Here is a 143,395-nt window from a genome sequence, read left to right as displayed (position 1 = left end):
GAGCTCCGTGGAGGGCGGGCGCTCAAATTTTTCTGGAGAGGGGGATCTCTGGCTCACGGATTGCTCCTGCCCGCTGCTAAAGTTCTTTAAGGGTCCGGGCAGAGCTGAAGGACTGCTACACAGCTCGGTTTCACTGTTTTTAGGCTGGCACTGTTTCAGTGCCTTAAAAATCACTCCCCAAGTTGCTGCTAAGCTGCACGCACTGGTATCTCCCGCAGCTAGCTTAGTCCACAGGTGGTCTCCCACTGACCACCAAATCTCAAGGTTAAACACATCATTCACAGTCATAGCAAACTCCTGCGCTTTCACCCAGTGGAACAAAGCGCGTATATCTTCTTCAGGAATACAGAGTCCCATGCTCAGCAAGGCGTCTTGCCATGCAAGGCTGACAAGTTGCTCGTCAGCTAAATCACAGTTCTCCATTATGAAAAAATTTTTTATCTTGGCGGCTCCGCGAATGCAATTATGCAAACGCTATCGGCTTGGACCCGGGATTTCAAGCTCTGCTTCACCAAGATAGGCCGTTCCAAGCCCGCTCTCCGGCAGGCTCCACTATCCCGTTGGTTAAAAACCAGCTTCCTCTTGGAAAGCCCGGGAGAATTCCACTTTCCCCTCTAGGGGGAAGGGCCGGTGTTTTTCCCGCTCGCTGCTTACCCTCAGGGGATTAGCAGATGTCTTCACATCGGTTGCTTTCTGACCTCGGGGGTCGGCTGCACATCACGTCGGGTTACCAGACCTCAGAGGGTCGGTTCATCATCATGCGGGGTCACCAGATGTCATTCTAATTGGGAACGGCGGGAAGAACGACACGGACTCTCAAGGGAGTCAGAACAGAAGAGAATCTCTAGTTTATTGTTTCAGTCATGTTATATAGACTAGTTCGTGAAGAGTACAGAAAGGAAACTCTTATTGGTTAGTAAAATACTACATTACCATCATTGGTCAGTGGGGTTTACCACCCCCTGACCTTCTCCTGTAAGGAAAACACAGGAATCAGAAAAACAGCACCTGCAGGCTGTTTTCTGTCTTTGAGGATTGTTTTGAATCCTCCCATGAATTTCTCAGGCTAGCTTCTCAGGCAGGCCTGTCAGGCCATGGGCCTACAGCCTGCTCCAAAGCTAGCATCCACACAGATCCATCAAGGAAGCCTTCGTAGTCCAAGAAAAGTAAGAATGAAGTTACAGAGAATTCTCAAAATCTTACAGAGAGATCATGGGCTCTTGTGCAGTTGTCTGCTTATCCCAAGGTTGTGTATGCAAATGTAGACATGGATAAAGGCATTTACTCTAGGCCTTGGAACAGACAAGACTTAACATATCAAGAAATAGCACTTACTACGGGATTTGACTTACGTCCTTGGAATTGACCAGATCTTTTGCAGCATTAAAACTGCCATCATTTAAAGTAAAATCGTTTAAAACAAGCAAAAAAAGTGCCTTAAATAAGCAAAAAAAATATATTAAGCGTATTTGTCTTGGTTTAGGGCAAATTTGGGAGAGAACTTCCAAATGAGATTCCCCCAGGAAAGCAAAATTCAAACAGCCCCTCCCCCCAACTGTTTCAGGAAAAAGAGATTTCCTTGGAGAGAAGTGGAAAAAACCTGTTTATTTAACAGAAGTTGAATAATATTAAACAATACAACCTCTCACTGTTCGATGAGATGGCAAATCCGGGGGAAAAAAAGTCCTTTTCATGTGCTGTAGCTCAGCACACTCAGGTTCTTATCAGTCCCTCTGGTGCTGGAAGGTGCAGAGGCCAAGGCCCTGGTGGGGTGCGTGAGGTGTCGCAGTTTGGCTGGGGTTTTTTTCAGTCCAGAGCACGTTTGAACAGATCAAAAAAAAAAGGAATAAAAAGTCCAGGGAACTGCTCTGCCTCAGCTAGCTAAAACTAACTAACCATAAAAGAGAAGCTCTATGTGTGCTGCAGACACCACAGTCCAGGAGCAGGATGCCAGGGAGTGATGTTTTCCTCAACACAAATTGTGGCTTCTTCTTCTCTCCCTTTTGCTCTCAGAGCCAGTCTTAAAGGTGCAGAACTTAACATGTAACATAAACCAGGCAATTGGGGGTACAAACATCATAAAGTCACCCCAGGACATGAAAAGTTTTAACGTTTGTTGATCTAACCTTGTGTAGAAAACTTGTAATGCTGTTTTGCTAGATGAGGAAAAATGCACTGTATAATGCAAGGTAATTAATAATTGACAAAGCTATTGAGAAGATTTCTTTGTGGTAAATAGGAAAGGTAGAAAACTCAGAAACTGTGTGAAAGCTGATCTCAGAATAGAAGAATGCAAGAATGCAGATATGCAATGACAGGAAACAATAAGGCTGTAATTTTGAGCTGTGTAGAGATAGGCCTTAGAAAATATGATAAGCAAGGTAAAAGAAAATTGTACATTTAATAATGAAGTTTTAGCCGTTGTTTTTAAGCTATGACAACCCGGCATTGTTAGAGGCAAAGTGTATGTGTAATTTTAATGATTGGCTTAAGCAAAGACTTGTAAGCTTTTATCACTATGCTATTTACTAGGAAGTTTTTAAAACGGCATTGTAACCAAGAAAGTTTGGCTGTTGCAGTTATGGCATGAGCTTTCAACATCTTTTGTGCTTCACCTTGTATTGATGAGGCTGATGCTGAATAAAAAAGCTCAAGTAGTGCCTATCTGTAGCCCCATCCCGTTATTGATAAAACAAAGATCCAAAAAGACCCCTTTAGAGCAGAGACCCTGCACCAAAAGTCTTGCAGTAAGAGGCAGATGCATGGAAATGACTTCTAGGAAAGTGATGTTTATGTGCAACCTGGAATGAAAATGTATGAACATAATGGAATAAATACCTTGTTGGAAAGTTTCCGGAGACACCTGATTAGAGGAGATGTCCTTTGTGTGTCCAGCACTGCCATAAACAATGCCTGCTTTCTAATTCTTCCAGTGGTGTCAGAAAATTTGTTTTCATATCGATTTCAGTATCAAGAGACAGGCCAGTCAAAAGCCAAGGGATTTTGCTCACCTCCCTCTTTGCCTGGCCTGCTCCTGTGCTCCCAGCACCATGCTCTGTCTCCTGCAGAGCCTGCACTCTCCCCACAAGCTGCCAACAGGGAAACACCACAAAGAGGCAGCAGTTTGTTCAGCTTCCCTTTCCCAAAACAGAACCATCTCCTGCCTTTCCCATCCCAGGGCAATTCCACCTTTACCTGTTCCAGAGCTCATTCTCTGCACATTGCTGATCAGAAATGTTCCTCCACCAGAAACATCCCCAGAGCGCCAGAGGAGATACTAGGGCCATCATTAAACCTACAAACACTCCTCATGTACCCAGGATCACCAGCCTTCTATCTCTGGCATTCAGGCTTCCTGCACTGCTCCTTCCTGCATCCTCTCCTCCTCTCTCCAAGCCCCTGGGAAGCACAGAGCTCTCAGGCTTTAGCAATTCCCAAGGCCAGTGCCTCCCCTGGGTTCTTGGGCAGCCCCGTCCCTGGTGTCCTCTGTTGTTCCCAGGGAGCTGGTGAGTGCTGCTGGGTGTTCCCAGGGGATGTCCCTGGCCATGTGCTGGGGACAGCAGGGAGGTGCTCCCTGGTGCTCAGCAGGGTCTGGGGTGGACTTCCTGGGGGAGGGTGGTGAGAGGGAGATCACTGAGGTGGGGCAAGGGTAGAGTGACCTCATACAGCCCCCCTGTGACCTCACACCACCTCCATGTGATGTCCCAGCCTGCTGTGTGCTGACACAGAGGTGCTCTTGTGATGTCACAGACCACTCTCTTATTTCACAAGCTCCCCCTCTGTCATGTCAGAGTGTGCTTTGTGACCTCACAGTCCTCTCTGCGATGGAACAGCCACTCTATGATGTCACACAGTAGCTCCCTGATGTCACAGCCTGCTCTGTGATGTCACGCCCATCCACTCTATCATGACAGATTCTGCTCTGTGATCTCATAACCCCCCGTGATGTCACAGCCTTCTCTGTGATGTTGCGGCTCACTCTATGTGGTCACAAACCATTCTGTGATGTCATACACCTGACCTGTGACCTCACAGTTCACTCTGGAATGTCATTCACTTTGTGATGTCACAGCAGGCTCTGTGATGTCTTAGGGCACTCAATGATGTCCTACCTCAACCTGTGATGTCATACACAGCCTTCTTTGTGATGTCATACAGCCACCCTGTGATGTCATGCAGGTGCATGTAGGTCACAACACACTCTATGACATCACACCAAAAACCTGAGATGTCACAGCCCGCTCTGTGATCTCACACATCCACTCTGTGATGTCACACAAAACCATTTGTGATGTCAGAGTCTTGCTTGTTATGTCACAGCCCACTCTGTGATTTCACACATTCCCCCTCTGTGATGTCACAACCCACTTTGTGATGTCATACAGATGCCTGTGATGCTATAGGTTGCACTCTGATGTCAGACCACGGGCCTGTGATGTCACCCAACCACCCTGTGAGGTTACAGCTCGCTCTGTGATGTCACCATCTGCTCTATGATGACAGACCTCTGCTCTGTGATGTCATTGAGCTGTCATGTGATGTCATATCCAGCTTTATGGTCTCATAGATCAATGTGTGATGTCACAGCCCAATCTGTGATGTCATTCTGCTCTCATGTGACATCATAGTCCACTCTAGGATGTCAGTCCTTGACCCTGTGAGGTCACACAGCCACTCTGTGATGTCACAGTTCACTCGGGGATGTCACACAGTCACCCTGTGATGTCACTGATCTGACATCTTACATCCCTCAGTGATGTCATAGTTTGATCAACACAAATCAGAGTGTCACACAGCCACTCTGAGGTCACAGCCCACTCTGGGATTTCATATATACTCCCTGTGATGTCAGAGTCTGCTCTGTGATGCCTCACCTGGACGCAGACACCGAGCAGGGAACTGTCCATTTCCTGGTGGCTGTGGCTCAGCAGGGACAGCCCTGGGGCACCCCTGGGCCACCTCCACCTTAGTCACAGCAAACTCTGTGCTGCCAAGGGCAGGAATGGTCATGGTCCCCCTGGGGACCCCCCGTGCACACCCCCTTTGCACACCCCTCACCACTGTGTCCCTAAGCCCCGCAGGTCCTGGGGTGCCCAGGGCCGAGATGGGGACCCACCCCTCCCAAGCTGATTCTCTCACCTCCCTTCCCCCATCAACACCAGCTCGAGGCTGCTCAAGGGGTCCATGGGGCCTGTGCCACTGCTCCCTGATGGGCCCGTGGCACTGCTTGGCCACATCCTCTAGGGGCCAGGGAGGGGCCACCTCCTCAACAAGACATCCGCACCAGCTACGATGCCAAAAGGCGAGATCCTGTGGCACCATTGCACATGACTTGGCAAAAGTCAGGAGCCTGTGCAAGGAGCCGCTGTCTTTACTGACAGTTCAGGGTTCCATTGCTACCTGGAAGGATGGATCTGAATGGCAGGTTTTGGAAGGTCATGAGGATGGGTCAGCCCAGTTGGTGGAATTGCAGGCTGCTGTCATGGCATTTCAGAAATTTTCCCAGGAACCTTTCAATCTGGTCACGGATTCCGCCTATGTGGCCAACATAGCCCAGCGGTTGGGTCATTCAGTTTTGAAGGAAGTCAGCAATCCTGCCTTGTTTCATTTACTGAAGACCCTGCTGTGTGCCATTCAGGCCCGGGGGCATCCATACTACGTTCTGCATGTGAGGAGTCACACCAGTTTACCAGGGTTCATTGCAGAAGGTAACTCGAGGGCTCACAAGTTGGCTAACCCGGCGTGGGTTGCACCTCAGCCTGATACGCTCGCTCAGGCCAAGGCATCACATGGGTTTTTCCACCAGAACACACATACTTTGCAGAAGCAGTTCCAGTTGACGTCTGCTGAGGCCCATGCCATTGTTGAGTCTTGTGATGACTGTCATGCACTTGCTGTGCCTTTGCTGGCAGGGGTAAACCCCAGAGGCCTTAGGGCCATGGAGCTTTGGCAGACGGATGTCACACAAATTGCCGAGTCCGGTTGGCTCCGGTATGTGCATGTCAGTGTGGACACTTTCTCCTCTGCCAGGTGGGCTTTGGCTCACACAGGAGAAAAGACCTGTGATGTCATTGCCCACTGGAGGCAGGCTTTTGTTGTTTTTGGCATACCTTCTGCTTTGAAGACAGATAATGGTCCTGCTTACACCTCTCAGAAGGTGCAGCAGTTCCTGCAGTTGTGGGGCGTGTCATACAAGTTTGGTATCACTCATTCTCTGAGAGGTCAAGCTATTGTAGAACACGCTCATGGTACACTAGAGCAAGTTCTACAGAAGCAAAAACGGGGAATGCAGGGTGAAATCCTGCACAGTTGGTTGGGAAAAGCTTTATATACCCTCAATCACCTCACAGTTCCACAGAACTCCAATAACCCAGTCATGCTGATCCATCACCTTTCATTGTGGGCTTCGGATGAGCCACATCAGCCTCGAGCAAAGGTTCGAGTGAGGAATTTAGTCACCAAACAGTGGGAAAGTCCCTATGACCTCATCGCTTCACAGCTGTGTCTGTGTGAATCGTTTTGTGTCCAAGAGTGACAGTATTGGAACCTTTATACAACTGTGTTCTATAGGATGAAGAATATATTTATAGACAAATTAAGAGTTTATTATGATCACAATTAAACTTACTACCCAGTACACAGAACTGGAACTTCCAGTATAGTGCATTATATTTGAAGCAATTCTATTCAAGCCAGCAAAACCGATTCTTAATTAGAGATTGATCACCCAAACCAATGATCATGGGCAAAGATTTCTCTCAGCCTCAAGGAGTGACACTGAGGGACATTGTCACTCCAGGGAGGAATCTGCAGAAGGGAGACATGTGACATAATCCACTTTGGTGAGGGCAGGAGAATCCTGCCATGTGTGGAGCTTTTTCATTTGTCCTTAGGAAACTGCAACCTGTTTTATTCTGAGAGTCACAGAATCTCAGGCTGGGTGAGCTTGGAGGCACTTCTGGAGGTCACCTTGCACAGCCCCTGCCCCATCAGGACCACCCAGAGCCAGCTGCCCAGGATGTGTCCAGGTGGCTTTTGAGTCTCTCCCAGGGTGGAGGCTGCACCACCTCCCTGGGCACCTGCACCAGTGCTCGGCCACCCTCCCAGTGCAGAAGTGTCTCCTGAGCTCACAGGGCCCCTCCTGTGTGTCACTTTGTGCCCGTGGCCCCTGGGGCTGTCCCTGGCCCCATCCCCTCTGCAGCCCCACCCTGGGTATTTATCCCCAGGGATGAGATGCCCTGAGCGTGCTGTGCTCCAGGCTGGGCAGTCCCAGCTCTCTCAGCCTCTCCTCATGGCAGAGATGCTCCAGCCCCTCCATCATGGCCCATCACAGCAAGAGAAAACTCCTCTCCCTACAAGAACTCATGGAAGACTATTGTAGAGTTAGTAACTGATTTAAAATCCCAGGTGTTGTCTCTACATTGTCTTTTGTAAAAGAAGTCAGGCAGGGGGAGGAAAAGTGTTCTGAAGGTTTTATTCTGATTCTTTTTATAATTTTAGTTTTGTTAAAGTTTTCTTCTGTCTTGGTTTGGAAGACAGGTGTCTGCTAGGGAGGGCAGGAACCTCTCTTGGAATAAAAATGTAAACCCCCTCCCTCCAAATTACTATAATTTTGAAATCAAGGGTCTCTCGGGCAGAGATCTGGGGATAGGAATAACAGTTCTTTACTAGTATGTGCAACAAGGCAAACAACAATAACTACAGCATTAACAAGAAAACAGAACCAGGGATCCTGTGACAACCTTCTCAGCCAAGGCAGGAAGGGATGGAGGAGAGGCTTTGCTTCACAAACCCCTCGGGCAGGCAGTCCCGGTGCTCCTGCAGGGCTCTGAGGAACACTCAGCTGGAACAGCAGGGATGAGCTGAGATTCTGGGCTGGTGGATGAGGTGGATCAGCAGCTCCACAGCAGTGGCTGGCACTGCCACATCTCAGCAGGACAGGGGGTGCGAGACTCACTAATGAAGAAGGAAGAAGCAGCAGCAGCTCCATCTGGGTGATAGCAAATTCCCTTCTCCAAAACCTCAACAGCCGGGCGGCACCTCAGGGGGCAGAAGCGAGAGCTCCAGAGCATCTGCCAGGGTGAGTGAGGGCAGCGGGCTGCCAGCCCCGGCTGCCAAGGGGAGCTGCAATCCCTGCCCCGGCTGCCGAGGGCTCTGCTCCCTGTGGGGACCAGGCCTGGTGTGGCCAGGGCACACACAGAGATTTCAGGGGCACGAGTGCCAATAGTGTCCAGTGGCTTTGGGCTGATCCCTTTGGTCCCTGCTCCCTCCTGGCCATGGCCAGAGGCACCTGGGTTGGCCCTGGCATGGGGCTCTCCTCGGGTCCCCGCAGATCCAGATCTGACCGTGGCTCTGTTCCTCTCTCTTGCAGCCCTTGATGACAAGGCACAGGACATCAGCCCTGCCATCGGAAGGCTGGCTCTGGAAACAGCCTTTGTCCTGCGGGCAGTAGAGACAGCTCCAGGCTCCATCTTGCAGAAGTGGCAAGATGGATTCCGCAGGGCACGCAAGAATCGGCCTTGTCTGTGGGCCCGTGGCTGGCTGTGCTGCTGGAGCTCTGAGGAGAGCTGATTTGAGAGGCTTTCTATCTCCCAGAGCCACCTGAGCTGGGGGTGGGGGGGTGGGGGGGTGGAGGGTGTCTTTCCTTTAAGATTGTTTTTTCCTTCTTTTTATTTTTTCCTTTCTTCTTTAGGATGTAAATATAGAATGTGCTATTATACCCAGACTCCCAGGAGCTTTCTTTGATGACAGGAACCAAGTTAAACTCACACCCCTAATGAAAGAAAGTTTAACCAGACCTCTGTAGTTCTATCATTTTGAAAACAAAGATCAGTTCATCCTAGTAGGGCATTGGGGTCACAGTAAGGATTCTGGGAAGGATCTGATAGCTCCTTGTCAGCTGGCATAGACTGTGCTGTTGAGAGCATGGGGATGTCTCTGGAGAGAAATGCACTGAAGTTTATAGAGCAGAACTGCAGGAGCTCAATGAGAGTGGGAGGAAGCTGGTCTCTCTGCCCAAAGTACTGGCAGGGGCTGGTGGTCAGAGGGGACAGAGGAACAGAGCGCTGCTTGCCTCCATCCTCACAGCCCCTCTTGTTAGACAGTGTGCCTCAAATGGAGCACGGGTTTGTCATTCCCATCCAGGACTGGGAATGAAGAAAAGAAGAAAACTCAGAACAGAACCCAGAGTGATCTTGAAGGGCTGAAGTAGCAGAGGGATGATCTTCTGGCTGCTGGTACTTTCCAAGTGTTTACCTGGCTGCGAAGAGGCTCCAAGGTGCCAAGCTGCTCAGGGGCAGAACTGGCTGCCTGCAGCAAGCAATCCCCTCGCAAGGAGACCGAATTGCCGGGGAACGGGAGGGAGCTATGATTTGGCCTGGCAGGAGGTACGGGCTCCTGTAGCCCGTGAGAGACAGGGCTGGCTGTGCAGGTATCGGGGTGAGTCCTGCTGATCCTGATGTGCTGGGAGTGTCCTGGGAAATAGGACACAATTGGAAGGAGAGAGACTGATGAAGTTCGTGGCTGAGCTTGATCTGCCGCCCGCTTCCTCTGGTACATAGGAGTTCATCTGGAAAGGCCTTCCACAAGCTAGAGCTACTAAATATGCACGACATAGCCCTCATTCCCTGAGGAATGTCCCTGCTGACTGCCCCTCCAGCTGTCCTGCTGTGGGCTACCCGCAGCTGGCATCACATTCTCTCCGGAGATGGTCACACCGAAGAACTGCCTTTCTAAAAAATACATTGCATATTCCACGCTTTGCAATGCCGGCCGGTCACGGCGACCCGCGGCCGCAGACGCCGCGGGGGAGCGCCGGGCCGTCCCGCAGAGGAAGCGGCGGATTCCGCTGCCCGCCTTCCCCTTCCCCTTCCTCTTTCCCCGTCCCCCTTCCCCCTTCCCCTTCCGGGCAGCCGCGCAGCCGCAGCCGCGGCGCCGGGGCCGGACCGCTCCGAGCCCCGCCGGTGCCGACCCGGGCCCGGGCCCCGCCGGGGCCATGGCGCGCTGCCCGCGCCGGGCGCTGGGCGCGGCGGGGCCGCTGCTGCCGCTGCTCTGCGCGCTGCTCCGCGCCGCCGCCGACACCAGCACCGGCCGGGTAGGTCCGTGAGCGGGGCCGGGCGGGGCCGCTGTATGCGCTGGGTGTCTCGGGGTGGGCCGGAAAGCCGGACGGGCAGCGGCTCCTCCGCCTCCGCCGCTACAAGCCTTCCATCATCTCCCGCAGGGCCGGGCTGAGCTCGGGTGTGCGGGCGCAGCTCCTCTGCCGCGCCTCAGCAAGTTGGGACCGGCCGGAGAAGCAGCTGTGCCCTTCTGTGTGATCATAAGCATCAGTCTCCGGGAGCAGCTTCTCGGAGTGTCGGGGTGGCCATCGTGTCCCCTGTTCCTGCTGCTGTCTCCGAGTGCGGCCGGGAGGAAAGGGGGATACGCGAGGGCAGCCCCACTCCGAGCTGGTTTGGTTATTGTGCTCTGCCCTCGCTGCTCGAAGGCAGCTAATGTTGGTTATAATGGAGTGTCCCATCATTGTTGTGCGTGTCAGAGGCCAAGGCAGGGGTAGCAAATGCTCTTGGAGCAGTTTTGCAGCTTGGCTTTGTCTGCAGCCATTGGTTATGTCCGTGTTTAGCAGCGTTGTATGTGCCCTTGCTGAACTTTGGCATGCCCAGTCCATGCTCTCGTGGGGCTTCCCTACCCCACCGGGAGCACTGGCTCCAGCTCTGGGGCTCCCAACACGAGATCAACAAGGAGCTGCTCCAGACGAGGCCGTGGAGATGCTCTGAGGGCTGGAGCTCCACTGCTCTGAGCCAGGCTGAGAGAGCTGGGGGTGTTCACCTGGAGAAGGCTCTGAGGTCTCCTTCTTTAGGCCTTCCAGGGCCTAAAGGGGCTCCAAGAGAGCTGGAGAAGGACTTTGAACAAGGGTCTGGAGGGACAGGACACAGGGAATGGCTTCCCACTGCCAGCAGGCAGGGATAGATAGGATATTGGGAAGGAATGTGAGGGTGGGGAGGCCTTGGCACAGGATGCCCAGAGCAGCTGTGGCTGCCCTTATCCCTGGAAGCATCCAAGACCAGGTTGGACAGGGTTTGGAGCAACCAACTAGACCATAGTGGAAGGGTAGTGGAATGAGATGGGCTTTCCAACCCTTCTATGATTCTTTCTCCTGCTTTGGAAGCAAGGCTCTTCTCTCTCCCTAGTGGCTTCTGGCATCTTGTTGCCACAAAGAAACAGGGATTGTTCTCCCACTTGTGCCTCTCCCGACTTGAGTCCCTTTCCTGCTGCTGTGTTAAGAGAGAACAAACATCTTCTCTCCCCCTTCCCTGAGTAATCATACTGTCAGTGAGAGAACAGGTCCTGCAGATGATGTATCAATGTTCATGTGGTGAGGGTTGTCTTGTGGGTGAGATGGACTGGGAAAAAGCTTATGGGATGTATGTTGGTCTCATAATAATCCTAGTCTAAGAATTTAATCAGTCAGAGGAATTAAGTACTAGGGGGTGTGCATGGAAAGTTATGGGGAAAAGTTTATGAAAACAAGTTTTTATTATTATTTTTATTACTATTATTATTATTACTTAATAGTCTTGTTTCTCCTCGTATCAAAGTGAGGGAGGGAAAGAGAGGAGAGGAAAAAATCCTGAATAATTTTATGTTTTTGGAAGTGCTCTCCTTAGCATTTTGACAAGTTTGATATGGAGTTTTATCTAAGGCTGCATTTTAGAGTGGAGGCAGGGAAAAGGACAGAGCTCCTTGAGGAGAGTTGGCTATTTTCCTGTTCTGACAGCTTGCTTGTATTAGCTATTGATTCAGGAAGCATCCACCTAATCAGGGTCTTCAAACTTTCTGAGTGTGGTTTTTTTGGTTGTTCGATTTTCTTTTTGTGTTTTGGGTTTTTGGGAGGTTTTTTTTTGTTGTTGTTTGTTTTGGTTCATTTGGGTTTTTTTTAGAATTACTCCTGTGCTCACTGCCAGTGCAGAGCTGAACTTGTCTTTTCAGGGATTTCTCAGGGCTGTTAAGCTGTTTTTTTGGAATGATGGTCCAGGGACAGCAGTGGGTAATGGGCACTGGGCTCTTGGGAGCTTGCTGCTGTGGGGACTGAGGAGTCTTATGATGGCAAGGGGACAGGGTGCCCAGGAAGTCCCTGGAGCAAGAACAAAGTTTCTTGGGCATTTCTGGTGCTCCAAATACCTAAGTCTGCCCCAGTTGCACAGTAGGGATGATGCTTATTTTTAAGTGGCAGGTCTGTCTTGTCCTGTCAGGACAGGTGATACTAAGCTGGGTCTTCAGCACTTCCTAGGAATTAGCTGATATTACAAAACCTAACCAAAAAAAGCAAGATGGCTGAATTTTCTGGGCTAGTTTGTCACTTTTTCTTTTGAGGAAATGTTCTGAACTGTTATATTGATAACTTACTGTGGCATCTTACCATCTGTTTCTTTCTTTTTCAGGGTTGGTTAAAAACTTATGGCTACTTACTTCCATCTGACAGCCAAATGTCTCCTTTGCAGTCAGGAAAAGCTGTGCAGTCTGCAGTTGCCACTATGCAACAGTTTTATGGAATCCCAGTAACAGGAGTTTTGGACCAGACAACTATTGAGTAAGATTAATATAGGCTACTTTTGTCTTTCTCTTTCTTAATGCATTGTCATTTCCTGGGTAATTATTCCAGGTGCAAGTCCTCAAAAGAGATAGAGTTGCCTGACTGACTGTACCAGAGACGTCTTGATTATGAAAAGTTGTCTCTAACAAAAACCTCTGGACAATTCCAATTTTCTTTTTGCCAACAGTATTTTTTGTGAGTATGAGGAGAAGCTCTTGTTACTGTTGTTCTTTGAACACAGATCCCCATTGCTGGTGCACAGCCAAAGTGTGAATCCTGTGAGCTTCTGAAAGTGGAGAACATCAAGGGTTTATTTTTTTTCCATCTGTCTGAATTTAGGTTAAAATTCTGGCTCTAGAAATGGCTTCTAATCTATTTCCTAATTAATTTATTAATTAATTGGATTTGTGTATCTCTTTAGATGCTATTTGTGGAGATCCATAGTTTGAACTGAAGTGAATTATTGTAGTCTGATGACAAGTAGTCAAGGCTACTTAGCTGCCCATGGTTGCCATTTGTTGGAGATTTGCTGTTCTCTACTGTATGTTGACCATGTGTTGTTGTTTGTGATCAGAGTTTTTATAGCTCAGAAGCATTGATATAAATCACCAGGGCTGGAGGGACTTTGCTTTTTTGTCTTGTCTTCAATGTGGGTTGCAAAGGGTGGTGTGAAAGTGGCTTCTTGTCTGGTTGCCAGGGTGTCGTGTAGTGGCTGGATCCATCTGCTGTTGCTCTGGGGAGCATCTAAAGCACAATGCAGGGAAGGTCTTCCTAAGGCTTTCTGGGGAAAAAAGCATCTCATGGTGAGCAAGAAGAGGAAGCCCAGTGGAACTTGCTTAGACCCTGTTTAGTTGTCCCTTGCATTGCTACATTAGCAGACCCTTTCAGAGCATGCTCTGCCTGGTCCTTCATCTCTTCTGGTAAGGCACACTGCTGGCAAAAGGGACATGGTAGCACAAAAGATAGGGCCACAAAGTAACCAAATAATGGAAAGAACAAAGGGGTTTGGTTTTATGCCTTCCAGACTGCAAGAAGAGGGAAAACCAGAAGAAATTAGTGAATTGGACAGGAGTGGATCATCCTGGGCTGGGACTACCTCTCCAGTGAACATAACATTCCCTCCTTTAGCTCACAGGAAGAGCCCCTTGCTTTCCATTGAGGGACTGAGAAAATTCTGTTTAGTTTTCAAATGAGTTGAAAACAAAATGCTTTTTAAAGGGGATTTTCCATCTGAGATCTCTTAATAACACAGTTTGTATGTTAATGCTAAAGCAGAGCCATCGAGCAAGACTCTGTGTGTGCAGTTAGTGTGTAGAGGCTTGGATTTGGGATGCTGATGATTTGGAAGGAGATGAAGAAAGAAGGGGCTGTGATATTGGGGTGCTAGGTTGGTGTAGTGGTTTAGATTTGCTAATTTTGTTTTCCCGGCCAATGCACCAAATAAATGTCGTGGTTTTAAAGCAGTAATTAAAAAAATTACTTGAAAACTTACTTATTTCTTGCTGTGAGATATGGATTAGAACAAGAGCAAAACAGGCTTAAAACTTAAAAAGGAATAAAGAAAGTTTATTAACTACAAGAATAAGAACACCAGAATAAACTTCCAGAAAACCCTTTTTATCCCCTACTACCTACCATTCTCTTGTTTACATGACAACATAGAGACAAAAAAACTTTGGAACTTTGGTGTTTAAAAACAGTCCCAATTCCTGCTAGAGTCTTTTCATCAGCCTTTGTAGAGAAACAGAAGTCTTCTTCTGCTAATCTATGGAGTTTCTCACAAGAAAACTATTTCTGTTATAGCTTTCTATTTCTCTGATGCCAGCTGCCCAGAAATCTGTCATCAGTTCACTCCTCCCATTTCACATCACTCTGAGGTGTGTTATGGGTCAATGAGTCTAGGGATGTCATTTTTAAGGATGAGTTATTCAACGGCAAAAGTTCTCTTCATGTGTCTCTGTGAGCTTCCCTGGAAACAGTTTTCTCATTGCCTCTCAAGGCCTCAAATCTTCAACTATTACTTTATCTCACTCTGTTCCAGCACCTCACTGTATCACAATTACTCCACCTTTTGCTCAAAATCCACACTTTGAACACTCCATTCCTCCCAATATACTCTGTCATGAATTAAAGGAGTTTTTTCAGAACATTATTGTCCATCTCCATAGCTTTAACAGAAAAGTATTTCAGCTTAATTAAAGCATCTCCTTATTCTCTGCCTTTTCTGAAGCTTCTTTTCTTTACTGTCTCTGATAGTTTATAAAGTCTCTTTACATGTTGATTACTCTCTTTTTCTTTCTCTGGAAAAAAGGATTAATCTGCAAGTCTCATCTGGGTAATGAAAGGTTTCAAATCTTGCCCAGGCTTTGTAGATGGTTCTGTGATCTCTGCTGGAGCAGCAGCTGGAGTTGTCTGCGATGGAAGATTCTTCATGGCTGCTCTGGAGAGTAAAGCGGGCTGTCTCAGCCTGCTGCAGGTCAAGAGCTTTTTCCTTTCTTTACTTGGCAGTCTCTGGTGAATTCAGTCACAGCAAAAACTGCAGCTGAGCCAGGGACTGGCCTGGCCCGGCCAGAGCCCAGGGCAAGCCCCGCAGGCCCCAAATCCCAGCCGGGAGCCGAGGCAGACCCGGCCCAGCCCGGGCAGGGGAACAGGAGACCAGCTGGAGCTCAGTTACCTTTCACAGCCAGGAAACAAAGAGACAAAAAAATTCCCAGGCTTAGGCCTTAAGGTGGTGTTCACAGGTTGATCTCACTTTTCAATGGTTAAAACTGCTGTCAGTTCTTAGAAATGGCCAGTTGTTGGCCAGGAGAAAAACTCCCATCAGCCTCCAGCGGTTTTAACTTCTTTAGGTGTTTCTCTTTGATTTCTTAAATGCCAATCTATCACAGTTGGGAAGTTAGTGAGCTGCTTCTTCTGCCTTGTGGATGACAGGGGAAGGGAACAAACTGTGTGTGGGAGTCCTTGCTTTAGTAAGTAAAAGTTTTTCAGAAGGAAAGGAAGGTGATGCCTGCATTTTAGTGAGTTTGTATTTATGGGCAGGCCTTGATCAGTGCATAAACACCCAAAGGCTGACGAGTGAAAAACCTGGATGGTTCCCTCTTCTGAAACTCAAGTCTTCAAAAGCTTGAGACCTCAGCTGCAACCAAACACTGGTGTGCTTTGGAGGCATGTTGGGTTGCTCTGTCTCCATCTGTCCTGAGTCAGTGGGTCCATATATTGTATGGACAGGTGGAATTTGCCTAGAATTTGCATGAATGGAAAAAGAGGTCTAGATTGCGGTTAGCAGTGAGTCTGTTGTTTAGGCTGCAGGGGCATCTGCCTGGGCTGTGTTGGGCTGTCACTTCCTCAGACCTGGTTGTGGAAGCTGAGCAGAAGGAAGAGAGCTGGCAAGGCAGGCTGCCTCCAAGGGCTCTGAATTACTCCAGCATTGATTAAGCCATTGTTTCAGTTTGTGTTAAGAGTTTTGAGATTGAAACTAGGAATTTTTCTGTCACTTCCATCCATGTCATAAGTTCTGTCTCTTTAAAGTGACTTTACGAATCAGAGTTATTTACACTTATTATGGAAGCCTAAAGTTTCTCATCTCCTTTCCCACATGCCCTCAAATCCAGGACTTGTTCTTTCCTCCAAGATTGGTACCCAAGCATGTGGAAGCCACCATGCAGGTTCTGCTAGTGGGAGATGGAAGAAACACCACCACTGGTGATGCTTTTTGGTACCCAGAAGGAAGGTTGGGTGGGGGATCCATTCAGCAGAGGATATGTAGTTTCCTGTAAAGAGAGCAGGGAGAATAGATTAAATAGCCTCCTCAGACCCTGCAGCTGATGATGCCTCAACAGATTTGGTGTCTTCCTGCAGCTGGTGGGCTGAACTGTGGTTTTGGTGAGCAGCTGGGCAAGGATATAGTCCTGGAGCATGCTGTAGAGAAGGCATGCTAGTGCTGAACAAAAGTGCTGATTTGTCTTTGTCATGGTCAGTCACATGGCCTTGGAAGGAACCAGGAAATTATCTTGCTTGTGTTGGAAGTGTCTTGTGCTTTGTCTTGAGCCTATTGTGTGGCTCTCACCTTGGGATGCATCACAGCTCTTTAAAGATACCACTCCCACCAGCTCAAGAGTAGGGGATTGAAAGTGACACCTCCCTCTCTTTAGGAGAGTTTTGTGAAGGGCTTGGAACCTGAGCTGGGGAAAGTAGCTGTATCTGGACAAGAACTGGATGTCACTGCTTTTGGAAATTGCTTATTTTCTGATGCCAAGCAGCTGGAGGAATGCAATAGTCTGTGCCTCAAGAGTGCCAAGTATAAATTTTGATGATCCAGTGTTACTAGTGTCCCCATTTAAAAAAATAAGGAGGGGGGAATCAACCATAAGTATCTGAATCATGCTTCAAGTAATTGTCTTTTGTTGTTTCTGATGTGACTATTTCCCCTGGAACAGAGAGGGGGTTATCCAAACTGCTCAGTAGAGAATGACTGTCATAAAGCTCAGCTACAGATGATTAACAGCAGCAGGGTACAGCTTTGTAGATATTTTGCCAAAGACCTGCCCTGCTGAGAGGAGAGATGGCTGGATTTGTACCCTGGTCCATGTGATTAGACCAGGGCCCATATGTCTGGGAAGTAAGTTGAATCAGGGAACTGATCCAGATAAACATTCTCAACTTGACATGAGCTCAGGCTGTCGTCAGGGTACTGCTGAGCTCCAACCAGGTAGCTGGGCTCTGTTGCTTGGCTTCAGACAGGCAGTAGCTGAGCTCTGGAACAAACTCTGGCAGAATATGGGGGTACAGACAGGCCTAAGTGAAATGGGGTTTTTATATAGTTTAAAAACTATTTAAAGAGGAGCTAAGGGCCATGGGCAGTATGAGTCTCAGTGGCTCTACCTTGGAAGCTTTGTCTCAGGAAGGCCTTAAAGCCCCAGGTGTCGGTATTGCAGCTTCCTCTGGAACACCCTGATGCCCTATGCCTGTACCTGGAGCTGGCAGAGGGGTAGGGAATTCGACTGTTGGAAGGAATTCACTTTCTGTGGGGTCTCTGTGCAGTTCTGGCTTTGATAACAGTGGGCTGAGCTGTGTGGGGGTGAATTCCTGTGGCCAGCTGGGCATAGGGCAAGTGTTGGGAGCTTGGAAAGGTGTTCTTACAGGAAACAGATGCTGAGGTGTCAGCACTGTCCTGCTGGTGTGTCAGCACTGCCCTGGACAGCCCCAGTGACTTCTCTACACATGCAAGCTGGTTTGGTAGTACTGCTCTGTTAATTTTTTGTCTTCTAGATGATACTAATGAGGATAAAACAGAAGGTCATTTTCTGACTATAGTCAGGTCCTGATGATGGTGATGTTCAGACTGCTGGAGTACCCATGAAGCTCAAGAGGTGAAAACCTGACTCACACTATGGGTTGTGTAAGGTTATGATAAAAACATTGTATCATAACATATGAGTGGAACTAAAAAAAGCTCTGAAAACTCAGGAAATGTCTGGGAGAATACAGGTGACAGTAAGCTGGAGGTCTCTCTAGGAAAGTGCTAGAAGCAATGCAAAAGAGCACAAATAAAGAACACTTGGAAAAACACTGTGTGTTCAGGTTGAATTGATATTTCTAAAAACAAATCTTAGATGTACTGCTTTCCTTTGAAGGTGGCAGCAGTTGTGTGGGCAAGACAGATCCAATTTCCACAGGTTGCCTGGATTTCTGAAGGATGTACAGTGCTGATAAATGTGAGGTGATGTAAGTGGGGAAGATCTGTGCTGGCTTTATATACACAGCTAAGGTTCTTGTCAGGTACAGTGCAATGTGTATAACAGCTCTCATTTGCTCTGTTCTTCGTGGAGAAATGATGACAGATGACTGCACTTAAATTTATAAGCAACCAGAATTACATATAGGAAGTGGAATCAGGAAAGGGCTACATGGCTGCCTGAATTGGGAGCAGGTGTGTGTGTTCTGAAAGAATTTTCTGGTGAGGCATAGTGTCTGTCTGGTTGGTTTTAATTTGAAAGGTGTCCTGGCAAAAAGTCTTGTAAACCATCTAGTGGTGATGGGACACCCTCCCTCCCTAAAGCTCTGGGGCTAATATTTTTTGGTGAATAAGATGTACATTGTTTAGGCACAAGTGTTTACTACTTGCCATTGGCTGGCTGCAGTTGATGGGGGAATGTCTGCATTTGGAGGCCAGAAATTGTCCCTTGGATGGCCAAGGATGTGGGAAAAACCTTATTGAGGAGGGGGGAGAGAATTTGGTGTCCTGTGAGAAATGGCAGGACTGGCTAGAATGCTTTTCTTGTGTGTAACAAGGCAGTGGCATGTCCTACAAAGTGTTTTTAAGGGCTTTGTGTCATTTGCCTTTGCCATCAGAGTAAGTGGATCAAATGCATGAAATGCCTGAAGAATTCCAGTGGATGAGGGAGCCTGTGGCCAGAGACTGCTTGCATTATTCCTGGGCTCTGCTCTCCTCTCCTGGATGCACTGCAAAATCTTAAAGGATATGACTGGGGACAGGTGGACACCAGTACCTGTAGTTCCTCAGACTCTGTCTCCTTCTTCCCCAGCTGCCACATACAATGATGGGCAGATTTGTTTCTCTGTACGCCACTTCTGGGTTCTCTGGAGTGCGCCCACATGAGCAAGTGTATTTTGAGGAACAGTCCTCCTTCTCCTTGATTCTCTGTCAGAGAATCATTGAGGTTGGAAGGAACATCTTGTAGTCATCTTCTCCAACCCTCTGCTAGAACAGGGACATCTCGAGCAGGCTGCCCAGGACCATTTCCATTTTGGTTTTGAATGTCTCTGAGGATGGAGATTCTGCCTCTTCTCTGGGCAGCCTCTGTCAGTGTTTGACCACACCCAAGCTGCTGTAAGAAAGAAGCAGATCTGTCAAGGCTGGAGGTAAAGGAGGTAAGGAAGGAGTGGATGCCTCTGGTAATACTGACTGGATCCCAGTGCAAGGGACAGCCTTTGCTCCTTTGTTCTTCCAGTTCACTTGGCAATAGAGACTAGAGTTTCCTCTATAATGAGTGACATCAAGAGTCAGGGGTTATGGGGAGAACCTAATGGAATTTGGTGTGTGTGACCCAGAGACTGGAGGGATATGTTCTGGTCATTGCAGGTGAAAGCCTTAGTTATTATCTGGAAAGGTTATGTTTGCACTTGTTCAGTTTTACCTAGTGAGGTATGAACTGGATGTTTTTTTCATTGGCACAGGACCACTTTACCAAATAGAGAGTGGATCCAGTAGGTAATAGGTGAGTTTGATCCTAGGGCACATCCACCTGTGATTTTGATTTGGGTCTCTTGTGGCATTATCATTATTAAACTCTTGTCAGGCATAGGGACTATGTGATCTGGAATCTGTTTCCACAAGAAAAAATGAAGTGGTTTTGGTATGCTGAGGTGTGTGGATTGCTAGCAGAGGTGGGTAGCACAGCCCTATGCAGAGGATAAACCTGATAGAGGGAGGACTGAACCCTTCTTGGGGTCAGCACTGGCCATCTCTCAGAGGTCTTCCAGTCACCTCCTGAGTTCTCTAGAATCTCTTTTCCAAACTCCTTGTGTGTAGCTTGTTTGTTTTTTTCCCTTTACTTGCAGATGGATGAAGAAGCCTCGATGTGGAGTTCCAGATCATCCTCACCTACGTCGCACCCGGAGGAAAAAGCGGTATGCACTCACTGGCCAGAAGTGGAGACAGAAGCACATAACCTACAGGTACAGCCCCTCCCTCCCCCTTTTTGGTGTGGAAAAAATGGTCTTGTACTTGTTTGGCATTCAGAATTTGTAAGTACTTCTAAATTGAAACTAGATCCTCCCTAAAATGTCTAGTCCAGGCTTTCATTCTCAGAATGTTGTGGAGAATACTGTCAGAGCACTGGAGTAACTGAAGAGTCTGTTATCAATTAGAAAATAAAACTGATGAGTAAGGGCAGCTAAATCACAGCCATAAGTTGTGCAATTTCGGCAGAAAAATCTTAGTAAAAGGCTCTTTTTCTTCTGTTAGAAATCTAAGGCTCTACCCTTTAGATCATGTGTCACCTTTAACAAACCATTAAAGCAGAAGGAATATCACTGTTTGGGGATGAGATGCTTTCTCCTTCTACTGATTTGCAACATTTATTTTTGCAGAGGTTTTACTTTTGCTCCTGTAGTAGAGCTCTTGCTTTTATCCAGACTTAGGCCAGCTGGGGTGAGCTACAGGTGTCAAGGGAGTGTTACAGAGGGGCACTTGTTTCCCAGAGGCATGTCCCAAGTCAGTCAGACTGTGAGCTTTTGAAAGGCAATTGCTGAAAGATGGCCAGTGGAGGTTTCTGGCAATAGGAATGTCACTTCAAATTAAAATTAACCCACCCTCTTGTTGAAATGACAGCCTTTTAAATTTTTTGTTGGGGAAAAGGAGATTACAAAGGAATGAAAATTAGAGATGTAGTCATTAAGGAGAAGATCTGGCTAAGACAGAAAGAAAGTCTGTGGTGAAGAGGTAGAAATGTGAGTGACCAGCATGGGGGAAGTGACAGAATGTTTAGGAAGGGACGTGTGAAAAGAAAGGTCAGGGACTGGGATCAGGGACTCTGTTACTTCTGCCAAGAATTCTGAGAAAGAAGGAGGATGTTTCATGTGACAATGAGGGACTACAGAGGCTGGGAGGAGAGACTTGTTCTGGGGAGTAGTTCAAAGCTTCCAAGAGTAATCATTATTTTAACTCAAATTGTAGGGGGACACCTTCTGTGTGCAAAGATCTGAGAATCAGATCCTTCTTCTAACCTTTTCTGGACCCTAGGGGAAAGTGGTATGGAATCATATAAATAAAATATGTCTTAAGCATATGCATAAGCAAGAGAAGCAGATTGGCAGAAGGCTGCACTGCTGCCCTTGTCAAACCAGTAGTTGTTTCGCTTTCCAATTTCAGTATTTGTAGTGCACATTCAAGTGATGGGTGTCTTGATTCACCGCTGAATGTGTGTGTTTATATTAAATTGAGCCAGCTTCATTAAAGACTGAAAATTGTTCCCATGACATAGATGCTTCATATTTCCCAAGTCAAGTTTAATAGATCATGAGGCTATTATATGCACACACACAAAACACCTCATGAACAGCATTTTTAACATAAGGTTTAGAATTATGGGACATTTATGTGCAGTTAAATGCCCGTTACTCTCGCCAAACTCTGTATGTTTAGCTGTCATGGACTGGGCTGCATAAAACTGGCAGATCCATCACTCTTATGGGCTCTAAAATATTTTAAGTAGTTTGGAGAGTGAAGCAGGTCATATAAGTAAGGTCATGTAGTTTACTGGAAGTTTGTTTCTCAAAACGAATTTTAGTGATCAGTTTTTTTTTCATGTAGTAGATTCCATCTTAGCATAACTTCAGACAAAATTGGAAGTAGTTTACATTTAAAAAAAAAAAAGTTACTCAGCTGTCTACACCCAGATTTGAAAGGTTTTTAGGAAGTAATCCAAAATCAACCAAAGTATTATGAAGACTCTTGTTAATAAATGTAGACTTCAGATCAGGTAGTAGTTCTGTTGGTAACTTTCTTTGTAACAGCAAAACTTTGCATGCACAAAGTAATGTCTGTAAAAAACTTCCCTTTGGAAGTTGAAACTGTGTGGCTATATCAATATATCTTGATATGTCTCAAATGTATTCTGCAATTGAAACATCCCTTCCTTCTCTTCCCCACAGTGTACACAACTACACCCCCAAGGTTGGTGAGATTGATACAAGGAGAGCCATTCGTCAGGCCTTTGATGTTTGGCAGAGAGTGACACCACTTACCTTTGAAGAGGTCCCTTACCATGAAATTAAAAATGACAGAAAGGAGGCAGATATTATGATATTTTTTGCTTCTGGTTTCCATGGAGACAGTTCTCCCTTTGATGGAGAAGGTGGATTCCTGGCTCACGCTTACTTTCCTGGACCTGGAATTGGAGGAGACACTCACTTTGACTCAGATGAGCCATGGACCCTGGGAAATTCCAATCATGATGGTAAGAGTGCAGGTCATCTTTCCCAGCAAGGATAAGTTGGATGCAAACACTGATAAGTTTTCAACTAGAAACTATTTGCTTGGTGGAGCTTTCACCTCCTATACAGTGGTTCAGATGCTTTCTAAATACGTATTCTATCTTAAATGGGAAAAGAATATTGTTAGTTTGTTTGTGGCTGTGCATGGTGCAAATTTTAGGAGAGAACAAAAGAGTGTGTCTGCTGGATTCTTACATCTCTCAAGATTTGGGCCTTAATTGCTACTAAAACCACAACTCTGGGAGGGAGAAGATGAACAAAAGAGTGTTGAAATTGTATCAAACAGAATACTTTGCAAGGGTCAATTAAACTTAAATTGTAAATTGTAAAGTTGAGAGTGAAGACATTTAAATGTCAATTTGTTTCGATCCATATTTGGTTTCTCACACTATGGAATTCCTTATCCTGTCAAGAGTTTGGGGCTGGCTGATTAGTTAAGGGAGACTGATGATTGGGACAGTTGTTTTTATCTTATTAAGCAGTAAGAGTTTCTGCATCTTTCTAGCTTTATTTTACTCTCTAAAGGCAATGAGCCCTTTCTGTTCTGTTTTCAAACCTTTGATTGATGATAGTGATGCCTTGTAAAAAGTTTAGGCTGATAATCAGAATTTCACAATGGCCTCACAAAATATATCTCGAATTTCTGCAGTCCTAATGGTTTGGGAAAAATGTCTTTAAGCCTTTAGGGATTCAAAATCATGTGTTGATATTTTGATAAGGATTAAAAGTTTACTTGGACTGTAAAGATGTCTTGATTTTTTAACCATATGAAAGCAGCCCATGACGCCTAAGGACATATGCAGAGATGATGTCTTTCACTAGACCGAGCAGTGTCGTTTGAAAAGAAGAAAAGCTTTCAGGCACACAAGCCACCTTCAGGCCTGGCCTAAAGGTGACAGCTTGCTTTCAGACTGGATTGCAAATGGGGAAAATCCCTCAGAGTTGTGAGTCGGTATCAGATCATCTTTGACAGGAAATGGAGCTGTCAGGTTCATAGAGGGAGTGCTAATTTGTAGGAAAGCAGAAAGTGTACGACAATTTTCATTGTAGGAAAAGAGAAGTAACGTTTCCTGGCATGTGTAAATGACTAGAGGAGGTGTAGGCTGAGAAAGAGAGAGGTGGGGTGTGGAAGGGGGAGTGGGGAGACTGTGGGAAGTTGTAGTGTGACCAAGAAGCAGTGTTTTGATGTCTTGAAATGTTAGGAATTTTTATTGCTAGGTTTGTGGCTGGAGGGCTCCCTCCAGGATGGGGAGTGACAGACTGTCAGAGACTGAGTGGTTACCTTGTGAGAGCTGCAGTAGCAAGGTGTGTTTGTGTGTGTCAGTGCCCTGTGCCACTTCAGTCTGGTCTCAGTAGTTGCTTGAGCTCAGCTATGGGAGTGTGGGAGGCCCAGCTATTGGATATGACTTCCCAGGAAAGCCCATGTGTGAGACCTGGGAGTGCTGGTATCTGGGGTAGAAGGTCCTTATGGGAAGTTGGAAGGGAAGGTTTTGATAAGTTATACTTGTTTTTTTCTATTCTCATTTTTTGCACAAAATGCTTCCTTCTGAGATGAGCTTAGCAGAGTTGGGAGCCAGCTTAAAGACTGGCAGGGATGGCTCTGCAGATTTTCCATCCTTTGATAGGATGTTCTACCATAGGTGATCACTTCTTTGAGCATTTTTTTTTTAATGCAGTTTTTAGGATGGTGATTGAGAGCAATATATACAATAAGTAGAGGGTCTCTCTTTTTATAAAAGCTATTTTTGTGCTGTTCTTATCCATGTGGCTCTTTCAAAAAACATGATGTATTTTTCTTCTGTGCTGAGTGACTGTCATGGGTGGTGTCCTCAAAGTTCATGAATTGGTATTTGAAGGGCTGGTGTGAAGTTTGTGTAAGAATTGATGGAAGAATTGAGATTTCCTTTTCAGAGGATGTCAGCTGTGTTTTTGCTTTCAGATTACTGTGCTGCATAGACTGGGCTGCACAGGCTCTCTTAAAAATCACCAGTGAGGATGTTGAGAATGGTGGGGTTGTAGTTGACCCTTCCATCTGGGGGAAATGTTGACGGTAGAAAGAGAAATTGATGTTTTGAGAGTGACAGGGTAATGCTGTAGTCAGAGCATTATAGACCTGTTGTGTGAAGAGTTTAGTTTTGCCTGCATCCTTATCTTTGGTGTGCAATTGTGAAGGTGTCCTGCTTCCTCACTGGATGATCCAAGTCTCTCTAGGGAGGGGTTTCCTTCTGTTTCACTATTCCTTGTCACTGGAACACTCACTAGCTTCAGGTTCTCAGCTCTGATGTGTTCTATTTGAAATGCTTTTAGCAGGGCTTGAACAGTTTCTTGGTCAGAGGTTTCCTGCTCAGTTCACTGCCAATTTTCATTGAAAGTAAGGTATTAGTGGGGACAATATAATCTGTTTAACAGGAAGTATTTCTTCAAAGATGGTGTTGCTTGTCCTTAAGATATGTATTTTGTGGCAACAGGGTTGATCAGTCTGGGATTGAAGAAGTCTCAGTGAAATAATAAAAAAGCCTTACCAGTAAATCATTAGCAAAGGTCTCATTCACGTGCAAAAGAGAAATTGGTTTGGCCATTCAGTATCTGTTCAATGATTATAGGAGTCTTGAAATAAGATTGAAGTAACAATGGTGTCTTTACATCAACCCACAAAATATCACAGTGTAAAATGTTCCTCTCCTGATAAGAATGTATATTAGTAAAAGGAAAATTTTGAGCAATCTGTCTTGGAGTTCTTTTAGCCTTGCAGTTGTGAAGGTAAATCTCCTGTCAGCAGAGCAGAATGCTGAAACTGGTGCCATAGATCCTTAGAATATTTTGCTGATGTCTCACCCGAATAATTTTATTACAGTTTTTCCAGTCAGATCTGAAGCTTTGCTTTTGTGAGTCTGCATTTGTTATGCTGTATTGTGGCACCAGCAGAGGTCCAGTCCATCTGTGTTTGGAAGCAGCTGTCACCCCACAGAAGAGCTGTATTGCAGCCTTCACTAGCAGTATAAATTATATGGATAAAAGTGAAACATTTCACATGAAATTTCATCCACTCAGGAAAAATAAGAAGTATTTGAGCAGATCTTTCTGTGCAAACAGCTGTCTCAAATTTGTACATGGAGAATGTGGTGTATCCCCTTGATGAAAGCTTCTGTCTTGTAAAGATGCCTTGTGGCAATCCACTGTGGTTATTGACAACTTCATCATCCCAGCTAGGGTATAGTTAGTTGGGATTTATATACTCATTATCATTTTGCATTGTCATCATTATACTGATTTTGCCCTTGTGGACAGCATGGCTGCTACCATTTCCCTTAAAATTATTGGTGTAATCGTAACAGCTGTGATGCTGTTGCTTGTCCTCTTGAGCCCTTGGTAATAGGGGCACATGCACCAACCCTTCTATTTTCTTTTACTGTGAAGAATGACCCTTGCATAGGCTTTCAAAGTGAATGGAAAGTTTTCTTCCCCCTGGATATCAGTTAAAGTTCCACTCAGGCATTCAGTGTCTTTAGCTGAATAAGACTGTACTTTCAATTTATGGTTGCTGATGAATCTTCATAATTGTACTGCCTTCTCTGGCATTCTCATAAGCAAGCTATGAAAGATTAATTTAGATAATCTTATGATAAGGATGGGCAAAGCCAGGTAGGAAGTTGAAATCCTGAAGCAGCTCTTAGTAACTGGGATCATGGGATACAGAATTCATTTGTTTCCCAGTGATAATGATGAGAACAGCTGGAAGCATGAAGCAGAATGTTGGAGGAGCCAAGGCAGATCAGAGAAGTGATGGGATGAACAAGATGCAACTGAAAAAGAGAGGGAGTATTTAGAAATAAGTCATCTACACAACCACACAGGAGCTGGCATGGTCACAGTGCTGGGGACTGACCTGGTGTTTTTCCTGGAAGGTGCTCTTCAATAGGAATGAAAGCAGCTGTTGGCCTTTAGCTGGTCCCAGACTTGTTAGGCTTTGGTGCCTGGCACATGGATGCAGGTGAAGCTGTGTTTGGAGTCCCTGTCTTTCAGCAGGACCTGGAGTGTAGCTGCTCCCTGGCCACGGGGCCCCTCTTGGCTGCTCAAATGCAGCGTTTGGTCACTGGCCCGTGTCAGCGCAGGCTCCGTGTCCCAGCCGCTGGTTTTATCAGAAGGAACACCAGACTCTCCTCTCCTTTCTTGAAGTTTTGGGTGTTTTGTACTTGAAATGTGCTCTAGAAACAGCCGAGCAGGCTTTGAACTGCCCACCTCAAGACTCACAGCACTGACACTTTGCTCAGGCAGCAAAAGCCTGAAAGGGAATGAACAGACTTGGCAGTACTGGGCACCTGACTTGGCTCAAGCATAGGGGCAATGCATGAAATACATTATTAAGTAGCCAAATCAAATATTTACTAGCTTTTATATGGAAATAATAATTATATATGTATATAACTCTAAAAACAAGTTGAAAAGGAATCCTGAGTGACTGAAAGTCAGTTCTGTCAGTTTAAATATCCACATGATATACAGCTCTTACATGCCCCTGACAACTCAAACATTTGTTTAATCCAGATTAATTACAGAAAGTAAATTTTTATCTCCAGTTTAACATTACAAATAGTATTAATAATAATCCCAGACAAATCTCCCTCCTGGTGTTTTAAAAGCAAAAATTCATTGCTGTTATGTGTGTTACTAACACCATACCACTGAATCTGTGGTGTCTGTCAACCCCCTGCAGGTAGATCAGAGAATCTTTTTAATATTAAAAAGAGGTAAGACCTGGGGTATTCATACTCTGCCAGGGATCACAAGATTTTATTTCTTTCACCATGCCCAGAGTTGTCCTCTATGACCCTCGCTATCATCTGTTGTCATATAGCATTTTAGGGGGGAGCTTGCCCAGGGCAGCCACTCCAGCTCCTTCAGGAAACATCCACAGCTGATGAGTTCCTTCTGTACCAGCTCCAGTGTGGCTCAGCTTCACATTGTGTGGTCATTGTACAGATCACAGGGCTCATCTCTCAGTGCCTCTCTTCCATACCTGTACCAAGTTTTCTCTGTAAATGTAGGATGACCATTGTGGCAGCTTTTTAGATGTTGGTAAGAAATGCAGAGCTTTGCTAACAGCAAGTAAACAGATTTTATAATTGTCCTGACTAAGTGTGTCCCCCACAGCTTCCAGTGGGTTCCTGCAGAGGCTTCTTTGGAAAGCTTCCTTTCAGGGCTTCTGAGAGAAAGCCAACCAAATAGTGCCAGAGTTTGCAAGATGCTGGCAGAAGCAGTATGGGAGATGAGATTTCACAGGTCACCTTCAGTTAATTCAGTGCTAATTCAGTGCAGGAGCTTCTGTAGAAGCTCTGGAGGAAAAGGGTCTGAACCACCTTTGGGAAGGTACTGTCAGCCACAGAGGAGAGGAACTGGATGGCTTTTTCCCTGTGATTCTGCCACAAGGAATAGCATTATTTCAGTGGAAGAACAGAGCAAGCACTCCTGGAGTCACCATCTGGACATGGCATATGCTCGGGAACTCGACCAGCTTTTTCAGGGCAGCCAAATGTTGTCTAGGCTGATGAATGTGAATATTCAGCAAGGATCTCAAGGAGAAAATTTTGATTGGGGTAGCTAATTTTGGAGCTTACTGACAGCCAGTGATCATGACAAGCCTGTTTGGGGGAATGCAGAGCTTTAAGCCCATGTTTTATCTGCTGATCAGTGTGTTCAAAGTACTTCAGTGTCTTCACTGGAAGTTTACTGTTTTCTGTCTTGGCAATATTAACATCACAAACCTTCTTGATTCTTTGGACATTTGTATCCCTGTAAGCAAGATGAAACCAGGGAAACTGGACTAGGTCAGCCCGGTGAGGAGAAGGAGGATGGGGAGGAAGCATCTAATAGTCTCCCACCTGAGGAGATTACTAGAGAGGAGAGAGGCACACTCTTTTTGGAGGTGGAAGAGCAGAAAAAGGAACAAAAGGCAAGGGGCACAAGCTGCAACAAGAAAAAATCCACCTGGGGTTTAAGGTAAAAACTTCTTCACCTACAGAGTGGTAGACCTCAGAGGCTGCACCTGGAGAGTTTGTGGGGACTCCAGCCTTTGAGACTTTAGGAATGTGGCTGGATGATGTCCTGAGCAACCTGATGTAATTCTGAGATTAGCTCTGCTTGAAGCCGAAAGTTAAACTTGGTGGCTTCCAGCCATGCCTTTCAATCTTTTTTTTTTTCAATATTTTTCCAGAATTCTTTAGCACTGCTGTAGACAGAATGGGAGTTCCTAGAACTTAAAAGCAAATTGCAATTACATCTCATGGCAACTCTGAGCCATAGCAAGGTATCCAGCTCATAAAATTCTCTCTTTCTATCAGCTAGTTTCCTTCTAAAAACAGAACTGTTTAATATTGAAATCTTCAATGAGCGAGTACTGGTGATGTTCACAGATGCATGAAAAGGTAGCTGGCAATATTTTTTGCTGTTTGATCCTTTTGAAGATGTTCCTTCTTTTTTTTTAATGCCTGAATGTACAAGGTTTATGGAGCATTGACTAGACTAATCCTATATAGAATGTATGTTACAATATCCAAGGGGTTCTCTGGTATTAAGGGGGATGTATCAGTAGGTTTGGCTTTTTCTAGGCAAAATCTAGTCATACAATTCTTCATTATCCAAGACTTCCAGATGTTTCCAGTCACTTTGGAAACACTGCTGGCTAAACATTATTTATCCTATTTGTTTTGTTTGATTACAGTTGTGATATTTGATGTGGAGGGAGGGAACTAAGAGGAATGCAGAGTATCCAGCTGTTGCTTGCTTTTTGTCTTTGAGGTTTGTAGGGACATTCATTTTCCTAGGTTGGCTCTACTCTCTGCTTGCTCCTCAATTATCTGACTTGTGCAAGTGCAGTGCCTGCTTGGAAAAGCACCTTAACCTCTGTACCCTCACCCAGCAAACTTCCAGAACTTGGTAGTCTTTTCTCCTCAATTAATTCCTGTTTCCTCTGCATCTTACCTCGCTTTGTCTCATTCTTTTTTATTTTTCCACTTTTTCTCATGTTCATTTTCTGTGGAAGTATTCAGGCCAGCAATCTACAGAGTATGAATACAATGAGTAACTCACAACAGAGAACATGTGTAATTTTTGTGCTGTTTGGCTGCTAAGTAGATTTTTAATTTTCTTTTTTATTTCTCAGATACAGAACATCTCAACATCTAAAGAGTTTTGTTCTAACAAATGGCATTTTGAATCCATCATTATTTTTCAGGCTTTTGACACTGTTGTTGAAAATGAGCATCAGCGTTTTCCAGAGTGAAAACCAGAGCTGCTTTGAAGTTACTCACATGTCCCTTTAACACAGAAGACCTGGAAGACTTTCATATGCACGTTTGAAGTCAAGTGGGGCATAAATTGTATTAATATTTCAATTTATTCTCTTAGGCCTTTTGATGATGCATCACCAGGTCATGCTGTTGCTTGGTACTTTGTTCATTGAAGACCAGTTCAGTGTTTAATCTCCAGGACATACCTACTTAACACTGGTTTCATACTGTAGCTGCTTGGAGAGAGACTCATTCCCATAAGCCAGAGCTCTCTCACATCCTATGCTAATCTGAGCAAGGATACAGACACGTGATTTCAAGGCAGCCAGCCACACTAAAATGAAATCAAATCAGGCAGCTTAAATCAGCAACAGTTTGAGATTACACCCGTCCTGTCAACCAGAAGGAGAAAAGAGGAAGCCCATCAGCACATGGGGAAGATTTCCATCTTCAGATTCCCCTCTCCACCTCTGGACACCCTCTCTGTAAGTAGTGCTTTCTTTTGGTGTGTTTTCTGTCATTCTACAAACAGCAGTGGCTTCACAATGCAGGCTGGATTTTAAAGCTTGGCAGTGCTAGTTATTGATTACAGCTGGAATTCATTAATAAGAGTCATCTCCAAATTCTAAATTTTCAAAACACTGTACTTGTAAATACACCTGATGGTACTTGTCAATACACCTGCTGTTCACAGTGTTCTTCAAAGAAAAATGTTATCCCATTGCATTAGTAGTCGTTCAATACACAAAGTATGAATATCGTTCTGTAGGTATTTGGAATCCTATTGATTTATGTATAATCAAAGTAAAGTATTTTACTTCTTTTCACAGAGGATGAAATACTCTGGGATTCACAGGAAAGAGCCAGTAAGGATCAAAATGATGTGTCATTCCCTTAAAAAGGAAGGAAAAAAAAAAACTGTGAAAAAAAACAGGTTGCAAGAATCAAGGTGAGCCAAAAAGTCTCTTTTTATCACTTTCCTGTTGTAAAGCAGAAACTAATGATGTGAAATGAGCCAAAATGGAGCAGTATCTTTATTAAACTTGCTGCATTCCACTTGCTGAAGGTGGGGGGAGAAAAAACAACAGGCCATCAGTCATCAGTAGGGAAATGACACCCAATATTCTGGATTTTGTCATCACACACGAGCAGCAAACTTGGGACTTGCTTAAATTACCTTTTTGTTTTCTCTCCTGTTTCTGAAGAAGAGTTCACAGTTTGAAAACAGTTTGACTAGCATTGCCTTCTCTACCCAAATCCACCAAGAACATGACTCTTCCATCCCAGCTCTCATATGTCTCAGTCCTACTCAGGCTTTACAGCCCTATCAGGAACTTTATGTGTCAGGGGAGGACGAAGACACAAAGTCCCCTGTTCTAGAGAGCACCTTTGTTGTGGCACAGAACTACTTTCATAGCTTCCAGAACAACACTTGCTCTGTTGCCAGCATCAGGAATTAAATATCATTTCAACCTGATGGGCAGAAAAGGATTTCAGATATCACAGACTGGATTGTCCACACTGCCTGTGCCAGGACCTGAGGTTTTTTAGTTACCTTCCAGTGTTTCCACAGCTGGGTCAGGACTGAATTCTGTCAGGTGACCCTGCTGTATTTAAATACTTTTCAAATACAAACAACAGCTCCTTTTCAAGACTGATGGAATGAAAGTAATATCTACTTTTTTTGTGTTTCTGTGATAATTTTTTTTCTTTACTGCTTTACCATCTGTTCTACCAAATTCTCTGCTGGTAGAGGCAAATACGTATTTTCATTTTGGGATTAGTAATTCTTTGCTATTGATTTGTTTATGGAATTACAACCTACATTTGTGAAAGATGGGGTTAATTTTTCAGCAGAACACTCCACTGACTGTCAAGCTGCTGAGCCAGCTGAAGTGGTACGACTGCCCCTCTCTCTGCCTGCACACTCTCAGTTTTGGTCTCCATTCCAGACCATTAGTTTGTATTTCTCCTCTGAGTTTCTACAGGAGGTTGTCCTCATAATGCCCTCTGTCCATCTCAGATAAAGCACAGCTTTTTACATTAGTAAGGTGTGCAGCACAGCTACCAGCCCTGATTTGCACGCTGCCTTTTGTGCAGTAAAGGGAAGTTACCTTACACATTGGTAACATAATGTGGTTCTTTGTCCTTCTGCAGTACCTTGGTCTCGTGGGGATCAGTTTTACATGGCTGTGGTACAGTTGCTGTTAAAACTGCAGCTCAGTCCTTCTTTCTCCAGGGAAGCTGTTTAGACACTTTTCAGAGTTTTCATTAATTCCATAAGAAGCAACATACACGTTCCTTGCTACACGTACCAGTAATTGCTTATGAACAAGGTAACACTTGGATTTCTTTTTAACATGCATTTTCTTCCTTTCTAGATAGAACAGCTGTTTACCACAGAATTCCACAGAGCAGTATCACCCCTTCTTCAGGGTCTTCAGAAGACTGAAAAGCTTTCCTTGAGCAGAGCGTCTTGTGGAGGTGAATGGAGGAGCACAGACAAATCAATGTTCTTCTGTTGAGCAGGTCAGACCTACCAGGTCTGAAGATGAAAGAACCAAGGCATAGCTTAGAGTAGCCCTAAAGCTTCTTTAAGTTGTGCTTGGGAAATAGTTGTCTCTACATGACTGTTGGGGTGGAAGGGATCATTTTAGTGTATTTAAAGCACGTTTAGTTCACACCATCTCTTCTGTAATTACCTGAGGCATGCTATTGTCACACACAATCAATCATCTGATTTCCTTAGTATCATGCTTACTTTAATAAAATTTCAAAATATAACTTTCATATGTCTTTTTAATTGTGTTTGGGTACACTGCAATATGTACATGTGTTGGCAGAGTGATACAGTTCATAAAGTATAAAACTAACACGACAAAGAGCAGAGATTTAGTCTCTTCTGCTGATATGCAATATTATTTGTACTTCTGTTGTCTTAGAAGCTGTATCCTGAATTTACAGTCCCCAGTGCTGTGTGCTCTCCAGAGCTTATCCACACACTCAAGGATAAACACTGATGGCAATAACTGATAGCACTGCCCTAATGGAGTCCCTGCTGCTGTGAATGTCAGGCATTTCAGCAAGTGGCTTCGCTGACCTACAGGAGTTATTCACTGAGTTACTTGGCCAGATAAAGTGTTTTGGTGTGGATTTTCATAGTTAAAAGGAATGACACGGTACCAGAAGGCATGTGCTGGCAATTTCAGAAAGAAAAGCTTTCTCAGGGTGTCTATTAACTATTGAAAGTTTTTTCCAGAGGAAGATTAAAATCAAAGTATCAGGAGGAATGGAGTTTGAGCGTTGAAGGAAGTTCATACATAAATAGTTTATCTACGACTCGGTGTTCTCTGTGCTGTTGCAATAAAACCACGTGTTTCTTTACTCTGCAGGGAAAAGTAGAATGTTACAAACAATTTGAAAGTCCTTTCACCAAAGATGTGGGTTTGATGTGGGATTATATTGCAATTTATCTAAAGTTAGCTCATCTGGGAGCACACCAGCTAATGAGGTTTATCCTGAACACAGATTGTTTTTAATTAAGAAAATTCAACTTAAACCTATGTTTCAAGTTGTATTGAGCCATTGAGCTGGATGTAAGGTAAGCAGTGTATTCACCTGGTGTGGCATCATGATAATGGAGGATGCTCTTATAGGTATGTCCTCAGTTGTCATTTTCTGTGGTGATAACATTGTGCTGGGGAGGAAAATACATCAGCAAAAGCTAAACTAACTGTGTTTCTTTGTGTTTAGCATAGCAGGTGGAACTATTTCACTCAGTGAGCCGACTTACTCCCTCCCACCAGTTTTACCAGGGTCATCTTCTTTCTAGTGCTCATTGGTGGACTTTTGGCTGCCTCCTGGGAACTGGGAAGGAGGAAACTCAGGCAGGTCTCTGACCAGACCTGTTTGTTTTGTATAGATGGTGCAAATGAGCAAAAATTGTTGTATTTCTCTTGGGACTGTTTCCTCCAAGTACAGATCCATCTTAACCCTACTGTCTTATCCAGGTGCCTGGGGCACTCTGAGTGCAAGGTTTTGTTGTTACTTGGTCTTGGGGGAGTGGGTTGAACAGGAAATTAAGGAGCTATATCCCATTGCCTGACCTTGTTTCCGTAGCCAACCATCAAGCTAGGCTGTTAGTTCTCCATCTGAATCTTGCTTCAAGAAGATGGACACTATGGGACAGAATGGACACTATTTTGGACAAGAAATACGATGAACTGGGAGGTCAGAGACCTTTCTGTATGTTCAAGAACCAGAAGAAACAATGTAGGAGGTACAAGCTCCTATCCAGACTCCCCCAGCTCAGCAGTGGGTGAGAACACAGAGAGCCTTCACAGCTCCAGGCTGAGTGCTGTGGGAGGAAAGAATGATATCGGTGGGTTTATACCTCAATATTTTCTTTTCAGAGCAAATCCTAGCCCACCCTTTCAAAAGGAAATTAACAACGTGTTCTCTTCCATGCTATGGAATTCCTTACTGTTAGCAAATTAAAAGGAACTTGTTCCTCAACAGTATTATTAATATCAAGTGACCTTTCAAGAGAAAATAGGATAATGAATCCAGAGCTGGATTTTGGAGAACTCTGGGCTTTTGAAATGGTCTTAAGGCTTCTTTCTCCCATCTCCTCCTCCCTTGAAATGCTGTCTCACTTGTTTTCTGAGAATGATGTAGTTGTTTCAGAACTGGGACCCCCCAGAATTTACAGCAGGATGGAGAAAGTAAGATGACACAGGCATGCTGGAAGGAAAAGGTCAACAGATGTGTCTGAGAGGAGGCTGGAATAGAAGGATGAGGGGATTGAACTGTGGTGAGCAATTTTTGGCCGGGGCAGAGAGCAGAAGGAGAGGGAGCTGTGTGTACTTCTGCCATGACTGCTTTCCAGCAAAAGCAGATGAGAAGCAACCACAGCACTGAGAATCAAGGTACTTGGAGAGAATTAAGAGGAGCTTCTTGTCCTGCTCTCTGTGGAGGTCAGTTCACTTTCTAGGAATTCTCTTGAGCTCTACTTCATCTGCTCCAGCCCCCACCCAGGGTTTATCACTGCTCTGGTTTGGGTAGCCTCCTGTCCATGGAGGAGGAGAGCTTTTCTGCTCCGCTGTTGACCTGCCTGCTGTGGGTGTGTTGGAACTGGGACAGTTCATTTCATTGAGAGTTTCTTACCTCTAGTTGCAACAAAGCTTCCCAGCCAGCATTTTCTGTGCTTTGTGGCATTCTCACACACAACTGCCAGTCAGAATGGTGATTTAAAACTGGACAGCAGCAGCTGTTTTCCACAGCTGTGTTTCCTAAGCTAGCTGGGAAAGGGTGTGTTTCTGTTCCATAGTGGAAGAGCTGGTTGGCCTGACACCCGTCATGGCTGAGGTACTTCTTCAGGAATGAGCCTTCATCTTGCTGATCATCACAGAACTCTTACTGGTTGTCTCACTGGTGATCGAGGAACAAAAAATTATGATCTTCTGGACCTGATAGCTGAAGGAATGTGGGTAGTGTGAAGATCAGTTGCATCCTTGGCTGTGGAAACCACAAGATGGAGAAGTTCAGGATGTGTGTCAGAAGAGTTGAATGAGATCAGTACTAACACCGTGATGAAATGACATCAGTGACACAGCAGAGTGCACATTCAGCAAGTCAAGATCACAGGAAATCTGAAGTGGTTGGTAGCAGTGTCCAGTGAGGCTGTTGTTCAGAGACCTTGAGAGGCTAGAGGAGTAGGCTGACAGGAACCTAAGGAAGGTGAGCAAGGGGAAATGCACAGGCCTGCCCTGGACTGTTGGTGGCTCAGAGACTGGGAAGCAGCTTTGCAGAGAAGGACCTGAGGCTCCTGGTTGACAACAAGCTGAACATGAGTCAGCAGCACAGAGGGCAAACAGCATCCAGGGCTGCCTCTGGAAGAGTATTGGCAGCAAGTCAGTGCCAGCAAGGGGATGAACCTTCCTTTCTGCTTGGCACATCTGGAGTGCCCTGTGCAGGACTTCCCAGTATGAGAAACCTGGCACTCAAAATCTGACAAGACAGCCTGCTTTACTTGACCTTGCTTGAGCTGCACTTTGGACCAGACAATCTCCAGAGGTGCCTTCCAGCCTCAACCATCCTATGAGTCTGTGGGATTCATTTTCCACCTGTAAAGTGGACTGGCATTTATTTTGGGCAGAAACAAGTGATTGAAAGCTATTTAAAACTAATTTAATAAGATAGTGCCTGATCTTGTGCTCCTGGTAAAGTTTTAGCACATAGAGGCAAGTCACTTCCATAGATTATATGTAGAGTTACACAGAGACAAGTTCTAGACCTACTGGCAGCACAAATACTGCAGATACTTTAGAAAGGAGGAAAATGCCAACAAGGGAAGGTGAGGGAAGATGTCCCTGAGCACTGGCACAGACTGTGAGCCTGTGGTGAGTGATGAGCAGGGTTTCATGAGGTCAGTTCTGTACTAAGTGAGCTTTACTGTGGACTTCCACATGTGAGTAGTTGTGGTAGCAGTGAAAATGATGCTTTCATGATCATTTTGGTGATACAGGAGGCTTAAGTTAATTCAATTTTGCCAAAGGATATTGAATCTCTGAATCTCATTTGGAACCTGGGTGCATCTTCTAAGCTTGAGTGGTTTTGAAAACCCGTGAAGAGTGATCAGTTCTCCAAACTTTACCATAAATTCATGGATTTTATACTTGCTGTTGGACATTGTGTTGACTTGTTCTACACACACCAGATTTTCAACCATGGATGAGAAAAAATTACTAAGTAGGTCTCCATTTAGACTTCCCAAATACAGAAATTCTAAAATTTTACATAAATATGTGGCTAAAGTTTAGGCTGTATATGTTTTTGGACAATTGCCTTTGAAAAGTTATTTGAAATGCATGTGTATATTTTAACATGTCTTGCATATTCAGATGCTTTCACCCTCCAACTCAAATGTTTAGAGCATTTAACCATTTTGGGGTGATATGTATGGCTGGGGGAGCACTGTTTGGTACTGACCTCAGGTATCTTCAGAGGCTCCAAAGCTCCCTGCTGTGGAGGCTCACAGACCCCAGGAACTGCTTTGTCATGTTTTTATGGGTAACAGTGAAGCAGTAACTATTTAAATTAAAAAGTGGAGATGGTTCTGTGTGAGTCACTGTTGCAACTCCTGTCTCAAGGAGAGCTCAACACAGAACTGAGCTTTGGTGCCTCCAAGGTAGGTGCAGTTGGAGGTGTGAGGAGGCTCTTTGGAGAGGCAGAGCAGCTACTGAACTGCCACTGACAACTGATTGCAAGTGTCTGATTGCAAATGCTCTTGCTTTTTGCTTTGCCAAAAAAAAAAACCCAAAACCAGAGGGGCCCAAATTCAGGCAGAATTGAGAGCTCAGACATTTTACTGCCGTGAGGAAACCCTTACATCAGTCTTTGTTGGCTGTATCTTCATCCCTACACAGCATTGCCTGGGTCACTTTCCAGTGCCCTTATGGAGTAAGGCATCCAGGGACCACACTAGCTTAAAGAGATGAGGGTCCCAGGCCCATGGGACTGAAGAGGAATGCGTGCCTGTAGATTTGAAGGTACCCCTACTTCGCACTGCTCCCAGCTTCTGCACCTGACAGCGCTCCTCATCCTTTCTTCTTCCTGTCAGGAAGCATCCTAACCCTTCTTTACTCTTTCTTCCTTCTGTCTTCCACCACTGAGATCCAACCCAACCTTTTCCCTGTGTGGGAGTGGGGCAGGATGGAGCTACCTGTGCTCATCTCCTGCACACACGGCAGTGCCAGGAGTCTGGCAGAGTAAAAGCACATTGAGGAGCCCATGCTGGAGGAGATGGGGCTGCCCACACGGCACAGTGTGTGTTATCCTGGTCTTCTCTGTCCTTCCTCATGCCTTGCCAGGTGCCTGCAGACATCCTCTGCAATTTGTTGGTCCAGGGCAGATCAGAGCATGGCACCAGAGGACACAGAAGGGGCACAAAGCACTCACTCCACCACTGATTAGCAGACTGTCTGCTCTCTCACCTCTCCTGGCAGCACTCAGATAAGGAGCCAGTGGTAATAGAGTGATCATTTTGTTGGCCATTTTCTGTAAATTCTCTGCAAAAGACTCTACAGTCAGTATCCTTTTATTCCAGATACTGCCTGTTTTACCTGCTCTGGGACTGGCAGCCTCTTCCATGACAATGGCTAAAAGCTGTGCAGACTTTTGGGACTAAAACCATCTCCAGGAGCTGCCCCTGGCACTGTGACCTGCTGTGTAGTAGGAGAGCAAAGCATTTGCTTCTGGCTTTGTGGGCAAGAGGGGTTTGGGATGGGCTCAGGCTGTGTCTGTGTGCTAACCTGGCTGTGCCTTCCTCCCACAGGGAACGATCTCTTCCTGGTCGCAGTCCACGAGCTGGGGCATGCCCTGGGTCTGGAACACTCCAATGATCCCAGTGCTATCATGGCTCCTTTCTACCAGTACATGGAAACACACAACTTCAAACTGCCCCAGGATGACCTCCAAGGAATTCAGAAAATCTATGGTGAGCATCCCTACCTACTTCTTTACTTACACCAAGTTTGAGCCTAGGGAGTATTTTACAATTAGCCCCCGCATGCCTGCAGATGGTGGCCTGCATTTCCTGCCAGAGCTGAGTGGAGAACTGTTTAAGCCCTTGATCCAGGACTGAGTACCAGATGACTGCACAAGTCAGCATAACCAAACCTCTGTGATCCCACTGCTGCTCCATCCCTCACTGTGTCCCCAAATCAAGGAGTACTACAAAGGGAAAAACAGGCTTTGCTGTGCCCAAGGTTTATCCATTAGGAACAACCAGTGCAATAAAGGAAAAGAATACAAAGAGCCTGGAACATTAAGGAAAGGTAAAAAGTATTTATGCACTCCTTGTTTTTTTTTCCTCATTATATATAAGGTAAGGGAACGAAAGTTTGGATCTGCTTAGGGAATACTTTGCTTCTTTTAATCTCCAGCTGAACATGTTGTACAGCGTGTACCACAAAGATATTTGGCTCAAGGAGAATAGGGAAAAGGGCAGAGAGATAATGGGAGAAAACCAAGGGGGTGCAGATGTTGTAGTGCCCTGTGATGGGATCATGGATACCAATATGTGAGGACAGGAACTTGCACAAGTATTGGCTGCAGGACACTCTGAAAGCAAAGAGAAATTCAGGTTTTAGGAGCTCAAGGAGAGACTGAGACTAATGGCCACAGTCTGTGGCAACCTGTGATAAATCAGTTTCATCAAACATCCCTGATTTATTCTTTGTGGAAGGTACAAGTTTGATGGAGAGGTTACTTGATACATGCAGCACAGAGCAGTCGTGCTATGTAACTGCAGCTGGAGTCAAATATTAACTCCCAGAAGCAGTAGAGCAGATGTGGTATGAATTAAAGGTGAAAAAAGTACTTGTAAGGTGGTTGTCAGTGGGAAAACTGGTGTTTCTCAGGGCTTGCTGCAGGAATTGGTGGCAGGCCTACAGTATTCAATGTTTGCATCAGTGATCTGCCAGTGAATGTGAAATTGATGTTAATAAAATGTGTTCCAAGACCTGTAAGATTCTAAAGCAACACTTTAGAGGTATAAATTGCATCTTATCTGAGTAATTTGGTGTTTGCTTTTTGTGACTGGATTGAGATTCATTTGTTTAAGTGCAGATGCCTGGAAAAGTCCCTTTCTGGGCTAATTTCTCTGACTTGTGGGAAAAAGTGGGAAAAAGCCAAGCATTTGTAGATGGCAGTCCAGCCTCAGTGTGAGAGATATCCAAGTAAGGTCCAACATGTAAAATACGATGGCTTAAAATACACCCAGGGGAATTATCTCATCTCATTTGTGCATCTCCTTATTGATCATTACTGGGGTGAAGTTGCATGTTAATTATTGTATGGTATTGTTTAATTATGAAAACTTTAACATAGTACATAGTTCTGGTGCTCAGGATAGCAGAGGCTCTGGAGGGTTTTGAAATGAAGTGCTGGGGTAGTCAGTGTTAAACTTTCATTAAGTAATAGATCTAAGTGTTAATTTTTGAAAGCTGCCAAAATGCCATTAGGCTGTTTCTATTTTGAAATTTATTTAGTTCCTGTGAACTTTGATTAATCAGATAGAAAAACCCCTCAATTTATTGCAGACAGTGGAAGTACAATCAAGGAAAAATGACTGGTTTCTCTGTTTTCAGACATGTTTTTGGAAAGGGAGCAGATAAGGAACTGACAGCCTTCCTGCTTCACTTTTGGGATTCAAGCCAGGATCAGCAGGATCAGCACTCCTCAGAATGGGGCTGAGGTCTTTGAGCTGGAATGGGCTGGGGATGGTGTTAGGGGTTGTAGAGATCACTCATCCTGTGGGGAGAAGAAGGAGCAGCTTCTGCAGCAGGAGCTTTTCTTCTCCAGGTAGAGATTTCAGCCCTTGGTACAGAGTTACAGTCCAAAAAACTAAATTGAATTTAAAATTACGTTTTATGCTTATGGTTCACAAAGAAATTATGGAAAATGCAGATGATGTTTCTCCCTAGAACTAATGGTGAAAGAACAGAACCCTTCATCTGATCTTAAAACTGAGAAGGGCCTGCTGAAATATCCTTCTTGTAGGTTTAGCAGGAACATTCAACTAATGTATTTTATTTCCACAGTGCCACTCTGCTTCGTTGTGCCTTGGGAATGCCAAAAGCCCATCTACCATTGAACCTCTCCAAAACCCAAAATCTCATGCTTTCTTGCTGCTTTGGCATTCTCTACAGTGCAGCAGCATGTGCTCAATATGTATTATTTAGTATCCTACTCTGCAAAGTCACACATGAAGCTACTGTCTTGCCTGTAGTGTCCTTTTTAAGAGATTTTTATAATCAAAACTTCCAATATTTCATTGCACTGAAGTTGCTAGAACAAAGAATGGAGGCTCTATTAAAGCTGAAGTTCATTTTGCCTCCTTTTGAGAATGATGCATTTCAAATGTGGTTTATATTGTATCTGTGTTTATCCATTAGAAAATAAACACATCCAGATCTGTCATATAATGATCTGTTGAATTTTTAATTTATTGTTTGCTGAATTTATTTCAGAACTCACCCAAAGAGACAGTAGGTGATGTGAACTCTTGTTTGTGCTTCATGCTGATTAGTGTAAGGTCAATGTTTAAAATGTTACTTCCATTTTGAGCTACTGAGGGCAAGGCCACCGGCTCCCTGTGTGACAGAGCTGTAACACAAGTCAGCAATATTCCCATCTACTGAGAGCTGCTTCCTGTAGCATATTCCTTGACAAAACAAGGAAAGAGCAGGGCTCTATTTTATGTGTGTTTTTCAGAAGGATATCTCTCTGTGTACTTACGTGCCCATGTCACAAGTGACATGCCCAGGAAGGAAGTGAACTGGAAGTGATACCAATTTGCAGGTCCCCTTGATATCCTGCTGAGTTGCCTCTTAACTTTGCTAGTGTTGAAGCCAGGGCTGCAGGGAGCTGTACTGGAGGTGGAGAGAGGAGAGATGCTCAGCTGTGGCTGTCACAGGGCCTAAACTGGTCACTCTGCAGCATTGGTCACCCTGTCCTGACAGGAGGGTGCAGACAGGTGGGGCTTAGGGTTCCCCCAGGTAACAAGTGACAGGAAAGAAGGAAAAAGCCTCAAATTGTGTCAGGGGTGTTTTAGGCTGGGTATTAGGGAAAGTTTCTTCACTAATAGGGTGGTCAGGCATTGGAACAGCTGCCTGGGGCAGTGGTGGAGCCACCATCCCTGGTGGTATTCAAAAAATGTGTGGATGTGGCACTTGGTGACATGGCTTAGTGGTGGCCGTGGTAGTGCTGGGTTAAGGGTTGGACTTCATCATCTCAGAGGGCTTTTCCAACCTGAATGATTCTGTGATTCTATGATTCTTCACATCCTGCTCTCCATGCTGGTTTGCAGTGGGTGATGAAGCAGCCTCTCATGGGGAGTGACTCTTGTGACACTGGGCTTGACATGATGTGCAGGGAAAACTCATGTCCAGGGCTGGTTAACCAGGCCATTGCTTCAAGGGCCTTTCAAAGCCTGAGGTCACAAAGGGGAGGTCTCCTAAGCACTCAAAGGCAGACCAGGTCATTAACCCTAGAGACAACCTCAAAGATCTGGGTCATCCCAAATCTCACTGAGGAAATCTCAGCCTCACACATCTTCTGTGCAGTTCAAGAAAAGAGATCCCAGTCAGTGCACATGCTGCACCCCTGAGGGCTGAGGTCCAGAGTGGCCATGAAACCTCTCCAGCCCCTGGCTGAGGAACTGGACAACGCCAGCTCTGACATCCAGGAACAGGGGATCAGCAGGGCACAGTGTCCATGAGCAACCAGGACCTTCTGCCAGCCTCACCCCTTCAGAGAGCATGCACGAGTTCCATAACCTCCCTCCCCTTTTCCCAGTGGCAGCCATAGGGATTCTTGTAACCTACAAACCCTTGTGACCGTCCCATATCCTTGTAAACTACACCTCGGTGTGAGATGGCTTGTGAGGGAAATTCTCTTCTGGTGGAGAATTTCCATGTGGTGACACTTCACTGCGAGTGAGACCATCAGAGCAAGCTTTGCTGTCATGTGGGACCTGGAAATGTCCTCTAAAAATGTCCTCTTGGACATGGGGAGGAAATAGAGTAACATCCAAGACCTCATCTGTAGAAGCTGCAAGATCTGGGCCTTGTGGATCCATGCCCCATGGTACTGTGCTCACAGAAGGAGAGGGGAAGGAAAATGCTTGGCAATCAGGAATCTGGAGGAATGTGCCCTGGTGCCACATCTCTGGCTTGTTGCAGAGATATCAGACACCCTCTCTATGTTGCATTGCTTCATTTGCACCTTTCCTCCTGTCCACAGACTGTGTTGGACCCAGCAGGGAGCACCAGACTCCACCTCTACTGCATCCACAGAGCTGTACCTGCTGCATGCCAGGTCTTCATTCCCACTCCTCTGAAACACAGGGAGTAACTGCCTGGTTCCCAGTGCTGTCCTTGGGCTGCACCTGACACCTGGAGGACTCTGCCAAAGGGGAGGCTGAGAGGGAGCCCATCTCTCTTGGGAGGTTTCTCAGCTGATGGAAAAACACTGGTGTGTGTTATGGCTGAGTGAGAAATACTTTTCTCATCCTACAGATTCTTCTGAGTGTAGAAAAATGTTCTGTTTTGCTGTGGAGCAGGTGTCAGGCTTCTGAAAGTTTTTCTAGAAGAAAACTGGAGCATCTTGCAGAGCCCCAACCTCTCATTTTTCTGCCTAAGCCTGGGAATTTTTGACCTAGTTTTCTGGCACCCAAAGCAGAGAATCCAAGTGCAAAGTGAATCACCTCGTTCCAGAGCCCAGGAGAGCATCCCTTTGGCTCAGAGCAAGCATGTCTGCTGTGTACACTCATCTCCCAGGTGACTGCTCTATCACCTGGGGGGAAGTTGTCATTCAGAGGACAAAGTCTGTGTGAGAAGGGCTCAAGAAACCCTTCCTGCCACCCAGTGATGATCACAGGGGCCTTGACTGTCTACCCATTGTTCTGTGGGTGCTGGGGCTTGTTCTGCACTGTGGCAAGGACCCAGGCTAACTGGGACATCTTAACTCACTTCAGCCCTGAAGGCTGAGCCCAGAAGTTCCAAGTGCTTTGTGGGTGAGTTTGTCAAGTGAGAGAGGAAAAGGAATCCTTCCTGCCCTTGGAGTTTTGTGGGCAATCTCTGGCCCCTGAGCTGTTGGCAGCTACATCATGTAGTGTGAACTTGGGCTGCTTTGCACTGCCCTGGAGCCTGAAGAGGAGCCAGGTGGGTTCCTCTTACTCTCCCTGTCTCCCTTGGATCACAGGCTTTGATTGGAAGCTGAGGAGCCTTGCCTGTGTACAGCTGGTTCAGTGCTGCAGAAACATGCTGGCAGCTCAGCTTTTTCAAAGCAAAACCCTCCTGTGAGTTATTCAAACCATAACTGTAGTCTGGAGGATAGTTTTCTTGTCTGAGTGAACATTAAGAAGATGGGGACAGGCCTTTGTTTGCAGGTGGATGGTTCTCTCCCCTGAGCTGATCCAAAGCCTCCTCTGTGCTGGCAGGCTCAGGGAGCCGCTGGCTCGGACAGGCTGAGCCAGGAAGCTGCTGAGCCTCCAAGCAGGTGCTGTGCAGTTGAGGGAACACTCTGTCAATAGCCAGGAGGACAGTACAATTATATTTTGTCCTCAACTATCGACACAGTGGCTCCTAAATGCCTCCTCTCTCTGTGTTATCTTCACAGGTCACCTTGGTATTCAGATGGTCTGCGACAGAGGAAGCATGAAGGGAGGAGGCTAAGTGCCAGTGGTGGAAGTCACACTCTAAAGGTGATCTGCTGTGACCCAAAATCTTTCTCACATTCTTTGCCTTGCTTCTGATAGAGAGGAAGAAACTCTTCTTCTCCACACAGTGTCTGTAAAGTCCCAGCAAGTTATTTCCCTCCAGAATGTAGTTTTCAGCTCCAGGAAACTTCTTACCTGCTTCCCATGTGGAAGTGGCTGAAGGATCAGTCCCATGGGTGTGCTTGGCTCTGCTGCTGGGATCATGATAATTAGGTTACTGGGTTTGGGCCCATTGCAGACCCATGCAATAACCTCTCTCACTTAGATTTTTCTAATTAGATATTTTTCCTCTGTCTGATTCTCTGAAGTTACTCAGAAGTGTAGAGGCAGAGCATGTGGTTTGTGTGTGCTGCTGGATGTGATCAGTCTCTGTGTTAAATACCACAGTGCCAGCATGTCTTAAGTGGCTCTTTTTTCACACACTCATCTCTGCTGCTGGTAAACCTGTTCCATCCTGCCTTGAGCTGTTTTGGAGGAAGGTTACTGTGATGGGAGTCTAGAAATAGGAATGACTGGTGAGTTTTCCTAATGGATGGGGTCTGCTCTTTCTGCTTTTGTGCCAGGTTGGGCTCTGCAGTGCCTTAGGTCTTATGAGGGAGCGTCTTTCTCCACCAGTGGACAGGCTGTGCTTCTCATCCCCATAACTGCACAACAAATTCTTCCTGAGTGGCATTTAGACCTGAGGATTTCCATGTTTTCAGTGTGCTCCTCTGCTCTTCACATGCACACAGAGCTGTAGGATCACCTCCCACCTTAAGCCACACTCAGGGACTAAGTGGAGGCAGCAGCTAAAAATGAAAAGGCAATCTGTGTAAGTATGGGAGGAGACAGACCTTCAATCAGAATAAATTAGAAGATCTGGGTTATAAAAACAAAAAAATGAGTGAAAAGTAGCAAGAAAACATGCATGGCTAGCAGGGAAGGGCAGTAAGAGGAATATTTGAAGTGAAATGACAAAGTCTGCATCCAAGCAGGTTGCAGACCACCCGCAGCATGTGTGGGAAGCCTTGCCAGGGCTGATTTGGCAAGGACCAGCTCTGGTTTGACCATGGCCAGCAGTGAATATGTACAGGTCCAGCTTCCCTTATTGGGCCTGACTTGAGATTTCCCTCCTCTGATCTAGCAAATGTTTTCCCTAAAGCAAATCCGTGGTTCATCTGAATCCTTGCTGCTTGGCACCATCTTGACCATGGTGTGCACAACTGCTTCTGTCGTGCCAGTTCTATGTGGGCTGCTTCAGTGGCATTTTAGGGCTAATTAATACCTTTTCATTGGTGCCCTGGGTTGCAGGTGCTGTTTGAACTTTCCTCTTCTCCACAAATGACTGTGACAGGCCATGGGCACTGAAGGTGAGCAGGGGAGCTGTACAGGACTGCCTGTACAGGGCAGGGCAGGCTGTGACTGGGGAAAGAAACAGAAATAGAAATTAGAAATAGAAATAGAAATAGAAATAGAAATAGAAATAGAAATAGAAATAGAAATAGAAATAGAAATAGAAACTACAGTCTCTATTTTGCACCTTATGGTCAGATTCTGGGTGTCAGATGGGTCTTTGTCAGATACATTCATCTTTTTTTTATTTAGGTGCAACTCCTGTCACACCCTTTTTTTTTTTTGTGTTAAAAGAGAGGGAGAAGGAATTAATGTCATGTCCTCATCTTACTGCTCATGGTCATCTCTGGTTTGGTTAGTGCATGGCAGCATTTGCCCCTTGCAAAGTGTGGGGAACAGCAAACTACACCTCCCTTGTGTTTCTGCAGCAATGGGCTGTAGCTGACCCTTGTGCCAGGCTGTTGGTAGGGGAATCCTATCAGGTAGGACAGGCATTAGAGGTTTTCCAGTGTTATTTACCAGGAACATCCACTCAGAACCATGGGGAAGGCAGCACAGGAGGGAAGGGGTCATGCTGCTGTTTAATGAGTGTCTGCGGTGCTCAGTAAGTCACTGATTATTGCCCCTTGCTTAGGTCCCAGTCAAGACTTCTCTTTCCCATTGCAAGAATTTCCATCTTCACTGAGCATGTGAATTGTTGGTTTTCAGACTTCATTTACTTGGGTTCTGCCACTGGCACCAAATGCCATTTTTGACATCCAAAACTGGCTGTGAACTCCCTGCTCCTGTAGCTGTCCCAGGCAGGAGCTGAGCACTGCTGCCCCCTCCCATGTGAACAAACCAGAGCCGTGTCCTTGTGCAGCTCTGTCTTTCCCCACTCCCAGCCCTTCCTGTGCATGTCCCACTGTACCAAGTCCTGCCTCCAGAAACTTTCCAGCCTGTGCCAGACATCCAGCTGACCTGCTGCCCTTGGGGAGGTGCCTTTTGTCCACACCACAGAAGGTCCTGTGTGTGTGAGCAGTGTCAGTGGCTGCCAGCAGGAACAGCAGCAGCACATGTGGAGATCCAGCCACACGTAAGGATGGTGTGAAATAAACAAGATCCTGAGGACTGAGGCACCCATGCTGTATATATTCTGAGGAAGGAATTTTTTGCGGTGGTTTTGTGGGTCAGCTCTTGCCGTGCCCTGCAGTGCTTGTTTGCAGCTGCAGCATCCTGGATGCACTCCAGAAGTGCATCTTCAAGTTTATCTTGTTCCAAAAAGAATGTATTTAATGAACTTCAGTGTGACTAAAAGCACAGCAACTGCAGAGGACCAGGCATGTCTCCAAAAGCAGCTCCTGAGCTGCCCTGCAGCACTGATGGGGATGTGCCCTCCTTGCCTGGCCCAGCCCTGCTGCTCCTGTCACAGACACTGTCTGGAGACCTCAGCTTCACCCCCTTTGGGGAAAATCCACAGGTCTCTAGCAGCAGCAGTATCAGTTTAGAAATTTTATGATCAGCTAAAATACTGGGCACTTCCCCTATAATATTGGAGGGGATGAGAAATACACAGTATCAGTATAGTATTTATATACATTTCATGTAGACAGCTTTCCAAGGGTAATCATCATCACAGAATCCTTGTAAGTATTCTGTATCTCATAAAGTATTTCTGTATTTCTATTTGATGTCTTTCACTAAAGCTCTGGAATAAAGTAAATAAAAATAGTTGCTAATAATTGCACATGGCACAAATTATCACATTGTGAGGACAGGTTGCCCTGAAGAAATACATTTGAAAAGCTTTAAGAAAGAGGTGTAAGTCTCAAGATCTGAAAACCAAAAGCCTTTGCAACAACAGACAAAGGAACTGCTCTATTTAGTTCATGAAGGTTAATTTTAAAAGCATTCCCATCCCAAGATCTATAAATGATTAAATGTTGAGACACTAGACATGAGACAGAAAACACTGAACTTAAAGCTGCACAAACTCAGGCAATGGGTAAGGCAGACTTCAGCTGTGACAGGACTTAATCATTAGAGCAGTTTACTGTGCATTATAGAGGATTTTATATGCATGAAATCTGTATCTTCCCTGGAACCACTGTGCTCATTACAGGACTTGCTGGTGGAGGTTTCTGGCCTGGTACTGAAGGAAGTTGGACTTTACCATCCAAGCAATACTTTCTGAACATCATATCCATGAATCTTTGCACATGAGATTCTTACTGTTACATCCTTATTAGCAGTTATTGAGGTGGCTTTTTCTGATGGCTTCCTTGTCATTAGCTGTGAGGCTATTCCTAATCTGGTCACCCTTCCAGGACATGCTAAGCACTCAGCCATTTTAGGAACCCTTTGAAAATGGAACATTTAAGAGTTAGGCTGTCATGGGGACTCAGGCACCAAACCATTATTTCAGATTACACAGTTCAAAATGTTTATCTGCAAAAGTCCTCTGCTAACAGCACAGAAGTGTGGCCTCCATAGGTACCTCAGTCCTCCCTCATAAATCCCTTCCCTGCCTATGGGCAGTTGCCCAGCTCAGGGTGATTCTTCCAGGATGTGAGGATGAGCCTTGTCCAGGGCCAGTGTTCACCTCCAGCTGGGGTGCAGCACCTTGGCCCCAAACTGTGACACTGAAACATCACCCATGAGCAGCCACCATGCTGCCCACAGGTAGGGGTTTATCCTACATGCTCAGAATGAAATTGAAACCATGATCCCTGAAAGTAAACCATCTTCACATCTCAAGCCCAGCAAAATCCCTTGCTCTAGTGGCCTTCTGTTAATTGCCATATTAGCTTGTGGCCTTCTCTGAGAAGCAACAAGAAATGTGACTCTCTGAGTGAGATTTTGTCCAGTTTTACCACTAACAATGAAAACATTCTGTGGCAAGAGGCAGTTTAAGACCTCTGCTCCAGTCTAACTCACTTGTATTTTTATTTCTGTACATTGCCATGGCCTTGTCAGATCCCAGAGCTGAGCTGGGGAAGGATGGAAAGGGAGAGCTGTGCTGGGATGGCATCACTTGAGTGGGATAAGGTCCCTTGTCACAGCTGTTCACCAGGGAAAGCGCAGATTGGTCACTGATGTATAATAAAGTACTCCCTGCACTTCTCCTTACAATGCAGCATTGGTTTTCACACCCTAACCTTTTTTCTTTTTTTTTTTTTTTCTGGCTTTGCTTTGGTTTCCAGGGGGTTTTGTTGCCTTTTTTTTATGGTCTACTAAACATTTCTATTCAAGGGTTACCACCTTTCATTTCAGTTGGGAATATGACTGGCATGGCTCCTCCTTCCTTTTAGCTCCAGCCTCCTTGGGAAGACCTACTAAAACATTTTGGCTCTTCTTCAGTTCTTATCACTTGTCTGTTTTGGGATAGTTTCTACGTGTGGATGCATCTTGTTCTGTTCCCCATTTCTAGGGAATGAGCTCTGTCTGCATCAGGAGTGTGTAAATCCCTGGCAGTGCTGTTCATCCAGCCTGGGGCCTTTTAAAGCTTACAGAAAAATCAAACATGTCCACTTAGCTAAATGTATTCTTTTTCACTTCTAGGTCCTCCTATAGAGCCCCTGGAGCCAACCAGGCCTTTACCAACTCTTCCTGTTCGCAGAATTCACTCCACTTCGGAAAGAAAACACGAGAGACAGCCACGACCTCCCAGTCCTCCTCTGGGTGATAGGCCAGCTCTCCCTGGCTCCAAACCAAACATCTGTGATGGCAACTTTAACACTGTGGCTCTCTTTAGAGGAGAAATGTTTGTTTTCAAGGTACTAAGAATTCCCACTTACCCATGAGTCTTCCCTTCATTTTATTGCTGAAAAAGATTAATAGAAGTATTTGGTAGTGAGATCTGAAATGTCTGTAAAAAAAGGCTCCCTTCCTCTAAGGGTGATGACTGAGCAATATTGGAAGGAAGTGTGAGCAGACTGGCTCTGTAATATTTGGAAACAGTGCCTGATGGGATTTACAAAATGCCCAGGCATCCTGTGCTCCAAAATGTGAACTGGGTGCATTGGCAGAGAATTCAGATGCCACCAAGACTGAGAGGAGCCACCTGTAAAGCCAGGAAGCAATACCAGGACCATGGGTAACCACAGAATCCTAGAGTGGGTTGGGTTGGGTTGGGAGGGACATTATAGACCACCTTGTTCCACCCCTTGGCATGGACATTCCACTAGACCAAGCCCCATCCAAGCTGGCCTGAAACACTTCCAGGGATGGGGCAGCCAGAGCTTCTCTGGGAACAAGCCTTATTGTCTCAGAGGTGACATGCATGGAACTCATGGGGCTTTGGGATCACTCAGCCTACCTGGGGAGTTTGAGTCAACCTTTCCTGTAAACTGCAGCCCTTTGCTCAATAACCCATTAGAGTACCTTCAATAGGGACAGCCATCATCCCATTCCCAAAATACCAGTAGCTTTCACTCTGCCCAATGGATGTGAAGTGTGGAAAGGGACATACTGAAGGTTATTAAATGGACCACATCAGTTGCAGAAGATTCCTGAAATGAAACTAGTTGAAGGTTGGGATGGTGTCTGGGAGAAGTCTCAGCTCCTGTCCTGCTCATGCTCATCCCTGAGCATCCACTGCAGCTTTAGCTAATGATCGAATATCTAAAGGGATATTTCATAACTCCTTTGTACCTTTGAACCCTGTGTGTTTCACACAGTCACCAGGTGATGTTCACGCTGTCTCACTCTCCTGGGCTTCAGGAGCTGAGCTTCAGCTTAACCAGGACAAGCGTGACACCTCAGACAAGACATGGAGAAGGCACAATGCTTACAGCTGTGGACTCACTTCCCCCCTGGCCCTTTTTCCTCTCCTTCTTTACACCCTTTTTCACAGCACCATCAATCAGCATCTCCCCCTTTGTGCTGCCATCTTCCCCCCACAGCGCTTCCCACACTGGAGACAGTGTTGGGCTGGGTTGGAGCTGTCACCTGAAGCAGGACTTTTGTCTGTAATGGTTGTGGGGCCTAGGCAAGGATTGGCAGTGCTGGATGCTGGACCCAGCCAGCTCTGACTACAGGACAAAAATACTCAGTCTCAAGAGGCTTCTGGTTTCCTCAGGATCGCTGGTTCTGGCGTCTGCGCAACAACCGGGTGCAGGAGGGTTATCCCATGCAGATTGAGCAGTTCTGGAAGGGCCTCCCTGCAAAGATCGACGCAGCCTATGAGCGCTCTGATGGCAAATTCGTTTTCTTCAAAGGTACAGTACAGTTCAGTACAAGCCAACCACTCCTGCCTCACCTCAGGCTGCTTTTATGGCATGAAAATGCTGGAAACAGGTACGCTGCACCCTTGTCCTTTTCCAAGGGAGCACTTCAAGCAGACACTGATCCTTAAAATACAGTTCAGTGTGGGCTGGCCTTGCCAGGACAATCTCTGCATAGAGTTAATGTCAATTAGGGGAAGTTGGCTTTCATGTGATAACAAGAAACAGCTCCTATTGCCCAGGGAGTGTCAGTCCCCTGCTTATCTCCTTGAACAACTTTTGCCAGGGCATTGAGGCCTCTCTGGGTGCAGGGCACTCCCAAATGTCATTTCTAGACAATTGTCCCCTAAAGAGACAAAATTATCAACCTTGTGCTGGGCCCACTTCAGCTCCTTGTATGGTGACAGTGCCTGAACAGGATCCTCTAACTTGAGAGCAAGTTGTGAGCAGGAAGAGTGGCTGGAAAGCATGGCAGGTATAAACCACAGGACCTGGGCTTCTGGATTTGTGTCTGCAGCTTCAGTACCTCAGTTTTCTAAACTGTTCTAAAACTTGAGAGGCTCAGGGAAAGGCAACAGGAATGTCTGAAAAGCTTGGGCTGATCAACACCTCAGCCTGAGCAAAGGATGGCAGACAGGGGATGAGACAAGTCTTTGAAATCATGAGAAGGTGAATGGGAAAGAGCTGTCCAACAGCTCTCCCAAAATAAGAGCTGAGGAGCAGCAGATGAAATAAGGTTTCAGATTCAAAATGAAGTGGAGGAGCAGCTTTTTCACAGATTACAGTTAAGCCTGGAAACCCTCAACATGCTGCGGTTCACTGCTGTTGGTTTAAGTTCATATTGATCCAACTCCTAACAGACCAATCTATTTGTTGTTTGTGTCCCCACTCACCTCTAGGAGATAAGTACTGGGTTTTTAAGGAAGTGACAGCAGAGCCAGGCTACCCTCACAGCCTGGTGGAGCTGGGGAGCTGCCTGCCCCGGGAGGGCATCGACACCGCGCTGCGCTGGGAGCCCGTGGGCAAAACCTACTTCTTCAAAGGGGACAGGTACTGGAGGTACAACGAGGACAAGAGAGCAACGGACCCAGGATACCCAAAGCCCATCACCGTGTGGAGAGGAATCCCTCAGGCTCCTCAGGGGGCTTTCATCAGCAAGGAAGGCTGTATGTGTCTGCAGTCATTACACCTGTTAGATTGGGAAGAGCTGGTCTGTGCTGGGAGCTGGGTGGTTGGATGTGGAGTGCTTTCGGTATTTTCTGATCCAAGAATCAAGTCTCAGAAGCCCTGGGATCACCTGGGCTTTTTGAGCAGCAGCAGTCTTAGATCCTTCCTGACCCTCATCCCAACCCACACACCTCCTCAGCTGCTAAACCACATTGTGACAATCCAGCTCTGTGGGAATGGGACATTTTCTGCTGCAAGAGACCCTACCCAGTTTTTTCTGGGCCCAGGTTCTGAGGATGCTGTAACTGGATGCTGGAATTTACATTTCCTCCTAATTTACCTGTAGTGAGCTCTGGCTCTCTGCTAAAGGCTCCAACCTGTCTGATGTCAGCAGTTAGCCTCGAAGTTGTGCTCTGAGTAGGGGCTTGGGGCTCCAGAGGCTCCTTCTGACATGTTTCTTCCTCTGAATTGGAGATTTCTTCCTCCAGTTAGGGAAAGAGCCAGCAGAAGGGGCTTGTGCCATTGAGGCTGTGTTCAAATCTGGAGCTGTGGTGTGAGAGGAGGGCTGTAGGGCTGGGCCAGGCTGGAGGATGGCAGTGAGAGCCAGCCAAGCTCAGGAACAGTGCAGACCAACACTTTCACCACAGATCTCTTCTGTTCTCTTTTTTTCTAATAACTTGAGAGTCATTAGAAAATGGGTCATCTGGGGAGAGGGAGGTGCTTCAAACAACACGTAGCATAAAGCATCACCCTTTTATTAGCAGCAGGACAATGCTGCTCCTTAACACAGGCCAAATCTTTGGGAGTCTGGCAAAAGGACTCATCTTGCTCAGCATTTGCTCCCTCAGGCTGAATGAACAGAAACCTGGTGTTCTTCCAAACACTGTCACACCCAGGCACAAGCTGGCACCCTGCAGATGATGTTAATCACTTGGTAATGATGAGCACATATTTACAGATGCTTTCCTTTAAAGTCAGTAGGGTTTTCTTTTTTAATTCCCAGCTTGTCTTGGCCAAGGAGAATGGCGTTCCATGGGTAATGTTGAACACTCTAGCCAGAGTTACAGCTTCTCCTTTAAATTCCAGCTCCAAAACCACTTTCACTTTCCAATGGCTTGGGAATGCTCTGGATAAATTTGTTTTATTGACTTAGTTAGTGGCCATCTTCAAGTTGTCCAGGTTCCCTTAATGTCCCCCCACAAGCACAGCTCATTAACCAGAAATACTCTTTGTTTTGTCTCCTAGTTTACACCTACTTTTACAAAGGGAAGGAGTACTGGAAGTTTGATAACCAGAGACTGAGTGTGGAGCCAGGCTATCCCAGGTCGATCCTCAAGGACTGGATGGGCTGTAACCAGAAGGATGTTGAGCGGAGCAAGGACCGGCGCCTCCCACATGATGACGTGGATATCATGGTGACAATAAATGACATGCCCAGCACTGTCAATGCCATCGCAGTGGTGATCCCCTGCATCCTGTCTCTGTGTATCCTTGTCCTGGTATACACAATCTTCCAGTTTAAAAACAAAGAGGTGCAGCAAAATGTTGTGTACTACAAAAGACCTGTCCAGGAATGGGTATGACACAGCCTGCTGCACATTTCAACTCATTGAGCTGATGAGGACTATGGACACACACAATAAAGAGGAAAAAATGCATTGAAAAGCCTACCAAACAAAACTACTTCAGTGACCTACAAGTTTTGGACACCCTGGGATGGAAATAAGCAGGAAAACTGGAAAAAATACAGGCAGGCAGCCTTGCAGTGTGGAGCCTCTTTCTTTTGTACTGCTTTGGTCACCTGCCGGTCGCGGTGCCATCCACCGGCTCGCTCTGCCAGCACCAGAGTCTTCAAGACAGGTTTCAACTGATCTGGGAAACTTCCTTCAGTTCCCTGCACCAGTGCTCCCTGTTAAACCCAGCATTCTCCAGTGTAGCTAAACCACCTCTGAACAGAACCATTTTTTTAATAGCTATCTCATGAATGAATTAAGATCATGAAATCTATGAACAAGAACAATTTCAGTGTCATAAGCAGAAGACATTCTGATGCTGAATCATTCTATAAAATCTTCTTAGTTTATTAAAAAATCCAGGGATCTACCTGGATATGATTTTCCAATACCTGCTGGTCAGATGTTTTGTACATTCATAACTAATCAATGTTGCCACTCAGCACAGTGCACAAGGAACCACCGAGCACTCAAAGAGGTACTGGAGTGCGGAGCAGAAGCTCAAGAAGCACCAAACCAGACACCTGGCAACATCAAGCCCTAGGCTGGGACAATCTGAAGATAAAGTAATCGGGTCTTAAAAAAAAAAAAAAAAAAAAAAAATCATGGTTTTTGTTTTAGGAGCCACTCATGAAAGAAATATTTAAATGTCATGTAAGTTGGTTTAAGCTCCTGCCAGCAAGAACCCAGGAACCAATGGTTACCAAAATACCAGGAATGTGTATAGACAGACTACACTCTGCCCGTTAAGACACTGGGAAAAGATGAGTTGTTGTTCTGTGGCATGTGTAACTAGATTGTGGAATTTGTATGTTGGGTTTCAGGAGAATGGAAATGTTTGTTTGGAGTGAGGTCGTCATTATATTTTGCTGAAATAATCAAGGTACAGTAAGAATTAGGCCTGTTTACAAAACTAAATCCAACCCCTGTAGATGTTACAAACATTGTATGCCTTCAGAATTTGGGGGTTTGTTCGCTCACTTCTTCACAGGCAAATATTTGGCAAGGACCAAAGGAAGCATGCCACACGGTAGAATGAGTTTACCACGTTTGACAGAGCCATAAAAGTCAGGTAAAGGCAAGAAAAATACCTTAACTTTCAGCTAGTGACTTTCCACAGGTCTCTTCCTACAACAGTAACTTCTGCTTGTCCCTCTTACAGTTGAGAGTGGTTCAGGACATTGTGCCCTAACCACAAACTTTTGATTTTCATGTTGATGCTGATATTTTTACCATGTTGAATAAGAGTGGAAAAGTCTTTTGCAGTGCAGTGCAACGGTGAAGTCCAGCACTGTACAGAAGTGCCATCCATGTCAGCACAGGAATTGCTTTGCCCGCTCACCATGGGGAACAGGTGATTAACCTAAACCCTCTGCCTATAACTGAATTTTATTGAATGCAGTGGAAGTGCAATGCACAGATTGTCCACTTAGTATAGAAAAAGTACAGCTTTGTAATGTCAGCTCTGAAAAAAAGCCCCAAGGACAACAAACACATTCAAAGTATTCCTAATTACAATGAGGAACAAAGCAGCAGAGAGATCGTTAGCATTCCAGATTGCTAATTAGTACTCAAATATTGCTCTGGTGAAGCAGGATAGACACATAGATTTGTCTGGTGAAGCCCACTAGGACTGCATTAACATGTGGTCTCAAACTGTATTTTGTCCTTCATAACTGATTTCCATAGCCAAGCTGTTTATTGTGTTTAAACATAAACTATTACCAACATATTACAAAGTAAGTGAGAAGCTCGTAGATGCGAAACTTTGAACTGTAGTGACAAAATGTGCTAACGTCTCATGATGAGTGAAGGAGTGCGAAGGACCAAACGAAATCAGAGCTACTGATCAGACACCCCCACGCTACTCCGCGTTGCTCTGTGTACCAGAGGTGTGGTGGGACACACCACGGACGCCACAGCCACACGGCACCTCGGTCTCATCTGTACGCTGCCATCTCGCCGGGACTGCGACAGCCCAAACCTTGGAGCAACTTCCAACAGCCATCATTAAAAAAAAAATATAAAAAAAAAATTTACAACGGAGAGCAATGTCTGGGTTTGTTTGTATTTTGTCCCCCCTGCCCCAAAGGTAGGTTTTTGGCCTGCCCAAGGAATGAGCTGTTCAGGCAGTGCAGTGCCTGGGTGGGCAGGAGGCTGAGCCCTGTGCCTGGGGTGGCTGCAGCAAGGTCAGCTGCTGCCCTGGGCTGCCAAAACCCAGCCCCAGCTGCTGCTCCACAGAGCCACAGAAACACCCTGGGGCCTTTTCTACCTGCCCTGTACTTGGCTCCTGGGACAGGTGTTACATATTGGAGTTTCCAGGGCCTGAGGTATTCCAGGAGGTGTTCAGGGGGTAAGAACAGCCCTCTGCATCCACAGAGGGCTGCAGGGGGGGAAACAGCTTTCCTCCAGCATAATCCCATTATCACTTCTGATAAGATCAGCCCCTGGCCAGTCCTGGGATAACTTGGATCTGGGCACAAACATGTTTTTTTATGTAAGGGAGTTCCCAGCCCTGAGCTCTTTGCTGGAATCCTGTGCTGTGCTACAGGAGCACTAGAAGCACTGGACTCGCTGCCCATCAGCCTGGCCAAAGCTCTCTGTGGGCACGGGCTGTGTTCCAGCTCCTGTCCAGAAATGCAGGACACGTTCCCACAGGGGAGCAGGGACCAGCAGTGCTAATTCAACTCTAATAAGCAAAAGGCTGTTGTGTGTTACTGTGATCCTGTTCTACAGCACGGGGGTTTTGGACAGCCCAGGGACCTTGGAACACCCTGACAAGCTGCCAGCCACACTCACTCTACTGCACTCTATATCCCATTTGGGTTTTTTTTCCAGTTTTTGACTACTTTGAATAATTTCATTACCATTCAGGCTCATTGTCACAGGAAATTTAGATGTTTGCTGGGATACTTGATCACTACATTCACAAAAGCTGGTTCTCCACTAAGATAGATTTATTCCTAACTTTTAACAAGTCATCAAACCTCAAATTCTCCAATCTGTGAGGACTCAGAGGTTTAGAAACCTCTTTAAAGGATCCTGACAAGTTTTTGGCCTGTAAAGCACACACAGCTACACACCTAGACTTTCTCACTGAACCCAGTTATGAGACTTTCATTTTTCTTTCCTGTCACATTCACTCCAGCCTTTTTCATAGTATCACCTATTTGTCCAGCATTCCTTTAGTTCCTGATCATTCCTGCAACCTTTCCTGAGGTCACAAGTTGCCTTCCACTGCCAGATGACAAAGGTGCCAGGTTGCTTTAGCCATGGTATGTAACCCAGACCTTTGTAGCTCACCAATTTCATTTTCAAGACTCCAAAGAACCCATAGGAACACAGCTCTATTGACGTAAAATTTTATTTTATTGACTATTCCTTAACACCTTTTGGCATCATCACCACACATTCTGTGCTGTCCTGGAGATGAAAGCACATGGTCAGTCAAGGGCTGCACTGTGCTTGTTCCCCAGGCTGTCATGCCAAGGGCCTGTCACCTGGAATCCTGTCATTCTGGAACCCTTCACCTGGGCTCCCATTTCACCCTTGCTGTGCTCAGCCTCCTCCTCACCACCCTGCTCCTGCCAGCTCTGGCACTGCAGGACAGGATCTCAGGGCAAGCAATGGGCAGCAGCATGAGAATTTCATCCCTCCTTTCCCCAGCTTCTTTTGGAGTTTGAGACCCAAAAGTTAATGTAGATGAGCACTACCCCAAATTATCTATTTGCAGAAACATTTGGCAACTACTGTGCAACACTTGCATCTCATCTACACATAGTGCTCAGGATAAAGATGCATCATGAATTTACAGCTAAGGCTGCTTTAGGCAGTCTGGGCTTTGTTTTCCTAATTAGCTCCAGATAGTTTGCTTTCTTGACCATTACTGCAGCCAGAGCACGTCTGTTCCAATATGAACCTTCAGTCAGGAACATGCTCTTGCATTGCTCAGAGTTCACCACTACCGGGTGAAATTTGGATGCTTAACCACAATGTGCTTCACTTCACACTCAGCTGCACTGAATTTCCCTTTCAATCCAATCCTCACGCTCCACTAGTCAAAGTAAATCAGTACGGCCAAAATTCCCTGCCCTAATCCACCGAGTTTCCTTAACCAGACAAGAGGGCTTCTCTCATTCCATGGGATCACTCACCCAAGGTCCTGCCAACTGCCTTTTGAAGACACAACAGTACAAGAGATCTTCTCCCTATCCCTGAGGACTCTTAAAGAGCTGCAGAGGTCTTCTGGGACACAACTTGCCATTGAAAACACCACGTTTGTCCTCTATCATGATCCATGTTTCTAAATCCATTCTTTATTAGTTTGTTTTCCTTGTACACAGTCCAGCTCAGAATTCCCACAGACCCACGTTTAAAACAGGTATCACATTTGCTCCACCCAAGAGCTGAGCCCTGTGAGGTGGCCAAAGAGAAGCAGCTTCTCACTCTAAATACTGAGACAGGCTGAGAGGAGAAGACCTGGAGTCAGTGGGCCAAGACAGGTGGTGCTTGGTATCCAAGGCTTGATATCTGATCACAGATGATCATGGCAATCTTTATTTCCAAGTTTAAGTAGTAACCTTTTATCAGCCAAATCTAACAAATAACAAAGCCTTCCCTGAATATCCAGACAGTAAAACAAAAATGGAAATTTACTCTATTTTCTACAAAGCCCCTGGGCTGAAAAGAGCTCTGCCAATATGGCCTCAGGTGATCATTCCCCAAGGGAACTCAGCTGAGAGCACAGCAGCTGTGTGGAGACAAGTGAGAGCTTCCTCTTACCCTCAGGATGGGAAATGGAGGCACTTCTGTGCCTTCAGTGCACCCTCAGTGGGCAAGCAGGAAAGCAACTGAAATGAGATATCACTGAGCAACAGCTGTGTAGAAAGAAATTACAATCTTCTGCCTGAAAGTAGCACCTACAGTTGCTTTCCATCTGGCACAGGCAGAGCTCTTCATAAGGAAGCTCCCAAATCTGTAGCCTCTGACTGACTGACTGCTTAGAACCGTGTTATTTAACCTTTGTCTCCAAGGTTAAAGACAGATAGATAAGGTGGTCCAAATCTATTTGGATTTTTATAAGTTTCCCCGTTGTAGGAGGTGAACTCCTGCAGGACAAATTAAGCCCACAGGCAAGTGAGCCTTTTGGGCCCTCCTGCAGGTGCCTCAGAAGCAGCACAGGTGGCATCAGGTCAAACATTGCTCCAGGGACTCCCACACTGCAGTTGTTAAAAGCCCATGGACTGACACTGAAAAACTCCAGTTTTCATCCAAGCTGATCACTTCAGAATCACCATCCCATGGGAACAGCTGCAAGTCAGGGCAAAAGAGCAGGTGATGACTTTTGAATTATTTTGTGGCAAGTAAACTACTGTATTTTTGGTATTGGACATACAAAGGGATCTTACATGTACCTAGAGCAGAAACACCACTTGAGCAGGAGTGTGGACAGAGAGGACAGCACATGTAGTGCCAAAACAAACTGCTGTGCAGCAGGACACTGGTGCAAGACTTAAGGCAAAATAATCTCTAGTGATCAACATCCAAGAGCCACAAGAGTAAATATTGTGGGAAAATTTGAGGAGCTCAGTTGGCATCACAAAATCAGAAAGCAGAGCTGAAGAACTGAGCAAAGGGATACAGAGCATTCCTTATTTGTATCTTATGCATGTTATTTGTCAGTTTTTGTGGCAACAGTTTACAAAAGATGAAAAAATTTGGGTTTGTAGCCTCTCCCTTGGGCCAGGCCTCCAGAAACACCATCAGAAGGTCTGGATGTCTGTGATCCAAAGTGCAGCTCAACACTTCACTCCTTAGGAGCTTTCTGGGAAGCAGGAACCAACACTGCTCATGTCAGGCTAAAAGACAAAACAGAAAGAAAGTTAAGTTGTGCCAGAGTGCAGAAGGCATTTCAAAATACCAGCTTCAGTCAGTTCTCACCTTCTCATTACAAAGGCACAGAAAAAAATTCCCTTCCTAGGAAAGGACCTTTGAAAAGAGGGAAGCCAGACATTGTGGCTGCTAACAGCCAGACCTCTCAGGCTGGCAAAAGCAAAATGCATATTCAGCCTGGCCCAGGTAACGATTAACGACTCAGAGCAGGCTTTATTCCAGCTCTGATACTCTCAGACACATCAAGACTTTCAACCCAAGCTGTAACAGGGCAAAGAATTCTTTAAAGGGTTCTCCATTGAATGAATTCCTTATGCCATAAACAATTCCCAGACTGTGGCTGAGAACTCAGCAACCAAGTTACAATGCTCAGGTAGTTCAGGAACACAATTTCAACACCACATCAGTGGTCCTCAGGGTTGTAACTCAAGGCCCAAAAACAGTTACCACAGGATAGTAATCTGTGCTTATGCCTAAATGTAAAACCATTTGCTTATGAAAAACATTTGTGTACATTAATGAATGGGGAAGGTCCCATATCATTACCACTCCAGACAGAAAACAACACCTGCCTCACATTTAAAAGTAACTTGGATAAAGCCTTTAACAAAAAAGCTTAAAAAAAAATTCACGTTAGCAGTTTTAAATGTAAGAGGTTTAAGGCAGCAGCAGCTGACAAGTTCCACAGTCTTTCTGGCTCCAGAAATGGTTACAGCAAATATCTGAAATAAGCTGAATAACTACAGTAATCAAAAGTTAAGATGACAAACAAAATCACTGGTATTTTAACTTTTAAAATAATATTTGTTTTAAAAAACCCAATCATGTCATGGTTGAGCACTGAACAGTTAGGGAAGAAAATCTGCCACCTGAAACAGATGTTAGTTCTCAGAAAAAGGATTCTCATTGCAACAAAACATTCCATAACCCAGTGAGTAATTGCTGCCAGTAACCAACAAAAGGGAAGAGGAGTGAAAAAATGATAATTAAAGTGGATAGATCAACTGTAAAATCAGCTGCTTTTATAATACAATCTTGACTGTTTTGATCATGATTCTGCCCAGAGGTGGATCCTCCCTACCTGTCAATCAGGGAATCCCTCATGTTGGTGGCAATGGTGCTTGGCTGAGCCTCGTTGAGCCTGAAGATGCTCTCGATGACAGAGAGCTCGGTGCTGGTGGTGTCCAGCCCACAGAAGGCGCACCAGTCGTTGACCACCATCCCCGCTGCGATCACCTCGCTGCCGCGGTTCACCGTCCCTGCCTGCCAGGACACAGCACCGTGAGCAGGAGCTGGCACAGCTCCTCACACAGCCCTGGCACAGGTCTTTGCTGGGTGGCTCAGCTCACACTGCTGAAGACAGGAACTCTGCCACCAGCAAGGTTCTGAAGGTGTCAGATAAAATGATTAATGATCAGCCTTGACTCTCTGGTGAGAAATTGGTGTGGCTTTCAGTGAAAGAGAATCCAATAAGCAGGAAGGATAACAGCATTCACACATCCAACTGAGTACTTAATCTTTTTAAACACTGGCTTCAGCCAAACCACAAACAGCCTCCCATTCTTTATCTGCACAGTGTACACAATCCCAGCAGAGCAACATTTCAGAAGGCAGCTAAAAGCACTGAGTAGCTCATTCAGACTCAGGAAAGACAGGAAACTTGGTTCAAGTCTTCTCCTCACCTCCCACTCACAATCACTTCACAGAAAAACAGTATATGGGAGCCCCCGAGGTGGAGAAACATTGCAACTGAGTTGGGAGGGAATGGGAGGAGCAAATGCCTTACCACGAGTGGGACCTGCAGCAAAGAAGACAGCTCATCCTGGTCATCAATTGAAGTTTTGGGGTGCACAATTCCTCCCTGGTTACTAAAAACACAGTAACTTCCAACCAGCACCTGGTCTGCTACTGTTTGTCTGAACACCTCCACCTTCAGCACATCTGCCAGGATCTCTTCTGTCTCCTGCAAATGGAATGAGGATAAAACCTTTAGCTAAACAGTATTGTGGAGAGTGGGAAGTCAAGCTATTCCTGCACACAGTCCTCAGCTGGGAGCCTCTCACACTGCACAGCTCATTTCAACCCAGCCATGATAACACACAGCCAAGCTCCATACTCCACATGTTCCCATCTTCCTGTGTCACTATAAACACAACCTCATGCCTTTGCTGAGAAATGCCCAAATCTCTCCTCTCTGCTGGGAGTACATCACTTGTATCAATTCTCAGCAAACCAGTCCTCTTTGCTCCCAATCCACTGGGACAAAATGGTCTTATGCTTCTCATAACTATATCAACTTCCTTCCTCTCCAGGTTTCACTGTGAATTATTTTGATTTTTCTCTCTCTGACCATCTTACTTTACTTTTTACAAACATATAGCACAAAACCTTCTCCCATCCCCTTATTTTTCACTTTGCACTCCTGCCACCAAGTTGCATTTCTTCATCACCTTTAGCACTAGCTGGAAGCAAACACTGTCAGGACACAACACATCTCTCTCAATACTGTTAAGGTACCAGTTCTCAGACATAAAATAGGAGTGACTTTGTCTTCCCTGTCCTTATTTCAAATTCTCATACAAGAACCTTCTGCTTTTCTTCCAGACCCCTGTAATGATGCTATTAGATGTAATGATGTCAGCTATGACATGCTCTGGCTCACTCAGCTGTGGCCTTTAACTCCTTCTGTGGTCCTCACTGCACTCCTCCTTACGCTCCTTATCACACCTGTGCACACTTTAATTCACTCAGTTTTATGCACCCAATGATCACTGAATCACAGAATGGTTTGGTTTGGAGAGACCTTAAAGCTCATCTCATTCCACCCCCTGCCATGGGCAGAAACACCTTTCACCAGACCAGGCTGTTCCAAGCCCCATCCAACCGGGCCTTGGACACTTCCAGGGATGGGGCTTGGAGCTGCTCTGGGCACCCTGTGCCAGGGCCTGCCCACCCTCACAAGGAAGAATTTCTTCCCAATATCCCATCCAGCCCTGCCCTCTGTCAGTGAGGAACTGTTCCCCCTTGTCCTGTCCCATGCTACACAGGACCCCCCACTCCTTCCCTTCTCCAAAGCACATTCACCACAGGTGAGCAGAACGGAAAAATTCCAGCCTCAGTGTGGGCAGCAATTCCCAGCCCCACTCTGAATGTGGAAGCGTCCCAGAGCCCTGTACCCTGTCCAGATCTGGGTGAACCAGAGCCACGTAGTCATTGCAGGTGGTGACATTGCCCAGAGCCGACAGCCGCTCCTCCACGCGCTGGATCCGCACGGAATCCGGGAGGCTGTTGCGGATGTGCTGCAGCTCTTGGTCTGTCGTGCTGCTTGGGACCAGCAGCCCGTGTCTGTTCCCTAAAATGACACAAAGAAATAGAACACAATGAAAAGAACATTTCCACAAGGTGTGTTAGCACTTCCCTCCTGTTCACACATGGCTTGAGCTGCTCCTTCCAAGCCCAGAATTCAGCCCAGGAGATGTAAAAATAACGAGCACCACAGGAAAAGAAAAACCAGGCTGAAGCACCAAATGTGGGTGAATGGCACTACCTTTACTCCCTTCTCTCTTCCAACAAGACTAAAGGAGGCCCGAGGCTCTCAGACTTTACAAGGAACTCTCCGTGCAGGTGCCATTTGCCCTACAAAAGGCCCGGTGCTACTGTTGGTGTGACTGGCAGCACGACGGAATGGTTAAAGGAACAAATAAACAAGAAGCTGGTCTGACATAAGAGGGTCTCACCAGGCACAGACTGGCTTTCCTCTGACTTCCACGTTCGCTAATGCCTCTCCCCACCCGGGCCGGCACTGAGGAGCAGTGGAGCTTCCCTGGCCCCGAGAGCCAACACCCTCCACCCGGGAAAGTCTCCGTTTCCCCGCCCTTCGCAGAATCAGCCAGGCTGGAAAAGACCTTTGAAATCATCCTTCCTCGTCCTCTCACACTCGAGGCATTAAATCAACCCTCAAGGGCGAGCGGCGCTGCCCCACGGGCTCCCCGGCTCGGCTCAGCCCCCGCTGCGGCTCCGGCCGAACCCGCGACCTTTCCCCGTTCCCCCCGAGCCCCCCGGGGCTCCCTCCAGCTCACATACCTACACACATCCTGCCGATGATGCGGCAGCCGGCGATGGAGGCGTGGACCACCGGGATGGTTCCGAAGAGCTCCCCTTCGAACACGCTGCAAGGAGAAAGCGCCGCGTCAGGGCCCGGCGGGGCTGCGGGCCGGGCCGAGCCGGGCCCCCCTCACCTGTAGAAGTTCTCGGAGCCGCCGATGGCCACGAGGCAATAGGCGTTGGTGAGCTTGGCGAAACAGCCCAGCTCGTTGTTGTTCTCGAAGCTGGCGCGGACCGCCATGGCAGGAAGGGGAACGCGAGCGGGGCTGGGAACGGGAATGGAGCCGGGAACGGGAATAAGAAGTGGACCGAGAACGGGAATGAGAACGGAGCTGGGTCCGGGAATGAAGCCAGAACGGGGCCGAGAATGGGAACTGGGGGCGGTCGCGGCCGGGAAGGAGGCTGAAGTGGGAATGTGAAGGGGAACAGGCCGCGGTGGCTCCGCACGCCCCCGCCGGAACCACGAGGCGCCGCCGATTCCGCTTCCGGCGGGGCGCACGCGGGGCAGAGCGGCGCCGGAAGCGCTTGTTGGGGACAGCGCCCCCAAGCGGCCGGGAAGTGAGAGCAGCCAGGGCGCGCTGCCGTGAGGGGGAGGGGGGCGGGACCCGCCCGGACCCGCTGAGGGACCGAGCGGGGCGGGACCCGCCCGCGACCCGCTGAGGGACCGAGCGGGGCGGGACCCGCCCGGACCCGCTGAGGGACCGAGCGGGGCGGGACCCGCCCGCGACCCGCCGAGGGACCGAGCGGGGCGGGACCCGCCCGCGACCCGCCGAGGGACCGAGCGGGACGGGACCCGCCCGGACCCGCCGAGGGACCGAGCGGGACGGGACCCGCCCGGACCCGCCGAGGGACCGAGCGGGACGGGACCCGCCCGCGACCCGCTGAGGGACCGAGCGGGACCGGCCCCGGCCCAGGAGGGACCGGCCCGTGGCGGCAGCACCGCCCCAGGCGCCGCTCGGCAGCCCGAGCCCTGCCACGGCCCTGTGGGACACAACCCGTCTCCGTGTGCCCGGATCCCGCCTGAGGCTGAGCCGGCCCGTGTTTCCCCACAGCCTGGAGAGGCCGCCACGGGTCCAGGTGCGGCATCGCTGTCCTTGTCCCTGGTGTCCATCATTCTCACCTGTACCAGGTGTGCCATGGCTGGCCCTGGCCCTCTGTGTACCCATGCCCTGGTGCTCCCCAGGTGTTGACACTGTCCCTTGTCCCAACACGAGCCATGCCTGGGCACCAGCTCCATGCCGACACTTGTGGTGTAGGACAGCAGAGGTGCCATCTGTGAGCTGACAGGCCACCCATGACCCAGCTGCCACCTGAGTGCCTCACTCGTGTCCAGGTGCCACCAAGTGTCCAGGTGTGCCCCCGGAGCAGCCCCCATCCATCTGCTGTCACCACTGGTGTGCCAATGTCAGCCGTGTGTGGATACCAAATGTGTGCCCAGACATGCCCCTGTCCCCTCCTGGCCTGGCACAGCTCAGCACGGCAGGGCCCTGGCCGTGCTCAGTGCTCACCCCCCCACCACCAGGACCCAACACACCTTTTCCCAGCAGAACAACTCCTTTATTTTTCACAACCTCCTGCCTTTGGCCATTTCATTTTCACCATATGAATAGGGAGAGGAATTGCTCAGCATGGAGAGAACCAGGGCTCACCCTGAAGACCTCAGTGGCCAGTTTCCAGCTGTAGCAATGGCTTTGATGTAAGTTTAAGGGAAAATGGTTCTTTCCCAAATGGGTAAAAATAATGTGCATTAGATTTATGTGCTTTTCTCCCTCCTGCCATAATCATGTAATTGAAAATTTGAGCTGCAGTTGCTAATCTCGTCTGAATCAGTTATCTACACAGATTAGACACCTTATAACAGGAACAAGACTAATGTTTTGATTCCAAGCCTCAGGCATGATGATTGGCAGGGAAAAGCAACCCCTGGAAAATCAGACCAGAGGCCAGCTCAAGGCCCAGGTCAGAGTTCAAACCGACTGTGTATGTGTTTGGATTTTAGCTTGTTGTACTTGGTGATCAGGTCCAGCTTGCTGTGCCCCAGAGTCATTCTCTTCTCTGCCCCATATGCGCTGTTCTTTTCCAGCAGCACATCCTCTGGGAACTTGTCATAGCAAGGCATTATGGACTTTTTATCCCGTTTGAGGTGGCTGTATGGGGAGAAAAGGTCAAAATGGCCATGTCCGGGGCTCTGTCTCTTTTCCACCCCATAAAACACATTCTCATTTTCAGCTGGCAGCTCCCCAGAGGTGGCCACAGGTGCTCTCTGCTTCAGGCTGGTCCCATTGCTGCCGGTACCCTCTGACAGGGACTGCAGTGGCTGCCCCGCTCTCAGCGGGGAGCAGTGGCTGCTGTTGGCCTTAATATCCCCCTGGTTACCAGGTTTATTGGAGGAAGGCTCCAGCTGCAGGAATGTCCTTGCTGTTATGAGGTTTGATTTGGGATACGAGGCTGAGGAGGGTTTATTTGGAGGACTGTTTACCGAGTCTGGTGGTTCTTCTTGCTGTTTAGGGCAAGTGGGCTTGAGGAATGTGTCTTCCTTCGCCTTCTTATTGCCAGAATCAGAGCTGGAATCTTGCTTTTCCTGGTGTGCACCACAGCTCAAATTTTTCATAAAGGGAGACACTTTTATGCTCCTGATGCTCACATTGGAAAGGCTGCTGGAGGGGCTCAGGGTCTCAGTATCATTCCCCTGAGTGGGTTTTAGAAGACAGTTGTCAACTTTTGAGGTATTCCAAGAAGAGAGACATGTCCCAGGATCTGGCTCACAGAAGCTGGTCACTGCTCTGGACTCTGCATACAAGTACCGGAATTCCTTGTCAAACTCTGCAACAATTTGCCCACGGAAGTGGGTCACCAGGCCGGTGTGGACTTGGCTGCAAAGCCAGGTGAAACTGCAGGAAAAGAAACAAAACACACATAACTTAAGTTCACAGCGTGCCCAAATGCCTAGCACAGATTTTAACATTCCAGCAATGTATTGCTACCCGATTTGTGTTGTTAAAACTTTCTCTAAGCAGGCAGGTATGAAGGCTGATGATGTTTGCTGTAAGTATTGCTGTGGGATTCCCAAATGCAATAGAAGTTAATTCTTGGCTCAACAAGTTCAGTCCATCCCAGTTAACTGTTCTGAGATCTTTTCTGGGAACTTGTCATATTCTACCTTAAAACCAAACTGGTTTTGCCCTAGGTGGAGAAAAACTTCCATTAATTGCCACCCTGCAAATTTTCCTTACCTATTTAACCCTACCTCTTGTTTGTGCCCAAACTGTAACCTAATTAGCTCTTCCCCAGTATAGCTACAGATTGTAACCATATTCTCCTAATCCTCCTTTCCCTGATTAAACAGGGACATTCCACTCCAGAGTGGGATCCCTGGTCATCCCAGTCATCAGCTGACATTTTATTCTTGCTGTAATCAAACCAGACCAGCAGACTAAAAGTGTCAAATAAACCAGAATTTTCAGAGGTGGCAGTACCAGCTGAGAGCTGCATTATCAGCTGCTAAAGCAAGAAGAAAATAAAATGACAGGAGCTCCAGGAGAGCAATTGTCATGGGAGATTACATTCTCAAGTAAATGTCATTTCAGGACAAGATACAGTCACTGTGTTTTGGGACCTTGGCAATGTTTAGCTCACAAGACAGCTATTTGGGAACTTCTAGTAGGAAACCCATCTTCTGGCTTGTCCTTCAGCACTCTGCAGTTATTATTGGTCAGACTGGTGTTTGGTAAGTTTTACACTCAGCAATCACACCCCCAAAGAGAAACATAAAATGAAAAAATATTCTGCTGCTTCATCTCACGCCTGGTAAATTAGGTAAGAATTGCAAGGTAGTAAAAATATTAAAAGATCTTATGGGTGGCATGAAGAGTACTCAGAAATACCATCCTGGAGGCTCAAAGCAAATGCATCCCTTCATAGAGATATTAGAGTGAAAAAAATCAAACCAGAAACTACCTGGGATGACTAAATGACAGAGGAGAAGCTTCTAAGCCCAGAGAAACAATATTTGAAAAAGGTTGGGTCACACATTGCAAAAGGGGAAAGAAGAAATATTCAGCTATATTTGAGGCACATGGTCTGTGTGCAACAGGGGTGTTCAGATAATTCCTCTGCGTCCCTTTATTGTACAGGAGCTTGGGCTGCCCTGAGCCCCCTTTATGCAGAAGACAAGGGAGGATCAGTCTCCTATTGAGATCTTTGTAGAAGAGATTAGGAAACATCAACAGAGCAGATATCAGCAACTGGGCAGGAGCAGGGATCATTAGCCCAAGAGTGCCAAGGGAATGGCAGGATGAAATAGCTCAGCTCCTAACCAGGCTGTGTTATCTCCCACTTGAAAGGGCTCTGGCTATCAGAAGAGTGGCAGGGTGCTAATGTGATATAATGTTTTTAATGTTCCAGACTATTAAGTCTCACAAATTAGAGAGCTATAAGTTGTGTAGATACACAAATTAGTAGAGACTCTTCTAAAGAATACAATTAATAGCCATATAGGAAATATGAGATAATAGGAAAGTCATCTTTGGCAAAGGAGTGTTATCTCTCAAAAAGCCCTGAGAGTTCTTTGATGAAATCCAGGAGTCCAGACAGGGGAGATTTCATGGATCGACGCTGTCAAAGGTGTCTGTCCCAGGGTACTTCCTGGCTCCCAGGAGTGCGGGTGGCCCCGGCCACATTGTCACAGCATTGTCCCCAGTCCCAATGCTCCCAGCCATCTCCTTCCACAGGTGGAAATGCCCTTCCACCTGTGAGGGGAGAGCACTCCCCCAGCCTTATGACTGTCCCTGCCCCTGATGCCTCTTACCCTAGTCTGGGCATTCCTGTGTCCCAGTTTCCCATGCTGATCCAATGGAGTCCTGTTCACTCTGTGTTGTGACAGTATTGGGAAGGAACCATCCAGGGGTGGTGGCACAGCCCTCCTTGCCACAGCACAGGTTTCCAGGATGGGACAATGTGGTCCTGCCAGTCATGGCTATTCCCACTGCTACAAATTGATAAAGGTATTTTCTTCCCTGAATGGCATAGCCAGGGAATGATTTCTGGTATAAAAATGAGGCACTGGAGGAAGTTCAGAAGTTACAAATCCAATACAGACAGGAAGTACTCACTTGCACAACACAACACCCACATAGACTTTAGAGTTTCTCCTGCTGCAGGCCACCCTGGATGCTAAAAGATCATAGGAGCTTCTAAGAGGATTGTCCTGACGTTATTTTTTCCCTATAACAAACTGCTGCTCACAGCAGTTCTAGGTCACCCTGGGACACCAAGGACTCTAGGAGAGGATGTTTGTAGGACAGGATGCTCTCCCTGGCCTCCGGCTCTCGGGGAGCGGTGCAGCTCAGCCCTTGGCCGGGAGATGGAGGTGCAGGATCACCTCCCGGCCACTCCTCGCAGCACCCCCTGTCCCGGGGCTGTGGCGTGGGCCGGGCAGCAGTGGGAAGAGCACCTGCGGTGTTCCACAGATCCCCGTCTCAGCAGCATTTTCGACGCCCGGATTAGATCCCTGCATACCCCGCTGTACAGCCGTGCTCTGCTTTGGGGTCACGGTGGCCTTTGCCTTTCCTCAGCTGTTTGTACAGCTGACTCTGGGTCTCCGTAGTTGGCCTCCCTGCTTCACCTCCTTCCACCAGACGACATACCAATTTACAGCAGAAGGTTTTTTGCTTCTTTCAGTAGTTTCTCAAACTCATTTCTATTGCTCTTCTGTCACTTGGGCTGTTACAAAGCCATTCTTTTCTTTCCATATACCAACACAAACATCTGTGTTTTGTTTTTGCTCACGGCTAAATGTATGTACACCATAACACTCATTACTAGACCTTTCATTTCAAGTGGCATTTTCTCTGATAAGGTAACAACAACCTGCCTTTATTGCAGCAAGCTCTTTTAGCTTGCTCCCAACACACTTGAAATCATTTCCATTCCTTGATTTTCATCTTTGTTTTGATCCAAACCAGTGCAATGTATTCAACTAATTTGGGAACCCATGTCTGCTATCTCTTATTTCTTATCCATCCTTCCAGCAGCAGACCTTGTAGCTTTCTCCTGGATTCACTTTTTATTTACACACCTGAGGACTCGCTCCTCCCTGCTTCGGTGTGCCCAGCAAGGCTGTACATAACTCATCTCCTGGCAATGTCACTGCCTTGCCATGTGTGTCACCTGGGGTTTCCTTGCTGATGCACTGTGCTTCCCACTCCTTAGCACTCACTTCCTGCTTTATTAGAATTTCTTTCTTGAGGTGACTCCTCATCAAGCTAGATCTGGAAATCCCTCTTCAAAGCTCTTTCCTCTTGCTTGGGCCATGGAAACCTGTGAGTATAAGCACCTTTCTTTGAAATTCCAGGCTTCCTCCCAGCTTCAAACCCATGTAGCTTTATCTGTCCATTGCCAAACACTTGTGTACTTCAGTTTTATTTCTCCTGAAGCCATATGTGGAACCTTTTGCACTCTTGTAAACTTTCGCCTCTCATTTTTCAGTTTCAGCTGCTGTGTCAGCTTCAACCCCAGATCCTGAATTTCTCCCTATAGCAAACACTGGGCTCCTTCCTCTCTGTGCCCATGGCAGGACAGACAATGATACCATCTGTCATTTTCAGCAGAGAAATTTGATCTCCTCTAAGGCAACTCAAACAGCCATATAACTCCCTTTCAGGCTGACAATAACAGCTCTTTTCTCTGGTTCTAGTCTATCCTTCCTGTTCAAAATCCTGTTTAGCTCTATCCCCACTGGCCCTTGGGTTCCTCTCCCCTGCTGAAACAGTAAATATCTTAAGTGCTCAATTAAACACTCAATTTCTCCTGGTGCCCAGAATAAATCTAAATAGCTAGATTTACAATTACATTTAAGATTTCAGATGATTGCTTTGCCTAGATACCTCAATCTAGATTTTTTCCTTAATTTAGAAGAAATATAATGTTAAACATTTAATCAGTGTACGCATAGGCATTGAAGGGTCTAAACTAATTTACCTACATTTGTTTAAGATAAGAGGAGTGAGCTTGGTTTCCATATTTAGAAAATTATGCAAAAATGTTCTTGATCTGTACCAATAAGCAGCAATATATCAGAATAAATTAAACAATCATAGAATCACAGAACATTCTGAGCTGGAAGGGACCCACAGGAATCATTGAGTCCAACCCCTGGCCCTGTCCAGACCCCCCCAACAACCCCACCCTGGGCATCCCTGGCAGCGCTGTCCAAACGCTCCTGGAGCTCTGGCAGCCTCGGGGCTGTGCCCATTCCCTGGGGAGCCTGGGCAGTGCCAGCACCTCTGGGGAAGAACCTTTCCCTGACATCCAGCCTAAATACCCCTGAACAGCTCCATGCTGTTCTTATTGTATGAATTAATAAAACTTGTGGAAGCAGAAGGGCAGTTAAACTATTTCTGCATATTTGGATCCTTTCCTTCATTGCTCATCTCCTCGTTGCAGAGCTGCCAGACTGGAGTTAGTGGACAGCAGGAAGCAGTGGATTGCTACAGAGCAAAGCTGGGATGTGTAGAAAGTCACACAGGGATCACCCACTTCACTTTAAAAATAAATGCTATAATAATAAACTGTATTCTGATAAAAGGACAGGATGGAAATCAGTGACACTTGGGTAAGGAATTAGAATCAATGGAGAACATCTGAACAAATAAAGCTGTGTTTAGAAAAGTGCACGGTGGCTGTACTGGGAACTTTCCAAGCAGAGTGCTGATGGTAAATAAGCCACGTTGAGGGGGTGCTGAGAGACTGAGAAGGCAGAAAGCAGAGGGATAAAGGGAGATCCTGCCAGGTTGAATGGGGGCCACTATGAGGAGAATTGCCAAAACTGCATTTTAGACACTATAAATGACCACTTATTGGAAAAACTAACCAGAAAGCCAGCAAAAGGAGGAATAACATTACCAGTTCAGAGAGTTTCTTTGGGAAGGCCACTCAGCAAAAAACAAACCATGACCTAGCCATATCAAATATTCTTTCAGGACCAAAATAATCCACAACAGTAATACTTAACTTCAAAGAGAAAGTGAGGAATGCTATTAAGAAGAAACTTAAAAGAGTAATCAAAAAGGGTAAATGCTTGGGGTGGCAAGAAGATTGTTTAAAGATGCTAAAGAGTCTCAGAGAAAATGTACCTTTCAAAATAAAGACATTTTAAATCATCAAAAAATCTCACCATAGTTAAAAGGTGCATTAAATGAAAATATTAAAGCAAAGAAATATTAAAGCAAAAAAATGGAAGTCAGCAATTTTCCAATGTGAACCATGGAACAACCTATCATTTTAATATTGAACAAAGTAGCAGAGGAATGGAAAGTTTAAAATGTGAACCTTTTAACGAGCTCCTGGAAAAATACAAACCAGCCAGTCTTATTTCCATACTGAACAAACTGGTAGAAGCAAATAGAGAGTAAAATGATTAGATGCATAAATAACTATAATCATAATGCTGAAGACTCAGCATGTTTTTGTGGAAGGAAGCCATGCCTCAAAAGCCTCTTGCTGATCTTTGAGGGAGGGAGGTAGCACACAGTTGTGCTTGATGCATCAAACTTGAACTTTGAAAGAGATTTTGAAAAGACAATTTTTGTTGTTAGAAAAATTAAGTGATCACGGAGTACATACAAAGGAAAGTCTTCTCAAGAAGTGAGCAGTTGATTAAAGATACAAACACTACCAATAGGTTTAATTTACCCACTGAAAACAAACAAGGTTTGTGCTGGGATCAATGCTGTTTAACATGTTGGGGAAAGTACTAAAAAACTGTAGAAAGTGTCCATGATCAGACCTCATGACAAAATTATTGTGGATAAAAAGAAAACTGGATAAACAGAAAGCACAAGAGGATCCTATGGTAAGGGGGAAATATGTGACAAAATGATGGACAATTAAATGTCAAAAAATTCAAACTCTGGGTACAAGAAATTACTGAAAAACCAGGGATAATTTACCTGGAGAAGAGATGGTGTGATTATAATGGAGGAAGACAAAATCATGGATGCAATCAAGAAAGTAAATAGGAAACACTTTTCTGTGCCCAGGTTATGAGAATTTGGGGACATCAAATATAATTATCTAGCAGTAGGTCTACTGTAAACACCACAGATCACTTCTTCACACAAAACATAAATTAAACTGCATAACCCATTGCCCAAGGGTATCATGGAGGCCAGTCAAGGTGGGAAAGTTTCTTATAGCAAACTGAACACAGAGAAGCACGTACAACATAAAACCCCAGGGTTCTGAAACCTCTGATCCTTGCACAGAGCATTGCTGAACTGCAAAACCTGCTGCTCAGTAAGAATACTCTTACCCTTGTTCCTGTATCATCCTGAGACACCCCTGGTTCCACCCTGGATCTTTGGCTTTACTCAGTAACTTTTCTCATCCTTTGCATCTGGCTTTGCCATCTGCAGGGACAGTAATCTAAATATCTCCTGTACAGGTTGCACTATACCCAGATGGGATATAGAGCAGACATCCCGATTTTTTGCTGTTGAAAGTGTTTCTGACAAATGTTGAACTAATTCCTCTACAAGAGACTATTTCTGTTAGTCCAGAACATCCTGTGCTTACTGGCACAGCACAGAATCAAAACCCTATTCTACTGAAATACTGTCTTCCAGAATTCCAGAAGTTTCATCTCTGCAGAGATCTGTAGAAAGGGTGCACATGACAATCCTCAGTCCCTGCCCTGAACAGCACCAGAAGGAACCAACCTAGAGAGCTGCACCTGCATTTTAAGCAATACCCTGACTCTGGACACAGGGAAATCAGATGTTCCTCTAGCTTGTTCAATCCAGCTGACACATGCTCAGCTTCAGCCATTCAAAAATGAGAGATCCAGTTATGTAATCCCCGCCCCTGCAGTCAGTGGAGATGGATAAAGGGATTTAAAAGATGACTAGATGTGACATGGGTTCGTTATGGGCTCAGCAGTGCTGAGGGAACAGTTGGACTCAAGGCTCTTAGAGGACTTTCCACCTAACCAATTCTATGATTCTAACATCCTGTGTTTACAAGCAGTGATTCACTCCATTGTTTTTAAGTGTCTTAGGATGGTCAAAATACCACCAGACACTGCTCTCCATGTTGTCTAGAGATTTGACACAGTTTTAACCATGTACTTCCATTCATTTTGCCAGAGTTTGATGAAGTGAGACCTCCACTCTTGGAGATGATGAAGTCAACACCAGAGGAGAAGTTTCAGCTTGAAGCTGCAGCACTGATGAGGACACTGCTAGCCTGAGGGTGCAGCATGTGCTCACAGAGAGATGGAAACTGAGAGAAAGGGAGAGGCAGAGCAGTGTTCAAGGAGATCTGGTGGAAAGAGAATAAAAGTATTGCCAGGACAACAGATTCACAGAGCAGGCTGTCCTGAGGAGCTGGACTGTTTGTGAAGGATAATATGATGTTCAACAGCGTGAAAATACTGTGGGAAAGATCTTCAGGTGGAAAAGTAACTAAATAGAGTCTAGTAATAAAAATATAGCACAAGAACAGTAGTCCTGACCCTTTGATCAGAACTGTGGAGAACAATGTTAACTGAGATCACAGAGGCTGCAAAATTAGGATGGGCAACAACAGTGGGAGATTTCATCCATTCAATACACATACAGGTTAATGCTTCACTGGATGAAGCACGAAGAAAAACTTTTTGGAAGCAATAAATGATTACATGCCAAAATTAACTAGTCTAAATTGTTTGACCCACAAGAAAATATGTGATTCAGGATGTGGTCTGGAATGGGACATAAGACTTGGTTCCACAGGCAGAAGTGGAAGAACCTGTTTGTAAGAATGATCACAACACAATTTTAACTCTTTAGTGGAGAGCAAACGAAATAAATGCAGAATGTGGAGGTTCAATTTCAAGAAAGGTAACTATGTAAAAATGCAGCAATCAGTCAAAAAGAGTGGAAAGGGAGGAGACCAAAAATCCCCGTGATGACTGGGGCTGTAGGTTGTTCACAAATGCTGTACTGGCAGTCAAGGAATCAGTGGGCTCATTTGAGGCTGGGTTGTCAAAAGGGTGATGGCAAGGCCACAGCTGAGAACCTCAATTATATTCCTGCATCCATCACTGGTGCTGGTGACACTGAGATGTGTTTCATTCCTGTGTATCAGCATCACCAGAAAGGCCAAGGGCTGACAAGTTTCCCAAATGATATCACCTACAGAGAGGGCTCTGAATGCAGTCTTTAGGCCCACACAGCCCTGGAGCTGCTCTCTGCCCTGGGGCATGCAGAGTATGCTGTGAAGAACAAGATTCCTGCTGGCATGGAGAAGCACAGACTCTTGGAAAAGGACAACAGGGCAAAGGCAAAGGCAGGCCCAGCTCACCAACCTGCTCAAGTTTGTGAGGGAGCCAATGAGCATATGCATGCCCTCAGGCATGGAGGGGTGCAGTGAAACCCCCAGGTTTGCAGGTGATCCTCAGGCCCTTCAGGTGGTTGGATACCTCACTGAAGGTGAGCAAATCCAGAAGGACCTCACAGAACTGAGCAAGTGGACAAATATGTGGCAGATGAACTTCATTAAAGGAAAATGTGGTATATCCATAGGGGAAAATTATCTGTATAATGTTGAACCTGGAACAGCTCAGGAAAGAGCTTGGAATCATCAGCAGCAGTTGTCTGACAGCTCAGAGTGCAATGGTAACTAAAACATTCAGTGAGTGTTGGCCCCTGCCAGCAAGGGCCACAATGACAAACCAGAGTCTGGGCACCTTTTACCCCTCTTGAACACCTCAGTGGTCAGGGGGGGCACGTGCAGTTCTGGTCTCTGAACCTCAAGAAGGAGAAAGTGAGGTCACAGATGGTGCAGAAAAACAGAATTAAAAAGGCTGAGGGATGCAGCAGCCACCATATGAGGAGAAACTTCTGAAAAATCTGAGGTCTTCAGGTAAGAAAAGGGCAGGGAAGGTGGATAAGATGGAGGCTTGGAAAATGGTGAAAGCACTGACTGAGGTGAATGCAGCAACATGCACCAGGAGGTAGATTAATCAGTATTTTGGTGAGGAATATTTCCTCAGTGTCACCAGTCTCTGCCACAGTAGCCGCTGTATTTTCTTACCTGTATGTACCAGCAAGAACTTGGTCACAATCAACCAGGACAAACTTCTCCAGAACCTGGCCTGCAAATTTCTTGCCTGCTTTGCTGTAGTACGTGTCTCCACTCAGGCATCTTATGCGCATGTTCTGAAACCAAAGCAGAGAAATTGGTAAGGGGCCATGTACTGAACTAAACTGAGATGCTCCCTTGTGCATCATGCTGGACTCCCTCAGGCTCATGCTCTGCTCCGAGAGGTAGAACTCAGCAAGGCATTAAGTATTTCTTGGCTCCTACATACCAAATATTTTGTCACACTGCCTGCTTCTACAGGATAAAAAAACAGCAAAAAGTAGCAAGTTGCACTCAGGTGAAAATTCTAGTTTAAAAAAAAACCTTGGGAAAATCCTAAGAGCTTACAAATAATTTCTGTCATATTTAAAACTATCCAATTTCTTCCAAATTATTAATAATATTCAACACCCCACACGAGCTGATGGCTCTGCATTGAACTAAATTTTGATGCATACAGCTAGCTATCTAATCAATAGAGTGTGCTGCTCTGATTTTATACAGTGACAGGCTTAAAAGTAAAACATCACTCAATGAAAAAAGACTTGCAGAGAGGAGTATCAACATTTTAAGGAATTCTTTTTATTAATACATTTTAAAATGATATTAACATTAACTGAAGCAGATCTGATGCTCCCCTGCAAATACTTCTCTGATACAACCTTGGTCTGTAAAACCAACTACCCAGAATAAACTGGGGAATATGGCTCTTGGTATCCATTGGGAGCCTCTTTCATAATGTGAGGCATTTGCCCATAATAGAAGTTATTTGCAGCTCAGGTGAGGAAGGCAGAAGAGCAGAACAGTCACTGGAAACTGTTACTGACCTGCTTTGTGTGATACAGTGCCAAACAAAATATCTGGCGTGTAAATAAACATCCCTAAGGCAACACCTACACGGGGCTGCCAGGTCATCCCTTCCTGCCCTCCAGGCCAGCTCCCCTGACACCTGTAGCACCTCTGGTCCAGCAGGAGCTGTCACCACCTGCATTTGACCAGGCAGATCCCTCTGTGGGCAGCTCGTTCCTGCCAAGCATCAGACAAAGCCCTACAGCAGCTGGTTCGGCGTCGGGGCCGATTTGCTCCTGGCAGAGGTGAGTGCTCAGGGAATGTGGCAGTGCCCCTCTGCCACCCAGCAGATTTCTGGCCAGGCACAGGCAAGGGACAAGCGCCAGCAGCTGGGATTTCCCTGCAGATGTTTCCCACAGGGCGCAGTCCCACTCCCCTTCCAGCCTTCCAAAGATGCCCATGGGCACCCCTGTGCCCCCTTCGCCTGCCTCCTTCGGGGCTGAGAGCAGTCGCCCCTCGGGGTGAGGAGCGAGGCAGGGACCCTACGGCAGCGACTCCTCTGCGGGTGGCTTCCCTCTGCTGTCCCTGCAGGCAGGAGCTGAGCTTCCCTCTGGGAACACCTGCCAGGTGGGAAAGGCTCAGCTCTCACATTGTAGTGAGGGTCTCCAGCCCACCCAGGAGCACCCAGGAGCCCCTCCAGGGCTGCACAGCAGCAGCAAATCTGCTCCTGACCAGAGCCCATCCAGGCTCTCTTGCAGTGGGCAATGGCAGCTGGAAGAGGGCAATGGGAGAGCTGGAAGAGGGCAATCATTTCTGATGCTGCCCCTAATACTGCTGCAGACCCTGTTTTCTGCTCAGGGGATTTCTTGAGCTTCTTCTAGTGATTTGTCTTAGTGGGAAGCCCACCATGATCTCTTCGTCAAGTACTGGTCCAGTCATCTCTTGAGTTCATGGAAACTTCTAGCAAGGACAGAGATGAAGCTTCAGAATTTTGGCACTATAGCTCTCACTTGTTGGCTTTTTATGTCCCAGAACATATCCTCATCTATTCATCTATTCATCTATTCTGTGGGGAAACCTTTTCCCCATAATGACAGTTGTGCACTGGAACATGTTACCCAGAGAGACTGTGCACTCTCCATGATTGGAGATCTGCCAGATGAGACCAGGTAAGGTGACCTCACAGGTGACACTGTTTTGAGTGGGAGGCTGGGCTTGATGACATCCTAAGATCCCCTGCATTAACCTGTGATCCTCTGAAATGACACCACAAGTTGCTGATTCAGACCAAGATAACGCTGGATACTTGGGTAGGTGTTCACCTTGTCCTGTGGCCAGCAGCACTTAGATTTTTTCTTCCATTGCTGAAGTTTTAGTAATACTGGTTCTGACTGGGAGAAGCTTCCTTCCCCCCACTCCTTCCTAGGGAAATTAAAACAACTTCAGGAAAGGGATATTCCATAAATTTGTAACCTTACTTCTTCTTCACTTCCTTTATTCTTTCCAAGGCTGGGTGAGTTTCTGATATCTGGTTCATTTTTATTATCCTCCTCTTCCTCTTGTCAATCCAGACCCTGAATCATCCCAACAAAGTGATAATTCTGCAGTCTTGCAGGAAAGACACCTAGGAACTACTCTTGCTCCATCCAGACAGTAGTTCCATGTTCAGCAGATGGATGATTGAAAACTCCAAGGCTTCTGCTGTCATTACTGCCAATGCTCCACACAGGATTTTCTGATGCTCAGCACTGGAATTTGCCACCAGCAGACTCACATGTTGTTTTCAGAAGTAAGATGCTGGAGGGGCAATTACCCCAAATTCTCCATTCAACCCCAAATTGTCACCAATTATTCCAAATTGAGATTTACCACCACATCCTGTCACAACTTAGAGGCAGGAATAAAATATGTACCCTCATTCCTCTCAGATGTGTGTTCAGCCTGTAGGTCATGGACTGCTTAGGTGCATCAGTGTAAGACACACTTCAGATGGAGTGCTGCTAATGAGTCATGGAATGGGGAGGCAAGTGTTAATTACCCATTCCAGCACATGTCATGACATCAGGCCTAACAAAGAGACATCTTCATGGATATAAACTAATTCTAAATTTAATTTTAAAAATGGCCACCGCTTGGATAAGAAGTAATAAAATATATTTTGAAGAGATGGAATTAATTTGAATGCACCAGGTCATTTCAGTGGGGAAGCTATGGAAGCAAACATGCTCCAGCATGGAGCAGCTTTCCCCAAGAGCTGCCATCTTAAAAGTCAGGATGAAATGGGTCTGGCTTGTACGAAGCAAGACAGGACAGAGCTTCACCTGCACAGTGGAAGAATCACAGAACCATTTAGGTTCAAAAAGATATTCAAGGTCATCAAGTCCAACCTTGTCAACTGGACCAGAGCACTGAGTCCCTCTCTAAAGAAGCCTCTCTAAATTAACCTTTGTGTAGACAGGCTAAAAATTAGGGAAAATTAAGACATCTTAATTGCATCTATTTTGAATATTCTGTAAAACATTGTTTTTGCATTGTCCCTAGCTTGTTTTTAAGCTAGGAATACTTTCAAACTAACTGGAAAATTTCCAAGTGTTCCCTACAAAAATGAAGGGAAAATCCATGAAACTGGTGGCTGGAGTGGAGTCAGTGCTCCAGGGAATCCTGTACACCCAGGGAAGGAACACAGCCATCACTGCTGGCCTTACAGGAATAACAAATGACAACAAAAAACCCAACTTCCATTGGAGTAGCTAGAAATAGGGATCAGCAAGATACTGGGCTGCAAGTTCCTAAGAGAGCTTGTGGCACTGTCACTATCATTTTTACTGTTCATCTGCTCTGGGCACCATACGTTGGGTGATGGGCACCCACTGAGCAGGAATTGGGTTTTTCACAAATCCCTCATGGATCCACAACTGAATTGCAAAGCCTAAAAGCACATCTTAACGTGAGATTTTTAACCTGTGGGTTAGCAGAAGGAAGTGATGGGGTTTGCAGCAGGACATCTGAGGGGACTCACTGCTCCCCTTGCCCTCCCAACTATTGCCCTGCATCAGCTCTGAGCAGAATTTAAATCCACAAGCTGAGGGATATGAATTATGAGCAATTTAAGTCTTGCAATTCTATGTCCTAGAGCAGGGGCTGTGTCCTCTTCCCCCATGTCCGGATGATAGGGGTTCACATAAATGAAGTTTCCTGGCCTCACTCTGCATCTCTGCACTGGCCTAGAAAAGTGTTCAGCAGCTCACTGCACCTCATATGCCCCAACTTCACACTCCCTGCATGAAAAACTGAAATGAGGACCATAAAACATCAATCTGTGGGATTAGGATGCTTCCTCTGTGCATCCAGACAGATCTCAATTTCCCAGAACAAACAGCCTTGGTTTCTTAGCCTGGGACAGGGAGAGAAGGGATAAATTCTGGGGAGAAGGGATGAGTCCTAGGGACCAGGAGGAGGGAACAGAACATAGGGTTAATTTTTATCAATTCCAAGACCTGTTTATCGTATCCAGTGCGTGACTGAAAACTTACTGGGAAGCTGTCCTGAGTAAGAGCCATTTTATTGCACATTTCCACAAAATGCTTCAAGTACTCTTCATCCAGGATCAGGTAAACAGGGATGTGCCTTCTGCTTGAGGCCTCCAGCAGGTCACACAGAATTTCCATGTCTGTAAACAGATCCATCACAATTGCTATCACCTGGCCAGAAAAAGAAAGAGGGGGTTGGGGAAAAGAAACACAAGAGACTGTTGAAATCTCATGGCCAAGTGAATTGTGATTTAAACTATGTGCTTTAAACTATTCAAACCTCCTGAGCTACTGAGACCCTTTGGCCACCTGAACGGAGATGATTCTGGACCTTTGTGTTTAACAGCCCTTACCCCACTGTGGCAGCTAAAATCAAATTTTAATGACTGTGAAGACAATCCCCACCTCCCTCCTGTCTCATCTGCTGTTCACAGAAAGGAAGGGTAACACATGCACAAACTCTGAATTTCAGTGGTGCAACAAGCATGTGTTGCCTTAAGAAAATATGCCAAGAATAAAGAATATAAACAAGAGCTGAGACTGAGCAAAATTATTGTTCAGTCAGCAAGAGTGACTCTATATGACTAGCAGATTTATATGAAAAGGTATGATTTTTTTTCAGGACAGACACACTGCCAGGTGAGAGAGAAGGGATTGTGATAAAGTATGTGCAAATCCTCATTCCAAGATTAGATCCTAGGCATGCCTAGACAAAATCAGAGAATAATGTGTGTGGAAAGGATCCCTTCCCTTTCCCTGCTGGCAGAACTCCTGTCCATGCAGCCAGGGATGCAAGCAATGGGTATGAAACCTGACAGGAGGAGGAAGGAATAATGCTAAGATTATTAAAGTAAAATAAAATTAAAAATAGTAGAAAATAAAAAAAAAATAAAATAAAAGTAAAAATAAAAATATACATATCTCAATAAAGCAAAAATAAGGTCTCCAAGGAGGGGGTTTTAAATAGGGAAAGACTTTTAAAGAGAACTGCCAGTTCTTTAAAGAATGAGGTTGAAAAAGGCCATGGCAATCCATCCCACTGTGGAGATGGAGTGGGAGGCAGCAGACTGTCATGGCTACACAAATTCTCCAAAAACAGGAATGAAAATACAGAAAACAGAAGGTAAGTCATGAGAAGCAGCTACTACAAGTGAGTTGACCCAGGACCAGACAATTCAAAGTACAGAATGATCTGCAACAAGAACAATGCATCAAGGGAAATCAGTCCTAAATAGATTCAGATGGGATTGGAGGCCCTGTTGCTCTGTTCCTCGTGGAATGAAGTTGCCAGTGGACAACACTGAGGGGGCCATTATTTGGATGAGGAAATGACTGTTGGGATCCATCTCTTGGCTGTCACTGTCAGGGACACCTTGGAGAAGGAAGGAACAGGCAGGAGAGCACTTGCTGAGCAGGATGATTTGTCACTGCACTGAGGGTGCAGAGCACCTGGTGACTCAGACCTTGAACCATCAGCAGTTAATACTGAGAACTCATAGGAGATGGGAACACACTGAGGGATAGAAAAGGGTAGGGGAGGATTTACCATCAGGCCAACTTCTTTTCAAAAGCTGAAAAAAATCATGGAACTACTGCCCAAGTACTTTAGTCCTGATCTTTACTGTATCATAGTGAAAAAGGTAACTGGTACTTGTAAATTTGGTTTATAATCCTGACTTATGTTTCTGCACCTACCAGAGAATGTGCAAATAAAGATGACTCAAAACCCACTAAATCTGGAAGTGAAGTTCCAGTAGCCTATTCTGCATCTCAGTGTTCTGTACCACATCTGGCACAAGAAATGCTTGACAGTCAGTCCTGCTGCCGTCATGCCCCCCATGAGGAAAGATCCTGTTTTCCAACACCTTCACTGCCTGTGTTATGTGCATGGCCACAAATGCAACTCTCCACAGTCCAAATCACCCTGTGGACCTCAGCCCTGCAGGGTGAGCCTTCCTTTGCCACTGCTGCTCACCTGCTCCTCTTCAAACCAAGAGCTAAATGCAGAGAATGGCAGTGAGATCAGCCTTTACATGTGCAGTGATTCAAGTTTTAAATAGGAACAGGGAAAACTGCAATCATGACATAGGGCTGATCTGGAATAGCTTCAGAAAAGAGGTAAGGAGCTCCAAGTTTAATTGTCCTTGGATTTGTGCTCTAGGCTGCCACACTGGCCCAGATTGCTCAGTGCCCAGTAGCTCTTCTGCTCTGTTTTCATGAATGAACTGCCTCTTTCCAGGCTCACACCCGTGGCCTCAGTGCTGCCACATGCAGAGCGAGGCCCCTGGGCTTCCCTGTGCTCTCCAGCCCAGTCTTCTGCTTGGGAAGCTGGTTCATCTCAGCCTGTACATGTTTGTACAGAGCCCCAGTGGAGTGGAAGGAACAGTGTCAGAAGGCTGATTCCTGCTCCATTGGGGATTGAACCCTTTTGCAAATGGACAAGATTTCATGGCTCTTTTTTGTCCCCAAAACCCATCTCTGTGATGATGCCCAACACACTGTCATTGGTCTTCAATATCTTGCAGGAGGCCCCAGGCCCAGCTCACCGCAGCGGGGTTTGGGGAGAACCTTCCCAGAGGATGTGCAATCCCAGATATCCACGTGGGACACGAGGCAGCTGTCAAGAGCTAAAAATCATTCCTGCTGTCCAGACCAAAACCACGTCTCCACCCTCTCACCCTGGTCCCAGGAGATACAGGCTGCAGAACCTGACTCCAAAAGGCGCCTCTTTTGTAGCCCTTGTCAGTGCTATCTTCCCAGAAGCTTTATAAGGGTTTGGCAAACTTCTCCCCTCTTGAAATGTGTCCACCTCTCCTGGAGAGCAGTCAGCTCTGGAGGAGCCCTGCAAGCACTGAAAAGCATCTTCAACTTCCCAAATTAATGTTGCTGCTGGTCTATCAGCACAAGGGACCACTGACACCCACAGTATAAAAGGACTTTGCTGCATCTCTCCACACTGTCCTCAGCCAAAGGTCAACTGCAATTTAGCCAAATTACTTTTAATGGGTCACACATCCTCTGATGATGAAGCACCATGAAAAAACTATAGCCCAGACCTTGTGGAAAGCTTCAGACAAGTCCCTCTCAGCCAGACTTTGTCTCATGATATTTGAGCTCATCTCAAGCTTAGGTTTGAGGCAGGTTTGTCCTGGAGACAAGCTAAACTCTGCTTGGGAAGTCAGTGTGACGGAGTCAAGGAAAACCAAAGCTGCTTTGTCCCCAGATCCCTCAAGTTCAGGGGCACTGCCTGTACCCAGGGTGCACAGGAAATCCACACCACCTTGCTTCCCTCTACCAGTGCTTGCAGGCTTTGGCAGGGCTGGTTGCCACAAGTCAGGCTGATCCTCGCCCAAACCGGGCACTGCCAGGGCCTCAGTGCTCACTGTGAGAGGGATGGGGCTGAGCAGGGGCAGCACATGGCACAGAGTAGCCGTGGCAGGCGATGCCCAGGCTGGCTGCAGGTGGCCAGGCTGCGGTGCCAGTGAGAGCCCGGGCAGCGAGGCCAGCTTGTGCAAGCCCTGATAGTCACACCCAGACTTTCCAAAGCGGGTCTCGGCTTGGTCGGGAGGTGGAGCTTGGCTTGGTTGGGAGGCTGCAGCTCTGTTGAGTGTGCCGGTGTGCAGCACAGCCCATGCTGGGCTGGAAGGACACAGCCACAGTGTGCTGAACTGGGGACAGAGGGGAGGCTGTGCCCTCCCTGCAGGGCGAGATGCAGGTGCCCATGTGGGGCTGCTCATTCTAACTGTGCTTATCCATAAGGGCACTGAGATCAGAACATCCTTTTGGAAATCAAAGCAGGCAGCTTTACAATATCATCACATCAACCCCAAAGCCGAGAAATTTGGGGGAAAGAAGACCCTGGAAGTTTTTTTCCCCCCAAACCTCCTAAAGCAATGGGAGTTGAGTATCCAAGTACCATTTGCAATTGAGGCTCCTGACAGCTCATGTCACACATTTAAGGCTTTGGGCATTCAAGTCAATCAAACCTAAACAACTACAAAGCTAAAGCTGTGTCAGTGCCTCCAGCCCCTCCGTTTCAGTGCTGGGGGTTGCAAGGCTGGGGCTGCCTCGGGCCATCCCTGCTCCTCACCTTGCTGATCACAACCTCTGAGCCCATGGCTTGGCCTCGGCAAGAGACTTGGCTACAGAGACACAGCTGCCCCACAGGCTTTAAAAAAGTTCACACCTTGCCATTGTAGGGTTAAATCATGACATTTCCAAACCCACTTCTGGAAACTCACAATTCAGCAATTACTGGAGTCATCACTTTAGGAATTACAGCACTTACCAGAACCCCACTGGGGTTTGCCATCTGTCTGGTTTCTAACAAGCACAGCTGGTTTTACTGGTATTTGCCAATAGCAGTGTGGTTTGGGTTATTACTACAGTGGTGCCATTTGATCTCTTGCTCCCCTGGGGACCATCAGGGACCCTTCTGCCACCAGGCACAGACAGGAGTGCACAGCCAGAGTCCAAGTGGCACAAGAGAGGTGAAAGAAGCAGCATGGACAGTTCAGACCAGATTGGAGCTCATCCAGCAAGAGCAAAATTGTAATAGCATTATCAAATGAAGGCAAAGGTGTGGCTGCATCTTCTTATGTCTGCAAAGAGAAAAGCTCAAATCTGAACATCCATCTTCAAAGAGAGTTGGTTAAATACAGTGAAGGTGAAAGACCAACTGCACCAGCAAAAGATACCCATGAAACAAATGCTCCTTTTACTAATTTGTCAGTACAAATATGCTGTTGCAAGAGATGTCAGCTGACGTTGTTCTGCCAGGGAAAAAGCAAACAGCATTTCAAGACACACTCCCAGTCTACAGGGCCTGGGAAAAACACTTGGGGAATCTCAATATCTTTCCAACCAGCACTGTATATCCCAGGGGAGGAGAAACACTCTACAAGAGGGATCCACAATAAAAGCTGAAAGTCTAGTGGCAAAAATGTTGGAAATGTAGAAACAGCAACTGCAAAGCAAAAAACAGGTGGTTCTCCAAATGGTTCATACTGGCACTTCAAGCAAAGGAAGTTTTTTACCTCTGGTTGCTCTTTTGTCATTAAGACACATAAGTAACATCCTTTTGGATGGTTTGTTGAGCAAAATGACTCACTAAGTACTTAAATATGTGTAACTGGGGTTGTGAATGAGCTGGAATTGTCATCAATCATAGAGTTAATCATGGGAAGCACTGGCCAGAGCTGCTAACCCAGAAGTCAGTAGAACACCAGTAATAAATCAGTAAGATACTTAAAAACTCATTCTCACATTTCACACAGCAGTAAAAAATCTGTGTGAAACCCTGAACTCAAACATGAAGGGCAGAAGATTGTCAGGGCTTTGTCAACCCAAGCAAAGAAAGCAAAAACCTCAGACTGTACTGAAAGTACAATAAAGCATCCATTGCCTGGGCAACTTGCCTGCAGCAACTGAGAAGTTCCTGTGAACTGAGAAAGCAGCAAGATGTTTTTCCTGTGGCTTAAAGGATCGTAATATCACTGAAGATCCGGGACACGTGCTGAGTGACAGGAGGACACTTCTTGGTAGTCATTTACTCTGTGCATTCTGCCATGACTGTGCCTTAATCCCCATTGCTGACAAGGATGGGGTCAATATCACAGAACTTTTCAGATCATTTAAACTGTCATAAATCAGCTGCCTGCAAGAACAAACAAAGCTTTTTGTCACTTATTTCCTGGACTAAAACTTCCTGTAATTACCTATAAGATGCAATAGAAGTTCAGGCATTAAGCAAGGGCTGCTTACAACTAAGCAGCAGCTCATGGGCAAAAGAAAAAAGATCCCCATTCACCTCATATCACACCCAAACTTCACTGATACATGGCTCTTCGAGGATGTTTTAATGCTGCACAGCAATCTGAGCTGCTGGGAATACATAAATGCATTTGCTCAGCTCTGCTGATAGTTATAGAACATCACACTTGAGCTGCAGTGATCCAGGTGATTCCTTATCTCCAGCTTTTGCACAAGCAACAATGAATATAAGGAGTGACTGTGAAGTTAAATAGGAAACTACTGGAGTGATAAGAGAAACTGCCAGAAGCTGACTGGTTAAAGTGAACTTTGCTCTAAATGTTTCCTCAGTATCTCAACACAAATACTACAAGAAAAGATTGATGCGAAACAGCTGAACAGAAACATAAATAGGACAAAGACAAAAGCTGAAAATGTGTCTGAGATAGTTGTCTGAGCTGCTGCTTTCACACAGAGTACAGTGGCAAGGCAAAAGAAAAAACAAGAAGCATAATTGGGTGAATAAATTCATGACAGCATTGTGCTTGCTAGGCAGGCACTGTAATCATCCAGTTTTTATTACATCTGAAGGTTGTAATAACACACCAGAAACTGTGCAATGGGGCAAAATGGGCTGATCTTACTCATCCTCAGAGAGGCAGACATCAAGCCTAGGAGACAGGATTCTAACTTAATTCAAACCACAGGCAGGGATTTTTCAGTCCCACAAATTTACTCAGGTCATATGTGGTGAGGTCCTGGCACAGGTTGCCCAGAGCAGCTGTGGCTGGCCCATCCCTGGCAGTGTCCAAGGCCAGGTTGGACAGGGCTTGGAGCAACCTGGTTTAGTGGAAGGTGTCCCTGCCATGGCAGGGCATGGAATGAGATGGGCTTTAAGGTTCCTTCCAACACAAACCATTCTGTGATTCTTTCTGTGACAGCAGCTCACCAGTGGTATTGTCTTGTCCAGCTTAAAATGATGTCCAGGGCTGGAGAAGAGCCCCGACTGTGCAGAGGTAGCAGGGCTGGCTGGGACACAGAGCCAGGGACCCTGCAGGCCCTGCCATGCACCCACACCGGGCTCTGGGACTGCTCTGCATCCCTGCAGCCGTGGACACAGAGAGCCTGCAAGGGCACTGCCTGGATGGCATGAAATCCCAGGCAGAAAGAAATTACAAGAAAGGAAAGGAGCAGGAACAGCTACAGGTCTGCTGCAGAAAAAGCAATCCCATCATGAGAGACATGTAGAGAGCAGCGACAGCGTGGAGCGTGTGGTTACAGGTGTGGGAGCAGCCACCAGCCCTGGGCGCTGTGGCACAAGGCTCCCCTCAAGGGACACAGCTCTGTACGTACCGTCCGTGCCCGGCTGATCAGAGACCGGACCAAATCCTTAATGCTGTTCGTTTTGTTTCTTTGGAAAATCACAGTGGCTTGAGTCTGGCCAGACACAGTGAGGAGTGGTGTCCCTGGCCACCCCAGCTCCAGCTCCGGAGGGTGCACATCAGACATGAGGGGGAAGTAGGTGCCTGATGTTAGTTCAGAGTTGAGGGAGAACCTGTCTCCAGTGTCTGCCTCACCAGGGTCAGCTTCTTTGTCTTTCATTGCACCGGGGTCTGGGAAGCTTTGGTTCCTCTGATGGCTGATATACTCCATGTCCAAGGTGGAAAGAAATGGCAGCTCCCTCTCCTCAGCGATGGCGCTCAGGTAGCCGCGCTCCCCCTGCTCAAGAAAGGCATCGATGGCCAGCCTGGCTGTCTCGCTGTGCTGGAGCACCAGCGGGGTGGGCTCCCTCCACCACGGCTTCTTCAGCTGTTCCAGGCGGCTCTTCAGTGGCCCAGACACCCCTTGCTGGCTCCCATAGCTGCGGTGGAGCTGGGGCCTCACCTCGACTGCCAGGTAATTGAACATGACTGGAAGTGCTGATGCCGAGAGGTGTCTCTCCTGCTGGGTTAGTCCTGTGTCCGTCTTCAGGTGTTTTCTGCCCCTCCTGCACACCTGAGCTCCTCCCAACTGGTTCCTTCAGGACTCAGCATAAGCTCAACTCCTTAATCACCAGGTTCAGCCTCCCACACCGAGGGAGGAGCCGGCTTTCCCCAGCTCCCTCACCCGACTTCCCCAGACACACACCTGATACTGGGTGCCCAGAATGTCCCTTTTGCAAGGGGCAGAATATCAGCTCTTCAAGGTGTTTCTTCCTTTTCCTTGTAACTGATTAATGTACTGTCCTCCCCTCCCCTCCCCTTCCCTTCCCTTCCCTAGAGAGGTCCCCACCCTTGGCCTAGCAGGCTCTAACCTGTTTTGTCCCTCACTGTGCTCACAGTGGAAATGCAGATGCTGGAACTTGTTCCTGCTTGAAATTTGTTCCAAATCAAACACACTGCTTAGTGTCAGTTATAATGAAACACAAATATCCCAAGTGGGTAATCAGACTAGGCAAAGAAACTTACTCATCCCTGAGCCACAGACAATGTTCCTCCTTAGCATTTCTTGGGAGCTTGGCTCTTCTACACCAGCATCTGGCAGAGAAGCCAGAACATTCTATTTTTTGACACACAGAGTCATGGTGTTTGTAGGAATCACAGCAGGAATCTTGGTCATTAGGTACTGCAGGTGAGAAGAGCAGTATTTCATGTGCTCTTTTAACGTCTCCCTGGAAATCCTTCGAGGTCATTCAGCCTTAGGAGTCTGGTGCTGTGTGAATGATGATACTGCCCACATGCTGCTTATTGGGGATTAGTTAACTCCAGCTTCCCAAAAGCATCATGGAGTTATTTTTGGAGGAACAGTACAGGCAGACATTGCTATGTGAATTAAAGCACAGTGTAAGAACACACCACGAGAACACAACACGTGAAGAACTGCAGAGGAGCAGAGATCAGCTCATCCCAGAGCTACTGAACTCCACACAGGCAACTAGGGAATGAAGGTCTGGCTGGAGAGCTATGTGATCAATTGGTCTTTTATCAACAAAATTGCCTGAGAATAAATTCCATTAAGTCATATAAAAGCTAAATGTGTGCCCTGGAATAATCATGAGACAATAGTCAGTGGAGAGGGATGGCCATGCCTGAGTGTGAACCTCACATCCAGACACCAGGCTCTAAGTCAGGTGGGATGAATCATGTCCCCAAGGGACTACCACTCTCCAGGGACTACAGCTGAGTGGGATGATTAGTTTGGAGTAGCTGTCTAGTGTCTAGATGCCTGAAGTCAGGATGAAGCCTCAGCAGGACTGCAAATGGCAAGAACATTGCATTGATTGAACCAGAAAACAGAAGTTGGCTGCCAGTTGGCTGTGATGCAGTGAGTAAGGACAAAGAGGGGGTGGGACATAATGATAACAAAACTGCTGGCAAAGAAGTGTTACAGGTGAAATTAAATGTTAGAACAGCTAAAAGAATAACTTAAAATGTGAACAGTAACCCAGTGTAAGGAAGTTTGGGGAAGTAACAAAGTGAAGGAGCTGTAACATGGTGGGTGTTTTTCTGGAGCTGCTTTGCCAGGGTAATAATATAAAATAAGTGTACCATCACCCTATTTTTTGGCTTCCTAAAGAGCTGAAAATCTAGCTGAAAAGAGTGTGAATTTAAAAGAAGTCATCAAATGCATATTTTCTGCTGCTGATTCTGCAAAGAGGATTTGTAAAGGGATTTGCACTGTCTCCAGCTGGTGTTTGGTAATGATCTACTCTCTCTCCAGTAATTTCTCATGGTCCTCAGCACATGAAAGCACACACGACGTAAACATCTCCAGCCTGGCTTGTCAGGCCGGGCTCCTTCAGGGTTGGTGGGGAGGCAGAGATTTCTAGGAGTCAGTTACCTCACCCTGCAGCAGACACCTGGAACAGGCCTGATAAAATGTGCCTTGGAAGTTCTTATCTCTCCCCTCTGAGCAGCAGGAGCTTGGGCTGCCCAAGTCAGTGACAGAGGTTTACCATGCAGACATCTAAAATTAGATGAGAGGTGTCCTGTCCCTGCTGTCTGGCAAAAGGCTCTAATTGGCACTCCAGAGGGTGATTGGCCAACACAGGATGTGGGAATCCCATCAGCCCATTTTTGCCAGCTAAAACCAGGGATCTTATCTGGAAGTGTTGTCTACACACCTGCAATCAACAGAGAAAAAGACAAGGCTGAAAATTCCCTCTGGCTGAACGCACGCCCCAAGTGCCAATGTCAATGTCCCTGGGCAGCTCTGCTCTGGCTGATATCTGAGCTCAGCCAGGATCCAAGCATTAGGCAATACTTCATTCTTCCATTTCACAGATGTTCTTGGAGCTCAGCAAACACAAACAACTTGCCTGGGCTTTCCACAGAATGTACCTGCTGCTTCCTCTTCACGCACACATGGGAGGCAGCCTGCCAACCTGTTTCGTGATAGACCTTGGAGAGCACTCACCCGGGAACACGAGAAGCCAGATTTGCTTTTTTCCCCCCTCTATTTCAGACTGAAACCCAATCTTCCATCTCAAAACATCAAGGTGCTCCTCAGTGCTGTACCAGCATTTCTGGGAGGCACTGCATAGCAGCGCTTCACTGCAGAATTCACTGGCCAGATGCACTCAGCCAGCACAGCTGGATGAAAAAAGTCCCAGTTTCAGTTCCTGCACTGAGCTCTGTCAGCACTGAACCCACAGAGCAGTGCAAAGTCAAGTCTCCCCATTTTTTGTCCAAGCTTCCCAACCATGGCATTACAGCACCTAAGCACAGCGGCAGCACACAAATTCCATGTTTCATCTTTTCCATTCATTTGTTAAGACCCTCTCAAATCAGGGGCGAGGCAGCCTCACACCTGCGCCACTGAAGGAGGGCACTGGGCACCAATTGCCAGCCACAGGCCAAATCATCCAAGCACAAAGGATGTCAGGGGATCCCCATGCCCTCCTGCCCCTGCCCAGCTGTGTGCCCAGCACAGAGGTTCTGTCCCGTTGCAGCTCCAAGGTCTCTACCACTCCTGTGCCATGCAGGGAAGCCAATGTGTGTCCACGGAGCTGCTCTGGGGGCTGATGCACAGCTGGCAGGAGATGGACCACAGTGTGCTGCTTCCCTCAGCTGCTGCCCTGTACAAAACATGGGAAAAATCACTTCCAGACACCCCTCTGTGTCTTCTTCCAAAGGGAATCCACAGAGATGGAAATGGGTGTTGTAACATCACTGTGGCTGGCTACCAGCAGGAAGAGGGTGCACAGGGAAGGATGTGGGACATTGAGTAAATCTGCCCAAGATGCCTGGTTTTGACAGAATGTGGAGCAGCCCAGGAGCTGGCAGGTGGGATGAGGAATGAAGGAACCCAGCTCATTGTGACGTAGTCATTAATGAAGGCTTTGCATGTGCAGGACTCCTCACTTCTCACAAAAACGAGAAGGAGGGAGCTCTCACTTCTGGAAAAGCTGCAGCAGCTTCCCAACAGGATCCAGGCTCAGCAGCTTGTGCAGGGCCCTCTTACATGAACACAGCTGCATGAGACAGCAACAATAGGACAGCAGATGTTGCTGGTTACAGATGTTGCTCTTTATATAACAAGTTAAACTGAGGAAGTTTGTCTTGGAAAAAAAATAACAAAATGCCTTTTTTATACACAGAAGGCTCCCTAGAAGAAGATTAAAAAAATTTCAAGGCATTTGGGAGTGTTTCCACTAACCTGCCCCAGAACCCTCTGGTGAATCTATTGTCACTTTACCTAAACTCCCTGGCTGCTCCCAGCATATCACGTCTGGAATAGTCACTGAGATGTAGCAGCAGAAGGTAGAATCACTCTCATGTGAGCTCTCCATTCCCAGTGGAAGGATGAGGCCCAGCCATCTCTTCTGTCCCACAAATGAGCAGAGCAAGCTGCCCAGCAGGTTGAATGACTGTAAGCAAAACAAGTACTCCCTCAACATGTTCAGCAACTTCAAGAACACACGGAGGATGCACAGGGCAGCCCTGAATGCCTGAAGAAGGGGCAGTGGTCCAAAACAAAATCCTCACCAGAGGAGTCTGGGAAGGATTAGAGGATTGTTAATGTGCCCATCAGGGTGCAGGAGGCCAGGCAGCCCACGGCACCCACAGGTGACAGTCCCTCTGCAGGTGCAGGATGTCAGGCACTGCATAAGCAGCGGAGCCCACTGGCCACTCGTGCTGAGCCTCAGGGTCTTTCCTATGTCCTTGCCAACTTTCCCATGTCCTTGCCAACTTTCCCAGGCTCTCACATAAGCTGCCACGCTCTCCTTGCCTTCTCAGACCTTCAGGAAAACATGGAGCATGCTGAGGGCCAGGCTGTGCACACACAACGTGGCCAAAGATGGAGATCCTGTTCCCTGCAGCACAGGAACACCATCACCCAGAGAGCTGGGACAGCTGTCCATCCAGCCTGGGAGAGCTGGACACAGTGCAGGTCAGTGGGAAGGACAGGATACAGGTTCATCACAGCCTCTTGCAGAGAAAAGAGCAAAGAAGCCTTGATTGGAGCTCATTTAGATCACAGAGATCAGACAAGCAGGGGAGATGTGAAGAGGCAGATGGGGAGGGGAGGAGCCCATACAGGGACGTCTCCACTAAACATGGACAATGCTCTCAGGCACAGGGTGGGATGCTTGGGGTCCTGTGCAGAGCCAGGAGCTGGACTCTGATCCTGATGGGTCTCTTCCAGGTCAGGATATTCCATGATTCTAAATTAGCTTCCACCAGAATCACCCAAGAAAAAAGCTCATCTACAAGGCTGTGGCCATGACCAAACCCCGCACTGGGGCCTGAAGTAACCTCTGCATTTGTGGCACAGCTCTCTGGGCAGAAGAATTAGGAAGACACAGCAGTTTCTAGGTATGGATTAACTCAAACACTTACAATTCCTTATACTGGGACTTTCCTCTTCCTGGAAGGAAGCACCCAGTGCAGCTTTGGAGCTCAATGCCTCATTCCGCACACATTGGGGATCAGCAAACCCCTCCAAATACTCAAGCAGTACTTCAGCACATCCCTGGGATGCAGACAACCACCAGGATTAAACCATTCTCCAACAAGCAGGAGAATGTGGAAAATACAAGTGGGTCACAGGGTAGGGCATGGGTGCCACTGCTCCTCAGAGTGGTGCCATGCAGTGCCACTGGAACATTTCACAGGGACCAAGCTTGCACAACCAGCCCCCCCACCCCCAACCCCAGCTTCACCTACTCTGCATTCACTAATTGAAAACTCTGGTGGAAAAATTTGTTCTTAGTGTCCAGTTTTTGCTTCCCACATTTGCTGAGCCAAGGGCAGGGAGAGAGGACAGTGGTTAATTCTGACTGTCAGGTCAGGAGCAGCAGTTCTGACCTGAGGGCTCGGTGGGGCAGAGACACAACTGAAAATATTACTTTGTGGCAGGTGAGGACAGGAGTCACAAATCTGGGAAGTGGCAACTGCACTTCAACAGGGCTTAAGCACTGGATAGCACAGGAAATGTGGAGATCATTGAGGATTCCTGTGCTCTCAGCACTGCAGCACATTGAAGATACAGGAGAAAACAGTTCAACACCCAAGGGTGGTGTGAGCCCAGCAGCCAAGGTGACAGAGGAAAACATTTAACCACCTAAAATAGAGTGGGCATTAAAGACCATCAGATGATTCCCCCCTACTCCAAAACATCTCAAAACCACCAGCCTAAAGCAACAGACTTCTCAGGTTTGTCCCTGTGAGGTAAAACATGCTCCTCCTCTTCCATGGTGCAAAACAGAAGATAAGGAGGACACTGAGTGCTGATCCTTCTACCCACAGAGAGGAACCCAGGATCCAGCTGAAATCATGAGTCTAGTAGGGGCTCATGTCTCTTAAGATTCCTGGAAGAGTTGAAGAGTAAGTCCTTTGGAATCCCAAGTGATGTCCAAATGCTGTATATGAGATAGGAGATCAGGCTAGATGATAAAGTGGTTCCTTCCAGAAGAAATTCACACAGGTATGTTCATTTAAATACAGTAAGTGTCTCCAAGCTGATGGTCTGAGACCACTTTCCAAAAACCCAACAGCATAAACAAAGAACTGTCCATAAGTGAGATATCTTCAGTTATTCCCTTTGGAAAACTTTGCAAATATGTAAAGATGGGCTTTACAATGTTTGGTTAACCCCCCTCTGTTTTGCTGCCCTTGAAGCAGAGCTGTGCATAGGAATCACTCACCTGCCAATCTCTGCTGCTGGAACACTTGCAATGGGAAATGTAATGTCTTTCCTTCTGCCTGGAGAGGTGTCTTATGGAAGATACTGGCAATGGAAGTTTTCCAGCTCACCTTTCCTCATCTTTTGAGAGCAATAGGGGTCACATTAGAATCCCAGAATGGTTTGGCTTGGAAGGAACTTTAAATAAAGTTCATCTCATTCCACCCCCTGCCATGCCATGCCCCTTCCACCATCCCAGGTAGCTCCAAGCCCTGTCCAACCTGACCTTGGACACTTCCAGGGCAGCCACGGCTTCTCTGGGCAACCTGTGCCAGGGCCTCACCACCCTGGCAGGGAAGAATTTCTTCCTGGTATCCAATGTAATATTGTAGGATCCTTTTTCTGGGTAACTAATGACTGGGAAGCAAAGTCTTCCCTGGTCCTGTGTAGCCTCCAGTGGATTTTGCCTCTATAACAAAATTACCCTTTTAATTCAGAGAGAGTACCTGCCTTGTTTTTTCACCAGGCCCCACACGCCCAAGCACACCCCATTGCTGGCTCAGCCCTTGCAGCGGGTGAGTGAAGGCATTTCATGGCCCAGCCAGAGCTGTGATTACAGGCCTTTATTCTCACCCTAATAAAAGGTGCAAGGGCAGATGCCAGTGACTCCAATCTGGCACCATCACTTGTGGAGCCTCCTGCCCATAAACACAGGGGAGGCTTCAGTTTGACCACATGCTGTCCCACATTCAGAGCACAAAGGTGCTCTCCCCTCCAGGCTGGCCAGCCAAGAATTCCAGCAGCTCTCCCTGCAGCCAGGTCCCTGGGCTGGTTGAAGGTGTGCTCCCAGCCCCCTGTTCCCATGGCATGGAGAACATGAGCCCAGGTTTAAATTACACAGCAGGAAAGGGGTTAAAGTTTAAATAACTGTTTTGTATATGAATTAATGTATGTAGCTTTGAGCCAAAATATCCACCATTAATTTTTCCACCTATTTCAGGAGCAGTAAGATACACAAAGTAAAGTTTATTTTGGTACTTGGTATACTTCACTCTCATTAAAAATAAATTAATCAGCAAATTCCTACACAGCTCAGCCTTCTTTTATGTAAATACAAGCCAGCTGTAATGAATTACAAGGTGTTATTATCTCACACACACTGTATAATACTTCACACATAAGAGGTTTCTCTGCTTAGCTCAGCTTTCAACAAAAGCATCTTAAATAAACTGCAAGCAAGTTGTTTGGGCTGTAATGTTTTCACAGAGAAGGGATACACCTCACACAGAGAGAGGGGCTCTTTACATGACTCATTTTATAACAAGTTAAACTGAGGAAGCTTGCCCTGGAAAAAAAAAATAACAAAATGCCTTTTTTATACACAGAAGGCTCCCTAAAAGATTAAAAAAAGAAACAACACCCACAAGGCAGTGTTTGGGAGCCTGTCTGCTGCATCCCCACTGCTTTTTACATGGGGAAGGGATGGCAAATATTCTCCAACACACACACTATGAAGAAAGCAACTTGAGAAGGACAAATAGTCATAGCCAGCCACAGTTACACTTTCACCAGACTAAGGAGTCACAAATTAAGGATTAAATTCACAAATTAAGGATTATCGCCTTCTACTTTTGCTGAATACTTTTATTAGGAATAAATCCTGATTTTATAGGGTTTATTCTTATCAAAAGCACACATGGCACAGAAAACAAACACACAGCAATTTAACCCAGACTGACATTTATTATTGACTCAGATTTTGGACAGGAGAGAAATGAAAACTGTTTTTGCCACTGACCTGGAAACAGCCTGGTGAACCATCCACCCACACAGAGCACCTCAGCCTCTGCTGATTTCATCAGTGCAGCTCCTGCTCCCCTAATTACTGTGTTGGCTCCATCTGCCTACACAGCCATAGAAAGTTTTCACTGGTGTTGAAGGATCTTGCTAAAAAGCCCTGGACCGCTGCTTTGGGGGATGGAGGATGGCAGAGTCCTGTCCCAGGGACACAGTAGGGATGTTCTTTCCATAAAGGAATTACTAGAGCACAATTCTACAAAGAATGTGGAAGTATCAGCAAGGCAGACAGAAACATCAAGTACTGAGGCAGCTTTGAGTGCCAGCCCAGCCACAATTGGGGCTTTAATCTCCCTAAGACAGCTAAAGTCACAGAGGATTGCTGGGGACTGTGCATTATTCTTTGAATTCTCTTATCCTTGTGCAACAAAGTGGAGAGTTCCTAAAACGGATTTTCACAGAAAACCCTTCACAATCTGTTAAAGCAATTCTTAACTCCACTAAAGATGGACCACTCCATCTTGATATCAGGCATTTAAAATATATACTTAGTCTCTAAATATGCAAAGCTCAGGTTTATACTCACAACCTTTCAGGGAGCAGAGGACACCACTGTGTCTCTGAGTAGCAGCTCTTTAAAGGAGGCAAGGGGCAGAAATGTCTTTTTGAGAGACCTCTACATCATGGTGAAGACCTGGTTTCCTAAAGGCAGAAGGCAGCTCTGTCCATTTGTCAGCAAGGGCCACTTGGGGCCATAAAAAGGACAGAGGTTCTTAAAACAATGAGCGTTTATTTACGGGTGAAGGTTCGGGAGTACGGCTGTCCAGGAGGCTACTGAGGCACCACGGATGGGATAGCTAATGAAATGTTTCACTTCCAACAGCAGACTGTTCTTCCTGACCACACAGGCTCAGCCCTGTCCCACTCCAGGCATGCTCCCCAAGCTGTTCTGGCACGTGGATCTCAGAGTCCTTCGTCGTTGTAAACTGGGGACAGGGGCTTGAGGATGCTGCGGGCGTTGCTCTCCACCAGCGGCCGCCAGCTCACCTCGCCTGTGAGCAGCAGGTCCTCCCCACTCAGAGCGTCCAGGTGCTGCACCTGCAAGCACAGCAAGTCACTGCCATGTCCCATTGCCCAGCCAGCTCCCTCAGCAGCTGCACAAACACCTGTCTTTCCAAAAAGCAAGGACAACAGGGAGATTTCAGCCTATTCTGCCATTTGTGTGAGGTAGACCTAAAAAGTTCACTTCTGAGTGTGAAGCGTCGTGGAAAGGCCAGGATAAGGATCTGCAGATGCTCTGGAGTTACCTGCGTCACTGATGCCTCCTCTGAAGGTTTGGCAACAGGGCAAAGAGGAGCCACGCAAAGCTGCCATGAGTCACTCCATCCTCCTGGTGTCCTCCTGCAGGGGACACTGCCCACACCAGCACCCCATGGAGGGCTCCCATCCTGCACACAACCCAGGCTTTAGCTACAAAAAAGCAGCCTGACTAGCAGGGAACACCTGGGTTTTATCACATAAAAGTACATGAGCTGGAAGAGGTGAACATGCAATGAATGCTCATCCTCACAACAGAAGAAATCCCTGAATGGTTTGGGTTGGAAGTGACCTTAAAGCCCATCCAGTCCCAACCCCTGCCATGGGCAGGGACACCTTCCACTAGACCAGGCTGTTCCAAGCCCTGTCCAGCCTGGCCTTGAACACTTCCAGGGATGGGGGCATCCACAACCTCTCTGGGCAAGATAGTTGTGATCTAATGTAATTTTAAGGTGCAATGTAAGCAAAATTGAAAAAAAAACCAACCCTCTCATCATACAGCAGAGGGTCACTGGTCACCCTGGATATGGGAAATAGGGAAAAAAAAAATATAAAAGTCGCTCAAGGATCAGTCCAAGACAAACCCACCACCATTAGCTCAGGAAGGCTGGGAGAGCTGACCAGAGGCACAGTACATGTTGTCCTATCTGTATGTTCTCCTCTGGCATCCACTAACAGCCATTGTTAAAGACAGGATCCACAAGAAACTGTGGGGACAACCTGGTACACAGTGTGACTGGAAACAAGGGATAATTGGACAAGGAGTTTCTCAACAGGGGAATGAATGCACAATGCACCCATGGCCACAGAGGGTCACACTGGAAAGCCACCTAAGCACAATGTCCTGCTCCTGATAGTCACCTCCAGCAGCCTCCCCAGGAGGAGTTAAATACAGCACACAATGCTCTTTTCCTTGTTCACTTTCCCTCCCTCTCAAAATCTGTTCATTCATGGATTTTTAGGCTGAAATGGTTGTGGATTTAATTGCCCTGTGCAAACTTTTCTTCCAAAAACCTTGCCAGTGGCTTTAGAAGCCATGTGCAATTGCAGCACCCAGACCAACTGTGGCAACATTCTGTCCCCACATTTCTGTGTCCCTGAAAGCCTTTCCTTGCTCACCTTTCACATGCCTTCAGGACTTCCTGGAGATGTCCCTTATTTTTTTTCCCCATTCTTTTTTTGGGCAGAGGATTCTACTCATTGCTAATAAAGGAGCAGTTTCATTGTCACCCTTAGCACTCCTCTCTGAGCCTTCTTCATTTAATGTTTTATCTGTCCTGGTGGTCAGCACCCAAACCAGAGACATTATTCTAGCTCACAATGGTACCAAAGATCTAAAACTGGCACCACAGCAATATTTTATCCTCTGTTTCTTCCCTAGTAGTTCTGAGCATTTGTTTTATATTTTTTAAACACTATGGAGAGCTGAGCTGACATTTTGATAAAACAACTGTAATCTCAAGGCCTCATTCCTGTGTGGTAACAGTTCAGAGCTCATTGGTACCTATGTAAAGCTGGGAATAATGTTTTCCTCAGGTGCACCATTTGTCTGCAGGAATGACCTGTCTGCACAGAACCTGTGCTCATTCCTCCCCAATGTGCCACATTTTCCTGCCTGATCACTCTTTCTTATGCAACTGCAAATTGCTTCAGACCTATCCTTTGCTTGAATATTCAGCAGTGCAACAAATTCCCCATCTGGCAAAAATATATCCCAAATTACATAGTTTTTAAATGTGTTTTTCCTCAGCAAACTTTCCTACAGCTTCACCATTGAGAATCAGCAACCTTCAGCATTTAATTAAGACAGTCTCTCCCAAGAACTCTCTGGCATTCCCTAAGTGTCCTTAGGAAGCTCAGCCCTTTATTTCCCTTTTTTGACACACACTTAAGTACTGTCTCTCCATACCTCCATCTGATGCTGAATATAGTATTGGAAACATTACAGAGAATGATGTTGTGGAAGTTCTGGTCTTCAATTTCCTGTCCAACACCCTCTACTTTTCCTCCATAACCTCTTTCACACCTTTTCTTTAGTGATCACATGGACTTTATCCTACCAACATTTCCTAGAGATCTGGTTCACAAACCTCCTCAGGGCTGAGAGGACAAACACTACTCAGTGTTGTCTCCTCCAGGTAATCACTGAAAGAAACAGAAATAATTCTGGAAAACATACTTGTTTGTTTCTTTTCCTCAAAGGTCACCAAGAGACTTTCAAGCTCTATATGCTGTTTCACTATGAGGAGAACCCCAACTCTTTAATATTAATAACAATTCTACAAGTTGCAGCCTATTTTTGGCACATTGTATCAAGACCCTCCATAGCACGGGTCCAGAAATAGGTGAGCAGGATTGTTTTCAATATTCCATTAATTTCTCTGCAGCCATTTGTCATCAAACTGCAGTAATGATCTATTCTCTCTGGTGACCAGAGACAGAGGGAGCAGCTGGAGCTGTGCCAGGGAGGCTCAGGCTGGATCTCAGGGCAAGGTTCTTCCCCAGAGGTGCTGGCACTGCCCAGGCTCCCCAGGGAATGGGCACGGCCCCGAGGCTGCCAGAGCTCCAGGAGCGTTTGGACAGCGCTGCCAGGGATGCCCAGGGTGGGGTTGTTGGGGGGTCTGGGCAGGGCCAGGGCTGGGCTGGGGGATCCTGGGGGTCTCTCTTAGCTCAGGATATTCCATGACTCTGTAATAAATACCATCCAGTTTTCAGATATTTATCTTCTCCTCCTTAAAAATGATCACTGACTATCAACATCAGATTTATTTATGAGAAGTGAGTGGCATATGCAAGCAATAAAAGCAAGCTCTCCCCATCCTGAAGCGGAGGCTGAGGAGAGTGGGGCCGTACCTGTTTGCGCACGTACTCCACCAGCAGCTCCAGGTGCCGAGGGTCATCACAGTTCCTGTTAAAAAGGTTTCTCCAAAGAGCTGCTGCCAGAACACGATCATCAGACAAGATTCCCTAAAGGGAAATACAGAGAGGGATTAAAAACTGCACATGAAGAAGGGTCTGAACACAGGACACCCCCATTTGTGTACCTGGCCCCTGGCCACAGCACCTGTCCCAGAGCCCACAGCTGCCATGGGCTCTGCATGTGGAAAGGCAGCAACATCACTCTTTCCCAGAATGGAAAAACAGCCCTGGTCTTAAATTAATTTACAGAGCGGCCTGTAACCAATTTTCTGGCAAGTTAATTTGGAAAAAACCTGGGTTAGGGTATTCCTAATGTCAGAGCTGATAACTGCATTTCTGTGTTATGAAATCTTTACCATAAAAATGGTGATCTTACAGAGAAGGCATCATCACCTCATGGGAATGTAAGAAACCGATGACACTTTAAAAATAAAAAGTAAAGGATATTTAATCCAATGTTGCAGAACTGTAGTCTGGAGTTTGGTATTTTTCTTTACTTTTTTACTTTTCTTTCCAAATGAGAGAGAAATCCTGCTCATCAAGAACTATCTATATTTTTCCAGTTAAATTGAATATTAGCTTTGGTTTATACAAGAACCACATCCATTAATGTTATTTGTCCAAATTCTCTTAAACTTTTATTGCCTTTTTAGCTTATGTGGTGTTGTCACCACAGGCTCATAACTCCCGTCTTCTGCTGAGACATTTGCCAAAGGCAAAAGACTTTAAAATATTCAGTTAAAAATAAAAAAGTCAACATTTGTCTTTAATCAAAGCAAACATTTTGTTTCCAAAAGATCGTCAACAAAGCACAGGCAGACACATCCTGGCTATATTTAAAACAGATTAAACCTTGCAATTGTAACATTGTCCACAATTCTATGAGGTTACATTTACAATGCATTAATAATGCAAATTACTGTGCAAAGAAAATAATATCACAATGTGAATCAGAGCATCTGAAGTGCAATATTCACTAGAGCAAAAAAATGATGCAATTGTATTTTCCTCTTCAAAGTCCTGTAGACACTTGTGCAGAGTGGTGCTTTTGCCTCCCTGTATTATTAGGTACTGCCTATAAATATTCTTGCATAGACTCCCTATAAATACTCTATTAATCCTCTCTTTGCTTCCAAGGTACAGCTGAGTACAACAGGATTCTGACAGAGGAAATGATTTTGTGGTGGCCAGGAAGGAATGGTGAAGCAGCAAGAACACCCTACCTTCCACATCCCATGGTTTACATCCATATGCTCTGCGCTGTTTTCTTTCAAGAACTTTCATTCAAGGCTGCTTCCCTAATGTAATATTTCTCCAAAGAAATGGACAGTGAATGTTTTACCCATCTGGACTATTCTGTGTTCAGGAATTTGATGGTCTACTTGTTGTACATTCCCTCTTACCTCATCATATCCAAACAGAGCTGCGTAGAAATTTTCTACCATCTTTTTCAAGTCTTCTTTTAGAACAGTAGAATTAATCTGAAAAACAACCCAGGAAACCATCAGTACAGGCTCTAAGGAACAGGTGAGGAGAAAATATTCCCACTGAGATTTGGCTGCAAGCAAGAGTAGTCACTCTGGAACTCCCCATGGCACAGCTCTGCTCATTCTGACACAGCTGAGGTTGGTGTTACTCAACACAACTGGCAGGAACATCCCAGCCACCAGCTCTGCCACCAGCTGCAGAAATGGAGAGAAAATGCTGCTGGGGGAGCGTGAAGCAAGGCTGCTCTTGCAGTGGCACCACAGACCAAGAGCATGGAGACCCTTCTGTAGCTCAACTATTGAGCAGCTATTCCAGATCTTCATTCATCCATAGAAACTCAAAGGTTTTTCAACTTTTTTTTCCCCCAAAGCACAGACTGCAGGGGTGGATGTGCTACTACAGTGGCAGTACTGGAATGCTAAAGACAGAGACACCACCCTGTCACTGCTCCTCCTGTACTGTCCAGACTGACTCTCAGCCAGCAAGAACATGAATTCTGCCTCTCCAGCATCTCTAGCAGCTCAGACTCACAAGTTTTTGACTATGATTAAACTTCTTTCAGAGTCTGTGATGACACAGCAACTACCCCCATGCTCTAAGTGTGACTCAGCCCAAGTTCCACACTGACCTTTAACTAAGTTTAATAACTGCTGAAGTATATGCTGGGTTGGCATGAGAACTGACCCCATGTGAGCTTGCAATGGGACAGGACCAGCTGATGGGTGCAGAGGGATGGCTGAAATGCCTCCTGTGCATCTTCCTCATCCACACTGTCTGTCCCTCTTGCCTCTTCTCATTACCTCTACCAACAAAGTGATGCAGTTCCTCTCCCAAGGGCTCAGCTACACTTTGGTAAAGCTTCTTCTTTGTACTGACTCCCATGAGGGATCCAAGAGACACAAAGCATTTATTGTCTACAGCTCTCACACACTCCAGAAGTACAAATGGCAAGGCCCATCAGCCCTGCACACCAGCAGGACACTCAGGTGTGACACTGCACTTTACAGAGACAAGATTTACACACAAGAGACACCAGCCCATCACACCCACCACACTGGGAACTTTTTGTCCTGAATTCTCTCTCAGTATCCTTACAAGTATTCACCTTGGAAATTACACAACAGTTTTTCTATCAAAATATGAGCTAGTTTCTGCCAAGTGAACAGATTTCCAGTTCATATACTCTTCCCTTAAACCACTGTCTTTTTTCATCTGTTGATTTTTATAGCAATGCACATAGTGCAAACACAAGGAAAATTCCTTTTATGTCAGTTACTCATATTTTTCCATTAATATAAACTATTAAAATTCATGCAGATATTTTATAGGCTATCAAGATTTGGAGACTGGTTATTACTGAATGTTTAAAAAAAGAACTAAACATAAGAAATCAGAGGGTTAAATGATGACTGCAACTTCTGTAATGACTTAATTAAATTTTTATTGAGTACATAAACTATGATGTCATTTCTACCCAACCATGCTCAAACCTTCTATGCATGTCAGAGATCGTGGTTTTTCTCAATAGAACATACTTCTAAATAAGCTGCACTTCTACAGCTCTAATAAGGGGGAGCAGGTCTCATGTAACACACTCAATAAATTATCCTTCCATTTTAAACAAACAAATTCCATGAGTTATTATATATTTGCCACGCACTTTTTATGACATAATAAAAATGTTACCTCAAGGATTACTTAACACATACTACAAATGTTACAGCAGGCAACTGCAAGGGGCAAAGAAAACAAATAGTCCCATTACAGAGACAAGTCCTGGACTATACATCCCTGGGGAAGCAGCTTTCCCTACTAAAACCAAAGAGCAGCAGCTTTAAGTTAGCAAGAAACAGATCGATGAAGGAGATAACCAAGTTAAATAAACATAGCAATAAATACATCTTAAAAGACAGTTTCAGATATAAAATCTGAATTTGGGGATGGAGCCATATTTTAGGCAATGAAATGATATTTAAAGGAATATTGCAGTTTCTGAAGAATACAACTGGCATCAGTCAAGTAAAAACACTGAGGGAAAAAAAATCCTTTATAAATCAAGAATAATGAGCAAATCGAAAGCAGTGTTTGCTGGAAGCGCTTTCTCTTTCAAAGCTTGTACAAGTTCTTACCACTGGCCAGTTTCAGGATCTGGTTGGTCATAATTCTGCTGACTCTTCCACAGTTTGTTATAAAGAAGAAAAACTGCTAGAGAATTCCAAGTCAGTAATTGCTAATAACAAGGAAAAAATCAGTAACATCTGGAGCTCTTCTTGGGACTTTGCCCCTTTGCCTTCCTTGGAATAGCCTAGTGCAGAGCTGTCACTGGACAGATTTATGTGCTGAGTGACATGGGACTGTGTTAGTTCAAAACAAGGAGCCCATTTTTGGTACACATCTCACCTTTACAAGACCTCTGAAACAAGGAAATGTACAGCTAACATTATCTTCCTGCTACAGGTCACAACTGTTTTCTGAAAGGCTCCATGAGCCCGCGTTCTGCCTTTGGGACAGCTGCAGCAAGCAGCTGCTGGATTTTCCATGTCACAATGAAGAAACCATCTTCAGCCTCAGGGAGTTCATGTGCATCACCCAACAGCCACGTGCTGAGGGTGACTGTGCAGCAGACAAGTCTCACAGAAGGTTTTGTATTCTAAGAAGATTTCTAGGGAAGTAGGAGCAGTGATCTCCTGTACTTGCTGGACACCTAGCAAAAGACCTAACATGTGGATATGGTATTTAAAGTGAAGGATGCTCTACAATCAGTCCATATCAATGTCCTGTGATGGACCAAGAGCTTTCTCTGGTAATGAATCCCCTCCTCCTCCTCCCCATGTGCTTTGGCTCACGATGCTGAGTAGGATCAGTGTGCACAGGCTGGAAGGTAACCAATGACAGGGCAAGAGGAATGGCTTCAAGTTGTGCCAGGAGAGGTGCAGGTTGGACATGAGGGAAAAGAAATAACATTTCTTTTAAAACATTGGCACAGGCTGCCCAGGGCAGTGATCAGTCACCATCCCTGGTTCAAAAAACGTGTGGATGTAGCAGTTGAGGACGTGGTTTAAAGGTGAACATGAAGGTGGTGTTGCATTGACTGATGGTGACTGAAGGATCTGAATGGTGTTTCCCAATCTTAACAATTCCATGGACTCTGATGTGCTCTGCCTGCTCAGAGCCATCAGCCCAGGGATAAGGCCAGGTGCCGAGGTGCAGCCCATCCCCTCGGAGCAGGAATGGGATCCCTGGCAGTGTCACTACACACCTGTGTCCTGCCAGTGCTGCCCCAGCTGGGACAGCCACGGGCTGCACTGGCTGAGAGCACTGCAACAGGAGTTGCAGTTTCTTTCTCCTTAGCTTTTGCCAGCATGTGTTGCACCCTTAAGCTACTTTAACACATTAATCCTTCCATAGACTATAAAGCCAGAAGGGGCACTTCTAACTGCCTCGTACAAGCCCTAGTCATTGAATTCCAGGCAGCAATTCCTCTCTTTAGGCTGTAAGTTATGCTTGAACTAGACTTTTTTATGAAGAGATTTCAGCCAGAAGAAATGATTAGATCATAGAACCTGACCCTCTGCATATCACAGACCATTACATTTCACTAAGTTCCCTCTGTACTAAGCTCACTAAGTTGTGTTTGGCTAAAGCATATCACCCTCACAGTTGAACATGTGTATCTCATTTCATATTTGAATTTTCTGGCTTGGGTTTCCACCCCCTCATTCTCATTACACCACTCCTGCTAGAATAAATAGCCTCTTCTGTACAATGTGTTTGCTCCTGTACCTGTACACAATGGATGTGTCAGCAGAGTAATCTTTCCAAACCAGGACTGGGCTCTTCCAGGTGCACTGTCACACCACACCAGCAGCACACTCCTGGAGTCATCAAAGTTGCAACAGCAAAGTAATGGTTTATGCTGATACAGTAAAAACTAATTCATCCCTTGTGCTAAACAAGTTCCAAAGATCTGAGTGCACTCATCTTGTCATGGCTGAGTCCACTCTGGGGACTCCTGCAGCCCCACTGCCATAAACATCAACCTCTCTCACTGACACTTCTGACTGCTGGAGCAGGAATATCAGCAAAAGTTCTTGAAGGAGACACAGGACTGATCTTTCATGGTAAAATTTATCACTCCACAAATATTTAGGCTTTTTTATGCCCCTTCTCTCAAGTTGCAATTGGACCGAATTACTTGTAATATGGTTTATGTTATTTATAAATAATACATATGCACTTATAAATGGAGTTTTTGAGTGCTTGCTCAAAACACTGTGTTAAAACACACATGACATTAAATGGGCAAATGCAGCCCTTTTTTTTCATCCTAAAACATCACTACAGATTGCAGGACAATAATTTTGACATGACTGAGACTGTAGCTAGGATCAAAAAGATTAAATCAATAAAAAAAGATTAGGAAGATTTCTGTAGCAAGGGGCCATAAAGAAAGGCCAGTTCCTTCAGGCACATACTTGTGAAATGACGAAGATATTGAAGAAATTATTTTCCCAATCTTCATTTTTGAGCCTTTTATTAACTGCTCTGCTACTTTGTCTAAAAAGCAGATTACTGCTTGTAATTAGCCACAGCTTGAGTCCTGTATGTCTTAAATAGTATGCTTTAAACATTAACTCTTCTGATAAATTCTATTTGTTTTAATTAGAAGTAATTTTGTAATGTACCTCTGTAATCATTAACTTTAGAGAACAATTTTTAAAGCCTTCTTCAATATTCAGTGATAACCTACTCCAATATTATTTTAACCTAGACAAAAGGTAAATGTTGGATTGTAGCAGAACCAGCTCCTGCCAGAATCTTCAATCCATAAAAACAACACGTTAATGGAAAAAGCTGTGTGTGCTCTACCTTCAGAACAATTGTGCAATCATCAATAAGGCTCCTCAGAGCAAGTTTATTCCAAGAAAGACACAGAAAAGAAAGTTTTACAATATCACATGCATCTTTCACCAAAAGCAGATGCTCAACTCTATGTTTCTGCTACGCAGAAAATGAGGTTTGTTCCTATCTTGCAGTTTATTAATTGGGAAGCTCTGCCATGGTAACAGTTACAGATGCAGGGGAGATCACAGTACAATCTGAACTGTATTCAATGGCTTATTTCAAATTCCCGCTTCCCTGCAGAACGTGGCTTGCAGAGCTCACTGACAACCTCTCAAGAGAGGGATCAGGCAAAAGAGTTCAAATTGCTGTGCTCTGTCAAGTTGTGCTGATTCTCTGTAAGGTGAGCAGTTGTCAAGGGATTTTCCTGTAATGCCTCTTGAAAAAGCTAGTTGCTAAAAGCCTAAAGCTAATCACCAATGTGTTTCTGAACACACCAGAATCAGGAATTCAGCCTTTGAAACTGATAAAGGAAATTTCAGAACCAAGTTTGAAAGAAGCACTTGAAGAAAACAGTATAAAGGCAGATAAATCATCAAGGTAAATATGCACCATGAGCACTCAAAGAGATCCTGTAAAGCTTCAGCTCCTCAAGGAGACAAACCTCAGGGACTGTCAGAAAGTGTCACACACCAGGAACACTGTTCAGACCAAGGGGCCACCTCCCAGGGTATCCTGTCTTCAACAGCAGCCAGAATCCCCAACCCTACAAGAGCTGATATTTGCTTCCTCCAAGGATTCCCCCAACCAATTTCAACTAAGAATACTTCCCCTTGCTATTTGTTTACAGAGTAATCTCCAAAAGGTCTCTGTGTCCACCAGCTTGTCCAGGGAACTTTCTGCACTCACCACGTGCATCAGCAAGAAGCAGCCTGGTCTGCTACCCCCAAGGAGATCCATCTCCTCCTGTGGGTTCCCCCTGAAACTGGCTCCCACTGGCTTCCTCTGCTGGCCCAGTCTTTCCACAGGATCAGGCAGTGAATACTGATGCTCCATCACCTTCTCACAGCACTCAGGATTTTGTGAGTCAGAGAATGATCCCAGCATGGTTTGGGTTGGAAGGGACCTTCGAGGCCATCCATTTTTAGCCCCTGCCATGGGTAAGGTCACCTTCCACCAGACCAGGTTGCTCCAAGCCCTGTCCACCCTGGCCTTGGACACTCCCCGTCCATCATATCCCAGGTGATATAATCCACCAATAGAGAAAAGCTTGCAGTAACTTAATAAAAGTCAAGAGCAACAAAATTCCAGGGATCATAAAGTACTAAACTAAATGTAACATCTCAGTTAACATTAGCAGGGCTGCAGAGATAGGAAAGGTGGCATCTGTTCTGAAAAGCCTTTCAGCAGAAACAGGAAAGTACAGATTAGTAGAAAATACAGTAAATGAAAATAAAAATTACAGATAATTATGACCAGTGATATTCAGTGTTGATAAAGGTACTAGTAGTAGGTGTTAAAAAAAACCCCATAAAAGCTGTTTAACAATATGCACACAATTTGGCAGCTACAGTTTGGAAATGGGTCTTTAAGAGAAAAAAAATAAGTTCAATAATTCAATAGTGAAGAAAAAGATAAATAAATGTTAGGAATTATTATGAAAGGAATATAAACCAAAAGATGAATCCTATTCTGCATAAATCCATAATGTACTGCATATAAAATGCTGTGCATTATTTTTACCTTTTTATCTCTGAGCAGATCTAAAAGTAGTAGAAAACACACAGGAAAGACCACGATGACACGATGAGACATATAAGGAAACACTCAGGAAACTTTTCAGGATGAAATGAGGAAGAAGATGGTGGAGAGATAAAATCACGAATGGTATCAAGCAGATAAACAAGGAATTATTGTCCACTGTTTCTCATTAAAAAGGATGTGGAAAAGTATCTAAAGAAATGACCAAATAATATTTTAAAATGTAGGTGTTTTCTCTTGCAACGCATTTAAGTGGCAGAAGTCATTGCCACAGGGCATTAAAGAGCAAAAAATATGGAAGAGGTAACAAAGGGCTGCACATTCCTGGAGGATTTTTGTCAGTGATCCTGAACCAGCAGTCCCCGTGCCGCTCTCAGGTTACTCGTTAGTGAATGCCAGGAGAATGTACCAGAAGGAACTGACCCACAGCTCTGTTTCTTGTCCTTTATCCCAAATATCTCTGGTCATTGGCAGCCACAGCATACACTGGATCTTCATCTGACAGGAGAAGGAATCCTGAGCATGTTCAGCTTTGTCCATTTTTTGCTGACCTTTGCAGATATTTGCTGGTATCTCTCCTGTCTGGGTCTCTGTGCGTTCCTGCCCTGACTTCCAGCAGGACAGGCACAGCTCATTAGATGATCCTGGACATCAGACATCAGGTCACTTTGCTGACTTGGCAGGGATTTCACCTGAAAAGTGCTAGTGCTATTAAAAAACCTGCTCCCTTCACCATAGCCTTTAATACTCTCATGGGAAGAGGCTACATTTTATGTAGTAATATGAGCAAGAATGATCCTGCTCATACCAAACAGGTCATCCTCCCCTAGGGGAAAAAGAGTAAGAACACAAAAAAAAACCATTCTTTCTCCAGAATCTGGACCAGAACAAGTTTCTGTTGGAGGGGAGCAGAAAGGCACCCATCTCCTCTCCTAAAAAAACTGTCAAATAAAAAGTTTATTTCATGTAAAATGCAGTGACAACTGCTGGAGTCCATACAATTAGTCAGCAATTAACCAGCCTAATCCTTAGTGCTACAACCTTTATCGAGTGACAGAGGGTAAATGCAAATACTCACAATTACTATCACCTTTTCAAATTCATTTCTGTTGTGCCTAGCAGACTGGCTGATTTGTGTTTGCTCCATCAGCCTCCCCACTCCCTCCTAGAAGGGCTCTGCTCGTACGTGACCTGTTTGACATTCTCCCATCAGTTCCACATTTGGGTAAATTCTAATTTGAAGTCACATTGCTTTCACCTTCTACCAATATTCTGCACCTTCTGGTTTCAATCATAAGCTGAGAAAAACCCGATTTCCCCAAGCATTCCTCCTCCCCAGGGCTTCAAACACACACAGGCCACAGAACAGTTAACAGTTAAATATTTTCTTGCCAATATTTTAAGAGTGCAGAAGGTTCCAAATTGCTGGTAAAATAAACAATGCCAGACTGTGAAAACTCCTGCCTGCCATATACTCTGATGTTAACAAGAGTTTCTTTATTACTGTAACCTTTCAGAAGAGAACAAAAATTATTTCTCTACCCTAGTTCTGCCCTCAAGTAAAAGGCAAAGGAGGAAAGTGAACCATGAAAATGCTGCATGGTAAGATATTGTAAGTTTTCCATCTTACTTCTGCATTTCATTCAGATTCAATGCTGCTGTGAATAAATAAGCTTCCAGAAGATCCTAAAAGCATGGGCAAGGATTTTAAGAAGACAAAATCTTCCTTACACAGTTTCCTGAATAACATGGATTAAACCTAAATATGGGTTATCTTCCCTCTTGCAAGGACATAATAAAACAGGAAATACAAAAGGGCAAATTTAGGATGCTCTCAAGGAGACACATTTTTAAGCTCTTGGTACCTGGCTTTATCCTCTGGGGCTTTAGTCCTGTATTTCCACCAATTACAGGGGCTTTGGCACTTCCCCACTTTTAAAAAACGAAGTGTTCAAACAGCATCTCCAAACAGAATTTCTGATACTCAGCATCAATGAGACAAATGACTCCAAAGTTCAGGGGACACCCCTAAAGCCCCTGCTCACCCACAGGCCTGCCTTCTGGTCCCTGCCAGATCCTTCTGGATGCCCAAGTCCTGTGATAATCCATTTAGACCAGTGTTGCTCATTTCACATTGACCAAAGCTCTACTGACCCCATCTCCCATCCACAACATCCCAACCATAAAACTGTCCCTTTTATGTGCACTTATTCTCCTGGCCTCAAGGCCTCCTGACTAGCTTGAAAATCAACATGATGAACACTTTCCTATTGACATAAGCTTTTTAAGCTTTGGCATTATTTTCTGACCTTTGAATGAAATAAAAATATTCAGGCTCTTACAGAAGTGTAATAGTAATTAACTAATTAATTAACTAATTATTAGAGATAAAGCAAATGCTGTGTAAGACCAGAAAGAGAAGAGAAAGACCGAGGACAGAAAAAGGAATATGATCCACTGAGGTTACCAGACCAGACTGGAAAACTGAAAAGCACCTCAGTTTCCCTAGATGTGTACAGAAGTGTCCTTCCTATGCTGCTGCTTTACTAGGGTTGTAAAAGCAATCAGAGGAGCCAGCAAGTGTGGAAGCAGGCACTCTGATTACTGCAGGGATTGCACTTGCACACCCTGAGCATTATCTTTTGTTCTCCCATGGAAGCAGTTAGCAAAAGCAGTCAAAAAAATAAAAAAAGTTTCAAAGAGCTGCCAGTTCTGTAAATTGATAAAATGGGACAGAGAATTCAGAAAATGGAAGCAAAAAATAAACCAAGCTCTAACAAGAAATACAAGACTCACTCTCAAAGTGGAAGCAGAAGATATCAGTGACTTTCTATCTGCAGAGGAAAGCACAAGCAATAATGTGATTAAAATGTATGGGAACAACAGAGACGCTCTCAATGGTTTGTGTGGTTTGATTTAGAACAGACTCTGGTCTTGGTATTATTTCTGTTTTTATGAAGGAGCTTGAAAGCACATTCTAGGGAAGAACCTTTCCCTATATAATGGACATAGAATAATATAATACTGAAAAATACATAATACTGAAAAAAAAGGTATCTCTGGAAAAGGTGCCACAAGGCAGCTTCCAGCACAATTCCTGCAGGCACTCAAGCAAGGCACAGAACAGGCCAACAACACCACCTTACAGTAACAGGATCCAACACATCTGGGAAATTTAAATTGATTTTTTTGTGCCAAAATTATTTTTTTTATGCCAGAGAACTGGCGCAGGCCAGCTGAAAAGAACCCAAGCATTTATTATACCTTGATTTCAACACCAAGTATCCTCAGCATGGCCCAAACATTTCACCCAGGTGTGCTGGTTCCACAGATGCTGTCTCTAGAACAACTCCATCACAAACAACCTGAGAAAGAGACCCATACTTCAAAGCTCCATGTGCTGGTAAAGCTACATTTGCATCATTACAGTTTGTTCCAGACATCATTACAATTGAGATAATTCAAGGTAACATTCCATACATGTGCACTATCCTACATATTTAAGTTTTTAAGATTTCCAGAATCAAATTTACTGAATTTTCTCTGGAAAAGTACCTACTATTATTTATTTATGAAATGACAAAACACTGGAAACTTTATGTGAACTTTCAAGTTCTTTGAGAAAAGATCAAGGGTTGATGAACTTTCTTTTTGTGATGTTCTTGAAACAATAACTTCAGGTAGAACTAATCATACAATATCTGGTATCCTATTAAAAAAAATCCACAAAAAAATATAAAGAACAATTTTGGATCTCACTATTTTGGCAAGGGTTTCATTTCTTTGATTTTTTTAAAGTAAACACTAGAAAGTGGAGAAATTTTATATATTCCAAGTGATCATCAAAAATCATAACATTTTTGTCCTTAAAATGTCCTAGTAAAGCATTTCAAAATATACACAGGTAATTTAAAACTCAAACTTCTCTTCTTTAGTTCTATAGGTTTTTAAAAACCTTTTTCAACTGTACTGATCACTATCCTCTGTCTCATATCCCAGTCCATTTCCCCAAAACAAAATCAGTACCTTCTCTGCCATGATTTGCTTCAGTACATTCCCTTCATCCCAACTCCCCATTCCAGCCCCAAAATACTGCACCCACTTTCCGTCTGCCCCATTCTCTCTCAAAAATGTAGTTTCACTCCTGTGCATCCAAAATCAACTTCATGACTTCCCATCAGATTTTAGAGGCAAGCTGGAGAGGAGCCCTGAACACCTCAGTACAGCAGCTTCCCACTTCAATTCAGACAAAGATCAAGTTTTGTTTTATAATTGTATCCATCTTACACCCTGTCCTCTCATCCTCTAAAGCCATTCTACAACTTGCTGGTCTCACCCTGACAATGTCTTCTGAGTCTTTAGTTACAAGGGTCAAACATTTTGTTCTCCACAATAAGAATAACTTCAGCAGAATTAAGCTGAGTTTAAGAAATTCTGTAGCTTCTAAAAGGTAAATTGGCATTTTTAATCAACTGAAATTTTCTAATTGTGGAAAGAGTACCAAGACAGAAAATGGTGTTCAAGTTCCCAGAGCCAAATTCATCTCTCACTTACATTTATTGATTCTGATTCTGTTACTTCAGATGTACATGAGTGTAATTGAGAGCAAATTATGGGTCACTGGGTATAAACAGCTCTAGCTAAAAGTGCAACAAAGGCTGTATTGTGCTACACACAGCAGAGCCAATAACTGAATTCAAAAGACACCTAGATATGTTCCTGGGGAAAAAAAATAAAAAATAAAAGAGGGTAGGAGTGTAAGTGGTCTGGTGGGAACACAGGAAAGTGAGATTATGATAAATTAAAACAGGTTTGGCACACTGGGCTGGACAGCCCCTCCTAGTCCTATCTCTTTTAGAACATTTATTCATTATAAAATGAATTGTCATTTTGCACTGAAAACAACTTTAATTAATTTCAGCAGCAGAATGCCACCACAAAATACACAACCAAGGCAGGTAAAGTGAGCCTACAACCAGTTACAAGTATTAGAATAAAGCCTGATGGATCTTCCTGAAACACCACAGGATTTGCACCCAAAAGTATTAGTGTGGGATGCTTGGAGGAGGGAGAAAGGGAGTTGGGGGTTTTTTGGTTTGGGATTTTTTGAATGGTTGAAAGTCTTTTTTTTATTCTTTTTCTTATTTTACCCTCATATCTCTTGTCCTGTTACCAGCTGAAATCCTGTTCTGGGGAACACCTACATGTCCTTCCTATCAATTCTGCAGCTTCATCTAAGGACATTAAAACACACTTAAACATTTATAACAACTTTTAAATCCACACAGTTACTAAAGCACAATATGGAGATCAGACAGGTGAATTCTCAGGTGGCTCCAGAACTCCCTGAGGGAGAAAACAGCAGCAATGTCTGGTCCTGAGAGAATTCCCTTTCCAGACTGATGAGGCAGCTGCCAGCTTGCACAGTATAAATCTATTCCCTGCAAGCCACAAGGTGGAGATCTCTGGCAAAGCAGGATCCAAAGGAAGTCTTTTACCCAGCCTAATGTTACTATTAACACTTGGAGCCATTGCATCAAGCCAATTTTTCTGTTTGTTTTTAAAGTTTGATAGAAATGTCACTAGTGGAAAAATTAAGTAAAGAGCACTGGTTAGCCACAGAACTGGACACACCTGGCTGCAAACCCACCAAAAGAGACTGACTTCATTAGTACTAGGGACAGCAGAGTAAAATTTATATCTGAAATATGCCTGCACCAGTAGAATTTGCTGAGGCCACAGACTCTCTCTGTGTTTTTACAGCTGCGTCAAGTTTGGGTTTCTGACTCTTGCCGACATTCAGGAGTGCTGAAGGAGCTCAGGCTAACAGGTCCCAAAACTTTGTAGCAGAGATTTAGATCTCAGCAGTTTTAACAACCAGGTTTTGAAATAATACAAACTCAATTTGGAGCTGGAGCTGATGTAAATTTGCAATTAAAATGCTTTACATTCTACCCCTTTCAGCTCCAATGAACCACTTAAGAGCAGATGGCACATTTCAATAAACCATCAGCATCACTTCAGTAATACAGTGTCCATTTTCTGCATCAAGTGCTGGCATTGTTGCTAGATTGGAAGCAAGCTAAAAACCTGCAACTTTGTATGTCAGCAAGTTGAACTAATTGCATCCAGCCTGCAATTCCATCCAGGTGCTCACTTGTACCACAATACTTGTCACTTGTACCACAATACAGGAATCAGAGTTAAATCTTAACCTCTGATACACTGCATGAGAGAAAAGGCAAAGAATGGAATTTCCCAACCTCCTAGGATCTATGCAGATGATAATTTAGTTCTTTGAACGTACTCAGTAAAGTTCACGTACCTTCCTTCTGAGAGAGACTCAGATTCTGAAATTTAAAAGTATCAACACAGGAGCATTAATGTCATCTTCTTTTTATCTACTATTCTTGATACATTTGACCACCTTCTTTTGGAGATAGAATATTTACTGATTGCAGTACTACATTACTTGAAAATAAATTGCTGTTACACTCTGTCCTTACCTCAGCTTCAGTTTAAAAAAATCATTAGGGATAAAGAGGTGAAGATTAATAAAACAAATGTAGAACTTGGGAAACTGCCCTTTATTGGTCACCCAAAACTTCTTAGCAAAACTCAAAACTTAGCAATTGCTAAAGGTGAGAAGTGAGAAAGATTTCAGTCAGGGTACAGCTCTGTGAAGGAAAGGAAGGTGAGTGGAGAAGAGTGAACAAGCATGGAAAAAACAGAAACTGCCTATTCAGGGGCATGAGTGAAGTGGGATATGAAGCCAGAATCACTGGCACTGATGAAGGAAAACAAAGCAGTGATAAGGAGCAAGGGAACTGGTAACATTGTCAAACATCAGTGCATAGATAATTTTCATCTAACATACAATAAATATTACCAGAATAGATCAAGAAGTTTGTTCATCTCAACAAAATCCTAGAAATTTTGGGTTGAAGGTACCTCAAAGCTCATGTCCTTCCACCCCCTGCCATGGGCAGGGACACCTTCCACTAGCCCAGGTTGCTCCAATCCCCATCCAGCCTGGCCTTGGACACTTCCAGGGATGGGGCAGCCACAGCTCCACTGGGCACCCTGTGCCAAGACCTCCCCACCCTGACAGGGAAAAATTCCTTCTGTATGGCTAACTGAAATTCCCTCCCTTTCAATGTGAAGCCATCCCCCCTTGTCCTGGCACTGCAGTTCCTGAGGAAGGGTCCCTCTCTGGCTTCCTTGTATCCTCTTCAGATTCTGGACAGATGCTGGGAGGTCTCCACACAACCTTCTCTCCTTCAGCCTCAACAGCCCCAACTTTCTCAGTCTGTCACCACAGGGGACTGACTATGAATAATGACTGAATGATCATTAATAAATAAAAGATTAAAAAAACCCAAACCAAAACAAACCACTGCAAGATAATGAAAGCCCTCACTAAGACTACAGTGAAAATAATAGCCCTGATTTCCAAATTTAGCCCCAGGAGAGTGCACTCTGCTCTCACCCCCTCAATGCCTGATCAGAGTTCACTTCTCACCCAAGGAGGCTGATTAAACCAAGGGGCATCTGTGCAGCTCAGCTGTACTAAATATACACAGGTATAACTGCATTGCAGATTAATCCCTGAAATGTGCAGGTTCTTCCTCTGAGCATCTGCTATGGCCACATAAAGGCTGTGTTAGCACCAGTCTGGTGTATTATAGGAATCACAGTACTGCAAGCTAAGCAGACTGGAGATTCCACAGTCATTCCTACAAAGACTGCACAATTTAAATTCAAGGATAAACTGACCAGATGCCTAACCTGACAAGGCAGGGAATGAATAGCATTCCAGCAATTTCAGAGCTTCTTGCAGTTGCATCACACAGCAACCATACTACTGCAAAATGCATGTATGAACACTTCAGGGTACAGACTGGATGAAAATAGAGACACTGATGGATTTTTTATACTTCAGGGAATTTTGTGGAGCAATGGAATAGTTTGGTTTGCATAAAAGGAAACCCTGTGCATCCCTTTAGAAAGAACTGACTGTAAGCACTATTTTTTTTCCCCTAAGGTTTACTGTAAAGCTCTCAATACAGGCCTAACCTGCAGCATCCTTCAGTTAGGAGCCCTGCATTACTAGGAAGGGCAGCAAACAGCCAGCTTTGCTCCTCTTTGCTGTCTGCTGCTTCCAACCCTGCAGAGAAAACTACAAGCTAGGACTTTGTTCATGGAAGACAAAATTAGGGTCAAAATAAAAACACAAATAATTTTCTGTTCTAAAGGTTCATTTTCTCCATGGAATCAGGCAGATACTTTCAGATGCTTTGGAAGGTGACACGTTTAGCTGGGGTTTGTTTAGGGTTAGGGGGGTTTTTGCTTTTCAAGAAGAACCTTAAATTTACACCCAGAGTAAATAACTGAGCTGGGTATAGTTCCTAGAGAAAGCAGAATCAACCAGCAGTATGATATGGAAGGCATTGGATAAGGATAAAAATGCAGAAGCTCTTTCATTCAGTCTTTTCCTCCAGTACATCTGATTTGTCAGGCTCACTCACACTGCCCTACCAGAAAGAGATACCAGAGTTCCCTCAATGGAATTTATCTAAGCACATTAATATAGAGAAAAATTCTCAGATATAAAAATTTAGATTTAATTCAAAAGAAGATTAACAGGATGTCATCTTTAAAAGCAACATGTAACAAAGAAAACCTGTGGAATTCCCAACAACCAGGAACAAACCCTACTGCTAAAGGACTAACTGAAGTTATACCAGAACTAACACCTTCTAAAATCACATACAAACAAAAGAATCAGAGACAAACTTCTTGAATTACTAATGCGGTCACATCCCAAAACCCTAACTCACTGGTTAATTCCCTTGTCTGGAACCACCAGAAACATCCTAGCAGCTTCTCTAATAGAACTGACAACTAAAGCTTGACAATACACCATTAATTACTGCTATATGAAAACTGTCACTTCTCTAACAGCATAATTAATTTTTCTCATAGACTAACCTCTATTTAATCACTGAACAGTTCTCTTCCTTTTTGACAACACAGAAGATCTTTGCCAGCCCTGTTCTCCCACAGAAGTGCTCTGAACACAGGCAGCCTCACCTGTATCACTGCCCCTGCAATGCCTTCTCTTCAGGCAATCACCAACACAGGGCTGGAGAAACACATTTTCATACTTTAAGTACAGAAATTACCATTACTACCAACGACCATAACCTTCCTCAGAACAGGCCAGAATGATCCAACCTTCCTCTTCCTTCAAACTTGCAAATGAACTCTCCTTGGAACTACTCTCTCCTTAGAAGGTTCTTCTTTTTTGGGGCAGGGGGAGATTCGAGTTTTTTTTGGGTTTTTTGTTTTTTGTGTCAGGTATAGTGAGAATCCAAAATGAAAAATACACTAAGGACTAGTTATAGTCATGTGCAGGAACCTGACAAAAAACCCTTGTTGGTTAGTTTTCATTGTACCACTTTAGATACAGAGAAAGCTCAGAGCTCTGCTGGAATTACTGAAGTTGTAGCTATAGATTTGGCACCGGTCAAATTCCTCCCTACCCCAGCTGCTTATTCCTATCCCCATTCTGTTCTAGCAGCATCCTTTTCTGCAATCACATGGCAAATCATGTAGGAAATGAATTAATTTCAGACCAATCAATACCTTTATCCAGGCCACAATGCACTTTCAGAAACAAGGTCAGTGGCTCAATACAGGAGCTGAGGGAATGGTCAGGAGTGAGGGCTGCAGGTACCAGCTTAAGTTAGTAAAGGAATCAACCAGGTTGATTCTCAGGCATTTTTCTAAGATATTTAAACCCAAGAAAACATCGAAAGATGGGAACCATCAGGATTAACATCACCAGAGAGGACTTACCCCCATCACCTTCCCACGCTGTTCCACGTCCTCCCACATGCAGTGAACGATGTAGCGGCACATGTACTTCCCTGTGCGGCCCTCCTGCTTCAGCCGCACCAGGCACATCCTGCAAGAGCACACACCAGTCAGAGCTCCTGGGCTTTTTTTAAAAAAGAGAGAGTAAATGAAATACATTCCAGCTCATTTAAGATTTTTCTTATGGTGATTTTTCTTACATTTGTGATTAGGAGAAAAATACACACTGATTTTTTTTTTTTTTTCCAATAAACCATCACAAACATTTCCATTCTGTACTCAGGACCGGTGTCTGCTGGATTTTGGCCAATCCAGCCATGGAAGAGTGACAGTAGACTCTATTCTTGTTGACAGTACTGTAATCTAGTTAAACACTACTGCAACCTAAATTCTTCAGCTTTAAGAACACCTCACCCTCCAGAGCAGGAACACATGGCTTGTCTAATCCCAGGCTCTGAGCCAGCTGTAGCTCAGTTTGGTGCACTCAAGTGCTGGAAGAGCCCAACTAGCCAAGCTGGGAAAGCTTAAGCAAGTTACAGACTTCAACCAATCCACATCAGCAATGTCCTAAATTATTTCAACTACAGGGGTATTTGGACACATGTCCAGCCACCTGGCAAAACCTCCATATGCAAGACCAGCTCAGAGGTTTCTAAGTGCACTGTGAGATCTTAATGAGAAGATCAGGTTGAATTGTTTTACTTTTCTTTTTTAAGCATCAAAACCACGTGAACTTCATTGCTGCTGTTCTGCCTACAAAATAAAAATAATCGTTTTATTTTGCCCCTTATAAAACATCTGTAAAGAGCACAAACTGAAGTCCAGGCTGAATCCTCACCGGGCTGGGACCAGTCCTGTCATCTGTCCCATCTTCTCTATCTCATTCAGCAACTCCTGTGCTGAAAGAATGAAGTGCCTGTCCAGGACTGACTGAGTAGATGAGGTGATGCCCAAACACTAGAGCTGAGAGAAGCCCCAGCTTTTCACAGACATGCTAGAAAGGAAACTGCTCCCAGCTCCTGTAAAACCAAGACACTGGTTTTTTAAGACCAAGGAGCTGGTGCACACTAACAATGGTGAATGTGCTACAAAAGCTAAAAGGAAAAGAATATTATTTGTTTGTTAGTAGGTGAATTTCTTTAGTGAATATAAGATCTACAGGCATTAAAAGTATTTGGTGACCCATGAATGCCACCTCCACAGGGAAAATCACAAACACCTGAAGTGTGCTGAGATGACCTGTCAAAGGACAGATGTCCATCTTTATGATGGGTTCTAACTTGTGTATGGATTAGTAAAGGAAACTATTTTTTAACCTGTGAAAGAAGTAAAACTTACTGCCAGGGACAGTCAGAGACAGAACCTGAAGGCAGCAAAGCATGCAGCAGTCCTCTATTCTTCTTGCTAGTCAGAACCACTGTCCCACAAAAGCAATTAAGATGGTATCAAAACCAAATCCCCATTTTCTCACAGAAGGATGACAAAACTTTCTTTTCAAACAGTGGTCAGAGAACAGCTGTCAGACAACAGCTGTCCACATACCAGACCTTCCACATAACAAATGCAAAAAGAGCTTAGAACTTTGTTTACTTCTACCAGGTTCAAAACCTTTGTTCCTCTTGTGAATTTACATAATTGAACTGTACAAAGAAGTGAATTACTGAATTGAAAAATCTTACTCTTAACAAGTCAAAAAGACTCAGTTTAAAAGACTAATTTTGCACTAAGAAAAGCATTTTTATTCTTCTCTTGCTGAATAGCTGAACTCAGGGGGGAAAAACTCAAGGGCAAGAAAAGCTCCCCCTGAGCATAGTGCATATAGTTTCCTATCCTGTGTGCCTCCAGTGGTGGAGAAGCAGGAGGAGAGAGCAGTGCAGAGACCAACAGGCAACAACTGGTCAGTGATGACCTGGACCAGACTGGTGTGCAGAGGAAAACCTGCTACTCATGGAGCCTAAAAGGGAGCTGTGTTTGGATGCACAGTGCTGTCAAAAAGCTGTTTCTGCAGCACCACGAGTGAGATCATGGAATTTTGCAACTTATTTGAAAGTTTGGTAATTTGTTACTCAACCTGCTGTCTGAGGTGATACAGACTCTTAAAAGTCTATAAACCTCTTAACTAGATCACCATGGTGTGAAACACTTCATTATTTCTCTGCACAGTCTGTTCTGTAGTTTAGTCAAATACTGACTCATCTTCATCAAACCCTGAAAGGAAAATTACTCCAAACTATCTTTTGAAAGCTGTCTACCTCACACTAGTTGGGTTGGATAATTTTTGCTGTATTTAAGTTATGCAGAGAGATTATCTTAGAAGAAAATGATACAAAAGGATACCTGAAAAGGATCAGGAGCATCTGTAACTCAACCCATGTCAGCTGAGATGTTGTAGTTTCTTAAAACAGCCTCAGCTACAACCACTTCTGTCAGCGTTCCCAGAGTGCCAGACTGGCCTGAGCTGTGAGGTGTCCTGTGCCAGGCATCAAGGTGTGATGAGCCCACTAAGGTAAAGCCCACTAAGACCTTCCTGTACCTGGCCTCTCATTCCTGCTTCCTCAGATGCTCCAGAGCAGCTATTTCTGCAGCTTTGCTATAGCTGTTCAAAGAAACTACTCTGGCTTAACAACACAAGTATCAGCAGCCTTTTTGGAAGGCTTTATTCTGTTTAACCCACTCATGAACAGCTACCAGGCTGGGAGATGGCAGTAGACACCTGAACTGACTTTTTACATCAGTTCTGTTGTGACATTACACTTCAGTGAACGATGATTACCAGCAGAATTCTGAACAGATCCTAATTAGGTTTGCATGTTCTCCTGTGCTCCAGCTTGGCCAGCTCCCCACCACTGCTCTGTCCAGCAGACAAAACCCAGCCTGGCTGTGCAGCCTCCTCTCCCCTGAAGCCTTTGTTTAGGCTGTTGTAGCCCATTCCCTCATGTTAAGGCAGGATCAGCTAAATGCTGGAGACATTTCAAATAAACTTATTCTTAAAATCTCTCTCAAGCAAAAGTATTCTGATGCAATTAAGACATAAAACAGAGTTTATTCCCTTTCTTCTGAAACACCACATTTCAAAATGGTACTGTATCCTGAGGATTCTCTGTGCAAATCAGACAAATCTTTTACTGCAGGAACTGTTTTTTACATACACTTGGTGCCTCTTATTCTTCTCTGGACTTCCTCAGGCTGATCAAAACTTTCCTAAGTGCAGTTTTCCTTCAGAAAAACAATACTTAGATGAACTTTTGCAACAGTCTCAGAGTATTTCAGAACAGGAATTGTAGCATCACTCTATTTGATCCTAAATACTTCAGAGATGTCACCATGCTTGGTCTGGCAAAAATATGAAGGGAGCTCTAGGTATCTACATAACAAATACTGAACCAAGACATTCCTCAGCAGTCACCCAAGTAATTTCTTTGGTGGTTTGGTAGCAGCTCAATTCATGGACTCATTCACTGGATTCAGTCAATACTCCATTTAGATGTATGCAAAAATGCAAACCCAGAAGAAGAAAGAAAGAGCTTTTTCTAAAGGTCTGGATTTCTAAATATAAATCAAGAGTCTTCCTGACATCAGAGGTGTGAAGTAACAGAATCAGCCTATAAAAACATGACACTCAGCAAAGAATAATCATGAGTTGGTTTTCTAAGTAATTTTGATGGGTTGACTTTTTAAAGCATGATTTTAGCACTGCATTGGAAGGCACTGGAGTGTTTCTAAAGGAACATTATCTTGAAAGAAGTTTGCAAAAGCAGAGGCTAAACACGAGAGCCTGAATTCCTCTATTTTTGAGTGGGGTCAGTAGGAACATTCTATTCACAGACAAGAAGAAGTAAGAGCCAAAGCTTCAAAGAGAACCCACCAGAATGTATAGCACAACAACGTGCCCTGACAAGCACCTTAAGTCTGTAAAAGCTGGGATGCAAAAAGCATGGAAAAATTTACTAAAATATGCTGGGCAATGGCAACAGTAAGAAAAGGATACAAAGTTTACCAAAGAAGGGAAAATTCTGATCTTCTCTGGCCCCAGAAGACACTCTAAATCAGTTGAAACTAAGCTGCTGAAGAAGGAAGACAGTAAGAAGTAAGCACATAAGAAAGTCATGCAGACTGCTCTGCTAGGGGGAACAGGAGCAGATGGTGATCAGAATCTCCTGGCAGGTTGTTGGCCACTAGATCAGGAAGATTTCTAGCCCCTGAGGCAAATGGTCCAGCAGGAAAGACAGAGAACTGGAGCCTTCAGACAGGGGTCAGATGTCCTTGACCTTGTCAAAGCTAGCAGAAGCACTCCTGCTCCCACTTTCCTGAGGTCAAACTGCCTAAAGGAAGAAAATCCCAGAGAACACAGCAACAAACCTGCCTGGGTAAGGCAGGTATATCATGGCAGGATGCTGGTCACTGATCTCATCACAAGCAAAGCCTACAGCATTTCCAAACGACCCAGGTGGTGAGCAGGCCTGTCACAGGCTTTTCTGTGTCCTGGAATATCAAACCAGATCTCTCATTTGTGGTACAGAATGATGGTGCTCCTTAGGTGAAGCTGCCAGGAACACAGAGAAACCAGGCTCATAGAAAAATTAACCTCTTGTGCTAACCTCCACACTTGAATTTTCACTGCTGTCACAACGAAGCAGAGGCATTTTCCTGCTTGTGCAGGATACTGCTGTCAAGCTGTTCACCATATCTCACATGTAAGAGTATTTCAATTCTCCTCAGAAAATCTCTCCATAACACCACCAGTTCTTTGCCACCTCCAAAAGAAACCAGTGTAGATTTGTTGGTATAGGATAGTATGCCTATCCTATACCAGTTTAATCTCTGTCAAAGTTCTCTTGTTTATTTTTATAATTAATCTTCAATTTGATGCTATGTATTAATCACAGGATATATTGTCCTGTCAATGAGAAATCAAGACAAAAAGTGTGTTCCCTGCAGATTCATCTTAACTCTCTTTGGTTTTCCCAGACACTTACAAACAGTCTGTTTTTTAACATTTATTGCACTAGTTTTCAAAATACCTATATGAATTATTAGCTGATCAATTCATTTTTAAAGCCTTTTTCCCACAGGGAACAGTAGGAAATAAATAAACTGCAGATTTCAAGTGTCTTCCTTACTTGGTACCACTGATTTCATTAACTGATTATAATTTCAATGATTCTGCTCATTTATTCACTCTTTAGTGTAATGAGCTGCCCCATCTTTCACTATATTGAGGAGTCAGGAAATTAAAAGGAGGGAAGGGAAAAAGGAGGAGGCAAGGAAACAAGGGACCTTAAGTGCAGCTATTTCAGTACAAACTTCCTTTCAGCCTTTGGACAGCTGAACCCAAATCTATGGACTTCATTTCCCTGAAAGATCTGGCACTTAAAATATTACTGTACTCCCCTGTGCATCCTCTGACCTTTATAAGTATGTAATGCTAGATGAAAACCTGATTTTTTTGGCTACTATTTTCACAAATGAAAAAGGGAAAAACTTCACGTTTAAGGTGCTAAATATTTTTACATCCAGCCAAGCTGGCATTCACCACCCTGCACGTACCTTTCAGAAATGAAAGAATAAATGCCAGTGCTATAATGTGTTAAATGCTTCTCATCACCACAATTCTCCCAATTTAAATGACTTTTACATAAATTTCCCAAAACACCCAAGTAGGATTTTTCCACATAGCCTGAGTAAGGCTTTTAGAAAAACTCATGGCAAAGATCATTCCACTAGTGAGGAATTTTGAGATGTAAGAGATGTCAGCTTCTCTATGGGACGTTTTGTTCTTCAGGAGAAAACTGCTGAAATTCAGTCACCAGTAAAATGAATACAACCTCCATTATCAACCATGGATAGAAGGCTCTACTTTTTCACACATTAAGTTGTATACAACTCCATTTCTTGAAAATAATTGTATTACTATTTTGTTTTTCACTTACCAAACATGAAGCTGGGCTACCAGAAACCATGAATTCAAAGTATCAGGCATTTGGCACCCTTGATGGAAGGGAAAAAAAACAAAACAACACAAAACCAAAACAAAACATTAAAATGAACTTAATCATATTTTGTGCTTAACAAAAATTCACTGCACCAAAATCTAAAAGCATTTTAGTAATTTATTTTCAGCAATAACAGTACATACATACTGGAAGCAAACATCATTTACTGTCATGTTTGTGCTTAAACTCTAGAACATGCAGCCACAGGATACTGTGGATTCTGAAAGATTTCAGGTGTTTATAGCTCACTTGAATAACTTTTACAGGGGGGAAAAATTCCACAATGGAGAATGAGACAAACATGTGGCTTCTAGCTTGGAGAGTCCCAAAGTATCAGTGAGTAACACAGAGGAATCAATGGATGCTTTTCTCCATTTTTACACTCTTCCTTCCTATGTGCTGCTGTCTTCTGCCAGGGACAGAACTCTGTTACCTGGATCTCTGCTCCCACTCCACTGTTTGGATTCACTCCATGGCTGCACAGCCCACAGCACTCTGAGTGTTCCAGCAAGGCTACATTAGGATTAAACCCATCAACCAACCACAGAAACAATCTGTTTCCGGATTCAGCTCTACTCCCACAGCCACTGTTTTCCCAGAGATGGCTTGTCCATATGTGTGTTCACATGATGGATTCCCATGTGCTGTTACAATGTGAGGCCAGAGGTTTAGGCCACGTGGCACAAAAAATATATTCCTCTTCCTCGTGCTTGAAAAAAATGAATCTGTGGGTTCTGTGCATGCCAAGTCCTTCAGTTCCTGTCAATCTCAAACCTTCCTCCCAGGCACTTCCTGAAGAAGTTTTTAAGGCAAATCTCTAATGAGAAAGATCTGAGACAATCACCTTGGCCTACCCAGCACTTGGTGTTCTCTTCTGAGCTGTTCAAACCCAGCTGGAAGAAGGCCAGAGAGCCTACAGAAAGTGACTCTACAGTCAGATGTGCCCTAGGGAAGTCAACATCATCTTCTCTGTGATGATTAGATTCCTTCCTTGCTCCTATACCTCTTGGCTGTCAAATATTACAAAGGAGATTCACCCAGATCATGAAGTAATACTTTCCCAGCCTTTCTTTTTATATGCCAGCTCTGGTCAGAAGAACCAAACAGATCACCACTATTCCTCCCTCCCCAGAGAGATGACTCCATCAGCCCTAGGAGGTGCCAAGCTTCAGCACAACTGCCCATACATCACCTCTAAAACAGTACAAAGACACTAACAGTCCATGTTTGGAGATTAAATACAAGTCTCCCTCACCCTTCTACCCTTTTGGCTCTCTCATTCCTATTAGAAATAATTCCTGTGCCTAGAAATGACTACTTTGACCTAAAGCCACGCCAAGGCATCTCTAACTAGGGCAGGAGCACACAATGCCTGCATTAACCAAACCATCTCAGTAAATGATGGTTCCACAAGCAGGAGTCAAACAGTTCAGACAGAGGTTTCTCCAGTAGGAGTTCCCATGGATCAGTCCCCACCACAGAAATCACTCTGCAGTGGAAAGCAAAGCTCACACTTCCACTCCTGGAAATATGGAAAGTTTTTAAAGACCTATTCAGTACCCAGGAGGCAAGAATTTTTTCTCTAACTTTCCAAGAGTTGCAATTCTATTTTTATAAATCATTTTTAACTTCTATATTTGGACTGTCTGCATGGTAAATTTAAAGGAAGAGTGGCTCCTTTAAAGCAAGAAGCTTGCCCTCAGCTATCAGCTTTGTAAAAAGAATGGAATTCTAAAATTTTTGGGGTTGGAACACCTTATTCTGGTAAACTATGCGGGGAGAATAATTTTCTGTTTTATTATAGGATGGACCATTCTTCTCAGAATAAAACCAGATAAAGAAAAAATGCCTGATAATAAAGCTACTTATGAAATTACTGTGGTATTATCAGTTGGGGAATAAACCTGTTCTAGGCACAGAACCCATCCTGGCCACAAGTCTGAAGCCATAAGAGACAGAAATGCTCAGAATTATGAGGACATGTGTTTTCGTGCAGTCATACTCTGCACTTTAAACTCATCAAGTAAGAGAGGCAAAACTTGACTGTGGACATTTTCATGATGGATCATCTTTGCCACTACCACAACTTTAGGAAGGACACAATGGGATAACACCCAAACGTCCTGCAAAAGAGCAGGTGTGCTGTCTCAGGGCTCCCTGAGAGTGGCAGGCAGCAGCAGGAGCCTGGAAGGCACTGGGTGGGGTATGGGAGACACAACAATCAAGACTCCTGTAACTTCCAGCCTTTGTGAGCTGTGCTGAGCCCCCCTAGGAGCCATCCAAAAGGCTGATTTGGTAGGACAAGCTCTCTACTGCTGCAGCTGCCTCATTCTAGAGAATTAATAGTTCAAGCTGAATTCAAGGTAACCCAACAGCCAATATTCATCAGCCAAACTCCAGTTCAGCCCTGAGAATTACCTGCCTGATCCCAAAAGTTCTTTTGACCTTTCAAGTCTGAGGTCAGGCATGAAACTCCTCACAGGCTGCCTCCTCTGTTGCATCGGAACTACCCAAGCTCTGTGCCAAACCTGGCACCAGCAACTTTGCTATTCCCTCTGCTGCTTCTCTCTTCTCCTTTAAACAAGTAACAGCTGACATCCTAAAATAGCTCCACTTTCCACATAAGCAGCACAGTGCAGACATTTGGGATATGGGCTCTAAAGCAGAGTTCCCAAAGTTTTGTCCATGAGTGATCATGTATGAAGAGACAAAGGGATGGCAAGCGTAATAAAATTGACTGCAGTTTCACACTCAAGAGTCTCAATTAAAACATCTTCTTTATATCCTACAGTGGCCTCATGACCTGCACACCCATAGTTTGTATTTTGGGAACTGCGGTTCCAAGGCATATGCAGAGACAGGCAGTTCACAGGGGTCTCAAACTGTGCCACAAAAAGTCCCATAACACATGAAATGCAATCACCATCCTAGTCCTCACCACCACACTATCCACTCTTTACACTGTCAACTCTGTAAGAGAGCTACCCTTCAAACTCCACACACCAATCCAAGTTCCATAAGCTCACAGTGCAGTTGTTCCTTATGCCACAACACAGCCACACCACAAAAGCACATCCAGAAAACACTGAGGAGGGCTCTGTGAAGAGCTGGTTCTGCTCACTCAGGTTAACAAGCCCACAAGTGGTTTCACACTTGAATGGCTGCAGATTTCCCAAGGCAGCTCAGCAGGTTAACAGGGCTCACACACGGCCGGGAAGGAGCTAATAAGCTCTCCAGAGAGCAAAGCTGACTCTGAGCAGTTCACCTGGATATCAACACCCTCCAGCTAGAGCCAGAAGTGTGGGGGGCGGAGCACAAACACAGCTCAGGTCAGGACACGGCTGTGGCTCAGACAGCACCGTCCTGCCCTGGGGCTCCCCGTGGGCATCAGGAGGGCCACAGCACCCACAGGGCACAGGCTTGGGCACTGCTCTGCTCCTGCAGCATCATGGCACAGTTCACAGGTACTTGCTTTTCTTCCTACCAGTCCCTCAGGCTGCTCCTTCAGTAGTGAGCAATGGGCTTAAGTAATGTCCATCTTTAGCTGCAAAAGGAAAAAAACAGCTCACACCTGACACAATTTGATGAAGACATGGTAAACTCAAGTGAAAGTTGGGTATCTTGCTCCATGCCATGTTCCCCTCTCAGTTATTCACTCCCTAGCAGCTGCTTTGTGCCACGGCTGCTCTCCACCAGATCCTTCCATGTGCCACTTTAGCTCACCAATACAGCAAACCAGCTGTCAGTAAACTGGGCTGTTCTCTTTCAGTGACCTGAATGTTCACCAAGGATATAACTCTGCAGCCCAGAACAGGGGCACAGGAAGATGAAGACATGAGACTTTCCCCTTTGGCTGCTACTTCTACTCAGTTGCCCATGGAACCACAGCCTAAAGCTTCTCCATGGCAAAATCATGTTAAAAGCTTCCTGCCCATCTCACAATGCCTGCATTTTAGGGGAACTACTTTTTAACATGGATCACAAGCCTGTTAAATTTTTGAGCTAATCCCCCAAAACGGCTGCATTTCTATGTAGACAGAAGTAAAAGAAACTTTTTTTACCTGTTTTGATATGAAAACAATGATTTATTTGGAACCAGAAGCACTGATCCCCACACCACAGGTGTTCTTACACCACTAGTGCGTCCATCATGCACTCCATCAATCTCAGAAAACTGTCTTGTTCCTTAGGCAACAACTTTCTCAAGTCCATGCAAACATGTCCCACTTTTTAAAATACTTGTTTTCTTTTCAAGACAGTAAGCCAACATCAAAACACAACTGAAGATATTTTACTCTGTATTGAACCTGAAAATATGTACCAGTATTTTTTCCACAGATATGTTTAGAAATCCCTTTAAATTTTAAGCTAGAGCAACATTTATAGGTCTTTGTACAATTAAACAGGGATAGTGAAACACCAGTTAAAGACAGCAAAGCCCTTGTCTTGGAGGTAAATACCACAAACAAAGGAGACCCTATCTGAGCAAGCCTGGGAGGGCACACAGCTGGGAGAGGGTGTGCACAGGGAAAACGAGGTTCTCAAGTTTTGATCACTAGTGATGAATGCTACTGCTAACAGAGTTCTCTCACTCCTGAAACTGCCAAAGCCACATCACAGGTTTGGAAAATCTTTTGAAAAACACTTGAAAATTTTGCAGTAGCAACACCATGTAACAAACCATGCTCAATAAGCTCTGCACTGGATGAAGGTGTCCCTTCAGCTGATCTGAGGCAGCAGCCCCAACCTGTGCTCTAAGAAAGCATCTGGTAGCTCAGGAATCCAGGTTACAGGCCAGATCCAGCTAATGGGTTTACTACCAGCTAAATTACACTGACATGGGAAATAATTCAAGTAAGAAAAAAATTTGAATAAAGCTATATAAGTCTTAAAATACATCTTCTCCCTTCACAGCCAGATTTGAAACTATTCAAAGTTGCAACAGATTTTTTAGGTAATAGCAAAAAAGCACTGTGTACAACATCAAAAAAACCATCCCCACCCAAGCCACTAATATACCTACATACTCATAGGAGAGACTTGTTTCTCTGTTTTAGTCATACTCTCTTGACTACCCAGTCAAGAGATGTGTCCTGATTTAATGCTGTTGGGGGTAGCAAAAAAATGTAGAAAGTCTCTTAAGTTGTAAGATGATAGAGACAGGTGATCCCTGTGATCCAACTGACCTTGTATCATAAAAAACTTGTGCATTAGTGGATGGGAGTGACTCCCTTACCTGCATCACAGTTATATTGGGGATGGCACAGGGTAGGACACAGAGACCATCTGACCACCATAAAAAGGGAAGAGATATTTGGATTCTTAGTTTAGCTCACTCCTTGTAATAAAAAATGACAATATCCTTTGAAGTCCAGGACATTCTGAGTTGTACCCATTCCACCCCTGTTCCTGTTCCCCACTGCAGCAGGGAAAATGTAACAATGCCAGAGTCCAGAGCCTGCCCTTGCACCCCTGTCACTCCAGCGCTTAAGGGAATGCTGCAGAACAGTCCCCTTCCAGCTGACTATGCCCTGGTAGGGTCTGACTAGTCTTTTTGTTGTTGCATTAATTGGCATAAATATATCCAGTGACCTAATTCCACTGTAAGTTCTCTTACCAGGGAAGCAGTTCAAATACCATCAGTCCATCACTTACTGTTAAAGAACTCCTCATAGTCAGTTTTCTCCACACAGCACGTGTACATGCGCAGCGCTGCCACCTTGATCTTCTAAACAAAAAGAAAAGACAACACCTGAAGTATTCATCACCAGAACTGGTGAACACTACTGGCTTTGTTCCACACACTGCCATTTTCTGAAAACACTTCTTTTGAGAATCATCATCATTTGAGATTTTCAGAAGCACATTAAACTATTAGATCTGCCAGTAATGGCATGAGTATAATTAATTTTGCCTTGAAGGAAAAAAAATTGTCTTCCTGAATATCCTTCCAAATCTAGTGTGTTAAAATACTTGATATAACTACAGAAAATATAAATTTAATGGCTTTCCTTACAGAGTCTCTGAAGATCTCAATTCACAACTCCTGGTTTCCTCCAATAAATTTAAGTGATGTATACCACTAAGATTGTTTTGTGTAATTTAAGTTTTAAATATTAAAGAAGTCACATACCAGACATGTCCTAAAAATAGTTTTTTTGTTCCTAGAAAAGTGACACTTGACTGACTATAAAAGTGAAAAGGAATCTTAAATGATGAACAACACAAGGTATTTCTGGGTGCTTTGGCACTTCTCATTTTGTTCCTGGTCTGCCACTGCACCCAAAACACCTCCAGTCCATCATCTACAACACAGACACGTGTGCTGAAGCTTCAAAAAACACAATAACTAATAGCAAAAATCTTAAAGAGAAATGGCATTGGGTTTGGATTGCTCTGGTTTGTTTTTTTGTTTTTTCTAGTGACATAAGCCAGTGCTCACCATACTGCAGGGATGAGCACCCTGCCTGCTAAACGGCAGTTCAAATCACCAAAGTAATTATTTGTGTCTCCTCCAACCAAAAGGAAAATAAAGAAGTTGCAACTGATTGCTGAGGAAACACAGGAGCCCATTAATTTTCTTATTCAGTAATCTCAGGCTTCTGTCAAAAATCAAACATACATCTAAAGTTCTTGAAGTAAAATGATTTACATTGCTTACAGGAGTTCTGAAGGTTTCCCTTTTAAAGGAAACACTGCCTGGCCTGTGAGCAGAGATCTCCCTGGTGAGCGTCACTGCCCCAGAGCAGGCATTACTAGACATTAAAAACATATTGTAAAAAACAGTCCCCACAATCCAGCCCTTAAATAATGCAGGTAACAAAGGAGAAACTGATGAAATTTAATCATGGAAGTTTTAGGGTATAGAAGAAATGTGGGGGAAGGGAGAATAAAACAGAAAAAAGCAAGAGAAATATTAAGAAACTTCTCAAAGATCTCCTAGAGAGCACGGGCAAAGCCAAAAATGAACTCAGGTCTCCTGGGCCCTAACCACAAAATAACTCTCTCCCAACCCAGGTTCCCCAGCCAAAAGCAGGCAGTAAAGAGCAGCAATTAAGGAGAACTCTGAAATCAACACTTAGAGCTAACAAGAATCTTTATTACAACAATATGTACACAAGCACATGGGAGAGAAACTACACTCTCAAGAGGTTTAGCATCACCTGATTAAAGCAACTGATTTTAACCAAAATAACTAAGCCTGCATTTATCTTTGCTTTACACTTTCTGAGGAGCAGCCTGCAATCAGCAACAGTTTCAATCAGTCTCTGAAGAGGTGCACTCTGCCTTGCAGATATTCAAAGCCCCTTAAAACTTCTATTATTTCTAATCTTTTTATTCAAGTAACTTGTTTTAATTTCAACACAATTTGGCTCAGTCCTTCCTTCAAGCTGCCTTTTCCTCCCATTCTTTTGTACTCTTCCTTAGTTCAGAGAACAGAAATTATGAGTTTTATCTTTTTTCTTCCACATAAGGAACCAAAAGCATCTCTCACAGAGCTACTCTCACTTAGTTGATGTTAACAACCATTTTATGAAAGGACTATTTAAAAAGAAAAAGAGAAAGAGAAGGACCTATTTGTGACTCTGGCCTAGTCAGCTACCACTGAACAGTGATTTGAACAGCAACCACATCTCACCACTGACTGCTCAGCAGACCCTCCTGGTAAGGCTCTTACTCTGTTCTTTGGTGCACAAATGAAGTGAAAATCAGATATCTGAAGAAATTCAAGAAGGATTTAGACTCTACAAACCAAATACAGTATTGTTGCATATGTCAATGATGGCAATACATAACGGAGGTTCAAGATCTGGATTATTAATTCCTCATATCAGAAAACATGAATTTACATTAAACCCTTTCCATTAAGTACTATTCCTATCATAAGAAAAAAATGTGGAGTATTTTTGGTCTGCTTCTTAGAACTATCAAACAACTAAAAGAATTATTAAATTACTGCTTTACCCATCTGCTGTACTTGAGTGGTCCTGTGAACCCCATTGCTTCTATTATCCTTGTAAAAGCACCCACTTTTTCTTCAGATGGCTGCAAGGAATCCTTTGCAGAAAGATGCTGTAAAATTAAAATAGCACATATTTCAGTCTCAGCACTTAAATCTGACACATTTTACTTAGCAAAGTTACAAATATAAGAGAGAATTTTAGGGATTTTTTGCTTGCTTTCTTTGTTCAACAAAACTAAACACTGTTTAGGTCTCTCCTGAAAATATTCCACTGGTTTTCATATGTGCCATTCCTCTGTTTATGAATACAAACATTGCATAAGCATTGTGATAACAACATCCCATTGGAAGCTCATATTCAAATAGTTACAGAAATCTGCTTTCCAGAATATGGCTCCTATCCTAGACCCCCATATTCATTCTACATGTCTTTACTTGGGCTTCAATCTTTGGCAGATAAAATGAGCAAACAAATCACAGAAACAGAGAAAATAAAGCTAACCTTTCACATTCCATCCCTTCTCACAGGCATTCTACAGTAATTATACATTATACAAACCAATCAGCTCTGTTTTAAAACCAATGAAGATAACATGAACCCACTATTCTTACCCAAGAGCTCCCTCAGACTGTTAATCTGTAATTCCCCTTACAGTTAATCTACATACTTGCAGAAAATTCAGATCAGTGAAGTACTTAGTCAGGAATGATTTGCAGTGCTGTAAACATGAAGATAAATGTTCTCTTCTAGACTCACTACACACCTTAAACACCCCTGGGCTGATGCTGTGAGGGGATAGGGGAGAGATTTGGGAGGGTCAAAGTGGGAAAATTCAGGGTTTGAGATAAGGGCAGTTTAATCAGTAAAACAAAAGCCACAGACACAAGCAAAGCCAAAGGGGGAATTCATTCCCCACTTCCCCAGGGCATGCAGGTGCTAAGCCACCCCCAGGACAGCTGGGCTCCATCAGAGTAACATGACACCAAAGTTCCCCACTCCCCCCTTCTTCCCAAGCTTTATATGTGAGAATGATGCTGGATGGTCTGGACTGTCCCTGGGGTCAGCTGCTGACCCCATTGTGTCCCTGCTGTGTCCCCACAACTCCTTGTGCACCCCCAGCTACTCCACTGGTGGGGTGAGGAGCAGGAAAGGACTCAACCTTACTCAGCCCTGCTCAGTAACTAAAACATGCCTGAATTACCAGGGCTGTGTCCAGCACAAATCCAAACCACAGCCCACACCAGCTACTGAGAAAAAAACTTACTCTTCCCTAACCCAAAGCAGCACAACTGGTAAGAAAACTTTATGGCATTCTGCCTCTAAGCACTGCAGCAGCAGCCATCAGCCAGCTGTGATCACCACTGGTACTCCAGCAAATAATTTCCATGAATTAAGTATGTAGTATAGACTTCTGGCTAACAAGAAATTACTTCAAACCTATCTATTGCACATTAATCTCCTACATATACTTGAGGAAATACAGCTGAGAGCCATTATAATCTGTGAAAGTAATGAGACAAGGATGCCAACTCCAGCAAAGATCAGGAGCAGATCCTTGGGGAAGACACAAAAGCAGAGAAATACAGCACACATGGCCCCAGCCTTCTGGGATGTACCTGTCCAGCTTTTGACACACATTCCTGCATAAGAAAATGCAGCAATTCATTTTTTCTTGTCAGGTCCAACTGGATACACCTTCAGCATCCCGGCCTTTGAAACTATTTAACCTCAGTAATACAAAGTTGTGGTGTGCTGGGTTTCACAGTTTAATTGTGTACAAAAAGCAATTCCTTGCGGCTTTTCTAAATACAACCTTGTAATTTGGACTACATGGGACTTTAAAAGTCCCTTCCAACCCAAACTATTCTATGATCCTTGGATGCTCCCAATTTTCCCATAAGAAACTGCAAGCAACCATTTCCTATCCCACTTCTCAGTAACTTTTATTACTTTTATAGGCCAGCATTATACATACACTCCCTTGTTTAGAAGGGTCCTAAAAGAGGCTATTCTCATATTGAAAGCTTTTCACCTTTCTGATCATTCTCTATAGACTTCCTAGCACTATTATAGTAATTTTTGAAATGGCATGAATGGTAAGTAAATACATATTAAGATACAGATTAAAATACAGATCAATACTCTGCACAAGTTGCTGTATTTAATTAAAAACTAACAGTAAAGGTGACAAAAACTATAGCTCTGACACAGAATCCATCCCTGTGATGGATTGTCTAGTTGAGGTGTTAGGGCTGGGCTGGACTTGATCTTGAAGGTCTCTTCCAGCCTAGTGATTCTGTGAGTGATTCTGTGTATATCCACACCCAGGCCTGAGCATTTGAGATAAAACACTCTGCACTTGTGCACTGTCCATGGATTGCTGCCAATGGCTTGAATCCTGCCATGCCTAGCATTCAGGTAAATGGGGAGAAACAACTCAGCACCATTTTAGTATCTGTCAACCACCCAGACAGTGTAACACTGCCCAGGACTTCCTGTGATACTCGTTTCCACCCCTGAATGTTGGTCATTAAGCATGTTTACCACATCCCCTCTTACCAATGCGTGCAGAGGCACATCCCACCCTCTGCCACACGTGGTGGACCCAGTGATGCCATTGACACGTACGTGGGTATTTAAACCAATTTTTAGTATCTTCTCTTCAGGATTCTGTGATGCAAAACTCCCTGCTACACTACAAATGGTTCCTAATCTTCTATCAGAACTCCATAATCCCCCTCCAGACAGGCAATGATAGGAAATACTCAAGGCAGAACTTGTGTCCAATAACCACTGCCACACTCACTAAGTCAACATTCATCTCCACAGGAATTCAAATCACATGGAACCTCTAGTGAACCCAGGCAGAACTTCACTACATGCCTCTTATCTACAAATGCATATGAAATATCACTCTGTACAGGTTTTTCATTATGAAGAGAAAGTTAAAAACCAAAATTATCTCAATTCATCTGTTGTTAGCTCATCATTAAAACAATGGCTAACCAACAAGCAGGTTTTCCTAGGAGATGCCATGTTTCTTGCTTCATTCTTCTGCAAGGCAGCCTGGACTAGCTCAGGAGATGGTGAAGGATTTAAGCAAAGAGTGCTTGGTTCAACCTATGGATAGAGGCCTGAAGCTCATCCTGCCAATGCCAGGACTGCAGCCAAATGCAATTAAACAATCCTATAAGCGTCTGTAAAATCAGATCTAGGAAATACTGGGGTGAGGAGGTGGGAAGCTGTGCAGTGCTTAGTTGCCAGCTGGGCTGAAACCACAACTTAGAGAGAGAGAGAAAACTTAAAAAATATATTTTATAACTCACTCAAAACAAGCTCATCAAGACACTGTGCAAGGGACATAAGCCTACCTCAGGTTGCCTTTCCTGCTCAATACCTGAAATGCAGTGCTTAAAGCAGAGAATCATTTTAATTTTGACACCAAACATAAACTGAAACATCTGGAGCTCACCATTAATTCCAAACCACTTTCCCACCAGGATTGCATAGTCAAGTTCACATTTCAAAGACGAGTAAGTACTTCTCTATTCAAAATAATGAAGTTGCAGTCCAAAAACCCACCTCAAACCTGCAGTGTTGTAAACTGCTTCCTCTCTGGTCATAAATCCTGCCTGACTTCTTATACCATGGCTATTTTAACTGGGAAGTTTCCCCATCCATCTTTCAACCCCTGTACCCCTCCCCTTGCCCTTTCCAATGCACAAAAAGCAAATCATGAGTCCTGCCTTGAAGATCTTCGTGGCACTCCTGTGGTTTGTTTGTTTGATCTACTGTCTTATCACCCACTGCTCTCCCAGATCTGCTCTGCAAGTGCTGTCTCAGAGCAGTGCAGGCAGGAATGGGGACTAGGGGCACAAACCATGTTTGGGAGTCTGGATTACAACTTTACAACTCTAGCTGTGATAAACTGTGCAACCCCTTTGTAAATGCTTCAATCTCTGCATGCAAAATGTTTGCTTTATCTTAACAGCTGAAAAACACTGAAAAATTTACTATAAGAAGGAAATACCCTAGTTAAGAATTAAATGCAATGAGCAGGCAGGGGTTCTTCCCTTGCAGACTTCTGGTTTTACGTCATTTTTACTGTCCATGTCAAAGCAACCAATTTAAATTCCTTCTTAGTATGTACCTCTAACTCCATACCAGCAAAAGGCACTATTATCTAGATAGTAAATTGTGATTATTATTTTCATGTAAGTTTTACTCATCAGTCCCTAACTCTTTTTCCTTCTGTTCTTTCATTTCTCATACATGCATTCCATTTTGCCATTTTCTTCACACTGGATCAACAAGAGCAACATCAGAATATTTATTAGTTGAGAGATGCTAACATCCTTAGTTTAAGTGGTAAATTGATCTTATGGAGTTGATTCATGCCTCAGAAAACTTCTACTCTAAAACAAAAGACAATGCATGTACAAGACACACAGACCACAGATTAACAAAATAGTACAGATGAACAGTGAATTATTACACAATAATTAGCTGTTATGAGACTGCATGACAATTTTCAGTGTTTAGAAGATAGCAAAACTGTCACCACACTTTATTCCCAAACTAAAGAATCAGGAAACATCTTGTTACTTCTAATATGTGTGGAAGGAACATCTGCCCCAAACACCCTGATTTAACTTCTTTCCTCACTGGAAGGAAGACCTCAGCCTTGTCAATGCAAATATCACCCTGATAACCCAACTGTAACTGCACCTTCCTATGCCAGCCCTTCATTTTCTGAAAAGGAACAGAATTCCTTCTCAAATTACCAGACCCATTGTTCACATTACACTAAAACATCTTAGAGAAAGGTTGAATCCTCTGTGTTCTGAGAAGTGTTTTGCCTCCTGTTTCTGTAGAATCCCTAGCACATGCACCCTCCCACAATAAAACTACCCACTTCTTCTCACCTTACTTATATTGTAAAAGGATCTGTTTTGCTGTATGATGGCTCCATTGGCTTGAATCAATCCACCACAGAATTTAGAGATTTGGAAGGGACCAGCCTTGTGTCTCTAGTAGAAATGATAAAAGAAAAGAAGAAAAATTAAGAGACCACTGACTTAACTTTACATCAGCCACCAGCAGTTTGCTTCCAAGTCAATTAATTCTGGCTAATCCTGAAGAACTCTGTATCACAAAAAGCACAAATTTATTATAAAAACTGTTATGAAAAAAATGGCTGTCTATGCTTAATGCTCCACACCACATTTTCCAGTGTTCCATAAATGTACTGATGGAATGGACTGGCAGAACACTGTACTCAAAAGCCACAGGCTCTCTGCTTTGACTCTCACACTACTTCTAATTATGGGGTTTGTGTCTTAATAAAGAATAATTGTTTTTTCTGACTTAGCAGACAAACAGCTATTTTTATCTACAACTTCATAGCCCATTCAACTGTCTTTGTGTCCAGGACTTGAGAAAACACAAATTGCAGCATAAAAGCTACCACTACAGATCCTATGACTTCAGAGCACATAACTTCAATGACAGAGCTAGTGCACAACAAAGAAAACTCTCAAGTAGGAGCAAGTGGGATCCCTGGGAAAGAAGCTGCAGACTGAACAGAACACTCTCACAGCCTCCCAGCACACCCAACTTAGCAGTACTTTATTTATCAATTAATTCAGACAAAGTAAATATGCTGTTCAGAGCAGTCATCCCCAGATGTATACTGAATGTAGAGTAAGCCAAATTTCATTAATAACTTCACAACTGCTCATTTCTACCTCTAGTCCCAACATCATGTGCTACTGGTGTGAACTGTTGCTTTAACAGTAGGCATCTATTCTCATTTCCTACATATTTTTCACCCCTTTATCACGAACTGCTACTACATGATGCTCTAGTTGATTTACTCTGCACAGACACACTCTGGCACTATGCTGGCTGTCCCAAAACTGTGAGCCAAACTGCAAAGTTTCCACTGGAACAACACTAAATATGCTGTGCAAGGTAAATATCCATCAGTAGTAGGAAGTCCAAGGCCACTGTACAGTGGAGATGTTCTATAAAGTGTTCTCTAAAATAAAATGCTGGAAACAGCATGCAAACATGACTGGCTTGTAATAGCTCATTTGGAAAAGTAACACCTCCATTTGTATTTCTGCATTTAATTTTCTCATGACAGACCATTAGAGTCTATTAAAAGACACACCTGGACATGTAACAAGAGTGGGAGCTCAATCTTGCAGCAGCAGGGAGCTCTTGACTTGCCTTGGTATTTCAACAATACACAGTAAGGACATCACTTCTGGAAGCCTCTTTATTGAAAAACCATGACTTTTTCTTGGTAATTTAAGATCATGCCATTTTTCACACACTTGAACATGCTCTGATGTCATACCTGGAAAATACTGCAGAACATCCGCCTACACTGGCCCGGGCCTGCGGCAGTCTGTAGCAATCCACTGCATCCTGCTGTCCATTGGGTTACTCCAGTCTGGCAGCTCTGCAATGAGGAGATGAGCAGTGAAAAGGACACCAATATGCAGAAATAGTTCAACTGTCTCTCTGTTTCCACAGGTTTTATTCATTCATATGACAAGAACAACATGGAGCTGTGTCAGGGGGGCAGGGAGGAGGGTCAGGCTGGAGATCAGGGAAAGGTTCTTTCCCAGAGCGTGCTGGGCTCGGCCCCGAGGCTGCCAGAGTTCCAGGAGCGTTTGAACACTCCCAGGCACAGACTGGGACTGTTGGGGTGTCTGTGCAGGACTGGGCATTGGACCCAATGATCCTTGTGGGTCCCTTCCAGCTCAGGATATTCCATGATTCTAACAATCCTCAGATTCAACTCCCAACCTGTGCTTGACAGGAGTATAAATTTTGATTATAAAAATATTTTGCCTCCCAGTACAAGTATCCAGTCCAAGTCTGATGGCAGAAACAGATGAATGGAATGAAATGGTGGGCTGTCTACATCATAAAACCACACCACAACTTCTCTGTCTATACAATAAATTCAAATGCTTAAGAAGCATTCTTCAATTGACTGAGTAAGCTCTAAAAAGCCCTCATCCAACTCAGCTTTTATGTGCCATTCCCTTACTTTACTCAGGTACAACTAAGAATTTTCATATTCCAAAAGTACATATTGTCCCAATAAATTTCAGTGAAGATAATTACTTTCTGTCAAGAAAATGTCAGCAGTACAAAGAAGAGGTGGGGCCTTTTTTGCCTGCACTTTCCTTGCACCTTTCACTTTCTGCAATATTCAAGTTAATACAATATTTGCTTCCTTCATACATGCACTACATTAACACTGGAAATAATGTGTATCTTATTAGGATGGAGATGCCATTTTCTCATAAAAATTGCTTCATTTTTGGTTGGCCATAAAGATGATTAAGAGACTGAAGCATCCAACATACAAGGAGAGGATTAGTTCCCAGAAAAGAGGACTTCAGGGAAATCTTATCAATTTGTATTCATATCTGGTGGGGTGGGCAGTCAGACTCTCCCTGGTGGTGCCCAGTGAAAGGACAACCACAAGAGCAACAGATCTACCCAGAGGAACCAACACAAACCAACCTGAGTTCCTGTTCCCCTCCTGTGAACTGCAGTCACCAGCTGTCCCTCAGGTGTGGCCATTGGCCTTGCAGGCTGTCCCTCAACTCCTCCTAGAGCTGCACTTTGAAGCCATTAAGGAACTGATTTAGGGTTTTAAAAACTGCGAAGGGAGACATCCTGTCCCATGACAAATGTGGTTAGTGTTCACTGCTACTACACCCTCCTGCTTCTACTGTAGCAAGACTACTCAGGCTTTTGATCTTTGGACATAACATCACCATCTGCAAATGGTATTATGAAAATTATATGTTTCTATTAAAAAAAAACATTTCAGCTGAGTCCTACAAAGTACTTTTTGAGATAATCTAGTGTTCTGACACAAACAGTTTAATAAACACTGCAATGAGAAGAAGTAACCTTTTATTGTGAGCAATTACTACAAGATTCCAAGGATCTGACAGAACTTTTTTCTGATTAGCATGCCCAGGTTGGGATATGGCTTAGAGCTTGAACTCTGATACTGAGGTTGAAAAGCACAAATGCAACAAAACTGGACAGAGACATATGAAAACAAAAAATAAGCATAAGCACACTTAAAAGCTGAGATGTGATAAACAATCCAGTAATGAAGAAAACAGACACCAGGAGATAGCAGGGAATATGAGGAGCTAAGGAATTTTCTGTAAGCCAGAATCACTCTGCAGAACACAGCCTTCCTTTCATATTACAAGTGCTACTTTTGCTTCTCCCCTTGGCTGAAAGAAAATGCACCAAGCCTAAACTGAACAGGATTACTCAGGAATAGTCTGCAGACAGCTGCCTTGTCAAGACAGAGATGAAAGAATATCGCTAGTCTTCTAAATCCTCTTGGCAACCTTTAGGAAAGTCTTAGGTAGCAGACAAGCTATTTATCAAGGTATCTTGGACAAAAGCCAGATTTATAATAATGCCCGTATTAAGGAGCACAGCTAAAATGTCATGGCTGTATAATATACCAGGAGCTCAAAGTCAGACAAAAACCAAATTTTCCTTATTTCCAGTAGAAGAAATACAGAAAGTTTTAAGACTCGTTTTCATACCATTAGGCAACCACTAAATTCTAATGCACATACAGGCACTGAGAAATACCAGGGAGAAGCAGTTCTTGAGCTGAAGCTGAGCATACTTCAGATCACAAAAATGGCAGATAACTACATGATCTCTTCTCTAAGGAGAAACCTTTCTGGTCAGGCTGAAAATCAAATCAGCTTGCTTTGCCACATGAATGCCAGCAGCAGCTGGCTGAGGAGCTGCCCAGGGACAGGTAAGCCCAGGAGGCAAATCATTCCCCCTCAGAAGCAGTTCTGATTGCAAACCCTGCCCTAGGGATGAAGCTCCACAGACAGCTGAGCCCTTCTGGTGCCTCACTGCTTCCCTACTGCTCCCTTCCTGCCTGGCTCCCCCCTCCCTGTCTGCTGACCATTGCCTCTTTAATGCTTTCAAACTGTAGAACCTGTTGTCACTGTTCTGCTGCTCCAGCACTTGGATCACGGGGGCCAAGAAAAAGGCAGGCAACAGAGCAAGGACAAAGCACAGAGAAAGGGCAGGGGTGGCAGGATAAAGCAGGAACTCAAGGTCGCTGCATTTCAGCTGCTCTAGGGCAGGTTTGTGCTTGGCAGCTTTCAGCTTGAGATTGGAAAGGGCAGGGCTCACCTTGCTTGGGGAAACCACACCCTGAGCCATCGATAGGAGTACCTGGGGGACTAATTTCAGAAGTGGATATTGCCCCCATACCAAAGGCCTTTCCTGTTCCTGGGAAATCTGTCCCCACTTAGAAGTGCTGGCCACCCTGTGTGGTGATGTAAGATCATATCCAGGTACAAAACTGTATTTTCTAGACAATATGCTAAAAAAGAGTAACTCTGCTGCAGATGCTTCAAAGGCTAATAGAAAGAAAAAATGCACACGAATGAAAGGGAAAGAAGAAAGGAGTGGAGTCATCGGAAACCCACACTTTCACAGGAACCCAAACCCTTCCAATCTGAATCACAGAACCACTAGGGCTGGAAAAGCCCTCTAAGATGATGAAGTCCATCCATTAACCCAGCACTGCTGGGTTCATTACTAAACCATGTCACCATGTGTCACATCCACATGGTGTTTGAACCCTTCCAGGGATGGTAACTCCGGCACTGCCCTGTGGTAGTGCCAGTGCCTGACCAGTAACACAGGAGTTGGAATCTTTACACTACCCTGGCTACCAAACAGCTCCAGAGTGAGAGGAGGAAGTCCCACAAGGGCAATGCCCACCCCCCAGGGCACACACTGAGCCCAGCAGAGGAGTTCCACTGGCAGACACTGTCTCCAGTCCCCACCAGGAGCCCAAACCCTTACACAACAGAATCACAGGATCAATTCCGTTGGAAAAGACCTCTGAGATCATCAATTTCAACCTATGACCTCAACACCACCATGTCAACTAGACCATGGCACTGAATCCCTTAAACACCTCCACCACCTGCCTGGGCAGCCCCTTCCAATGCCTGACCACCAGTGAAGAAATTCCTCCCGATGTTCAAGCTGAACCTCCTCTGGCACAGTTTGAAGCTGTTTCCTCTCATTCTGTCCCTTATTCCCTGGGAGCAGAGTCCGAACCCCACCTGTCTGCAGCCTCCTGTCAGGGAGTTGTGCAGAACCAGAAGGTCCCCCCTGAGCCTCCTTTCCTCCAGGCTGAGCCCCCCCAGCTCCCTCAGCCGCTCCTGATGCCCCAGCCCCTTCCCCAGCTCCGTTCCCATCCCTAAACACACTCCAACCCCTCACTAACCCTTCTGCAAACACAAACTCCGCGGGAAAAGCTCGCCCCGCTGCTTCGCCAGACACCGGGTGCGAGGCCACAGGGCGGGAATCGGGAGCAACCCCCGCTGACACCCCTCGGGCTGCGGGGGGAGGCCTCCACAGGGGCGGCGCGGGGACAGCCCCGGCTCCACACGCCACTCGCCCCTTCAGCACCAGCGCTCTCTCCCCTCCTTCTTTCCCTCCCTCCTCCCTTCACTCACCAGGGCCCGCGCCAGCGCCGCCATCAGTGCCCGGCACCGCTTCCGCCGGCGCGGCCCTGCCCCTTCCGCGGGAAGCGCCGGGCGGGATGGCGGCGTGAGGCGGGCGGGCAGCGTGGTGCTCTCCCACAGAATCGGGAGCCTTCAGCGGCGTGCAACAGGCCGGTAATGGCACGCTCGAGGGAGTAATTGTGTAACTGTGTCTTCAGAGGAAGGAGAGCACCTTTCCCCTGTGTTTAAATCGCAGGTTATAGGCTGCCCATGGGAGGTAAATGTTAAGGAAGTTTTCCATTCCATTTTACACACCGCCAAAGGTCAGAGGCTTTCACTGCTGGAACCGAAGACCCATCACAGTGTGGTGCTCGAATGAGCCGAAGGGTGTCCCTGCATTCCCCACTCTCACACAGTCAGATCAGGCTTCCCACAGGAGTCTCACTTGTCTCGTTCCACAAAACAATTTATTCACAGTGCAGGAACCCAGAAACAGCTCAATGCCCTGAGGGAGGGACCTTGAACCCCTGGGCTGTTACACCTTCACAGTCCGAATACCGCAAAGTCTCAGCTCTTCTGCAAGAATGAATCTTTGGCTCCTGTCCCCCTCTCTGTGTCCATCCACATTCCTGGCTCCTGCTATGTTTCTGTGTCATCACCTGGACCTGTCTTTGTGCCCTCTGTTAACCAGAGGTTGGCAGCTCATGGCTCCCACCCAGAGCTCATCTGCATTTCAGTCTGCACCTCAGTCTGCAGTTTGCAGGCCGAGTTACCTGGATCTGATTTATTTCTCAACAGTAAAGCCTAGCAACAGCTTTCTGAGCTCTCACATCTTGTGTAGGTGCAATCCCTGGTTCTGTTCAGTTTTGGATCAAATTTTGCAACCAAATTGCAGAGGTCGGGTCCAGAAAGTGACAAAACACCTGTTCCTCCTGTTGGTGCTGCAGGTGATCATCTGCCCAATGGAAATAAAGGTCAGCAAGA

At 45.1% G+C, this 143,395-nt stretch overlaps 4 protein-coding genes across 6 annotated transcripts; 1 reads left to right on the top strand and 3 right to left on the bottom strand.

The window, feature by feature from the left end:
* The first annotated feature begins 9,920 nt into the window (after positions 1–9,920).
* On the top strand, positions 9,921–55,652 carry MMP24 (matrix metallopeptidase 24). Its single transcript, XM_058850646.1, has 9 exons — positions 9,921–10,093; positions 12,435–12,583; positions 20,168–20,284; positions 22,262–22,566; positions 38,225–38,386; positions 49,046–49,260; positions 50,565–50,703; positions 51,609–51,875; positions 53,122–55,652. The coding sequence occupies exons 1-9, from the start codon at positions 9,995–9,997 to the stop codon at positions 53,457–53,459; spliced, it is 1,791 nt and encodes a 596-aa protein (XP_058706629.1). The 5' UTR covers positions 9,921–9,994; the 3' UTR covers positions 53,460–55,652.
* Positions 55,653–57,903: 2,251 nt separating this feature from the next.
* On the bottom strand, positions 57,904–64,091 carry EIF6 (eukaryotic translation initiation factor 6). Its single transcript, XM_058850645.1, has 6 exons — positions 63,740–64,091; positions 63,585–63,670; positions 62,678–62,853; positions 61,288–61,464; positions 60,583–60,764; positions 57,904–59,467 (listed from the first exon to the last, which is right to left on the bottom strand). The coding sequence occupies exons 1-6, from the start codon at positions 63,844–63,846 to the stop codon at positions 59,458–59,460; spliced, it is 738 nt and encodes a 245-aa protein (XP_058706628.1). The 5' UTR covers positions 63,847–64,091; the 3' UTR covers positions 57,904–59,457.
* An 801-nt stretch (positions 64,092–64,892) lies between these two features.
* On the bottom strand, positions 64,893–88,018 carry FAM83C (family with sequence similarity 83 member C). The gene is given in 5 exon segments (XM_058850639.1): positions 64,893–66,496; positions 75,678–75,802; positions 80,048–80,215; positions 87,149–87,781; positions 87,784–88,018. Coding segments are annotated over 5 exon segments (1,902 nt in total). The 5' UTR covers positions 87,829–88,018; the 3' UTR covers positions 64,893–65,565.
* A 7,606-nt stretch (positions 88,019–95,624) lies between these two features.
* Positions 95,625–142,484, bottom strand: LOC131585017 (ubiquinol-cytochrome-c reductase complex assembly factor 1). 3 transcript variants are annotated; one of them, XM_058850686.1, is made up of 10 exons: positions 142,424–142,484; positions 138,226–138,330; positions 136,787–136,891; positions 131,863–131,970; positions 129,553–129,625; positions 123,835–123,892; positions 117,887–117,995; positions 101,338–101,415; positions 99,869–99,982; positions 95,625–96,796 (listed from the first exon to the last, which is right to left on the bottom strand). In XM_058850686.1, the coding sequence occupies exons 1-10, from the start codon at positions 142,445–142,447 to the stop codon at positions 96,662–96,664; spliced, it is 909 nt and encodes a 302-aa protein (XP_058706669.1). In that variant the 5' UTR covers positions 142,448–142,484; the 3' UTR covers positions 95,625–96,661. The 3 variants fall into 3 exon arrangements, with proteins under 3 accessions (XP_058706669.1, XP_058706671.1, XP_058706670.1); XM_058850688.1 differs by lacking the exon at positions 142,424–142,484 and adding an exon at positions 142,192–142,366; XM_058850687.1 differs by lacking the exon at positions 136,787–136,891.
* Between the last annotated feature and the right edge of the window lie 911 nt (positions 142,485–143,395).

Source organism: Poecile atricapillus, chromosome 15, assembly GCF_030490865.1.
Source record: "Poecile atricapillus isolate bPoeAtr1 chromosome 15, bPoeAtr1.hap1, whole genome shotgun sequence".
NCBI classification, from domain to species: domain Eukaryota; kingdom Metazoa; phylum Chordata; class Aves; order Passeriformes; family Paridae; genus Poecile; species Poecile atricapillus.
The sequence above is the reverse complement of the archived record's forward strand: the minus strand, read 5'-3'. Positions and strand labels throughout refer to the sequence as shown.

Bases quoted from the DNA above. Each gene is read 5' to 3' on its own strand.
- MMP24 (XM_058850646.1), top strand. From the start codon at position 9,995: ATGGCGCGCTGCCCGCGCCGGGCGCTGGGCGCGGCGGGGCCGCTGCTG. The intron at 12,584-20,167 runs GTAAGATTAATA...CTTTACTTGCAG, and splicing joins TTGGACCAGACAACTATTGA to ATGGATGAAGAAGCCTCGAT. The intron at 50,704-51,608 runs GTACAGTACAGT...ACTCACCTCTAG, and splicing joins CAAATTCGTTTTCTTCAAAG to GAGATAAGTACTGGGTTTTT.
- EIF6 (XM_058850645.1), bottom strand. From the start codon at position 63,846: ATGGCGGTCCGCGCCAGCTTCGAGAACAACAACGAGCTGGGCTGTTTC. The intron at 62,854-63,584 runs GTATGTGAGCTG...GTGTCATTTTAG, and splicing joins CATCGGCAGGATGTGTGTAG to GGAACAGACACGGGCTGCTG. The intron at 61,465-62,677 runs GTACAGGGCTCT...TTCCATTTGCAG, and splicing joins TTCACCCAGATCTGGACAGG to GAGACAGAAGAGATCCTGGC.
- LOC131585017 (XM_058850686.1), bottom strand. From the start codon at position 142,447: ATGGCGGCGCTGGCGCGGGCCCTG. The intron at 129,626-131,862 runs GTAAAGCAGTAA...CTTTTTGTTTAG, and splicing joins CACTCAAGTACAGCAGATGG to AAGATCAAGGTGGCAGCGCT. The intron at 123,893-129,552 runs GTAAGTGATGGA...CCTTCCATCAAG, and splicing joins CTATGAGGAGTTCTTTAACA to GGTGCCAAATGCCTGATACT.